General features: G+C 48.7%; 1 protein-coding gene across 5 annotated transcripts; it reads left to right on the top strand.

Moving 5' to 3' along the window:
• Positions 1 to 69305: 69305 nt before the first annotated feature.
• CMKLR1 (chemerin chemokine-like receptor 1) lies at positions 69306 to 112729 on the top strand. 5 transcript variants are annotated; one of them, XM_017642889.3, is made up of 3 exons: positions 69476 to 69599; positions 80938 to 81010; positions 107856 to 112729. In XM_017642889.3, the coding sequence occupies exon 3, from the start codon at positions 107859 to 107861 to the stop codon at positions 108951 to 108953; it is 1095 nt and encodes a 364-aa protein (XP_017498378.3). In that variant the 5' UTR covers positions 69476 to 69599; positions 80938 to 81010; positions 107856 to 107858; the 3' UTR covers positions 108954 to 112729. The 5 variants fall into 5 exon arrangements, with proteins under 5 accessions (XP_017498374.3, XP_017498378.3, XP_017498376.3 ...); XM_017642887.3 differs by lacking the exon at positions 69476 to 69599 and adding an exon at positions 79000 to 79138; XM_017642885.3 differs by lacking the exon at positions 80938 to 81010 and having other exon boundaries at positions 69306 to 69599.
• The last annotated feature ends 13989 nt before the right edge of the window (positions 112730 to 126718 follow it).

Raw genomic sequence — 126718 nt, 5'->3', positions numbered from 1 at the left:
CCCACCTTGGTAGCTTCCCTGATAGACACCCTGCATGGCTCCTTCTCTCCCCTAGTCCCCTGCTGATGCTTCAAGAGGTCACCTTCTAAATCAACTACCTGTATTGAATCCTTATCTCAGAGGAAGTTTCTGAGGGACCCCAAACTGAGACATTTGCTCATGATAAATAATGAATCAAGGAGCCAGGATGAGAACCCTGTTCTGCATGTTGCTAATGCCTGTGTACTTAGCTGCCGCTTTTCTTTAAGCTCGATATACCAGCATTTTGAGTGTTTGCAAGGACACCGTGACATACAAGTTCTCTGCCACTCGACAAGCTTGCAAGCAGTGATCTTGCTGGACATCTCCATGTAGGGTGGTCATATTCCACACAGACCCCCAATCTTCTTTGCAATGAAGGTGGGAGGGAAAACAGCTTCCTCAGGCCAATCCCAGGATGGAGTTCTTCTGCTTTCTGTCGGGAAGGTGGAGGGAGAAGTGTGTTCCTCCAAGGAAGGGCCTGTGTGCTGATGTCGACCCGAGTTAGCATTCTGCGTGCGCACATCTTCTCCAAGCTGGCCCTGTCTCAGCTGGGCAATAAAGTAATTTAACTGGGGCTGTCTTCCAGGCTAGAGCTCCCAGAGATTGCTTCTCATTTATCACAGAGCAACAATCAGGAACTGCAGCCCTTGGGCCGCCAGCAGCATCTACTGCATGTCGTCGATCTTGGAATGGTGAGCTTCTGTGATGGCTAACGGAGTCAGAACCTGTAAGCTCCAGCAGCCGTGAAAGCTCTTCTCACCCCAGTCCTCTTCCTCATGTGAATTCAGACTTTGTGTTTCGTCATTGGCCACAGGGTGGGAGTTGATGGACCCTGGGAGGATTTTTCTGCCCACAGATGCCTTTTCTGTTGGTTTGTCATGATGTATCTCAAAAGAGAAGAGAGAGGCAGAGCGAAAGAAATTTTTTGTAGTACTATTGCAGTGGAAATTGGGTATTTGCCTAAATGTAGGGGTCTGTAAACTTTTCTGTAAAGGGTCTGAGAGTAAATATTGTGGGCCTGTGGGCCATGTGGTTTCTGTGGCAACTGCTCAACCCTGCTGTTAGAATATAAAAGCAGCCGTAGACAATATGTAGACTTGTGAGTATGGGTGTGTTCTGATAACATTTTATTAAAAAAAAACAAAGTACAGTGGACTGGATGTGGCTGGCCAGCCAACCGTGACCTATAGCACCCATTCTCTCTTATCCTCTTCCCTAACAGTCCCTGATTTTCATTTCACCTTTCCCCATGCGTCCCTTATGCTTCTGGGAAACTGATCCCACCCCCAACTATCAGGGGTAGATTTTGATTGACTTAAGCCAATGAGCACATTCCATTTCCCCGGACACTGGGTGCTTCAAGGGTGGGCATGTGACCTAAGTCCGTCTAATCAAAGTGAATGTTAGGGCTCTTGCTTGTGATGTTGGGAGAAAGACATTCTTCTTTTGTGGATTGTGTGGGTTTCAAACATGAGACCCGGAACTTCTGCAGCTATTTTGTTTTTGTGAGGAAAGCCTGCTTGTGGGGGAAGTCAACCACAATGAGGAAGTAAGAACCAATAGATTAAGAAATAAAGAGTGGACCGTGAAACTAATTATATATTACTTTTTTAAGAGGCCAGTCTGAGATGGATTTTATTGTCCTTGTAGTAGTAAGGACAGTGAAAGTCTTAATAGACTTTGACATGGCTAAACATTGTGCTTTATCAACATCGTCTAATAGTTACAACTCTATTCACAAGGCCTTCTAATCCCCATTTGAAAGATGTTTAAACTGAAACATAAAAAGATTAAATGGCTTGCCTAAAGTCACAAAGTATAGACCCTTCTCCACTCCCTTATTCTAGCGCCAGACCCCACGCTCTGACTGCTGTGACTGGTGACTCTCAAGAGCAGCATGTGGTACAAGCTGAGCCAGTCAGAATCCTTCCCTGAGATTTTCCTCTCTGGAGCTGGAGTTAAAGAGCCCTCCTCCGGTTATGCAGTTCCCCTTCTTAGAAATTTATTTTCCACCATATCCACAAGATTGTAGAGGCAACAGCCATGTTTCAACATAACCCTTCCTCTGGTCCTAGCTGATTGGTTCAAAGCCGAGAACTTGGCCAAGAAAGATAAAACGGCCCTGTGGTGTTTTAAATATATAGCCACAAGTTTTTCACACTCCTTCTTTCAAGAGGTAAAATCTAATTTCCCTCCCCTTAAATGTGGACTGGACTTACTGCCTTGATTTTAATGAATAGAAGGATGGTATGTGACCAAAACTGGGCATAAACAGGAGAGTTTCTGCCTATGTTCTCTGTCTTGGGTCACTCACCTTGTCAGGGAGGTGGCTGCCGTGTTGGGAGGACACCCAGGCAGCCTACAGAGGGACCCGCTTGGTGAGGATCTGCAACGACCCGCACTAACTCGCCAGCCACGAGAGTAAACTATTTTGGAAATGGATTCTCCAGCCCCAGTCAAGCTTGCAGATGATTTCTAGCATACGAGAGACCCTGAGCCATGACCACCCAGCTAAACTTCCCCTGGGTTCCTGACCCACGGACACTATGTGAGATAATACCTGTTGGTTTTTTTTTTTTTAAGCCACTTAGCTTTGGCGTAATTTGTTACGTGACAGGAGATAATGATACAAGACCTTTCATTGAGACTTTTGGGTTTGGCATTGAGAGAGTCAGCCAAGTGGATTTGGGATCTGTTAGCAGCCATATTTTCCACCATAAGGATCAGAGTATCTGAAGAAGACAGTTTTCAGAGCAAGGGAGAATGAGGAGAGAGAAAGAGAGAGAAAAGCTGGGGGGCTGCGGGGAGCTTGAGGAAAGAGGTGAGCTGTGGTCGAGTATGTTGTGTCTGCCTGCCTCGCATCTCTTCTGTCTGTTTTGGTGACAGCATCCTGATTTGCCTTCACAGGATTTCCCTTTCCACCCTTTGAGTCTCTGTGGGTTGGGTAGGACTAATTCCACACTCTAGATTCCAAGGTGAACATGTAATTTATGTCGTTTTAGCACCAATATGAAGGAGTTCCTGAAGCCACAGTTATGTGAGCCAATAAGTGACCTGCTCCCTGAGTTTTTTCACTAAAGCTGGTTTGACTTGGGTTTCACCTACAAGTGAAAGAGATTACCCTGAAATAGGAGCAGAGATGAGCAATGGATGGAGACAGCGAAATTTCTGGTGGTATACCATTTCCTAGATCCAGCTGTTCCTGAAACCCAGCCAAATTCTGCCTTTAGTGACAGCTGCAGAGTCAGCAGCATTTACAGATAATCCCTGAATTCTTATAATAAGTTCAACCTTTTGCTAATTTAATTTCTTTTACTTGCAACCAAGAAAGTCTTAAAGAGTATAATATTCACTGCAAAAATATCTGGAAGAAGGGAAAATGTGCCAAGGGAAACAAAATTTAAATCAAGGCTTCCAAAAAGTGACAACTGGGAAATCATGCAGGACTCTGTCATGTGTAAATTTTGCCTAGATCTTCTCTGTGTTTAGGGCACCTTGTGGTGGGGAGCACAGTCCCATAGGGAGGCCTTAATGGGTTGTGATGCCAAGCAGATACAGGCTTGGTGAGTGGGCAGAGGAGATACAGCAAGCTGTATGTCTGAAAGCCTTCTAAATATTTCAAATCAGGAGCTAAATCTACTTTCTTATTAAGAATGGCAGGAATGAGAGATGGTGTTGGAAAGGAAAGGTTTTTAAATTGATAAACTATTTTTTTCTCCCTTATTTCTGTGTTTTTTCTCTTAGATCTTGTTTCTTTTTTGTATAGGGTACCAAAGTACAAGTCCTCCCCTCTCTCCAGAGGTATCCACTTTTAAAAAATGTTTTCATATTTATTTTATTTTTTAGAGCAGTTTTAGGTTCACAGCAAAATTGAGAGGAAAGTATGTATAGCTCTCATATGCACCGTGCCCTGCCCCTGCACAGCCTTCCCCACTATCAGTAACCCCACCTCCCAGAGGAGGGCATTTGTTACAGCTGATGGACCTACGCTGACATGTCAGGGTCAAAGTCCACAGTTCACATTCAGGTTCACTCTTGGTGTGTGTTCTACGGGTTTGGACAAATGGACGAATGTCTCCACCATTACAGGATCATATAGACTATTTTTGCTGCCCTAAGATTCCTCTATGCTCTGCTTACTCGTGCCCCAGTCTCCACTTTTTAAGAGTTATTTACACACCTGCAGGGTTATTTACACACCCGAGTAAGTGCCTGTGTGTAGTTTGGCATTTCTTCCTAATAATACTTATCTTCCTAATAATACTTAGCATAAAATACTTCAGATCTTTGACCTGCTTTTTGTCCCTTTTAAGTAGGTCTTGTAGCACAAGATCTACTTCATTTTTTCAAGAGATACTTAATATTCCAGTGGAAAATTATCCATGTCCCTGTTGATGCACATTTGTTTCCAGCTGTTTTGTGTGTTTGTTTCACGCACGCTCTTGTCCATACAGGTGTTTTTGTAGACAAGATGCGTCCTAGAGTTGGGAGGGAGAAGGTTATGCAAATCCTGACTTTTTGTAGAGTCTGCTGTTGCCCTCAGAAAGGATGTGCTGGTTTATACTTTCATCCTGGGGAGTTCCAGCTCCATTCCCTTCAGCCCTGTCAAGGGAGGGCAGTTGCCTGTATTGTATTTACTGATCTGATGGTCAAAAAGGATATCCTTTTGTTGTTTTAATTTGAATTTCCTTTTTCAACTCTCAAACAACTTCCTTTTTCTTGACTCCACTCACCATCCCACTTCCTCCCACTCTCAACACCAAAGTTCCTTTTTTTCTCTTCAAATGAGCTTAGCTGACAGAATTCCTTTCAAGGCATGAGGCTTCAGGGCTGGGTTCCACAAGAGCCCAAGTATCATAACCTAACCTGTGGCTTTCAACTACTATGTTCCTTTCAACGCTGTTCTTAAGGAAATGACGTAGAAGGCTTTGATCGCTTTTAGGAGGCAGTGGTGTTTTCTGGCCTTTCCCCTTTGAGATTTCCCTGTGGGGTTGGTGGCCACTGCCTTTGGCAGAAAGGATGGGGTGGGAGTTTTGGGAGCCTAGATGGGCTTCCTGGAACTCCAGGGACATCCTGACTTGATGGTGATTTTGCTATCAGCCGCCGAAGATAGATGTATAGTTCAGGGTTAGGGGTGTGAGTGTAGCTGGCTTGGAATGGGAGTGGGAATGAGAGGGGGTGGACACTCAGTGGAATGCATAATAAATAAGAATTAAAATACAGAATGTACCTGTGTCAGCACAGCGCTGAGGATCTAAAATGCATGACCTCGTTTAATCCCCACCATAACCTATCAAGTGGGTACTAGTGTTCTCCCCTTTGTAAATGTGAAAGCCAAGGTTGAGAGAGATTAACTGCTTTGTCAAGATGACACGGCTGGTAGGTGACCGAGTGAGGACCCCAGCTCCTGTCCTCTGGTCCCCTCGTAGCCATGACAGATACTGCCTCCCACCCCAAGGCAATGTCTCGCTAGCCCTGGGTAGCCTAATGATGCACTTGGACCTGTATTATTTCATTTCACATAGACTGCCCGTGTGGTAGGCTTGTTCTCCCATCTTACTGCAGAGGAAACAGAGGCTCAGGAAAGGCGAGTGATGGAATTGTGACTTGATCCAGCCTTTGAATTTCCAGCTGAGTTATTTTGACCCCTTCACATCTGAGTAAACCAAAGCCCCTTAAGGTCAGATTTTTCTTGTTGGATGTTTATTCTAGCCTTGCAGATAAGCACAGACCACTCACCAGGCAGCACTCTCACACGCTGGTAGGTTAATTAAGAAAAAACAATATTTTTAAATAAATAAAATGACTTATGCTTATTATTAAAGAAGTAGCACATCCCTGGAAAATTAGAAAATAGAAACACCCAAAAAGTGTATTAAAATGATCCATAATCTTACTATCCAAAGTTAAGATAATTGTTTAGTCTTTTTCTAAACATCCCCCTCACACTGGTTTTTAATTTAACAATATATAATGAATATATTTTGATAATAACATTTTTTTTCAGTTTGCCAGGAATAAGTTTGTTTACATATTGAAGTCATATGTATGGTCAAGTCTGAAACTCTGGGTGCTGAACATGAGAGAAGGCCGCTACCTCATGATATATACAGTCCAGCTAGACAAAAACGATTTAAATGAGCAATTACCCAAGAATTACCTACAGTAGTCCCTTCGTATCCATGGTGAATACATTCCAGGACCCCCAGTGGATGCTTCAAACCACAAATAGTACTGAACCCTTTCTTCTATACATACATACCTATAATAAAGTTTAATTTATAAATTAGGCAAGTGAGAGATTAACAGTAACAAATAATAAAAGTGAACAATTACAACAATATATTGTAATAAAAATTGCATGAACGTGGTCTCTCTCAGAATACCTTATTGTACTGTACTCCCCCTTCTCGTGATATGAGATGATGAAATGCCTGCATGACAAGATAAAGTGAGGTGAATGACGCAGGCACGTTGACGTAGCATTTAGCTACGGAGTTGTTGACCCTGTGACCCTCCATCAGGAGAAGGATCCTCTACTTCCCGTTGACCACAGGTGACTGAAACCACAGGAAGCAAAACTGTGCAGAAAGGGGGGGCTCCTGTGCTCACCCCTGTGGCAAATGTTACAAAGCCAAAAAAAAGAGGGGTCTTTGAGAATATATAATAAATTCACCGAACTTGGCTGTGCGGGACCCAGGAAGGAAGGGCTTTCTGGGCAGGGGGGCCTGCAAGCGCACAGGCTCTGAAGGGGGAGGGAGCTGCCTGGGGAAGATGACCGGTGGGGCTGCGTGTGGGGAGCAAGGCTGGATGTGAGGGGGAGGAGGGATGGTACAGCCTGAGGCAGGAAAGATGAGTAGGGGCCAGACCTCCTTTTCCGTTCTAAAATGTAAAGAATTGGTCCTTAATCCAAAATCAATGGACAGCCATTGAAGGACTTTAAAACAGGCATGCCGTGTAATCAGATATGCGGTTTAGGAAGATCCCCTGGGCTTTTGAGGGGAAGGGTGGAGAATAGAGGTGGTAGATCCATTTGGAGGCAGTCTAGTGATATAAGAAAGAGCTGATGTGGTGCAGAGCGGCGGAAACAACAATGGGGAGAGGTGGATGGGACCCAGAAATCTTTAGGAATGAGAGTGCAGATGGGGACGTGGACATGGACTGGATGGAGAGAGGTAGGGGAGCTGTTTAACTCCACGGATAACGGGAAGCACCATTTTCTGAGCAAAGCTACAGGAAGAGAAGCACGTGGGGGGCGGGGCCAGAGTGGGGATGCAGACGAGTAATTTAGCATTGTGCAGGTTGCGTCGGTGGCATCTCTGAAACACCCAAATCTCCAGGCGCTGCCATCAACTGACAGATCATTCCTCTCCCCAGGGTGGCAATTTATGGTGACTAAAGCTGATTTTGTTACCGTAATCAGGAAGCACATAGGAAAAAGTAAACAACCCAAACTGCATTGTGGACACTCAACGGAAATTTCATTCAACTCTTTTAGCCGCGGTAGAGAACTGTCCTGCATGCGAAGTGTGCAGGGGAGCAGACAGGCAGGGGTTCTGCTTTATTCCCATTCTTAAAAGACTCTAGGAAAGCGGTCACTGGTTCAGTGCAATTTAACTGAAATCCTCAACACCTCCTGAGTACCTGTTAGATGGCAGGCTTAATGGTGAACATTGAAATTCTGTCTTTCTCTCAATGTCTCCGGGGGGAAGACTCAGAAACCATCCCTACATGGTCTGGAGTAGAGACCTTATGTTGGAATAGAGGCGAAGACCAAAAAAATTTAACCAGGACAAGTAATCAAAACTAAATTGAATCCCCGTGCTAAGTAGGAGCTCCACCATGTCTGCTGAGTGGTTAGGATTAAATAGAAATATCTGTTATCTTTTGCCCCTCTTCAACCTTTTCCTGGTGGTGTTTTTTTCCCTCTAAAAGTAAAGAGAAGTCTTAACAAGTGCCTCATTGAATGATGTGGAGTTCTCTTGGAGTTTTCAATTTGGCTGTATTGATTTATAAGGTCTTTTCAATTACTGAATTCTTCTTGGTGGCAGTGCGTAGGACCCGAGTACGTGAGAATCATACTCTATTGATCCCCGGTACTTAGAAAGGGGGCATTTGTGTGTCTGCTTTAGACTGATGAAGTTGCAAATAATGAAGCTTCCCACGCAGCATTTATTAAATGAAAATCTAGAATTCATTAACATGAGAACTTGTCTTGTATTAGAAAAGAAGAGGGGGGTTTAAGAAAAAAATAGGGACTACAGTAGTTATCATGAACATAATATATGAAGCAATTTGAATTTAAGAAAGGCAATTTGGAATCTTATTAAATTTTCTTCTCTCCTTTTATTGTGTGAGCACGGTTGGGTGGCTTCTGGGGAGTCATCCATGAAAACACAGGTGCATGGGGAAGTGAGGACTGGAAAAAGAGACCAGTTCCAAAATCCTTGTTCTAGGTGAAATAGGATTGCTATCCAGTGTCTAGTATCTGGCTCAAATCAGGAGCTCAGTAAATATGAATGATAAAGGATGAATGAATGAATGAATGAATGGATCAGGATTGGGAGAGGCCACTGATCATTAGCTGTCCTTGTCAAAGAGGCTAGCACAGCTATTTAGTTAAACCCTGTCAGATTCCATTTCCAATTCATTTCATTCATTCATTCATTCATTCATTCTCTCACTCAATAAATACTTATTGAGAATCAACAATGTGCAAGGTACTATGCTAAGCACTCTGCTAGTTTTCTAAGGCTGCCTTAAGAAATTACTACAAGGAGATGGCTTAAGAGAACAGAAATTTTCTCACAGTTCTGGAGGCTATAAGTCCAAAGTCAAGGTTGACAGGGCCACAGCCCCTCTCAAGGCTCTAGGGATGAATCCTTCCTCGTGTCTCCCAGCTCCTGGTGGCCCTGGGCATTCCTTGGTTTGCTGCAGCATCCCTCCAGTCTTTGCCTCTGTCTTCACATGCCATCTTTGCTGTGTATGCCAGTCATTGGATTTGGGGGCCAGTCCAATCCCATATGACCTCATCTTAACTTGGTAACATCTGCAGAGACCGTATTTCCAAATAAGATTACATTCGCAGGTTCTGGGCAGACATGAATTTTGGGGGCACACTATTTAATTCAGTACAAGCTCTATAGAGAAAACAGATTGGTGCCTGCCCTTTAGTGGCTAACGATTAAGTAGGGGAAATAAGAGAAACATATATTCAGCATAAAAACACAAATACAGGAACACTTGCCAGCTTACAGCATGTCCAGCTGATGGCCTGATTTAACCCTTCCTGCAACCTCCTGAAACAGGGAGGATGATGCTCCTTTTTAGAGATGAGGAAACCCAGGTTCAGAAAGGTGAAGTCACACAGCTGGGAAGTGGCACAGCCAGGTCTTGCTGGTTTTCCATTGCTATGGGTAGTCAGGGAAATTAGAAAATGCAAGTAAGCATAGAGAAGGAAAATGATCCAACTTCACATAGCTAAACCCTGTTAAATTTTGGTGTGTGGTCCTGGAATTTGCTGTAGATATTTTCCCATCTGTTGAGCATCACCGTTCCCATCTTTGGAACTGGCCATCTTCCCATCCATGGCAGGCTCCTGGAAGCCATACCCCGGCCGCATGGCCCAGACCTGGCTACAGTCGTTTATGTCAGGCACGGGCCCCCGACCCACACTGAGTCGGTTAGAGCCTTGACCAGGAATTTGGAGTGGATGCCAAGAGGCTCCAGCCTTGTTGTTGCTGATCCCTGAGATGGAGCCACACTGCACTGTCATGCAGGCTTGCAAGCTGAGGAGAGTGGTCTGCAGCGAGGGAATAGGACGAGGCCCACTGGAAGAGAGTCAGAGATGATTCCCATAATCCAGCCACATCTTACCTTCAAGTCCTCTATCTTTATGACAAACCTCCCTTTTCCAAAGCAATGTTTTTATTACTTGGCAGCCAAGAATCCTGTGGCAGAAAACACACACACACACACACACACAAACTAAAAGTAGCTGAAACTACAAAGACAATTATTTATTTATTTACTAACATGGCCAGAGGAAGGTAATTCTGGGATGGTCTGATGTCCTTAAAGGCATAGATAGTTACTATCTTTTTGTCTTGACTTCCCTGGTGTGTAGGCAGTGACTCCCCTCGTGGTCACAAGATGGCTGCTGCAGCTCCAAAAATCATATCATTACGAGATGGTGTCCAGAATCAGACATCTGGATGAGAATTATACCTACCTCACAGGGTTGCCACAGGATTAAATGAGGCAATACACTTGTAATGCTGGTTATCTCATTAGGTCTGCACAAGACTCCACGAGGTGATGCAGGATCTCTGTGCTTATTTCACAGATGGGAAAACTGAGGCTCAGGGACCTCCTCAAGGGCAGATGCTGGGCTGTAGCTGCCTCTGTTTGTCTGGTACCTATCAAATCCTCAATAATTAGTGGTGTCACATATCATTCTAGGTACGTGACCACTGACGGCATTCATCCTGGGTTTGCACCCACTGATGACATGCAGTCAGTGAGCACCCGGAAAGACCCTATTTCCAAACCCAGTGTCCATGTGAATGACTCAGTGGAGACAGGGAGTGCCAGGTGGGTGGAAAGTATACTCATCCATCAGGTGGTGGTGTGGGTGGAATGCTTGCTGCTGACTGTGTGCCAGGCCTCCTACCAAACGTGCATTCCCGTGGGATGCTCCAAGTTGCCCTATGAGTAAGTACTATTATTTATTTCCATTTCATAGATGAAGAAACTGAGCCTTATGAAGTAAAAAACTTGCCCAAGGTCACTCACCTGGTGGTGTCAGAACTGGGATTCCCACCCAGGGGGTACTTGTCCGACACCAAGTCTGAGCACCTGGTCTATCCCACAGTGCCCAGAGAAGGGGAATGACTCGCCCAAGATCACACAGCGAGCGGTGGTGCAGCCAAGGTAGGATGAGGAGTCTGGCTGCCCTCCTTCAGTCCTGCCTTCTCCGCCCCCCAGCCCTCCCTCCTGCAGACTGCAGCTCACCTCACTGTGTCGGGCACCCCTTCAAAGCCCCAGGGAAGGACAGGAAGCAGGAGACAGGGTGGGGGTTTCAGCTGTTCCCTCAGACCCCTGCTGTGGTTGAGTGATTTTCCAGATTGGATCTGGTTTCCAGCCAGAGCTGAAATGTGTCAGGCATTCAGCAGAGACAAGCCAAGCCAGGCCACGTGCGGTGGGGATGGAGGGGGCTAATGATTTGCCAGTGGCATCCAATTACCCACAAATTGTCAGAACATGCTGGCTCAGGAAGATGGTGTCAACGAAGGCTCTGCGTCTGGGCCACATAGCCGACTCCGAGCGAGAAGGGGGCACTCCCCCAGGGCTACTGCAGTTGCTCCCCAACGGGGCTGGCATGCCTTTCCATCTCAGATACCAAAGGCAGCAAAAGAAATGGGAAAAAAAAAAAAAAAGGTTGGCGTTTCCGTGTGCTCGTGGCCCATGGGATCCTGGAACAGAATCATCATATGTGCGCGGGAGGCGGATGAGGTCATGCTTAGGAGCAGGGCTTTGGAGTCGGAGCTGGGTTGACCTAGCTGGGTGACTTGAGCTTATTTTTTATTTATAAAATAAGAATTTATTTCTTTATGTATAAAATAAGAATAATCTACCTCTCTTGTAGACTTGTCAGGTAATTTAAATGAATGAGTATGATAAATGGTGCCCAGCATTTCACAGCAGTCACGGGGGGCCTGGAGCTGTTTCCACTCTACCTGACTCCCCACTTGCTCATCCCTGGCCTTCAGTCCTAACCACTCAACAGATATTTATTGAACAGTTTAACAAAATGGCTCTTGCATATCTCCAATAATAGGAGTTGAGACTGCTAACAGAAGTCTTTGAATTGTTGAATTGCAGCACAGCTTTGTTGCTTGACTAAATTGTCTGGGCCCTTACGTTCTTCCTTTCACGATTTCAAGGGCAGGTAGATGGTGGCTTGAATTCCTGCCCTGCCACTTATAACTGTGCATGACCTTGGGCAAGTAACTGTACCACTCTCGCCTCCGTTTCCTCAGAGGCAACTGGTAATTCTTCCTTCTGAGGGTTGTTGTGAAGTTTAAATGAAGTTTAAACTGATTTAACTGTGTACATGTATATACATACATACCTATACAGATACATACACATGTCTATGCTTATGTACATGGCACCTAAGTACATTCCACAGAGTCTGGTAAATAGCAGTTCCTATCTAGCGTTGGCTGTTATCATTACACCAGGCTGAAATCTGCTCTCCTGTGCTGCTTATCCACTGGTCTACCCCGTGCGGCTGGATAGAACATTCGTCTGTTCTACAGTCAACATCCAACAATAGTCCCTGAGTATCTGTAGTGTGCGCAACATGCAGGGTTCTTGCGGCGGCTGCAGGGGCTCACTGCTCAGAACCCCCTTGATGGAGCTAAGTTGACCGACAGCCTCCCACAGCTGTATCTTTGATGTTCGTGCTGGACTGTGCGTCTCCCAAGCGCCCCCAGCCAAAGTCTGAGCACAGTGGGGAGACAGTGCATTAGCTTCCTGAGGCTGCCGTAACAAAGGACCATAAACTGATGGCTTAAAACAACAGGTAAGTATTCTCTCGCGGTCATGGAAGCCAGACGTCCAAAGCCCTCGCGCCCATAGGCCCCCCAAAGCCCTCGCGCCCATATGCCCTCATGCTCTGCTCCCTCCTCACATCACCATCTCCTCTCCCTTCTGTGCCTCTGTCAGTCCGGGCCCGGCTCCCCTCTTTCCTCTTACAGGTAAGAGGCCTGGGATTTGGTCTGAAGTCTCTCCCACTACCCCTGCCGTCTCTTCCCTTAGGCTTGACAGGTGTTTCTCCAGTAACTGCACGTGAAATCCTTTCTTGACGTCTGCCTCTTAGAGGACCCAAAGCTGAATGCTTTCTCGTCCACCTCTCGTGGGGCCCCAGGACCCCCTTGCTTAGAGAGATCATTAGGATGGCAGCTTGGGGGTGTTGGCTCGTTGATTTGGTGACCCAGTGGGATACCGTCCAGGCCAGAGGTTTCGGCCCCAGTTGGATATGTTATCTCTGTTTGGTATTTTGGTCAAGGTGTCTGTACCCCCATGTAGTGCGCATTTGGTTCGTCTGACCAGCCCTCTTCTTTCTCCAAACAGAGCTTTCTGGGGGCTTCTGTTTTTCCTCCTCCTTCCTGACTCCACCCACTGATATGGAGCGTCAGCGGGCGGCCGTATTCTTCCATCCTTAGCCAGTGATAGGTCTGGGAGTGAGCACACGACCCAAGCCAGCAAATCAGAGCCCTGTCACTGTGCTGGGTGGGCAGGAAAGGACAGAAGAACCTAGCCCTCTGTGGTCCCCGACCCACGGGCTGTGTTCCTGGGAATTCCTGGGGCCCTGCTGTGGACCTCCCAGAGACAGCCCGCCTGAGAGAGCTGAGCTCAGTGCAGAGGCCAGCAGAGGTGAAAGGTGCAGGGAGGGAGGAATAGACTGGAGCCGCGAGCCGCTGCAGCAGTGTGGAGGCAGCCCCACCCTGCCCTTCCCCCACCAGGGATCACAAGCCAGTCGGGGTTTTTTTTTGGCCTATACTGGTTTTGTTCCTTGAAACCAGAGGCCCTGACCAGCATAATCTCCTTAGGAATTTCTGCCTTTAAACCTCTCCCAAAGAGGGAATAAGAGTGTAGGTATCTCAGTACTACTTTAATTGAGATGTAACTGACATGCAATTAATTGCCCATATTTAAGGTGTATGTTTATATGAAACCATCACCATGATTAAGACAGGGAGCATATCCATCACCGTTCAAGTGTCCTGGGCCCCTTCATCATCCCTCCTGGCCCTTCCAAGGAACCCTCGGTTTGCTTTCTACCACTGTTGAACTAATTAGCATTCTCTAGAATGCTGTGTACATGGAATGATACAGCACGTGCTTCTTTTGTTTGCCGCCTCTCACCCCACGTAACTATTTTGAGATTTAACCATGCTGTTGCGCGTCATAATGCCAACTCTGACTCTTAAACGAGTTTTATTTTTGTGAGGCTCAAATAGAGTAAGAGATGTGAAAAATACTTTTTAAATAATAAAGGTGCATAAGAAAGAAACAAACCCTACCATTTGCAACAACATGGATGGAGCTGGAGGACATTATGCTCAGTGAAATAAGCCAGGCGGAGAAAGACAAATGTCAAATGATTTCCCTCATTTGTGGAGTATAAAAACGAAGTGAAACTGAAGGAACAAAATAGCAGCAGACTCAGAGACTCCAAGAAGGAACTAGTGGTTACCAAAGGGGAGGGGTGTGGGAGGGCGGGTGTGGAGGGACGGAGAAGGGGATGGAGGGGTATTATGTGTAGTACACATGGTGTGGGGGGTCATGGGGAAGACAGTGTAGCACAGAGAGGGCACATAGTGAATCTGTGGCATCTTACTACACTGATGGACAGTGACTGCATTGGGGTATGGGTGGGGACTTGATAATATGGGTAAATGTAGTAACCACATTGTTTTTTCATGTGAAACCTTTCGTAAGAGTGTGTATCAATAATACCTTAATAAAAAATTAAAAAAAAATAAAGGCGCATAGTTGTTATATGGGGTGATTCCTGACTACCTCCTGCCTAGAATATCTATCTGCCCTTCCCACTTCTTGGCCTGCTGAACCCCTCTTCATCACCATCCCAGGTATACTCAGGCCCATCTGCTGTGAGTGTTGGCAGATGATGGCTCATGGCTACCCCACGCTCTTGAACTGCCTTTGTTGTGTAAGATCCACCTGCCCCAGGAGGTTACCCTCTCCCACAGCGGCATCTGGCAGCCAATGACTGACCCATCGAGGTGGGGACAAAGGCTGGGGTGCAGCTCATGCTCTGGGACTCCCCGTGGGATCAGACTCAAGCCAGACTCCAGCAGAGACCACATCTTTGCTTAGCCCTCCCACACACTGCCCTGCTTCCCTCGCCCCCTTTCTTTCTCAACACATCCCTTGCACAAATGCTCAGCTCAGGCTCTGCTTCTAAGGAATTCACCTTAGGATATTTGGGGCCTGAAGTGACCCTAAAAACCAGTTCTAAGGATGGGATTCCAGAGATGTGGCACTTGCCTTATGGGACATGAGTCGCCCATCCCTGGGAGTAGATGGAGAACTGATGGGTCCTGATGGGACAGCTGCTTGGACTTTCACCTGCAGTGAACTGGGGTGTGTCACCGTGGAAGGGGAGCAACAACTTGTGCAGTATCTCTGGCGTTTGAAAGACATGGGGCAAAAAAAGCCACCGTAAGAATTATAAAATTGATTCAATTACAAAATTGAATCACTGGATTCCTTGAACACCAAAAACAACAGGCTCTAATCTATTCATTATAATTTAAAACTAAAGGTAAGAGTCAGTGACTCCCCCTTGAGAACATTTGAAGAGACCAGCCAGAAGGCAGACCAGGCTGAGGATCAGGCATAAGACTAAATGTGAAAGTCACTTAACTCCAGAGAAAGCTGAACTCAGCCTGGGCAAGCATGCTGTGCCAAAGCCAGCTCTCCGAGAGGGAAGAAGGGGATGTTTGGGAAGATGCGCTTGAGCACGGGAGCCCTGTGAACCTGCAGAAGCAGCCCACAGCCCTGTGAGAAGACATCGGCCTCCCTTCACTTGAAAATGGTGTAGAAAGCTCAATCAAGACAGCTTCCTATAGGATAGTGCATTCCCTTCCCAGCATTGCCCTTACCTCCCAACTTGGACATCAGACTTAAGAATGGTTAAGTCCCAGCATGGTTGACCAGAGAAATGCTGGATCTGCTACGGGAGGAGAGTCAATAAACTCCAAACTATTGCAGACCCTGGAATTGGGAGAGCATGCCTGGGAGTGGCTGCTGGGGGTGTTAGCTCAAGGGGGACAAGATAGGAAGGTGGACAAAAGAGAGTTTATCAATATGGGGCATTCTTCCCATCTTGTTAAATAGAATTTAACTTTGCGTCCAGCATGCCAGGTGCCAGTCCTGATACATTCTGGGATGCTCAGAAAACTGGCTCACACTCAATGAAGTAGAGGAGGCCATTATTCTGCCACAGCAGCGTCCAAATAAAGGCCACACATTGTGTCTCATTGATATAGTTCTTAAGTCTTTTTTGAGTCTCTAGATCCCTCCTCTATAACTTTTTTGGTTTTTACAATTTACTGCTGAAGAAACTAGGTTATTTTTCCTGTAGGGTTTCTGGTCTTGACTTTGCTATATCCTCATGTTTATTCTTCTGTTTTGTGTTTTCTTCTGTAAACTCGTAGTGGATCTTGAGGCCTTACGAGATGTATGTTCATTTCCTTTTGTAAGACTGCTTCATAGAAGGAACAAAACAGCGTCAGACTCACAAACTCCAAGAAGGGACTGGCAGTTACCAAAGGGGAGGGGTAGGAAAGGGTGGGTGGGGAGGGAGGGAGAAGGGGACTCAGGGGTATTACGATTAGTACACATGGTGTGGGGAGGATCATGGGGAAGACAGTGTAGGACAGAGAAGACAAGTAGTGACTCTGTGGCATCTTACAACACTGATGGGCGGTGACTGCAATGGGGTATGGGGGGGACCCCATAATGTAGGTGAATGTAGTAACCACATTGTTTTTCATGTGAAACCTTCCTAAGAGTGTATATCAATAATAAAAAAACATGTTAAAAAAAAAAGACTGCTTCATAGAAGTTATTTTGTATTTTGTTTATGTGTGATAATTGTAGGCACTGATGCTCAATACCTAAATCTATTAATTCTTTGAGGGTTGCAAAATAGTGATATTCCAATTCTGTAATTATGTGTTCATTATCCGGAATATATCTATAAAGTATCATCCTCTCTTTGGCTAGCCTGTGGTATAGTTCTTTTAGGAGAGGCAGGAGAGATGCTTGCTTCTTTCTCTTTATTTTCTATTTCCACAATACAGAGTTTGTCCACTAACATCCTCCATCCATAACCAGTGAGTTTCCTTTTGAATATCATTATGAATTCAAGGAGTTAAGCATATTTGATGTCAAACTCAGGTCTATATTTTGGTTTTTGAACAGTGGTACCTAAATTTCCTCTCACTAAGAATCCTGCTGTTCTATCCCCAAGCTTCCTTAATTGAAAATATTTTGCTCACTAAGTTGACTGCATGAAATAAGAATTCATTAGTTGCCCAAATTTTAATAAATTAAAGACATAAATAAGAGTCGAATATTATCAGCAGGCAAGTTTCCATGTGACTGTACTGTGTCGCCAGCATCCCAGCCAATAAAAGATTCATTAGTCAACCTAGTCTTACTCCATGTGTTAGCCTCTCTGTATTGAAAATAGCTCAAATACCCTTGCTCACATTATTTGCTCCAAGAATCCCTTGTTTAAAACCATCGATTTAATAATATCAGCCAACATTATTGAGGTCTTACTGTAGAATAGGCAGTGTTCTAAGAACTTTGAAGTATTGACTTACTTAATTTTCACAGTTACCCTAAGAGATAGGCCTTATTATTATCTCCATTTTGTGGATGAGAAATGAGTCACAGAGAGGTTAAGTGACTAGACTGAGGTCACACAGCTGCTATGTGATGGAGCTGGGACTGGTAACCTTGGGCCCCTTCTCCCCAGTGCTATTAGTGGCTGAGTACTAGCTGCTTCCTTTAGACTGGGCAGGTGCCCTTCAGTTACCGCAGTACCTGCCTGGCCCTCTGCATTCATGGTTGTTACTTGCCTGGGCTCTGCAGGCATTTGAGTCCGAGATCTCTGACATGCCTAACCACACCTTTCGTCTTGTGATGCTAGGAAGCTTTAATTGGGTTGGTAATGAGAATGGATGCCTCAATCCGAGCCTGTCCAGGGAAGGGAGTTTTATTTGTCCTGGATCCCATGCTGGGCTGGATTTATAAAGGCAGAATCCAGTGCCAAATTTAGCAGAGTGAATTATTTGTTTCCCAAATGTAGGCCACAGCATCTAATTTGAGCTGTAACTTAGTAACTGTGTGTTCAATTACCCTGCAAGGTGATGGGTGATGGACACATTCAAGATGGGCTCCGGGAGCACTGGACCAAATAATTTCCTTTTTTCTTTCTCCTGCCACAAAAACCAATTTCTTCCCTGTTGACTGTCTTGATGATTTTAGCTCTTTGGTTGGTCCCTGAAGACAACACTGAAGGTGTAGCTCAAAAGTTGGCAACAGACTATGAAACTCAAGCCATCTACCTCGCTTGTCGGCTGAATGATTTGGGTTTATTTCCTGAGGTTCTCTGGGACTGTTTGCCTGGCAACATAAAGAGCCAGAGGTGTTTCCCTTTGGTTCTGTGAAATACGTGAAGGCTGTAGGGCTAGGTTGATGTCATTTCCATTCAAGTTATGGGAATTGTCTCTAATCGTGCACCTACTACATGCAAAGTATTTTATACACATTATTGAGAACACACAGCGATACAACACACACAAGCTGAGGCTTAAAGAAGTTTAGCTGTTTGTCCAAAATCACATAGCTAGTAAGTGCTGAAGTTGTCAGAGCCCATTAAAGCAGATTATCGGGATGCATAGGACTTCCCACCAGAAGGCTGGACAAGGACTTTGCAGGGACCGCGGGATTTAGCCGGCAGGGAGGGAGCTGGTTAGTGAAATCCCCTCTCCTTTTAATATTCTGTGAACTCAGAGCCCCGTGACAATGACATTGGAAGCCGAGCCTTTTTGGCGACTCCGCTGCTCCATGTCCAGGCTCTGGCTTATGAAACACTGGACTCTGTGCCATCGAGCTCCTCGGAGTTGATAGGAAGAACTAGAACCAAAGAATAGGTGAACAATAGGTGAACGATTTCCCAGGAATGGAAAGGGCTTCGGTGCTCTGGGGACCCAGGAAGCCGTAGAAAGCAATGGCTTCAGGCTTTGGTGGTAAGGATGTATCACCTCCACCTACTTCTAATCTCCCTTCATTCTGTTTAAGAGTCAGATTTCTAGGAGAGAGCTGATTGGCCCAGATTGAATTATGTGTCTGCCCCTTAAGCCAAGAGAAGATGGGGCACTTTGATTGATAGCTCCCATGCATTCAGTGGGATGGGCAGGCAGGAACAGGTAGGTCCCTGGGTAGAATTCAAGGTGCTGGTAGCAGATGAAGAGGAAAGGATGCCAGCTAGGCAAAACCCAGCAGAGGTCCACTGTAGAGGCCTTCCTGGAGATGGACAGGGTGCCAGGGGGTCTAGGGCAGCTGCTTTTGCATCTGGGCTGGTGATTGCTGGTTCTCCGCATCTGTAGAATGACCTCGTTAGAGCACATGGACTCTGAGGATCTCTGTCCCATCGTCCTTGCTCGCCACTCAGGGCCCCCTGGCTCTTTGTCTGAACAGCATCTGAACCAACCAACAGAGCTGATTTCCTAGGCTCCTGCCTGGGTGCAGTCCTGGGAAAGAGCTACAGCTGTCCCCTAGTCCCTTTGTTTACCAAACATCTTGATGAGATGCAGGAAAGGATCTTTAACACTGGACACTTAGCGGCTGTGATTATATGCCCTAGAAGGGCTCGTTACCCTATCCCCCATTATTGTGTACCCATCTCAGTCCTCATCAGGCTTCGTGGTGCATGGATAATAAGGAGCCATTGGGCTTAGACAATGATAAGTGAGGGAGAGAGGCTTCTGGAATCGGGCTGGGGTGGGAACTGCCTTCTGGCCACCTCACACCTCTCTCCTGTTGCCTACCTTTTGGCTGAGGCCTTTATTTCTTCCCATTGCTCTTGCCCCCTCAGCAGTGAGAGCTCAGGCTCTGAGCCAGAGGTTCTCTTCCTCAGCTGCAAATCAGAAGTGCTTTAGGGAGCTTAAAATACTGAGATCTGGGACCTCACCCCCAGAGATGCTGGTTTAATTAGTACATGGTCAGCTGTGGGCATTGGTCTGTTTAAAAGTCTCCTCAAGTGATTCTGATGGGCAGCCAGGAATGAGAACCTCTGACAGGTTATGGGCCAGTACTTTAGGTCACTGGGTCTGCCGCCTCTAGTTAAATGAAGATTCTGGGATAGCCTTGTCATGGGGCTTTGGAAGTACTTCACAGTGGCACACCTACAGAGTGAGATAGCCCTGGGTTCAAATCCCAGATCTTCCTCTTATAGCTGTGTGCCTTTGGGCAAATGTCTTAGCTTCTCTGAGATGTAGCTTCTTCATCTATAATGTAGGGCTCATAATAGACCCTCCCTTATAAGTCTGTCATTAGATTTAATGAACTAGTGTATATAAAGTGCTTGGCATGATGCTTGGTATAGAATCACTCAATAAATGCCAGTTGTTGCCATCATTATTATTACATGGCATTTCAATTTTTTATCTGAATATTTGGATACGTGTGTCACTCTAAATAAGGTAACTTCCTGAGGGGCCCAGGTCCAGTGATACGCAACACAATCTCTGGGGCCTCATCACTGGGAGCAGCAGTCCCCCCCTGCCAACCCCATGGACTGTTAGGAATTCAGAATCAGGCCCCACCCCAGGCCTATGAGCCCAAATCTGCATTTTAACATGACCCCACATAACCCATGTGTCCTTTATGGTTTGAGAAGTCTTGGACTAGAATATGCTGCACCCAGGGCCTCAGCTGAAGGTAATTCTCCTCTCTATGACCTTAAACTGAGGTATTTAGTGGTAACATTTCAGGCACCGAGATAAGGAGATATTTCTGATCGAAGGGGCTTCAAAATCATTCTGTCGGATGGCCGGGATGCTCGTGCTGACGCCTCTCTTTGGGACCCCACCTCCTGTCACACAGCCTCAAACAGCTCTCCATGATAGGTACCATTACTCCCTTCACTGACCATATAAAGAAATTGAAACTCAGAGAGGTTAAGGAACTTGCCTAAGGTCACACAGCTTGCCCAACAGGACAGTCTCTTGAAGCCTGCTCCAGGGCTCTAGGATGTCCTCCTTGGCTTTGAGCTTACTCAGAAGCAGGAGGTAACTTCCAGGTGACTCCCTACTCCCATTCTAGGAGAAGGGGAATGTGGCTGCTTTGCACCTTTCCTTCTGTGCTTTTCCCCAGAGCGAGAATGTGCCAATTCGAGACACTCCCTGCAGCAGCTGCTCTGAGCTGTTAGGCAGAAATGGCTTGATTATGATGCTACTCTTTCCTCCCCATAAAGTTAATAGATGTTCACATCCCAGCTTGATCCCTACGAGCCATGGGCTGAGCGGGTGTGAGACCTGACAGAGATGGGGCAGAATTGCTCCCCAAAGCCCAAGCAGAGAATGAAAACCCCATGCTATTTCCGTGGAAGGGCTGAAGGGTCCTTGATGGTCCAAGGACTATACGGCGTGCAGATCCAGCTCCTCTAAGGGGACTAACATTATCTGACTCACAGGAGAATTTAAGAAGTCGAGTGAAGAGAGAAGCAAAACCCACACCAGATGAAAACAGGGGAAGAGGCTGAAAAACTCTGTCCGTGATGCTTCGGTGGTGGAAGGAGCTGTGGCCGTGAGGAGCACCGCCTTGTCCCCTGCCCTTGGGGCAAAAGCAAAGGTGATCCTGAGCAAGGGAGCCAAGCAGATGAATCTTGACGGTGATCGTGGTTCGTGTTGAGAGCTAGGCTATTCTGGGCATTGTGTGAATTCTGTCAAGTACAGCCCCGCTGAATCCTCTAGACCTCACCCTTCAATATGGCAGCACTAGCCACGTGTGGCTTTTTAATGTTAGGATGATATTAACCAAAATTTAAATTAAGCTCTCAGTATGCTAGTCACATTTCAAGTTTGCAGTAGCTACATGTGGCTAGTGGCTAGCACATTGGACAGCGACAATGTAGGACATTCTCGCCATTGCAGGAGGCGCTATTGGGCAGTGCTGGTCTAGACCCTATCTACTCAACATGTCGGCCATCAGTAGGAGACATTTTCTGGTAAAAAGACAAAATCTCAGCCCTTTTTATGGAGCTACTGAATCACTTATCCAGGAAGATTTTGGACATTATCTCTTCAAATATATTTTTTTCTGCAGCCTTGGGCTGCATCCTCTGGATCCCTAGGCCTTGAGGTGGCAAGATTTCTATGAGAGATTTAGCTGCTCGGCACTGGACTGCAACTGTGGCCTGCCCTCGGACCAGAGTAGTAAAAATGAGAAACTCATCCCAGGCTAGTAGTCCTTTCCTCCAAGATTTGACTTCCCTTTGAAGTCTACCTGCTTTTGCCCCTACTCTTCAGAGACTTGAGGTAATTTCTTTTTTGTATTTTGTTCAGAGTTTATAGTTGTTATATGTGGCACGGTTAGTCTGTTAGGATCTAACTCTGCCATATCAGAAATAGAAATGGATAGAATCTTCATTTTAAGAAGATCCCAGAATGATTCAGTGCAGCTGAGAAGCATTGCTCTAACCCACCCTAAGAGGAAGGTACTTCTCTATCTTATTCTGATTTTACAGATGAGAAAACTGAGACTTCAGAAAGTTTCATAAAATGGCCAAGGCCACAGAGTGAGTAAGCAGAGAATGGAGTCAAACCCATCCAGAATCTAACACAAGAGTGTAACCAGTGTTGCAGCCCTTCTCCTCCTGGACCCAGATAGGCTTCATATTACTTTGAGGTGTGGTGGGAATTGAGAGATCACAGAGGCAATGAGAGAAGACTGCAAGTTAACACCTCTGATGGTGCACCGGGAGACAGATGACCCACCGCAAATTGGGGATTAGACTGACCTCATTCACTCATCCATCTTTGCTTGGTCACGGATCATTGGGATTTAGTATTTTTTGAGTCACAAAATCTGGTGTACGGTGCTATCAGTCCTGGGAGACTTGGATCTTGAAAACCTTGAGTTGGAGATCTGTTTCATTTTTCAATTGTTGCAAGTGACTGGCTCACAACGTAGAACATTAAGAATTAATTGAACTTGAAAATTGAATTGCATTCTCATTGTTTCAAGGAGCTCCAACGTGACTCCTGCCTTCCAAGTCAAGAGGCCATGTGTATTCTGGATGAGCACCCTCTTCTTTCGCATCCCACATTCAAACTGTCAACTGTAAAGAGGGTTTATTTTTGGTATCCTATGTAGTGGGCCAATCCATCAGCCAAAGAAATGTTTGGGGGACATGAAATATATGTCAGCAGCCATGTTATCTCCTTTCTCCAGCTTTATTCTAAGTTCCTGTCCTCAGTAAAAGGCTACTTACAGGCCATCCGGATTGGCATCTAAGTAATACCTATAATCTATGGAGAAAGATGAAACTGGCCTGGGAATAACTTAGAAAATATCTGCTCCAAACTCATCCCACTTTATAGATGAGGAATGGAGGCCAAGAGGAGGCAAACGCCTTAGCCAGGTTCACCAGCTATTAAGGGGTAAAGCCAGATGTTCAGTCCCAGTCCTGGCCCCAACCAACATAAATTGGGCAAATGAGGGCTTGGGAGAAGATGTGGTCCTCTGGGTATGGGTCAGAACTGATTCTTGACACTGGCAAGAAAAATACACTGCTAGGAATTTTAGAGCAAATGACATAACAGGTGGTAGGAAATGGGTGGTATCTGGGTGGTGTTGTGGCAGCTGAGGAAAAGGTCGGGGGCAGCCGGAGAAACTGGAAATGGCCTTCACCCTAGAGAGCTCCGGGACACAGAGACCCAGCATCATGGATGACGCCAGGGACTGCTGGGGCCTCGAAGAGCATGTGGACACATGGTCTGGAAGCTGCTCAAGGGCAGTCTCTTGAAGGGCCAGAGCCTGTTAAGACAGACCCTCTCCCCTAATGTCAGGGGCCCCTGGTGCTCATGTTTGTGGCAAGTCCTCTATCCTTTGGGTAGAGTTCTTCGTGGGGACTCAGATGCCCCATACACTCAAGGGGATTCCATTGCTTTTGATCTCTTTTCGAGGGGTGGTCTCTAGCCTGGGGCTTCCTCCTTGCCCACATTTCCCTTGGTGTCTTGCACAGTGCTGGACTGTATGCAGGTTTCTCAATCTCTTCTAGAAGGTCAGAATTGTGTGTTTCAGCTTTTCTCAAATATCTTCTCTCTCACTCAGTCAAACTACAAAAAGTAGTCGGATGGACCAGGACAGTGGTGGGTGTTCAGGTCTCCATGCCAGACTTACTGGGGCTCACTTCCTGGCTCTGCCACATACTGGCTATGTGATCTTGGAAAGGTCACTTAACCGCTTTGTGCCTCAGTTTCCTCACTGTAAAACGGGGAAAGTAGTATCGTCTTCCTACTTTATAAAGTTGTCAACATAATTAAGATGGATTCATTTACATCAAGTAGAGTTGATTCTCATTATCTGTGGCGGTTATATTCTGTAAGCCACTGTGAACTCTGAATTAGCAAATGCTGGACCATCGCTCCTGGGGGAAATACAGGATTCGGTTCCTGCAAGCCTGTTGTCACAACATTTTAATCAACCAATTTAATACATAACCTGGCTTTGTGTGTGTTTCTGTTTAAAGATGCCTTGTTTAATACTCACTGTTGATTCATTAACATTGATCTCGTGGCCAAGAGCACTATAATTCACGCCTGAATGAAGCTTATCTAACACATGTATTTTCTTCCTAGAGCACACCACAGCCTTCTTGCACTTAGAAACACTAGACAGCGCTTCAGCACTAGGCTGGGGGGCCATGTTAAACAGCAAAATTAACGGAAAGCACAAAATGCAAAATACCAGATTAAACAGACTGCAAAAAGGACACGTGTGCAGTGTGAGAGCTGCAACAAGAAGGCAAAGTGTTACCTTGCTCAGTCTCAGCTGGGAACGTGCATGTTGGGAAACTCAAATGTTTTGCTACTCTGTGCATAGCTGTGGAAATGCTGCATATATTGACTTTGGGGTCACAAATACATTTTAGTGAGTAGGCAAATTCTTATATATGGAATTCATGAGTATTGAAGATCAATTACACTTGGATAGAGCCTGGCATACAGTAAGTACTCAATAAAGGTTTCTTATAATTATTAAGAGCTGGAAAGTAGATGGCCCATGGGGCTCATCACTCATATCTCTGCAGGAAAAGAAATAGCAAAGGGGAGAAAACCTCAGCCCAGACTTTCTGACACCCGAAGGAGGGGGTCCTCAATGACTTATGTCAAGTCACCCTATATATGTAACCTCCAGAAATTCAACTGTGTGTGCGGACCAACTAGGTTATCTTGGTTGCAAAGTCATGGAAGTTGACTTTTATTGCCTAAAGCAGAACATAAGTTTATTGGAAGGGCACTGGGGATCCCCCTGAATTGGTGGGAAGGTCGGAGGGCCAGACAAGAAGAGAGACCAAGCATGGCCGAGGCTCGGCCACCCAGCTGATGTGTCTAGGGCGCCACACGGGGCCCAGCCACAATGGGCTCCTGACTCAGCGGCTTCTTGCAACAGCGAGCTTCTCTCCCAAGATTCAAAGCTGGGCCAGAGCCCAGTGGTGGGCCAAGTTGAGTCACTCAGCCGGCCCCTCTGGGTGGTGGCGGCGGGAGATTAGCTGCCATCTGTAAGTTTTCCCCCTGGAAGGTGTGGCTTTGGCACCGTGCCATGGTGTTTCCTTAAACAGGGGTGGTGCCTGGGTGCCAGGATGGCAAATGCCCACTATGGTGTGGGTCGGGAAGAGCAGGGAGAGAGAGAGAGAGAGAGAGAGAGAGAGGGAGGGAGGGAGGGAGGGAGGGAGAGAGGTCCCCTCACACAGCAGATGCTCCAGGTGACGGAGGAGGAGACAGGGTGTGCTGCCCTCTCACAGTGGCACCTCAGCTCCCAGACAGCCTCATGTTTCCATCCAGGATGGCACCTGAATGCAAGTGAACCACTTCCTCTGCTTCTCCCCAAGATAAATGTCAGCTAGTTTTGCCCCAGGGGAAAACTGGCTGTCTGGTTTTGTGGAGAAGGGTTTGCACCTTCCTCAGGTATTTCCAACAGTAGCTTTTTAACTATGAATGATTTCTCCCTGCTACGTGCTGGTGGAAGGGATGATTCCACCTGCGGACTTGCTGTGACGGGCTCTCAGGGGCACTCTGCGTACTTTCTCTCTGATCCTCACTCAGTCCTATTAGGTAGGTGTTACTGTCCACATCTTACAGATGAGGCTCCGAGAGGACATGACTATAATACAGGGTTTGGCTTTTTTTCTGTCTTTACCTGGTTTTGAGGCCCTGGCTAGAGGCTGGTTAGTTCTTCTTGAACAGCTGATTAAATTCATCCTCCAACCACATCCTTTATCAGGATCTCACACTCCAGGGCCACTGTGCACCTTGCCCTACTCATGCCAGTGCCAGGTATCAGACATCTAGGGACAGCCCACAAAATTACTCAAAGTGGTCCATCCACAGGGAGTCTGGAAATCTTTCTGTCACTCGGCCCAGGGTGCAAGTCCCCACGGAGCCCTGCATGGTGGCCTTCTGTTGTTTGCAGATCTATGTAAGGAAGATTTCTGTCTTTGATCTATCCAACTGTAGGTGTATTTTGTCCCATCAATCAGAAGGATCTTTAAATCTTATAAAACAGTGACACACTCCACCTTCCTATATGCCTGCTGCTGGAGAGATCACCATCTAAATGGAATGATCAGAGAGAGTTGTCAGTTGAAGAATGTCCTCTTTAGTCCTTGGGATGCACAAAGTCCATGGGCTGCAATGTCTGTCCTAGTCATGGCTGTATCCCCAGCACCTGCTGGTAAAAACACCAGTTTAACTGAATCGACTGCAGGGATTATACCCCGTCCCTGGGGCTGTTTTAGATGCATAGATGCCGTCATTGACCTGGCCAAGTGGCAATACCATGAAATGGCAATCCGTGTGTAAGAAACGCAAAGAAACTGAGCAGCACCGTGCACCACCCGTGGGCTCCCATGCGTCTGCCTCTGCTTGGCCTCAGGATTCAGTCTACAGGGACCTTCAGGCCCCTGGCAACCCGTCGCCATTACAGTCTGTGACAAAGTCGGCATGATCTTCTACCCAGATTGCCCAAATGCTAATATTTGCCACATGAGCTGTAGTGTTTTCTCTCTCTCTCTATATATATACATGTCCATATGTATGTTTATTAGTTTCCCACTACTTCTTTGGTCTCTTTCAGCATGGAACACTTCCTCGTCTTTCATGACCTTGACCTTTTGGAGGATTTCAGGTCAGTTACTTTGCAGATTGTCCCTCAGCATGGATTTGTCTTTTGTTTCCTTATTAGATTCAACTTGTACATCTGAAGGCAAAATATCACAGAATGACATCGTGTCCTTCCCAGTGTGTCACATCAGGAAGTACCTGATACTGACTTGTCCCTGAATTAATTTTGATCACTTGGTGCTATTTTAACGATTGTTCTGTATGTCTGAAATTTTTTTGACTTAAAGCAATAATATAATAGTCAAAAGGGACTTGGATTCTCAATCATGCCTGGGCATTTCCTTTGTAAGAACCGTCAGTCATTTTCCTTGGATTCTTATTGCATTCCAGGCCCCGGGCCAGCACTTCCTGTGCACCTCTTCATCTCCACAGTAGCCCCTTGAGGTGGGTATATTTGGCCCATTCTACAGACAGTGGGCCAAAGACTTCAGGAACTTATCCCGAGTAACTCAGCTAGTGGGCAGCAGCCCCCACAGCCACCTGGTATCCCAGGGTTGGGGGGTCAGTCTCCTCCCGGTGGGGAAGCGAGAAGGCAGCAGGGAGTTTGAGCAGTGGTTCTCAAAATGTGGTTCCTGGACAAGCAGCATTGGCATCGCCTGGGAAATAGTTAGAAATGTGACTTCTTGTGTGTCACCCCAGGCGTCCTGAATGAACAGCCTAAGCATTCGTAACAAGCCCTGCAGGGGCTTCTGATTCTGGTACTCAAGGGTGAGACCCCCCTGCTTAAAGGGCTGGTGCTTGCTGCCTGGGGGCAAGCATCAACTCTTTGTCATCTCTGCATTATTTATGAGGTTTCATTAATACGCAAATTTCTGCTAGTTGATTGGTTTGCTTGGCATGGTTCCATGCATCTCATAAATCAGAGGTTGCTGTGCTTTCTTGTTTAGTAATTCTCCAACTGTGGACCATTCTATAGCTGCAATGAGATCAGTAAACCTTCCACGCAGAGGGAAATGAGCCAGGCTGGCTCCCATATGCCCAGAATTCCTGCTGGCTTGAAGCTCCTCTGGGGCCCGTGAAATTGCAAAAGGCTCCTATAACCTGGGGCTCTGAAATTTGAAGTGGATTAAAGTTTGCACTCCAGACTTTGTCAGTTACTGGCAGTGTGAGGAGAGGTGCCCACCCAGCCCATTTCCACATCTGTGAGTTGGAGGTGGTGGAATCTTAGGACTTATTCATATAAAAGTGCTTCGTCCTTGCTTTCTCCCAGTCTTGGCCTCTGAGGGGTTTGGTGACATGCCCAGCATCACACAGCTGTCTTGTAGTGTAATCAGGCTAGAAGCCAGGGGTCCTGGGTGCTTGTTCAACTTTCCTTCTCCCATACGAGGACTCCTGGCCCTTCGTTAACCCATCTGGAAGCTGGTGTTGCATGTAGCCTTGCCAAGTCAGTTGTTTTGCTATAACTGCTGACTGTTTGGGGAGAGGGCTCAGTTTCCGGAGTCTGGACACATGGCCACTAACTTGGCCCTCTTTGGAGATTGAGGGACAGAGCAGGCAGGAGACAAAGCCAGCTGGTGAAGGTAGCTACTGCCCCCACCTTGAATACAAACCCTGGCCATCTGCCTTCTTCCCAACTTGTCTGCAGGCCGCCTGCTCAGAGGGAGCACTCAAGCCCTGTATGTTTGTTCTGTCCTCTTCCCTGCTGTGTCCAGGGGTGTTCCAAGCCAGTGAGCTGGTGGTGGCTAACAGTGTTAGAGTCAGGCTGGCAGAGTCATAGGTGCCTTTGTGCCTGTAGAAAAATCATTTAACCTCCCTGGACTCATCTTCCTCATCTGTAAAGTGGGACTAGCCACAGTCTCTACCTCACAGGGTGGTGGTCAGAACTGACCGAGACAACCCTTGGCCCATCACGTGTAACTTTAGTTGGGTGTCCGCCTTCTCTGTATTTTCCCTAAGGTGGCAGGGCTGGAGGATACAGAAGAAAATGTTTGGTTACACAGTCTACCTGTCCGTAGGGTTTAACCAGAGAAACAGAGCACAGTGAGAAATCTGTATGAAGAGATTCATTGCCAGGACTTGGTTTCGTGATTGGGGGCTGGCTGGGCAAGTCTGAATGGAATGCGTAGAGCAGACCATTGGGAAGGGCAGGCTGCAACTCTTGGGAAGAAGCAGCGGCTGCCGTCCACAGGGAAAATTTCTGCTGTGGAACCTCTGTTCTCCTCTTAAAGCCTTTCAATTGATTGACTCACATCCCCCCCCCCAGATTATGTAGGATAATCCCCTTAAAGTCACTTGACTATAAACATGAACGACATCAACAAAATAGCTTCACAGTGGTGCGATGAGCTGGGGACACCTGCCACCCTGGAGCCAAGGGACAGGTGGATCTCTTGATTGACAAGCTCCCCAAAGGACTTGGAATGGGGGAGAGTCCTTTCTCAAAACAAAGGCCAACACAGGGTTCCGCGTAAATTGAATTTGGAGCAGCAAATGAAGCGTTCTACTACTAAATGAAAAAGGAAATCGTTTCCAGAGCTCTCTTCTTTTGTGTACGGATAAAGGTAGGAAAGGGGAAAAACAAACAGGCAGATGCCTTCCCAGCACCTTGACTGGGCTGCTGGATTTGGTTCTGAGTGATGAGGTACTATAGCCTAGCCAAATTGGCACAGAAAACTTTATGTGTCATATATTACATCGTACAGATCATGTGCACACACGCATGTGTAATGAATTCATGCTCTGCCTTTTGCCCCACAACTTGCCTTTTTAAAAAAATTAACAATACATTTTGGCTATTTCTCCTAATTCCTTTCATGTCAGCACTACCTTATTCTTCCTACGCTAGCATAATATTGGCAAGTGACATATCCTCATTGAGCCTTGCTATTCTCATCCATAACATTGGGATAAAGACAGCACCTGTCTCAAAGTTTCTGTGGTCTCACTATTATTACTGCTAGTCCATTGCATGGATGTCTCCTAATTTGTTAACTAGTCCCCTACAGGGGGACTTCTAGATTGTCTTTACTTTTTGCTCGTGTAGGTCCATAATCCCTTATTCCACTCTCTGGGGCTACCTGTGTTTTAGGACTCAGTACTTTTGGATTTTGAATGGGTTGTAAAGTTCAAACAATATACACTATGTAATACCATTAGGTGGTCTTGAGGTCGCACCCTAAAAACAAATGCACTGATAAATTCTTCAATGAAACCCATAAATATTCCCACTAGGTGGGATAAATGAAGACTAGAAATAGCCTCACTGGTTCAGGGCTGATTTTGCTGCCAAACGTGTATTGGCTCCAAACTTACTGAAACACATGGTTTTCAAAGCCTTTGGAATCTGAATTATAGCTAAAGACATGACTGTGTAGTTGGGCAAATATTTCTGTAAAATAAATTTACATCTTTATAATCGTTTATAAATTCCTGTCCCAAATCGTCCTCTGAGCAGTGTTAGTTCTGAGCTGGAATTGCTCCAGAAGTGGAGGCCACAGGTCCCGCATCCCGGAGTGGGTGTAGGTCTCTGGGGGGTGGTGAGGCCTCACCCACCCTGAAGTCCTTGGGGAGAGTGCTGAGTGGAGGCTGCTCCGTGCCCCTGCCAGGGAGATGAACTTGTGCCAGTGGAACACGGAGCCGGGCCTGGAACACCCGAAGCTCAAGGAAATGAGATCCGAGCTCCCTGCGGCCTGCGGAGAGGCGGGAAAATCCTTTGGGGAGCCGGCCTTGAAGTCTGGAGCCCAAGTGAGACAGCTGGTGTCGGAATTAGCTCTGGCCTTCTTCCCACCCCAGAGTCATAGGCTCCAGGGCAGGGGCTGGGCTGCGCTTCCCTGCAGGTCTCTCCATCTGTTTTCATCAGAGGGAGAAATGATTCTGCGTTGAGATGGAAGGCCTGCTGTGGTCACAGCTGGTGGAGTGGGTGTCATGGTGCAGGCGTTAGGTGGGTGTACAGGGTGCATTTGGCAGGTGCTGGGTGCCCCCTGTATTTGGGGCACAATGCAGGGACATGAAAGAAACAGTCAATGGTTCATGATCTTCTGCCCATGGTAGGCACATGCCTACCAGGTAGAGTGAATTTTATATGTAGTTATATGGAAGGAAGAATGGAAAGAAAAAAATAGCTGAGTGATTTTAGCAGGTCAGAGCTAAAATGATCTTTAATGATCACCCTATGTTCCCATTTTACAGATAGGGAAGTGGAGGCCCAGGGGGTCAAGTGGCTTGCCCAAGGCCACCCAGCTGGGGGGCCCTTCCAAACCCTCACAGCCTCTTCCGTTGAGTTAGCTCATCACATTGGCTTCAAGTTCCCCACCTGTCAAATGTGTTCCCTGTTCCTGACCTGCTGTTTCCACTGGGTGGGGAAAGAATCAAAGTTGACCACAGCCCTCCCTTGCTTAAAAACCTTCTGTGGCTCCCCATTGCCCTCCAAATAAAGACACGTGTTCCTGACATGACTGACCTATCCTGTGTGGTCTGGCCCCCACTCCCACTCGCTGTCCTCTCAGCATCAGCCTGCTCCCACTGACTCCATCTCTGCCTTCCAGCAACCCTGCCCACTGGCAGTGCTTCTGCCTCTCCCCCTCCTTCCCACCACAGGACCTTTGCTCAGCCCTCTGCCTGGTGACTAAGTACCCAGATGCTGGAACACCTGCTTCAGATTCCAGCTATGCCACTTCCCTGGGGACAACCTCGGGAAAGGCACTTCCCCTCTCTGGGCCTCAGTTTCCTCATCCAGAAAATGGATCTGACAGTGATAAATCCCCACAGGGGATTGCAATGACTTAAACATCTGTACGTGTCCAGAATGAGCACTTGATCAGTGTCAGCTCTTATTGCTCCTTCCCATGGGCTCGGAAACTCTCCCTCACTGCTCGGCCACGACGGTCATTCCCTCCTTCTGTGATCATGTGGCTAGGATCTGTCACTCTGCCACTCTGCTAGAGGGCACCTCCAGGAGGGCGGGGACAAGTCTGTCTCCTTCATAGCTGTGTCCCTAGCACCCGGCACAGTGCCTGGCCCGTAGTAGGAGCTCTGGAAATACCCATTGTATTCCAGTGAACCGTGACATGACTTCACAGTGGTGTCTGTGGGAATCTGATTTCTCTAGGTTACATGTGTCCAACAATCCCCAGCCACCCCCTCACACACCCAGACTGTTTTAAGAAAGACAGTGATTGCAGCAGAGTCCGCTCTGCCTTGTGCCTGGGTCCCCCATCTGGCTGCAGCCCCAGTCTGGTGGGTCAGCCCATTCAGCACAATCCGATCGCCTCTTGTCTGATTAGGCCCATCAGGATGAAGAGGGAGCAGCAGCTCATTCTTCATGCTCCCAATTAACTCAGGGGCACTCCCGGCCACCGCTGCAGCCACCTCCGGTCTCTGTCCTCTGGGTTGACTGCTTCAGGGAGCAGGAAAATGCAATTATTTCCTGGCCATGTGGTTGGAGGGAGTTGAATGACCCAGGCCAGCCTTTCCCCTTGGTCGCCGCAGGCAGAGCCCTGAGGGGGATACAAGAAAATGGACATAAGGCCACCGTTCCCAGTACCAATTTCCCCATCACCTTTGCTTTCATTTAGAAAAACAACTGTGGACATGAATGTAATTGATTCTCCCTGGACTGGCTGTTGAAGGCAGGACCTTCCACCCACCTTGCTATAGCCTTCAAGCCCTTCACCCCTCCAAGCTTGTTACCTCTGACCGGTCATGCTGTCTGCACTATTGCCCCCTGCAACCCATGCTCCCTCCTGCACCATCACCTGCAGGGCGATCTTCCTAACATGCACATCTATCCCTTGTCTGTTTATACTCCTGCACGGTTCCCTGGATAAAGCCCAAGCTTCTGATGAAGGTCTACAAAGCCTTTCATGATCTCTCCACTCCTACTCCAGCCCCTTATGCTTTATGATTCAGGCAAACAGAGTGTGGTCACTCTCTTGACTGAGCTTTGCCCACTGTCATCTTGAGGCTTTTGCACATGCTGTTCCCTCTGCCAGAACACTGTCCCGCCTGAGTGCCTGGCTGAAGTCAGTTCATCACAAAAGTTTCCTGACACCCTCAGGGTCTCCTCCATATACTGCACATCACTGAATCACTTGTTCAGTGCTCCGTCCCCTATCCCAGACTCTTAACTTTGCAAAATCAAGGACCAAGCCTCTTATTTACTCATTATCCCTTGTGTCTGGCACATAGTAGGTGTACAATAAACATTAGTAAAATGAATGTTTTGGACCGTATGACTCTAAGGAATCTGATGATGGTGGTGGTGGTGGTGGTGGTGATGAGATGATAGGAAGCTAAGGTGGGTGTTGTCATCTCCATTTTACTGTTAAGGGAATGGAGGCTCAGAAAAGGGGAGTGTCCCAAGGTGGGGACTTCACAGGGTTAGGGGAGGATAGGAAATTCAGAGACATCCCATCTCCTCTGTTTATATTGATCTGGGAGGCCACTCCCTGCTGCAGTGGAAGTGATCAGCCCCTGCTTGGTGCAGGCGTGTTCAAGCTTAGGAAGATTCTCTGCACCATTCCTTTCCCATCTCACTGTCCCAATCTGGGTCCCGTGTCTCATGCAAATGATTACACCAGCATCCCAAAAGGATTTCTGTACTAGATCTCCCCTCTGGAATCTGCCCTGTGTGCACTGCAGGGGAGTCAGAAATCTCACCTGCTTTCATATTTCCAATCTCAGCAGCCCTCAGTAGCTGCTTTCTACCAATGGGATGAAGTCCAGACTCCTTGGGCCTGGCACTGAAGACCCTTCAATCGCCCTTCATCTAATCTCCTTTCCCACTCTTTATTTACCCCACCATCCTACTTTCACCTGCCACTGGCAGGAGGGGAAATTCATGGAAGTTATCCAGAATCCCAGGTGAGAAGCAGAAGACTGGATGTATCCAACCCCATCCTCAGCCCCAGCCCCATCCCATCACCCCTCTTCCACTCTCTCAAATCCTCCCTGAAATATCTTTGCTTACTTACCTTAACTAGGGTCTGTTCTTGTCGTGTATTGTCTCCTTTCTATTAATACAACAGGTATTTGTTTTATTAAGTCTTAATTTGTTCCAAGAAAGGGGTTACTTGCTTTGAGAGATTTGTATTTGTTATCTGTGGCCGCTCAATAAATTATTCCAAAACTTAGTGGCTTAAAACAACCATAACATTTATTATCTCACAGCTTCAGAGGGTCAGGAATTTAGAGCATTGTGGCTGGGTGGTTGTGGTTAGGGCCTCTCATGAGGTTGCAGTCATGATGCTGGGTTGGTTTGTGGTCACCTGAAGACTTGAATGGAGCTCCTTCATGTCATTGGCAAATTGGTACCAGCTGTTGACAGAAGACCTCAGCTCCTTTCCATTGGTACTTACCCATCATATTGCTTCAGTGTCCTTACAACAGAGTGGTTGCCTTCCCCCAAGAATGTTTCAGGAGGGAGCAAGGTGAAAACTGCAATTTTTAAAATGACCTCGCCTCAGAACCCACACATTGTCATTTCTGCAGTATCCTAGTGGTTACGTAGGCCAGCCCTACTCAGGGCAGGAGAGGACTACACAAAGGCCATCTTGGAGGGCAGTTAGCACAGTTTGCCCTTGGGTCCCCAGTAACTCACAGTTCTCCTAATTTCAAAATACAGTCCCTCCTTTCCTTCTCCCACAACAGTCCCTAGAAGTTTCATCCCATTAAAGCATCAGCTTAAAGTCAGAATCTTATCATCTAAATCAAGTGCAGGTCTGGATGAAGCTCCTCAGATGTGGTTTCCTTTGCACAGTTTCTTAAGTATTGCTCCTCTCTCTCTTTGAATATGTCAACTAAGTTCTCCTATATATACAACATACAGTAGAGGGTCAGGCATGGGACAACTGCTGTAGACTCCCCTGTTCAAAAGTTTGGGTGGGATAAAGGAGGCACACAGGGGCTGCTGGTCCATAGCAATTCTGAAATACATCAAGACATAAGTTGCCCGTTTTTAAAACTGGGACTCGAGGTCTGGGAATACGTCTCTGTGGCTGTTGGCTTCATCCTCTGAATACTTGGTTTCACCCTTTGATTCATCCTTCTCCATAAACAAACACAGGTAGTCTGTGTTTGCAGATGTGCTGTTTTCTCATCCTACTTTCTTTCTGTGGAAGTGTGGGTGTCCAAAGGCCTGTTTAATCTGTGTAGTTGCTGTCTTTTTCAATCCAAGCTGGCTGTGATGTTGCCAATACATTTCTCTTAGAAATTTTGTGGATCTTTTGTGAATTTTATTACTGGTTCATTCCATTAAAAAAAATGTGACCACACCCATGAATCTCATTGAGATCAACTCTTCTCTACTTTGATCTGCTGAAAATCCCAAGACACCTGAGTCACAATACCCTTAACGTTATTAAAAGCTGTGCTGTTTGATTACTTGGTTGTTTGCAACACTATCTTGGATATAAATGGGACATTAGTGAGGAATTTTACAGTCACACCCTCAACTTCATCTTTATACTCTGTTTCCTGAAAGTGCCCTGGATTTGATCTATGCCTGAAGACATTTAATTCTAGCATTATTTACCATCTGGAGAAACAGGCAATATTCAAAGCCATCAAGTCCTCTCCTCTTTTTGTTTAATGGTCATTCCTTTAGCTTAACTGTCTCCTCTTGTGTGTTACTATATGTCTCAAGAAGAAGCAGGGTGTCATCTTCAGCATTCTGCCTGGAAATATCTATCTAGATTACTAATAGACTATATATTGTCCAATTTCCATGTTATCATAGGTGAAAATGTTGTTAAACTCTCTGCTACCACATAACAAGCACCACTTTTCCTCTAGTTAATCATTTATTGATACATCTACTCACTCATCATATAATAATTAACAACCAGTATTTATATACTCAAACATGTGGTTCCAATAATAACACAGTTTCAGGACCTACTTGCATGAAGTTTATGTTCTATTAAGACCTTATTTTGTTCCCCTCCCTTCTGGAACTCTATGAAGTAGGTATTATTATTATTTCCATTCTGCAGATGAGGAAAGTCAAGCTCAGAAAGATAAAACCAATTGCCTAGGGTCTCACAGCTAACAACTGGAGGAGCTGGGATTTGAACCCAACTCTGATTCCAGAGCTCTAATGCACAGGTACTACCATTATAAATCCCTCTTCTGGAATTTAATTTTCACTGCCTTTGTCAAGTTCTGGAGCTATGCCTATTTCTTCCTTGCAATTCCCTGGAAATCAAACAGGTGGCTTTCCCCTATGGATATACTTTTTCAGGTAGAGATGAATAAAGATATGCATATAGGAGAGGGCAGGTGGATAGGGTTGCTCTTTCATATGAGGGCTTTAGGAACTCCTCACAAGACCTCACTGTCCCCCAACACTCCACTCACTAAACAGGAAAGTTGGAGCTGTTCTGAGCTTCCCCTTGGGAGTGTAGGACCATGACAGTTTCTTAAAGTGCTGAGGTCATTGACTTTTGAAGGACGCCTGGGGGAAGAGACAATGATTCAGGCAGGAAAACTAAATTATGCGGTTATAAATTCTCAGAAAATTGCTATTTTCTCCCCCACACCCTCCCATCTTACTAAGTCACAAGATGCTCTCAAAAGCTTTGTAACACCATCAGATCTAGGGCAAGACATGTGCTTAAGGGAGAGCACACCTTGTTCCCTGGATGCTGTAAAACGTGCTGCTTCTCTTTGATCTTGACCTTGGATTAGAAATATGGGAACCTTTCATAAGCTGTAGAAAAACTGTTAGTTTTCTGAAAAAGAGGAGGAAAAATGAAAACCTGTGAGGGCATCCCAAGAGATACTGGCCTAACCTTCAGCTGCAAATGTGGGGCTAGGGCTGCAGCTTTTGCAACTGTCCACAGTGGAGAAAACCTGAGGTTTATGCCTATGAATTTTGAGGACACAGGCAGGGAATCTTCACTAGCACCTTAACTTTTCTCCAAGATTTAGTTTAAAATGCAACCTGATTGCCAAGATTCTGAATGAGCAGAGTCCTGTCTCCTGCTCGCGCCTCTTCTGCTGTTCTCCCCTCTTTCACTCTGCTGCAGTCACGCTCGCCTCCTTGTAATTCTTAAACATAAAAGGCTCTTTCCAGCATCAAAGCTTTTGGACTTTTTATTTCCTCTGCCTGGACCGCACCTCCCCACATTGTCCTGCAAGTAGTTCCTTCTCATCCTTCAGGTGTTAGTTCAATTGTCACTCGTCAGAGAACCTTCCAGCCATCTTATTTAAGGTGACATGTTTCCTATTATCTTCTTGTCCTGTGATGAGGACCTTAATAATCTACCCTCTTAGTGACTTTCAGATATGCAACACAGCATTAACTATATTCACCATGCTGTACACTACATCCCTGTGACTTTGTTTTATAAGTGGAAATTGTACCTTTTGACCCTCTTCACTCACTTCTCCACTCCCACCCACCACCTCTGGCAACCATCGGTCTGTTCTCTACATCTATGAACTTGGTATTTTTGTTTTTGTTTAGATTCTGTATATAAGTGAGATCATGTGATATTTATCTTTGTCTGTCTGACTTACTTCATGTAGCATAATACCCTTGAGGTCCATCTGTGTTGTTGCAAATGGCAAGATTTCATTCTTTCTTATGACTGAATAATATTCCAGTGTGTATGTATGTGTATGTATGTTGTATGTATGTATACATAACCACATCTTTATCCATTCATCCACTGGTGGACACTTAGGTTGTTTCCATATCTTGGCTATTGGAAATAATGCTGCAATAAACATGGGGTGCTTATATCTTTTTGAGATAGTGCTTTTATTTTCTCTGGATAAATACCCAGAAGTGGAATTGCTGGGTCATGTGTTAGTTCTATGTTTAATTTTTTGAGGAACCTCTATATTTATGGTGGCTGTGCCAGTTTACACTCCCATGGACAGTGCACAAGTTTCCTTTGTCCAGTGTACATGTTCTCCCATTACATTTTGATCATATCTCCCTGTTTTATTTATTTATTTTTATTTATTTATTTTTTTTGAGAGGGCATCTCTCATATTTATTGATCAAATGGTTGTTAACAACAATAAAATTCTGTATAGGGGACTCAATGCACAATCATTAATCCACTCCAAACCTAATTCTCAACAGTCTCCAATCTTCTGAAACATAACAAACAAGTTCTTACATGGTGAACAAATTCTTACATAGTGAATAAGTTCTTACATGGTGAACAGTACAAGGGCAGTCATCACAGAAACTTTCGGTTTTGATCACGCATTATGAACTACAGACAATCAGGTCAAATATGAATATTCGTTTGATTTTTATACTTGATTTATATGTGAATCCCACATTCTCCCTTATTATTATTATTATTATTATTATTATTACTTTTATTTTTTATTTTTTTATTTTTATTTTATTTTATTTTTTTTTGAGAGGGCATCTCTCATATTTATTGATCAAATGGTTGTTAACAACAATAAAATTCAGTATAGGGGGGTCAACGCTCAATGTACAATCATTAATCCATCTCAAGCCTAATTCTCGTCAGTCTCCAATCTTCTGAAGCATAACGAACAAGTTCTTACATGGTGAACGAATTCTTACATAGTGAATAAATTCTTACATGGTGAACAGTACAAGGGCATTCATCACAGAAACTTTCGGTTTTGATCACGCATTATGACCTATAAACAATCAGGTCAAATATGAATATTCATTTGATTTTTATACTTGATTTATATGTTGATCCCACATTTCTCCTATTATTATTATTATTTTTATTTTTAATAAAATGCTGAAGTGGTAGGTAGATGCAAGATAAAGGTAGAAAACATAGTTTAGTGCTGTAAGAGGGCAAATGTAGATGATCAGATGATCAGGTGTGTGCCTATGGACTAAGTATTAATCCAGGCTAGACAAGGGCAGCAAGACATCCCTGTTTTATTTTTTTACACCACCTACATTATTCAGTCTTTAATTATTTAATTTATTTATTTTACTTGTTTACCTGTCTTTTAACCTGTTTACTAGTGCCTTACCATAAGAGAGAAGAATGGAGGCTTGTCCCTGGACCCTACATTTAGAAGAACAGTTTCAGGACTGGGACTGTGTGGGTGGCCTCATACGTGCACTGCACAACTCCAGGGGTTGCTATTCTCTTAGATCAGTAGTTCTCAAGCAGGGCTATCCCCGGCCCTTGGGGACATCTGGCAATGGCTGGAGATATTTTTGATTGTCACAACTTGGAGGTGGTGTGGGGCGGTGGCGGGTAGAACCCAGGATGCTTCTAAAAATCCACACTGCAAGAGCAGCCCTCCACAATTATCTGGCTCAAAATGTCAATAGTGCCAAGGTTGAGAAACCCCCCTGACTTAGTCTATAAGTGTATATGTTACTCATTTATGTACCTGGGTCTTCACGCAGATTCAGGCAATTTACCCTAGAGAATCCCAGCTGCTTGGCGCTGTCTGTGGTGCTGAAACGTACCTGCCCTCCTAGCTCAGTCCTTGCAGTTTGTCCAAATCTCAGCCTTTCTTGATACCGTTTGGATCTCTGTTCCCAATTTCACCTCAGACTTTTGTACGTGGAAGTATACATCAGAGTGGGACTATTCTTAGAAGTCAGTAGTCCAGCTCCCTCTTTTTTGTATTAAAAGGAAATTGAGGCCTAGAACCCAGATTTGCCACTGCAATGGAAAATGACATTGCAACAGAATGTCATTTGCCTGCAGCTTATGAAATAGAGGTGTCATTCACCTGGGGCTGTCCCTGCCCAGAACAATGTGGTTAATGATGTTTTGCCATTGTTAATGGAGCAGTCCGCTGATTGAGAAACTGTGAAGCATCTTGTCCCTTAATCATGTCGGTAGTAGAAAGAAAATGACTTCGAAAATGTGCCCCCACAGTGCTCAGGGAAGCCAGGGTGGGTAGGCCCTCACTGGGTGCCCTGGGGCTAGACAGTCTGCCAGTAAGCTGATTCTTTAGGTTAGCACTGTTTTGTGTGCAGAGACAAATCTGGGCATCCATTCTGCTTAATGTGACGCCAAGTGTTTCCTAAGAGTTCTGCAGTCCCAGGCTTTTGCTTCTGATTTCATGGAACTCTGCTTTGTGAATCCATCACTTTATTCACCCATCAGAAAAGTGAATTCCAGGAGGCTATTTTGTTGGCGGTGATCTTCACTGAAAGCATTATTTTCATACATCTTGAGGGCTCTGTGACCTAGAGCTGCCTTCTATTGAGGGGCTACTAAATATCAGGTGATTTATATATTGTCTCTGATCTTAACAACTCTGGGAAGTGGATGTCATTTGCCCCACTTTAGGATGAAGGAACTGGGTCTCAGAGAGGCCAAGTAGCCGCCTAAGGTTACACTGCAAGAAAATGGCCAGGCTGTGATTTTTAACTCCATCTTTGTTGTCTTTCTTCTGGATTTATTGTTCTCGAAGCGGGGTCCCCAGATCACCAGCATCAGCCTCACAGGGAACCATTTTTCAGGCCCTTTGTTCAGCCAATTTTCAGGCGCTTCCCCACATGTACTGAATCAGAAACTCTACGGCAGGGCCAGCAATCTGTGTTTTATGAAGCCCTCTAGGTGATTCTGATGTTTATTCAAGTTTGAGAGCCACTGATGCACTGATTCAGAGCTTCCTTCCTTTTACTCCTCACCAGGACTTTCTGCTAGGGAGGTAAGTGAGCGAGCAATGAGGAATCGCCTGGTACTTCCTGAGGTGGGAGAGTTTAATCGCTTTGGAGCCCTTCTTCCCGGGAGCAAGTCACCGGGAGTCTTGGCCTCCTTGTCCTTAGTGGGAAGGCTTATCAACACGAGCTGCCTCTGTTTTCCCAATGTGATAAGCTTCTAAGAACAAACAAAGCCCTTGCTTGAGCTCCCTGGTGGCTGGGAACTTCGCTACCTGACTTGCCCACCACTGGGTCTGGCTAACCCCACAGCGTTCAATAAATAGCTGAGGGATGCAGGCGGAACAGACCAGCCCTGGGGGTAAAGGAAGCTGCAGCCTCAAGGGTATTTGTCCCCTCTCGGAATGGGGACAGACTCAGAAACCCTGAAAGGGCTCTGGCCCCACCCGGTGCATCACTCACCCATGTGGCACATCACCAGGACTGCGAGGCGCGTCCCTCAGGCTCTGGTGATGTTGCATAAATCGAGGCATTTTCCATTTTTTGCCTCCTCCAAAGGGCCCAGAGGGTTTGTGGTGGCAGCTCACACTTCCCTGGCAGTGACAAAATCTTTCCTAGGTTGGGTGAAAGGTGTCTGGGCAGACCTTCCTGTTCCTCAGGCCAGCTTTTCATCTTCTAGGACCTTTTCCCAAAATGATGGTGGCAAATGGGAACTTCTATGACTAATACTAGCAGCATCCACTTATTCACGTGCCTGGCCCTGAGCTAAGGGGCTTTCTGACCTCATGGAATCTTCAGCACCACCCCACAAGGTTGGGATTATGATTTCCCATTTTTTACAGATGAGAAAACTGAGACTCAGAGAAGTCAGTGTCCAAGGTCCTGCAGCTGGCAAGTGGCAGGGCTGGGGACAAACCCAGGTCACGCTCACCCAAGTCTGCTTTCGATCCTCATGTAACTGTTTTAACCTATTTCATAGCCACAAAAGTTGATGTGAAGTACCTTGTTCTTCTCACACAAGTTGGGAGTAGCAACTGCAGGATTTGAATCCAGGTCTTTCTTTTGGAGGACAAGTTTGAGTTTTGGGGTCTGTTTGGCTTCAGGAACTTGGATCTTGGTTCACCATCTCCATAAAGGGAGCTGATGTGGATCTAAGGATCTTGCAGTGTCTTTAGAGTAAATGTACATGGCCTTGGGCAAGCCATTGATCTCACCCTCTGCCTCAGTTTCCCCATCTACAATTACACAATGCCCATCAACCTCATGAATTTTTCATACTCCAATGAGATAAGGATTCTGAAAGATACTTTACTAATAACAATAGCAGTGGCTGTGCTTTATTGAGCCCTGGTGTGTGCCAGGCATGATGTCTGGAGATCTGTAGGTACCATATCCTCTACTCCTAGGTGCTTTGATTCCTTGGGGTGAGCTCTGGGCCTCAGTGCTTTCATCTGTATGATGGGAATGATATGGTAAGTACTGCTTAAGGACATTTTAGTATTAAATTTGTTAATGTATGTAAGTGATCAGAACAGCACTTGTCACACAGTAAGGACTATGTAGTGTCCTGTCACCCTGCACATCTTGTAGCTGGAGAAACTGAGGCTCAGAGAAGTAAACAACTTGCACAAGACCACACAGCTGGGAAGTAGCTGACCTGTGGCTCGCGACACCAGCGCCCACAGTTTCTCCTTTCTGTTAGGAGTACGCTACGTGGCTGTGCCTCTGGTGTGGGTCCCTTGTGCTGTCCCAGACATCAGCACCAGCATGGGATACCCCGGCTCTGTGGCTTTGGATTGTCCTCTCTTGCGCCATGGAAGCCCCACGCTCACTCTATGAGCCTCCAGGGACATGAAAATAAACTGCAGAGCCTGGGAAATAAATAAAAAATTAACTTCAGCTCCCAGTGTCCGGAGCTGTGGTGGCATTGAATTATTCAGGCTGTTTGGGTGTGCGCTGTTAGTTTTCTGCTGCTCTTGCCTTGATGGCTGCCCTGACAGATTGATGAATGAGCCAGTAAAACACTCAGAGGCCAGGAGGAAAATTCTTAATCATAACTCACTGACGGGAGTGAGTGTTTTTCCTGGGCTGGCAGCTCCAGAAGCTCAGCCTGGGCTGTCCCTTGCCTTTCCCTGATGAGGCTGGAGATGCCAACTGCAGTCATGCTCGGCAACCAGCTGAGGGCTTGAAGCAGAACTTTTAAGAATGGAGCTCTTTGTTCATTTTATTATTTTATTTTTAAAAATGAAGGTATAATTCACATAGAAGACACAAAATCTTAAGTGTGCAGCTCAATGAATTTTTACCTTTGTGAATATCATGTAACCAATTACTCAGATCAAGATATGAAACATTCCTATTTTTCTAGAAGGTTCCCCTTTCCAGCTGATAAAATCTCTGCTCCTGGAACTATGATGCTGTCCTGACCTCTAGCATCACGGATTAGTTTTGTCTTCCTTAGACTTTCATATAAGTGGAATCATATCATTGGTGCCTGGCTTCTTTCACTAGCATTTGTGTGTGTGTATGTGTGTGTGTGTCTGTGTGTGTGTGTGATTCATCCATGTTGTTGCATGTATCAGTAATTTGTTCATTTTTATTGTTGAGTAATACTCCATTATGTGAATGTTTCACTATTTCTTTACCCATTCTCCTGTGATGGATACCTGAGACATCTCTAGTCTTTGTCTAGGTTAAACAGAGCTGCTACAAACATTTGCACACAAGTCTTTGTATGTACACGTGTTTTTATTTCTCTTGGGTATATATACTACATACAAGGTTGTGCTTGATGGTATTTGTTTAGTTTTATAAGTAACAGCCAGACACTTTTCCAAAGTGGTTGTACCATTTTACAACTCCTACCAGAACTGTTTGGGAGTTCCAACTGTCCCACATCCTCACCAACACTTGGTATTATCAGCCTTTTCAACTTTAACCGTTCTGATGGGCATATAGTTTTTCTCACTGTGATTTTATTTTTGTGTGACCAAAGCTGTTGAGCATCTTTTTATGTGTTATTGGGATTTGCAGTCTCTTTCCAGTTCTCCCTCAAGCCTGGGCAGCTCTGCTTCTCTGCATGAGGTCTTCCTCCCAGGACTTAGGTGCTCTCGGGTAGGCACAGTCTGGAAGTGTGAGAGAATTAACATCCCAGGGCCAACCCTCAAACAACAGAGATGGAATTTGGTAGATAAATGTCACAGCTTCTCATTCCCTCAGTGGTTTGACTCTTTAGTTGTTTCCCAATTATTTTTAGAAGGGCCCAGGTGCCCATCAAGGTTGCCAGCCCATTGACAAAGCCTTTCATAGCTTTTATCCCTTCTTACCTCATTTCCTCACCCTGTCACTTGTTTCTTGGGGGCACCTCCCCAATAAACTGCATACACCCAAGGCTTTGTTCCAGGATTGCTTTGAGGGTAACCCAAACTACCCAGGAGACATCCCAGAGATTAGCAAGAGCAGGAAGCTGCTACCTCTCCCAGGGCTGGAGAAACACAGGGAGGGAGCGGTGGCACTGGCACCCAGGGGTTGGGGTAAGCTGGCTGAAGCTAGAATTACAATGGTCTTGTTCTGGGCAAAGTGATGCCACCAAGGAGTCCAACACTGTTAGACTCACACCCAATCAGAGCAGGAAGGGGGGAAATGTCCTGGCCCCTCCCTTCTCCCCACCCTCAAATCTCCTGCCTGAGCTTCTCCCTGGAATCCAGGCAGGCCCCAGCTACCCAGAAGCCTGGGAAACAGCCCTTGAGATACAGAGCAGAACTAGGGAAAGAAAAGGCATGGTTATGGGGGCAAACAGGCCCAGACCCAGTAGGAAGCAAGTTGGCAGGAGGAGTTCCCCATGTGCCCAGGAATGACTCACCCTCTTTTTTTCAGTGGGGGTCCAAGAACTGTCCTCTCTGCTGCTGCTTCTCTCACAAAGGCTCTGTGCAGGATGCTCTGTCTCTCAGCCACTTGGGTCCTGAGCGTGTCAGCTGCCCCTTTGTGCCCAGGCACAGGGCATGGCCTGGAGCCCCTTCTTCCTGGGCCACTCTTAGGTTTTGCTTTCCCTCCGGTGGCGGGACACTTAGGTATCTTCTGTCTGCAAGATTAAAACCCACCTGGGTGGAAAATGGCAAGGTGGGATGCCAAGAGAAAGGATTCCTTCCCACCACAGCAGGAAAGGCGGCCCTTTGAGCCAGGGCCAGGGATACCAGATGCCTCTGCTGGCAAGACCCCTCCTGGCAGATGGAATTCACAGACCTTGGTACCCTGCAAGAGAACAGTGAGACACAGGAGAAAGAAATCCTGACTGGGGCCTGTGTGCCCATCCCAGCCTGTCCACTGACAGATCATGTGACCTTGGACAAATCTCCTCAAATTCCCCAGCCTCTGCATTCCCATCTGTAAAAGGGGGTCATGAGCCTTTAAAAAAATATTTTTCGTGGGGTGTTGAGTGGATTCATATACAAAGAAGGCACCTGTTAATAGGATTAAGATAAAGAACTTAACTTTTGCCTTTACCCTTTCTTCTACACAGGAAAGGTGAGGAGCATTGGCAAGTCCAGTCTGTCTTTAGCACAGGCACATGGTGGGAAAACTCTGAAGTGGCCCCCAGGGATTAATGATCAAGTAAGTAGGTACTTAAAAAATGTTTGCTAAATGCATGGGCACATCAATACCAGCCCCTTACCATTGTTAAATCAGATCTGAATTAATATTCAGAAGTTAAAGCGCCTGTGTCCTGTCCCAGCCCTTCCTGCCCAGCCCCCTCCCTCGTCTCTCCCATTGCTCCCGAGATGCAGCCTGCACCTGCTGATGTCTGCCGTCTCCCTGTCCTGCTGGCTTGGCTGCGTCCCTCTCCTTCAGGCCATAGCTTCAGTCGGACAGTCCTCTCTGAGTTCTGTAACCAGTTCCTCCAATGCCCCCCAGTCCTTCAGGCCTTTTCCAGACCACCCTGTGCCTCTGAGCCACTTTATCCCATCCCTGGTTCCCAATAGTTAGGGAGGATTTGGCTAAGGAGAAGGATTGAGGGGAACATTCTGGAATGGGGCACAGCATAAGTGAGGACATGGGGTGAAGACAAGGAGGGAGAAAGCGGAGAGGAGATGGACCAGATTAAGGGGTTGGTCAGGTACCGAGCCCCCATTCTGTGCTGGGCATGGTGCCAAGCTCATTACACAAACCCTCACTTACACCGCTGCAGTGTCTTATGATGACCCCTGCATTACAGTAGCTAAGATGGCCTAAGAACATAGCTCCTCCACATCCTGGGAGACTGACCCTGCAAGAATGTGGCCTCATTGTGCCTCAGTTTCTCCACAGAGAAAACAAGTGATGTAGTGCCTACTCACGGGGTTCTTATGAAAATTAGGAGTTAATACACGGAAGTGATTAGCACAGGCCTGCCACACTGTCATTGCTCAATAGATGTTAGTTATTATTAGAGTCTCTAGACTTGCACTGTTCCACATGGTAGCCACTAGCCACATGCAGCTGTTTAAATGTAAATGAATTACAATCCAATAAAACCCAGAATTTAGTTCTTCATCACATTAACCACATTTCAAGTGCTCAGGAGCCAGAGTTTTAGAGAGCACAGATGTGGAACAGCTCCGTCACTGGAAAGTTCTATGAGAGCTACTGGGGAAGGATGCATAGGAAGCTGGTAATAGTGGTTACAACTGGGGAGAAGGACTGGGAGATGGTAGGGACAGGGATGGGAAAAAGTCTGTCTTCCTTTGGGCATTTGGAATGTTTTTATCATGAGCATTTATTACTTAGAAAAATACAACAACAAAACACACCTTACAGTAAAAAATTTTAATAGAGGAGAAACTGTGGCTCAGAGAAGGTGCCAGGCACACAGTACGGAAGTGGACAGGCCAAGGCTAGAACCTCCTGCCTGACCCAGAGCTTGAGCTCTCCATCATTAGGCAGCCAAGACGGGGGTTCAAATGGAAATGGGGAGGCAATATTTCAAAGGGTCCAGCCCTGTACACTTCCAAGACCTACTTCCCTCATTTAGTCCTGACCAGGGCCCACCTTGTAAAGCCGCTAGGGACAGGTCAGTCAGATTCATGGAGCGCACATTATGTTGACTGTGGGGAAGAACTCAGGCTCTGGTGTGCGATGGTGCTGCTGGGTCAAGTCCAGGCTCCTCCACTAAATAATGTGTGGTCTTGTGCCTCCGTCTTCTCATCTGCAAAATGGGGCTGTTGCCAAGATGAAGTGAGATGATGTGAAGTGCGTGGCGTATAGTGAGCCCATAACATGGGTGAGTTAATTTGTTACTATTATTATTTTATTAAACCTTTGAAGCTGGCCTCTGAAAAAGGAATAGGTGAAGGGAGTCATTTGCAGCCCCCAAAGCACCTGCTCTTTCCATACCCCTGGGAAGGGCAAATAGAGGTGGGAGGAGGGAGGAGGAAGCCTGTAATTCTTCTCAGTTATATGATCATGCCCAGCCCAGCATGTCCCCAGCAGCCCTGCAAAGCATAGACAGGAAAACACTACATTCTCATAACACAGGGTGCGGCAAAAGGCAGGACAGGCCTCAAGGGATACTTATAGGGCTGTCCCACGGGTGTTCTCCAGATTTCACTGAGTTCTAAGCTAAAGGGGCAATTTTGTATCTTTCATTAATCATGCAAATAAATGCATGAAGTGGCCGGAGCTGGGAGTTTCATATTAATTGACTGCGACTTTAGAACCGAGTTCAGAGCTCATCAGGCAGGGCCAGGAGCCGTGCCCCCACTGAGCTCATTTTGCGGCGTGGTCACCATGTGGCATGTGCAGCCTGCTGTGGCCCTGGCCTATTGGTGGGTGATGCCTGGAGCTCCCCACCAGCACGGGGGCTGACATCCAGAACCCCAAGGGGCTGCAGGGAGAATGGCAGGCTGTGGAGGACCCAGGGTGGTTCCAACACCTGAGTGATCTCGGGGTTTAAAAGAATGGATGCTTGCACTTGGGAGTCAGGGTTTGAGTCTGGGTCCCCCACTCTCCACCTGCTGGAATTTGGGTCACTGTCCCTCTCTGAGTCTCAGGTTCTTCATCTTTGAAATGGAGATGATGCCAATGCTTAGTACTGAAGGTTACTGTGAGGGTTCTGTGAACCAATTTCTTTGTCTCAGGTTCTGAGAACCAAGGTCTCAGGGAATACTGCTCACACAGTAAATGCTGCTGTGGGATGGCTGAGCTGCTCCCAGTAATGCCCCATATCTCAAAAATATACTTAAACATGCCATGGACACCCCAGGGTGGATAAAGGGTTGAAGGACAGGGTTGTTTGGGGCATGGGGTAGAAGCTAGGAGGCACTGGGAGCCTGGAGGAAGTGAGAGAGGACCCCTGACGTGGGTACCGGACTTCACAGTTTACATGGAACACGCATATATGTTGGCTCATCTGCTCACCTCCCAAGTCAAGAAGTGGACAAACGAGCTCAGGTGACAGCAACTTTGCTGCTTGTCCTGCCTTAGCATCTCTCGGTGAATCTCATTTCTCCGTCCACGTCTCAGGCCGTCTGCTGGGAGCCCCTTCCGTCATGTCTGCCCCTTGGCTCAGAGCCTTCTCCACAGCTCCGCTGTATGCATCCACTCACTCAGCCACTCACTCATGGTTCAACCGGACAATTAAGGAGCCAGCCACTGAACCCACTAATCATCTAATCAGCCAGTTAACTGATCAATCAACGAAGTGACCGTCCATCTAGCCAACTAACCACTCAGTCAAGTAACTGAATAACCCACTAACCATGAACCAACTGACGTACCAACCAGCTAATCATCCAACTTGCCAACTAATCCACAAACCAACTGACCAACTACTCAACCATTCAATGAGCAACTAATAAATCATCGAACCAAACCGCAGACCAACTGACCAATCAAATAGCCATTAAGTTACAGATCAACCAGACGGTACTGGTTTGGGCAAATCCATACAACCAGACAATGACTTAGCCAGGGAACGAGTTGTCTGCCTCCTGTCTGGGCTTTTAGCAGCCCTCCTGGAAGGGGCCTTACTCGTGTTCTACCTCCCTGACTAATCCTTCCCTTTTGGGCCTGTTCCCCCATCTGACTAGAGCAATGGTTTGCAAACTGGGTTCCTTGGGGTCTGGGGTTCTGTCAAGGGCCTGGGGATCGCCTTGGGAAGCAAGAGGCAGCCAAGTGGGAGGGCACTGGGATTGTCATCCCTGTGTTCTCCTATTATCTGTTTTGTATATTGGGATTTTGAGTAACATTTTGATGGAAGAAAGGCTTAGATGTCTTAAAAACAATTTTTTTAAATGTTTAAAACCAATCACACTGGGTCAGCTTTTCAGCTCTAAGGGTGAGTGATTGTGTCCTTGTGGGTGTGGGGAGAGGCCTGGAGACCCTGGGCTCTGGACCAGAATTTAGTGACAGCACAGAGGCAGCCGTCTGTGTCCCTAGGATGTGGGACTGAGGAGAGCTCAGTGTACTTAGAAGCTCTCAGAGACCCACATGTCAGCCAGGGGCTGAGCGCAGGCAGCCCCTAATTGCATTTTCTCACTGCTTCCAAGCCTAGCCTGCTTCCCATGATACAGGGTCCACTAGAATTTCCAAACAGCTCCTGGCCAGGCAGAGGATGTGCTTGGATGCAGGACCTGTTAGGAATTGACTCAGCCAAAGGATCTTCAGCCATGGTTGTGGCTGCGCATCTGCCTTTGCTCGAGAGCTGCCAAAGGAGAGGGGATGCCGAGTCTGGGAGTGTGTAGGAGGGTCGTGTGGGTCACAGCACTGCTCCTGCCCTCGGAGGTCCCTGGGCGGGGTGTGCGTCGGGGAATTCCCTGTGGCTTTCCTCACTCAAGAATTAAAAAGCAGCCAGATAGGGTCCAGGGTTCCCACTACAGGGGAGAAGGCACAGTGCTGGGGACTCGGCCTTGACTTGAATCCTTATTCACTGCCAGACCTTGAACAAGTCACTTCATCTTTCTGAGCCTGTTTGCTCTTCTGTGTAATATGGGGCCAGCCAGTGGTTACCGCTGAAAAGTGCAAGGCTGTGAGTAAGGCACATCTGTGTTTGTGGGGACCCCACTTTAGAGATGGGAAGACTGACCAAGCAGAGGATTTGGGAACAACTAGGATTACAACTGGGGTTTCTGAGTTGATGTCTTTTCTTAATCCTGGGACATCTTTTCCTCTCTGGAGGCCGTTTCCGATAAGGTAGAGCCAGCCCTGACTGGGAAAGCTTAGGTCTGATTCTGTCCAAACATCCAGGGGTGACTCTGGGGGCTTGTTGATCTCCTTGCTATGCTCCCTGTCTTCTCGGCAATGCCTGCCCACCCCGGCAGGGCACGAGCTTAGATCTCCCCCAAGGCACAGGAAACATCTCCAGCCCGCCTGCCCGCTGATCCGGGGGGCTATCATTTATTCAGAAGCATCCCTGGGAGTTTCTGACTTATTGGCGATGGGTCAGCTATGTTCTTCAGGCAGCTGATGGTTGTGCATTACATTTTCAGAGATTAAGAGATGTTGGGGAAGATAGATTTAGTGATTCTGGGGATCCTGGGAGAACAGGTCCTAGGAGGGGTCCCCACGCCCCTTCATGCTAACCTGGCAAGAAGTGAGTTCCTTTCTGCTGCTTTTCATGATGAAAAGCCTCCTGCCAGGAGATTTGCTCCCGGGACAGGAGGATGTCCATTCCTGGAGTCACAGGGTAATGTCAGAATCATAGAATATTTGATGAGTTTTCACAGCCTTTGGAATAACACAAGTTCTTCAGATCATGCAGTCTGCCCTCTCACCTTACTGATGAAGAACCTGGGGCCAGGGTAGGGAAATGATCATATCAGGGTCTTTTACTTACTCCAGTCCATCAGAAGGCTTCAACCTTCTGTGCTCCTTTTGGGGCACCAGGCTGCCTTTCTGCTAGAGGTGGAGAAAGGACTTTTGAGGGAAGCTTACATCTTCACAAGCTTTTGAGAAAAAGAAACCAAGGTTCTGAGAGGACACTTGACCTCCTGACTCAATTTCCTAGAGACCCTCAGTTTTGCACTACTTGCCTAGCACCCACCTGAGAACTTAGAACATAACAGGTACAATAACTATTTGTTGAATATTTGTCGAATGAATATTTGTGAATGAATGAGCAGATCTGGAACTCAAACCACGTGACTGAGAGCCTGCACATGGGCCCAGTGGCCAGTTTCGCCAATGGCTGCCTCATTGCCGCACAGCCTGTCCTGTTTCATGTGTTTCCCATACAGTGATGAGCAGCAGAAGGGGAACTGGAATGCCCACAGGTGGAAGCTCGGCCTCCAGGACGGTGGGAATTTTCTTCTAAGGGCTTTAAAAATCCCAAAGGGACAACAAAAGGAGTGGAACAGTGCCCCCCAGTAGTACTTAGCTTTGGGGAGATGACCCCTCCTCCCATTCAGTTGAACTCCACTGTAAGGCAAGGTACTCTGAAGGCTCCAGTGCTAGGACAGGCTTCTAGGGACAACCTGAAACAGATCCCAGGAGGGAGGCACAAACCTGAGAGCTGGAGTTGGGTGTGGAGGCAGCCAGACCAAGAAGCAAGAGGCTGCAGAGTCAGGGAGCAGAAGGTGGGGAAGGCTGGGGGCTCTTTCTCTTTGCAGACCTGCCTGGGTGATTTAGCACCAACCTAACAGAATGATGAGGACATTGCCTGGGCAAGGACCCTGCCCCAACAGAAGCCATAAGCCAGTTCTTGAAATAGAACACAAAATCAATTGAAATAATAGCATCCAAAAACTGGACAGCTACATGCAAGAGAATGAAACTGGATTATTGTCTAACTACACAAAAATAAACTCAAAATGAATCAAAGACCTGAATGTAAGTCATGAAACCATAAAACTCTTAGAAGAAAACATAGGCAAAAATCTCTTGAATATAAACATAGGCAACTTTTTCCTGAACGCTTCTCCTCGGGCAAGGGAAACAAAATAAAAAATGAACAACTGGGACTACATCAAGCTAAAAAGCTTCTGTACAGCAAAGGACACCATCAGCAGAACAAAAAGGCGTCCTACAGGATGGGAGAATATATTTGAAAACAACATATCTGACAAGGGGTTAACATCCAAAATATATAAAGAATTCACATGCCCCAGCACCCAAAAAGCAAATAACCCTATTAAAAAATGGGCAGAGTTTATGAACAGACACTTCTCCAAAGAAGAAATTCAGATGGCCAACAGGCACATGAAAAGATGCTCCACATTGCTAATTATCAGGGAAATGCAAATTAAAACCACAATGAGATATCACCTCACACCAGTTAGGATGGCCAACATAGAAAAGACTAGGAACAACAAATGCTGGCGAGGATGCAGAGAAAGGGGAACCTTCCTACACTGCTGGTGGGAATGTAAACTAGTTTAGCCATTGTGGAAAACAATATGGAGGTTCCTCAAAAAACTGAAAATAGAAATACCATTTGACCCAGGGATTCCACTCCTAGAAATTTACCCTAAGAATACAGGAGCCCAGTTTCAAAAAGACATATGCACCCCCTATGTTTATCACAGCACTATTTACAATAGCCAAGAAATGGAAGCAACCTAAGTGTCCATCAGTAGATGAATGGATAAAAAAGATGTGGTACATATACACAATGCAATACTATTCAGCCATAGGAAAGAAACATATCCTACCATTTGCAACAACATGGATGGAGCTAGAGAGTATTATGCTCAGTGAAATAAGCCAGGTGGAGAAAGACAAGTGCCAAATGATTTCCCTTATTTGTGGAGTATAAGGAAGCAAAATGGAAGGAACAAAATACCAGCAGACTCACAGACTCCAAGAAGGGACTAGTGGGTACCAAAGGAGAGGGGTGTGGGAGGGCAGGTGGGGAGGGAGGGAGAAGGGGATTGAGGGGTATCATGATTAGTGCACATGGTATGTGTGGGGTCACGGGGAAGACAGTCTACCTCAGAGAAGACAAATAGGGACTGTGGAATCTTACTATGCTGATGGACAGTGACTGCAATGGGGTATGGGGAGGACTCGATATAAGGGTGAATGTAATAACCACATTGCTTTTCTTGAGAAACCTTTGTAAGAGTGTATATCAATGATCCCTTAATAAAAATAAAGAAATAATAGTATCCAATTCTAGTTAATCTAATTCACAGAGGCTTTGTTTCAACATAGCAGATATTTCCTGCGTACCTACTGTGTGCTGAGTTCAGGGCAAGGCACCTTGGGAGTTAAGAGAGGCAGGGCTGCATATAGTTACGAGAATGGATTCAGGTTTGAATCCCAGCTCTTCCACTTACTAGCTCTGTGACCTCAGGTAAATTACTTAACTTAGCTTCAGTTTCCTCATCTGTAAAATGGGGGTAATAGTACCATGCACCCCACAGCATTTGGGGAGGATTAAACTAGTTAATACATATAAAGTACTTGGCACAGTATCAGCACATAGTACATGCTCGATAAGTACTGTTGCTCTTAAGAGGTAACTGGAGCGAGTGTCCCTGATGTCATACAAATAAGGCTGCAGGGACAGAAATGCTGTATCAGTATCACAGTGGCTCTCAGCCCCTGCTTGCCGGATCTTCCCCGGTGATTTCCCGGGGTCTCCAGGGGCACTTCCCTTGTACTCAGGACGTTGTCTACCCTTGTTCCCCTGTTCTGAGCTCCCTGAAATAGTCCCTGCTCACAGGCCATTTAAGTCTCCGGGTAATCCGGTTAGGAAGGAAGGAAGGAACTCTGGTTGGTGTCGCAGGGGAGTCAGATATAGTGAGACGAGAAACCAAAGTCAAGCAAGCAAAGTCGGTTTTACTGCACTCTGCAGAGAGGAAGACCCGTGAGACAGGCCTGGATGCTCGTTCTGAGGCTTCTTTTATGTGGTTTTGGCAGGGCAGAGAGGTCCTTGATTGACAGCGCTTGGCTCTCTAGGCGCGTTCTGATTGGTGAAACGGGGACAGGGGCTGTGCCGTGCCTGTGTTTCTGATGCTTCCTATCTGGGGGGACCCCGGGCATTTCCTGAGTCCTTCTTGGACCCTGTGGCTTCATCTGATCAACTCCCTGAGTCATTTTTGGGGGGTCCTCTCTCCTTTTCATCCTGCTCATTTCTTTCTTTCTACCTAACAATCCCTACAGTTCATGTTTCTGTTTCAGGGGTTACTTATTGGCAATCTGCCCTCCATATGTGGCTCCCAGACATCATTTTGATGGGTGGCATGGTGTTTCAAAACAATTTAAGACAACTTCTATTAACCAGCAGATTTCAAATTTAAAGAAGTTTTATTTTCAGAAACGAAAAGGAAGATCTGGCAAATCCTGTAGAAATGAAGAAATGGGTCTGCATTTCTGTTTGGCAGTGGAGCACTGGAAATGAGTGGCCACCACCCGATCAGGGCACCGAGTCTCCACTTGGCCCCAGTCCGGGGGGCTTCCTCCTCCACCCCCTGCCCAGTTCACAGGTCTGGCCAGCCTGGCCCCAACAAGCCTTTGTGCCCCCTGATCCATTCCTTTCTGGCTCCTCCCCAGGAATTTATTACCCAGGAAGTCAGCTCCAAACCTTCTCGCTCCCAGTTTCCATGACATCCCTTGCCCTAGGAGCACAGACTTGTGAAAACACTCGTGGTGGATTTACCAAGGACCTCGATTCATTAGACACGAAGACTGGCTGCTCAAAAGCCTTGGACACTTTTGATCGCTGCTGCTTCTTGAATTCACAGTCTTTGTTCCGGCCCCACATGGGGGAATCCTTAGGCAGCAGGCATACAGATGGTTTGCTATTTATGACAACCAGCGACCCAGCACCCCTTCCTCGGCTCCTCCCCCGCACCCCTCCCTTTCCTCCTAGCTCCGCAGCGGGCTCTGCGGGTGCGTGTGTGGTGGGAGTGGAGGGCTGTCGCAGGGCTTTGGGGCCGGGGGAAACACAGCCCCAGGCCTGGCAGGCTGCGAGGGTGCGTTTTGTTCTTCCCCTACACTTTGCCATCACCTGGAGGCCATGCTCAGGACTGTCGGAGGGTGGAGAAAGGGTGAGGGAAGCTGAGAGGCTTCCTTCAGAACCTTGCCACCCACACTCGCAGCGGCCCTGGGAGCTCAAGAGAAATGCAGACCGTTGGGCCCCAGCCCAGCCCTGCTGAATCAGAATCTGCATTTTAACCAGATCCCCCAGGCAATAGGTGTGACCGGAGCACGTTTTCCTTCTGTATCTTGGCTCCACGCCATTGGCTCGTTGAGGGCGAGGGCAGCCTTCTGCAGTGGTTCTCAAATGTGGAGGGATCTGATTCTCACTACCTCCCACCCTGCGCCCAGCCCACTGCCTGGCACATAATAGGCGCTAAGGAAGTTGTTGTAGATTTGGATCTGCCCTAAGGGTTCGGTTCCCTGTGTGTTTCTCACCGTCGGCCTCTGCCACACATGGGACTCCTCTGGGGAGCTGTAAACATGACCTGTCCAGGGGCCCCACCCACAAAGAGTCCATCCAGGGTGGTCTGGGCGTGGCAGGGAGACTCCAGAGCTCCCCAGAGTCCCAAATGCAGCCCCATCTGAGAACCATGACCGTCGTGCCTGTGATAAAAGTTTTGAGTGGTCGCACTCACTCTTTCAAATCCCACAGGGAGGCTGACGTTGGAGGCCCACTCCTCATCTGTACTTCCTTAGTGTTGGGATTGGATAGCCATTTCCTATTGAAGAATGGGTACCCTTGCTGGTTTGCATTTAGGGACCAAAAAATATGGAATACGTATCTTGGAATACAAGGACCACTTCATGAGAGGTGCATGGGAAGTGAGAGCTCATCCACGAATATGGCTGCATCTGCCATTTTACCTCCCTGTCTTCTTCCACTTCCTCTGGTTAATTCCTATTCCTTCTTTAGATCTCAATTTGATGGTCACTTCCTCCAGGAAGCCTTTTCTGACCACTCCCAGGGTAGGTAGGTTCCTTTGTTAACATGTTTTCCAAGAAATGTGTTCTTTCCAGAGCCCAGCTGGCAGGCACTCAGGTGTGTGGTGTTGGGCATGATGTCTGGTGCCCCCTTATGATCTGGAGGCTCACTGCAGTCTTTCACTGTATTTCTACGTATATGACAGGGGCTCAGTCAAAATTGTGATGGATGGATGGATGAATGGATGGATGGATGGATGGATGCATGCATGCATGCATGCATGCAGTTCTGCATACACAGGTGGTTGAGTGTGCCAGAATTGGGAAAATGTTCTACCTTTCCACACAGTTTCTATATAGATGTGGGTCATCCAGTTACCATGAGGTCTGCCAACCCTGCGGTGTGCACTGAGGCATAGCTGTGTTTCTTAGGTCTATAATTTTCAAATAATTAGACTTTCCTGCACGTATGTCTTGTGGTTTGAAAAGGATTCAGTTATATCTCTGTTGCTAAAGTAACTGCATACATAAACCCTCAAAAATTTGCTTTAATAGTGATGGGCTACTGTGAATTTGTGCTATTTAGGTAATTTACAATATACTCTCAAGACAATATAATTACATGGCTGGATTATTTTTAATTTCATGGGGCAGTGTTTCTCAAGCCTCAGTCATTCCAATGCCACCTTTTTAATTTTTGTCCTGCTTGTATACCACCTCTGCGGTGTCATGAATTTAACATTTTTCTTTAAAACTACTCATTAAAGATGTCAGTAAATGTACTCAGCAAATACTGGTAAAGGGAGCTCAAAAGGAAAATTTACATGACCACAGCAAATAGAAAATCAGTTATCACTTTCCTCAAACAGAAGATAACAATAAATTATCACCACCCTGCAAGAGACAATGGAAATAAAACAATGTTATTGAATGTTAGTTAGATTCTGTTGCTTGCCCGAGGCTCTGAGCCTGATTCCTGCTCTTTCTTTGTTATAAAGGGGGATTGGTGAGTATTAGAGAAAGTGTGAAAGATTTTGTTAGCACCAAATTGAGACTTTTTTCTAGGTATAATTAGACGAACTGGAAAATAATTGAAAAGAGAAAGATTTTTCTCATGTGTGAGTCAAAACGTATTTAGTGTCTTGTCCATATTATAGGGTATTGTTCTATCATATAAATTTGTTGCATGAGTCCATAGTTTGTTCTTATAAAGTCAAAGCAAGTCTGATGTTTTGGCATCAAGTTTACTTGCAATTTATGTTATTCTTCTCCAGTTCTTTCTTACAGTCAAGTCAAAAAGGCAGGAGTTGAGTGGGTCTTGAGGCCTTTTGTTCTTCCTAAACTCTAAAGTTAAGAAGCACGGACAAATCACGAGTAACTTGGGGGTATAACCAACCGGGGAGCCCTGATTTTACTGCTTGTTGGTTCTGTGACCTTGGACAAAGCACGTCATTTCTCTAAGCCTATGTTTTCTCGGTGGTAAAGTGTGAATAGTGTCAGCCTCACAAAGGATTGATGTGGGGTTTATTAAAAAGTATTGCATGTGAATCCCCTCTTGAACAGGACATGTGGTCTGTCGTTGGTCGTTACTGTCGATGCTGTAAGCAGCAAGAAAGCAGGACAGTGTGGTGTCTGACTGCCGCAGCGCAGGTGGCCGGCACCTGGCTGATGCTCAGTAAACAACCTCACGCTGGCCAGGGTCAGGGGTGCAGGGGGTGGGGGATGCTGTTTGTTCACACTGCCTTCTTCAGAAAGTCTTTTCCCATGAGGTGGGTTGAAAAGTGTTATGTGGCAGTTTAGGGATTGCCTTTGCAGGCAGAATGGCCCTTGAGATTCTGGGGGCAGGGTCTGTGCTAGGCAGTCAGTGTGAAGAACTTCAAACTGTTTGTTACATGGATGGAAAGAAAGATATTAGATGTGAGATCACTGCATCATAAGCCATCAGAACTAGAAGGGCCCAGCATTCTCATTTTTGAGAGGGGGAAACTGGGGCCTGGAGAGGGGAGCTGACTTGACTAAAGTCATCCAGCTGGTTGGAAGCAAAGCAGAGGCTTGGACTTGTGTCTCCTGATGGCCACCTGGTCCAGAGCTCTATCCCCCACACATGGCTCGTCCTTATTTGCCTCCTTCAGCTGTCTTCATATAATGATGATCTGCTTGTCTTTCTTCCTGGAACTTTGCAAAAAGCTTCTGACTTCATCTCCCCTCTGGGAATAAATCTGCATTCCCCACCAGCACCTGCAGAAAGCAGGGGATGCTGGGAACTTCCATGTGGGCCCGTGTCATTCCACTTAGGGCTCAGCTGTGATCCTAAGGGTGTGAGTTCCTCCCGCCAGAGGGAAGGCCATGCCAAACCGTCTCTAGAAAAACATTGCCTGATGACTTCCCTCCTGGGTCTCATCTGTTGGACTAAAAAATGTTTATTCTTTAATATTATGCAACATGCATTAAGGATATGGAAAAGGGAAAAAAATATCATGAAGTTTTTAAAAACTTGCAATGCAGTCCCGCAACCTGGAGATAACCACAGCTAATATCCTGGCATATTTCCTTCCACTCTTTTTTCTCTCCATGTTTATGTACTTCTTTCCCCCCCACCCCCGAGTAGACTCACACCCTGTCCACAGAGCTTTATACTTGCTTTACTCCACTTACCATTATGTTATAACCATTTCCCCATGTTACTAAATATTTTTCCTAGAACATCAAATTTATTTATGGATTTGGAAAAAATTAATTGTTTTTTTATATGAAAATGAACACAGCCGTATTTTGAAATGGAAGGCAAAATGTGCCTTCCATTTTATAACTAAAACATAAGGCTTCAAAGAAAAATGGGCTTGAGGCTCAGGCTCCACCTCAGACCCTCAGAGCTGTACATTAATTCTTCTTTGCCATTTGGTGAGTAGGCATGAGATGTATCAGTCTATTTCAAAAGAATTTTAAATTTATTTTAATTTTTTTATTTTGATATCATTAATGTACAATTACTTGAACAACATTATGGTTTCTAGACAAAAGATTTTTAAAAATATCGTACTCACTAAGCATCATTTGCTATATATATGTCAATAATGCTGCTATGAACATTTGTTTTTATGTGGACATGTATTTTCATTTCTCTTGGGTATATACCTAGGAGTGGAATTGCTCATGTGGCAACTGTTTTACCTTTTTAGGAACTGCCAGAATTTCTTTTTCCCCAAGTGGTGGTGTCATTTTGCATTCCCATCAGCAGGGTATGAGAGTTTCGATTTCTCTACATTCTCTCCAAAGCTTGTTACTATAGTCATCCTAGTCGGTGTGAAGTGGTATTTCACTGTGGTTTTGATTTGCATTTCCCTAATGACTAATGATGGTGAGCATTCTTTAATGTGTGTATTGGCCATTTGCATATTTTCTTTGGAGAAATGTCTATTTAAATCATTTGACCATTTTTAAATGGGGTTATTCAGTTGTCTTTCTATATTGAGTTTTAAAAGTTCTTTTGATATATTCTAGATACAAATCTCTTAGCAGATATATGATTTGCCATCCTGTAGGTCATAATTTCACTTTCTTGATGGTATCCTTTGAAGCACAAACGTTTTTTAATTTTTATGAAGTTTCAAGAGTATTTCCAAGATATGACTTTATAATATGATTTAATATCTTGGAGAGGTATACCATGATTTGTTTCACTAACACCTGTTGTCGAACTCTTGTATTGTTTCCAGTTTCTTTGCTATTATCCATCAAATTAAGCTATATATTGCCATAAGTACATCTTTGTGCACAATTCTGATGGTCTCCTTAGGACCAAGTTCTAGAGGTGCTACTACTCTGCCTCAGGGTATGCATGCTTTTATGACTCTTAGCAAATTGCTTTCCAAAAAGGTCACGTCCCTATGTACCCTCCTCTGCCCACCACTCACCCCTACAGGCATGTGAGTGCCTATTCACTGCATCCTCTGGTACTATTATTTACAAAGGAAAACTTCTTCCCTGCATTCACTGAATTTTCAGATGTATATTTTCTAGCTCATCTGGGCTCTGCTGTGCTAGAACCTTACCTGGGAAAAGAATTTCGAGGTCCATCAGAGGTAAATCCACGTAGAAGGGGTGACTAATTTGATGCCAGAATATCTTTCAAGAGATCAGTTGCATTACTTTTGTGTGCAGACAGCATTCTGAGATGAGAAAGCAGCTCCTTCATAAAGTTCGATCCAGGAAATCCGATTACCAGGCAGTTTGGCAGTTTGTGGTTGTAAACAGTTGCCCAGTGATTGATTGATCCAGCAAACATTTCTTGAGCACCTATCACGAACCCACTGTAGTCCTAGGCTTTAGGGACACAAATATGGATCCGATTTGTGGTCTCATGGTTATAACTATTTGAGGGCCTGGAGCCCTTTCGAAAATGAGATGAACATGTTGGACTCCTTCCCCAGAAAGCCTTGCACCTAACACACAGAATGTTCCGTGCGTATGGCCTCCTCAGAGACCACTTGATGGACTTCCTGGAGGGGCCATGGATCCCAGGTACAGAATTGTTGTTCTATTCTAATAAATGAAAGAAAGATTCCACATTTGTGTCACATTTGTGTCATTATACTTATTAACACTCTGGAGTGTGACTCCTGAATCAAAAATTTCCTTCCTTCTCCTAGGATTTGTAGACCTCGCCATTTGAATAGCAGTTCCTAGGCTCTATGTGTGCACTGTTTGAAGTGCTGCAGCTTTTGCAGAAAGTCCAACAGACACGGTCCCAGTCCTCGGGGAGCCTGCAATCTGCGGAGCCACGACTGTCCTCACCTGCTCCGGGTACTCTGGGAACACTTGCTGAATGTCAGCAGGATATTTGTCCTCTGGCTCTCACCAGTGATGTGTCAGGAAGAAGCAAAGGTCAATATTCTGAAGAGGGGACATGCAGGTGACGGGGGCATCAGCGTTCCTGGATTTTACCAGTCTTGGTGACCCCCAGTTAAGACAGTAGCTGTGGATGACTGAGTCCAGCCTGACCTTTGAGATGATGTCAAGGCTCGTTCAGGGTTTGGGGAACCTATAGGCCTCAAATGGTAGAAACCAAGGCAGACATTTGTGGGCATGAAAGGAAGCCAAGGAGCGTGGCCACCAAGATCTGGGAGGTCCACAAAGTACTTCCTGTGCAGCTTGCCTTACCACACAGCCCAATCCTGTCACACCAACAAGGAAGGGAAGATTTTTCTGCCTGCCTTCCAAAGGAGTGATTCCGATCAGAGACAGGAAGACATCTTTCTGGGGTGAATAATTCAGAGGCTTCCTTTGCTGAGTTCTCCCTGAGCTCTTGGACACCCCTGTCTCCTTTCTCTTGCCCAAATATCACACAAAAGGGATATGAAGAGTACTGGTAGCCAGCTGCTTCAGAACAGGCAATAAAAGGACACTAAGAGAAATCTTATTTATGAACGCTTAAGTCTTGGTGTCCTGGAGTGGGACTGTCTGAGAACTGGAGGGGGGTGTTGATTTAGACAGGAGCCAGCTCCTTAAACGCGTATATGCTTGTGGTCATGATCTTCTCATCAGTCACGGACACCTCTGAGAAGCCAATGACAGCTAGGGACTCTTTCTTCATACACGGCTACTACAAATAATTGAAGAGGTTTCTGGACTATTGGAGCTAGGGGTTCCTGGAAAGCAAACCTCAACTTGTGTAGTCCTTTGAGGGAGGTGGAATGGATATGTACCGCAGTTACTGCTATTAAAGATCATAAAGATAAAAATCAGGGAAACTCTTTCTTATAGGGTCACATAGTAAATGTTTTAGGCTTTGTGAGCCCTACAGTATCTTGTCTCAACTACTCAGCCCTATTGTAGTGTGAAAGCAGTCCAGGACAATACATAAATGAGTGGGTGTGGCTGTGTTCCAATAAATCTTTATTTACAAAAGAGGCAGTGGGCCGAATTTGGCTCATGGGCTCTAGTTTTCCAACCCTGATAATAGCAATAACCTCCAGTGTTTAGGAACACTCACCGTGAACTAGGAGCTGAGCTGTGTGTTTATATGATCATTCCCATTTTACAGATGAGGTGTCAGTGTATGAGAGGCTTTGTAACTTGCCCAGGGCCACTCAGCTAGTAATTGAGGGAACTAGACTCTGATTTCATTGTTTTGATCTTAAGAGATGGTCACAGAAAGTGTTTTGAAGGATAGGAGTTAGGAGATGACAATGATGATGATGGTAAACATTTATTAAGAGTCTGCTCTGTGTCAGATGCTATGCTGAGGGCCTCATACGGGTTAACGCACATCATCCCCACCACAACCCACTGTTACTAATATTACCTCTGAGAGGAACATGAGCCACAGAGAATGAAGCCCCTTGCCTTAGGTCACGCACCTGGTAAGAGGTGGGCAGGATTTAAACGCACTGTGCTCTCAACCCCTATCCCGGCCAGTTCCTATCACGAAGCCCTCCGGCTGCAGTGACATCCCTTTTATCATCTGACGGGCCACAGCCCTGACGGATCACAGGCAGCCCTGGGTCAGAATCCTGTACCTCCTGCATGTCGGCAGTCACACCTTTAGCTCCTGGCTCATGGAGTGGTCTTAGGAGAGGGTCCCGTATAGCTGGGGTTCACCACCTGGTTAGGAAACCTTGCAACGTTCTCAGAGCTGGTACAAGTCCTCCAGCTGTGCACCCACACGATGGGGCTGTTCCCAGGAGGCACGTCTGGGTGCGGTATGTGGATGAGCAGAGTGGGGGCCCAGGTGGTGACCAGAAACACCAGGGGCGTCTGAGTGCCCGGAGGACATGCCTGTGGGGGGAATCTGAGGCCTGGGACCCCTGGGCATCACATGCCCAGGCCTGGGGCCAGGGACCCACCCCCACCACCATCCTGTGTCTTCTCAGAGGCAGGAGACTGAGTCCTGAGCTGGCCTCTGAGTCAGAGGCCCCAGCAGGAAAATAAACTTTCTGTACTAACGGAAGGAGGGAGAAGCTCAATTTTCAAAAATAGGAGAGGCAGCCCCGTTGCTATGACGAATCTCTTATGTTGCTCTGTGTTTTTAAAAATTTTTAATTTTTTTTATGACCCACATAAAAAGGTACATACGGCCTCCTTGTAAAAATACATGGAAAACCCTCCATTTTATGCCCAATCTGAGTGAGATTTTAGGTGCCATGGAGCCAGAAGAGCTTATTTTAAAGCCTTTGAGGGCTCCTGGGTCTCTGACATTTTGGGGACACACTCCACATCACAGTGAACCTCAAAATGTCCCTCCAGACCCATCACACATAAGCATTTCTTGACAAATACCTGCCCTGGTTTTAAAAGAATTCATACAATCTGGGGTTTTATGAAGAATGAATTATTCACAGTGTTTCTGTGATTTGTGCCTATTTCCAAAGACACGCGTGCTGTCAGAGCGCAGTTGACTCGCTAACACGTTGTAGATATTTAATCAGTCACTTGTGAATATTGTGTTCTCAGTTGCCTTTTGGTATTCTGAGGTCGATTTGCTTGTGATTTCAAGTTTCAGATATCTCTGCAGGCCTTTGACAAGCTTGTGGACTTCAGGTTCTGAGCCTCAACTGTGACGTCAAGGGGCCAGGGACAGTAGGCTACTCCTTGGGCCTCAGTTTTCCCATATGCAAAATGGGAGTGATCCAGGGAAAGATGTGCGGAGAGACAGAAGAGCGAGGGAGCGAATGATCAAGCAAATGGGGCAAAATAGAAATATTCAGTGACTTGGGGGAAGGTGCACGGGGGTTTCTTATACTATTTTTTTGTAAGTTTAGAATGCTATCAAAATGAAAAATGAAATTACCTTGAAATGAAAATGTCCCCCACCCCCCACCTCCATGGTGATGGTGGTGATGGGGGCAGTGGATTCCCTGGAAGCTTTCAGGCTGTGCTCAGACGGGGCCTGGGGGAGGCGAGGCACCCGGGGATCCCGGCACTGAGGGCTGTGGCTCCATGTCCTCTGCCCCGTTAAGCGGAGCAGTCTGCTTTCATATGCCTTATAGTTTGGGGGTCCATATGAATTCTTCTGGAAGAAAGTGGTCCTCTGAAGAGAAAACTAGTAATCAGTGACCACAGGGTGCTTAAGGACACAAAGTCTAAGGACCTGAAGAACTGGCAACCGCCTAGCAGTGAAGGGAAGAGAAGCCTGAGTCCCTGGTTGTAAGTGACGGGTGGTCGGGGGTGGGTGGGGGTGAGGCAGTGGGAGGAGAGCCACGGTGGAGGAAGGAGTGGCCCAGAGGGGGAATTCGAGTCTTATTTCTGCCCCTCTGCTGGCTGGCACCCAGCACCGGCCTGAGGCTGCCCTGGGAAACTCACAAGCACTAACTCTGCCAGGCGGGGTGTTACTATTACTATCCCCACGTTACAGAGGAGGAAACTGAGGCTCAGAGAGATGAAGTCACTTTCTCAAGGTCACATAACCCAGGAATGTCAGAGCTGGAATGCAGATCTGGGCACCTGGCTCTGGAATATGGCTTTTCTTCCTCTGTGTTCACAACACAGCGAGAACAGGACTTCGGTGAGTGATGCAAAGCCTGAGGCAGAAGGGAGGGTAGAGGGAGACGGGCGTTCAGAAACGTCTCGGAGTTGTGGCCACACCTTGAGTGGAGTGCTTACTCTGAGCCCCGAGCTATACTCACCACATGTGTCATCCCAGGGAGTCCTCTCAACCAGGCCCAGGAGGTTGAGACTACCATCCTCATTTTATAGAAAGGAAAGGGAAGCCCAGAGAGGGCAAGTGACTTACTCAACATTGCACAGCAAGAAAGTGTCAGGACTGGGATTCAAACCCAGGTCTTTCTGACCTCAGAAGGCTGTGTTCTTGACCACCAGGCTGAACTGCCCTAAGATGCATTGGTTTTGGTGCTGCTGATCCATTTCTGGCAGGTCACAGTAACAGCTGGCTCTGGAGAGGCAGGCGGGGGAACAGGGACCAGCTCATTTCATCAAACATTTCTGGTATGGGTGGGTCAGGTCTGGTGGGTTGGCAGCCGGGGCAGGGTGGAGATCGAGGTGTAGGTAGTAAAAAGAAAAGGCAGTGTGATCTGAGAAAGGATAGATGTGTTGGCCAAGTACAGACCTCCCCACTCCATGCAGAAGGGGCGGGAAAGAAGGGGCAACCCTGGAAGTCTGAGTGAGGGGAGGACATCTGAGCTCAGTTTTGAAAGACAACCGGGTGAGGCAAAGGGTGGCAAGGGAGGGCATTGTTGGCAGAAGGGGAAGCTTGGGAAAAGGCACTGAGATTCGAAACTTCATGAAGGTGTGAGAGCAGATGATGGAGAAGGGGTGAGCCATATGGCTGGAGAGACGGGCAGGGGCAAGGTCACAAAAGCCTGTGTGTGCATGTGTGTGTGTGTGTGTGCACGTGTGTATGCGTGTGTGTTACAGGGGTGGAGGAGTTCTCTGGCAGTTGGGAGGAGGGGCTACTCAGGACTTGCTGTGTGGCTTTGAGCAACTGCTAATCGTCTCTGGGCCTCCAGAGTCTACTCCCTGGAAAATGGAAGCTTTGCATGCAATCAGGCATCAGCTGGGAATTAGAGGACAGCTGGCTTGGGCTTGAGAACAGGTCTCAGGCATGTCTGAGCTCCTCCCATCCCCAAACTGGAGAAATGGGTTGGGGCAGCTCTGCCAGTGCTCCCGCCATTCCAGGCATCCAGAGAGGTCCCACCATGCCCCTCCTAGTGGAAAGCTGTCTCTTTCAGTAGCAGGATCTGGGAGAGTGGGGGTCCCCAGGGTTCACTGGGGTGCTGTGGGCCCTACCACCCCCACCGGGAAGCCCCTTCCTTCGAGTTGAGGTGTCCTTACTCCTTGTCCCACCAAGGCCCTGCCCTGTGCTGTTAATCTTCCCAGGCTGGACCAAAGCCCGGGGGCCTGGGCGCAAGCGGGGTGGGCAGATTTGACTGGACCGCCAGCATCCTCCCCCCTCTTCCTCCTTCTCAGTTCCCCAAACTCAGCTTCTCACTTCTGTGCTCCTTCCCTCCACTTCGGACAGTCCCCCAGAGCTCAAGGAACTCACCCCCACCCCGCCTCTCTGAGCCTGGTCTGCAGGACAGGAGAATCACCTTTGCCCTTACTTGAACACAGACAGCACAGACACAAATCTCATTTCCAATAAAAGTTTCGGCTGAGGATGGTGTGAGTCTGAGGATGCCTGGCCCCGTGCTCGGCGCTCCTATCTCAGTAACTTTGCAGTCCTCTCGGTGGTTAAGAACCAGAACTTGGCTGCCAGGAAGAAATCTTTGGGTCCTCAGCTGGGATCAGGAGGTTGCTGATTTTGGTCATCCGTCTATTCATTCATTTAACAAATATTTATCGAGCAGCTACTGTGTGCCCAGCACCAGTCCCTGCCCCCCTTGGAGTGCTTGGAGCAAGAGATGCATGGTGTACTCATAATGCAAATGATCGCTGCATTACAAGTGAGGTTGGTGCTTCAGGGAGGACAGAGTGCTACAGGCACTGACCAGTGTTGGGGGTCCAGAGAAAGTGACATTTCAATTGACGTCTGAAGGTTTGGCTCCTCAAGCTCTCTTTCAGCTTTGTTATCCCTTCCTAGGAGATGAAGTTGGCAGGAGCTCAGTTATGGGGGATTTTGACGACCAGAGGAAGACACTGTACTGGGGAGCTATGGAATGTTGTTGAGCAGTGGAGTGACATTGAACAAAACAGAGCATCAGGAAGGCAGCGCTAGTAATGTTCTAGGGGAGATTAGAAGGCCTGAAGTAAAAGGGGAATGCCTAATAAAAGGGGGAAAAAATCCAACATTTATTGAGTACTAACTGTGTGCCAGACTCTGTTCTCAGCACATTGTGTGTATCAACTCATTTCATTTTTCCAACAACAGTTTGAGGTAGGTACTTTATCACTCTTGAGTGCATAGGAAAAAGTTGAAATTCAGAGAAGTTAGGAAATTTCACAAAGTCACCCAGCCAGCCAGTGGAGCAGGGATTCACACCCAGATCTGCCTGCCTCCCAGGTCTGTGTTCTGGAAATCTCTGGAACAGCCCAACATTAATTTCTTACCGTTCTGCCAATTAACACAAATTTAGTGGCTTAAAACAACACACATTTATACTACCACAGTTCTGTAGGTAAGGGGTCCAAAATGAGTCTTAAGGGGCTGAAATTGAGATTTTCTCAGGGCGGGTTCCCGCTGGAGGCCCAGGGGAGAGTCGGTTCCACGTCTCTTCCAGCACAAAGGCCGTGCACACTCCTAGGTTTGTGGCCATATCATTCGAATCTCTGCCCCTTCATTACCTTACTGCCTTCTCCTACCTCTGTCTGCCTTCCTCTTAGAAGGACCCTGGGACGACACTGGGCCCCACCTGGGTAAGCCAGTAATCTCATCTCAAGACTCACAACTCTATTCACATCTATAACTGACTGCATGGGCACTGAACAAACTAGACATGCTACGTGACTTGCCTAAGCCACAGCCAGTCACTGGCTGACATGGAGCTTTCACTCCATTGTGGCCTGTCTGTACCTTAAAGAAAGTCCAAAATAGAAACCATTCAGACTTCCAGAGAATCCTTTGTGTCACAGACACCATCTTCGTAGGCTTCCTGTCATTTGAGAGCCACTCTGAGCCTAGTTTAGCAACTGATGATGAGGGAGACGAAGAAAACTAGTTAGCTTTAACTAGAGTGTTGGGAATCCATGAACACCAAAGATCAATCAGAAGCAGATACAAGGGGTGTAGGAATGAAGGTAGAAGTTCATTTGCGTTGGAGTTGGCTGATACCTGGGACAGGATAGGACAGGATCAGTCAGAGTTGGAACCATACCCTAGCCTCCGGGGCCACTGGGATGCCTTTAGTTGGTGGACAGAGTGAGATGAGAAAGGCACAGCCTTCTTCCCCGGGGTCCAGGGCAGGACTAAGAGACCACCATGCTCTTTCCAGCCAGGTCTGGGGGTGGCCTCAGTTTCCCTTGGACACAGGCTCCAGAATTCCAGAGCCAACCAGCTGGAGCTGGGCATCAAGGCGAAGCTTGACCCACCACCTTGGAACTATGCAGAGTTTCCAAGGGAACCAGGAGAAGCCTCTTTGCCCTGAAGGCCACCGCCTCTCCCTCAGGCCCATTATACCTATGTCAGGCCTTAGATTTCAGAATCCTATTAAAATAAAACCCTCCAAAACAAGCAAACAAAAAAAGCCTTCACCCCTTTCCACTCCAAGGAAGCAAAAGCCAACTTCTCAGCCCTGTGCAGAATGGTGGGCAAAGGCTCCTGATTGGCCAGGGCGGGACTCCGTCTGCTCCTCACTGGGGGCCCCGCATCCAGAGACCCAGGTGGCCCTGAGCCCAGTGTCCTTGCTCTGCCAGACGTGGCTCCCAGCTGATAAACCCAAGCCTCATGACAGCCTCTGGTTGGCTTGGAGGTGAGAGGCCTCCAGGAGGCCTGCAGAGCGGCGCCCAATGCGAAGATGCAATTTCCCAGGTCCGCCTGGAGACTGGGTTAACACTGCTCCCCTTTCAGGATCTCCTGAGGGTGCCCCGTCATCCTGGGGGGCCTGCCGCCCTTCTGCCCCCTCCCTCTCCATCCAGAGGCTCGGAGAGGTGAATGGACTTGCCCCTGTCACACAGCTCACAGGGGTGGAGACAGGGATCCAGTCAAACTAGGTTTATCTGATCCCAGACACTCCATGCTAACGAGTCTGTGGATTGACAAGGTAACTTGCTCCAGGGTCCCGAATTCATTCCTAGTGGAAACGTCTGTATCCGTGGTTTTCAAACTTGAATGAGCATCCGAACTCCCCAGCAGCTTGCTAACACGCAGCTCACTGGGTCCCAGCCACAGAGGTTCTGATTCTTCAGGTCTGCAGTGAGGCCGGCATCACTGCTACGTGGGGTGGGGGTAGCCAAGGGGGGTGCAGAACAGACCTCAGAGGGCTTCTGGGGAGGTAGCCCCCAAGCTGAGACCTGAAGAGGGCACAGGAGGCCCTGGAAATAATAAGTTCATAGAAATTTTGCATAAGAAAATATTTGGGCAAGTGTGAAATGGTGTGTTTATTATAGTCAAAAGTTGAGATAATAACCTAACCAATCACCAAAAAAGTATTGATTAAATAAGCTATGGTGCATCAATTCAATGAAATAATTAGTGACTGTTAAAACAGGGAAAGGTATATATGTATAATATACATTTTATCATTGAATGAATGAAAAAGCAATTTACAATATGATAGTGTATGAGTTGTTTTACATTTATATATAAAATGTGTGTGTGTGTGTATGTGTGTTCATACCAAAGTGTTAATAATATTTATATCTGGGGAGCAGGGTTTGGGATGAAAACAGAATTTATATTTCAACAATGCAGGGTGTGAATGTAGCTAAAAGTTTTGATACATTTTGTCAGCTCTCCAGAAATGGCATATGAATGTATGTTCCAATTACATATAAGATTTGTGCTTCCCTATAACATGTACTACATTTAAACATTATAAAACATTTTAATCTTTGTTCATTTGATACTTTAAAAAATTTTGTTGCTGTTTTAACTTAGAAAAAGAAAAAAAAAAGAGCAGGTGGTCATCAGGCCGCATGAAGAGGGGCAGGAAAGGCATCCAGATGGAAGGAACAACATGCACAGAGGCTGGGGTGAAGAGGCTGACCAGGGTGGTGGGGTATCCGGCAGCCTGTCTCATAGTCCGCGCTCCTGGGGCCCTTATTGGGAGCAGACTTGCTTCCCACAGCTGCCCGGGGCTCACATGTGCTCCTGGTTTGAGCTCAGACAGTGGGCACAGCTCCCAGCTGGACTGGGACGCCAGAGGGGCGGGTCGTCCCAGCAGGCATTGCCACCAGCCACCGCCCACAAGCCTAGTCCCCTGCTGGCAAGGACAGCCTCCCCTGGCGGCCGACTCCACGCAGCTGCCTACCCCCTCGGTCAGCCCAGTTTCCTGCCCCTCCCTCCTCTCTCCTCCCTCCAGCTGTTTCCCTGGCAGGGTTTCGGCCCATTCAGGGCAGCAGCCCCAGTGAGCTTGGAGCTCAGCACAGAACGGGGGCTCTCTGGGAGCCTCCTAAGGGATGAGGATGTTCTGGGGGGACTGCACTCTGGAGGGCTCCCGGGCATCTTGAATGAATAGATGAACTGCTTTCTGGGCAAACAGCCACAGCCAGAGGACGGTGTGATTGGGAGACAGAAGTTGGGCAGACACGGTTTTCTGCACAGCCTCGAGGGACTGAAGTCCTGGGAAACGCTTGGAAAGACCTGGGCGGAGACCAACCACAAGGTATCAGGCTTGGCGTTGACATCATGGGGGTGCGGGGGGCAGAGAGGGGACCTACTAGTAGAAGTTCTTTGGTTCTTAAAATTTGATTTTTGTCCAGATGAAAATATTTCTATTGTGGTGTTCAGATTTCTAAAGTAATTTATGTTAATTGTAAAAATACACGAAGGTCACCATATATTTTAAGCGGCAAGCTCGGTGTTTTCCTTTGTTACTTTGTTAACACTCATGGCAGCCCCACGAGGGAGGTGCTTTGTCCTCATTTTACAGGTGAGGAAACTGAGGCTCAGAGAGGGGAAGGTACTGGCTTAGGGCCGCGGAGGTGGTAAGCTGGGGGGCCGAGACTGGAAGGAAATGAGGGCCTATGCAGGCTACCTTCTTGGCCCCGGGGCTGTATTACCTCTCATTACGGAGGTGAAAAAGGAGGTCCTTACCCAGAGGCAGCCTTCTGGGTGCCTGTCCATCAGCTGCCCACTCACCGATCTGCCTGCGATGTTTGGTGAGCGCCTACAGTGTATCAGACACACGTAAGTATATAAATGGGGACACACACAGACACACACCTCTCCAACATCTTGTTTGCTTACCTACCTTGTCCTTTACCACAGACTGTGAATGTCCATCTGTACTGTCTATACTTTTCCATATACATTCTAATGACCGAATGGGAAGGGTGTCTGGGATTTATTTCGTCACTGTGCTTGCCTTCTTCCTTTCTCCCCGTTATCATAAACCCTGAAGCAATGACCACTCTCATACATCAGATTTCGTGTTTGTCTTGTGCATGGACACCTGTCCAGAGGCAAAATTTCTGGGTCAAAGGTTTGCCAGTTTTTAAGGCTGTTGAGGCTTTTGACCACATTGCCCCTGAAGGTGGTGCTCCCCTGGTGCAGTATTGGGATGTGATGTCCTCGTGGCCTTACCCACAGTGGTCGCTACCCATCTTCTAAAACATCTCTGAAGAGATAAACGAGAACAGTCCTTGGATGCGCACCTCACATTGCTTTGTTCATGCTGATGGTCCTTTATAATCCTGTGGTTCACATTTCTTTTATGATGATCCTGTTCAAATCCATTCCCATTTTTTTTCCTGTTTGCACGTTTATCTTTTTCTTATTGGTATGTATTGGTTCTTTGTATATGAAGGATAGGAACACTTTTGTCAGTGCTTACCTGTTGAAAGTATTCTCCTCACTCCCCTCGGCTTTCAGAGGAGCACATGTTCAATAGGGAAGCCACAGAGACCAGCTTTTGGCACGATTACAAGCAAACAACACATCGTAATTATCAAGTAACTGCTGCCTGACCTAAGTCTGGTCATCCAGGCTTCTGTAAGTGTGATCACTCAGACCTCGCTGTGGTTCAGAGGCCAGCAAGGAAGTGGCCAGGCCTTGGGTCTGTCTTCTCTTTCCATGAGGGGGCCTGGCCCCACACTTCCCTTTTGGCATCCCCCCTACCTCCTTTTCAAGCTTAATCTTCCCTGCGGTTCTTGCTGTCTCTCCTGCTTCCTCCAGACGGGCTCAAACGAAAGACTCCTCTAATTGCCCCAGCTGCTGAGATAAACATGATTGGCTAATCCAGGCCTCCGGGGGTGGGAGGAGGGTGTCTTGACATCCTCTTAAGGAAAAGGGTTTAACTCAAACCAGCGATGCTCAAGTGGTGGGGTGTCAAGCACTGAGAAATGCATAGAAAACGTTCTCTCTTGGTACCCAGAGACCCTCCTTTGGCTTCCTCCAAAACTTCTGGGCATCAATGAACTTGACTTGGAGCAAGTCACCCTCTTCTCTGGTGTGACCCCTTCTGGGAAGTCCCCTGTTATTTGGACCAAGGTCTGCCCACTGGGCCCTCTCAGTGCTCAAGTCCCGCATCACGGTGACTGTCACACTGTGTGGCACTTGCCAGTTGCCTTGTTTGTCTCTCCTGCCAGCCTCAGAGTTCCTTAAGGCCAGACTTGATGTATCCTCAGTCCCCACTGCACAGGACCTTAGCACATAGTGGGTGCTCGGTGACTGTTCACTGAATAAATAAAGCAGCCAGGCCTCAGTGTCACTATCTGTAAAATGGAATAGGGGAGTTAGACTAAAGTCTCATCTTTTAGATGTTTACTTCATATCTCCTCTTAGTTTGCAAACCATTTTATCACCATGGTTTTCTTTCATCTTCACCATATGATAAAGATTTGTCTATGTGACAAGGATATTACTAACATCCACATTTTACAGATTAGGAAACTGAGGCCTGGAGAGGGGTTTTGATGTTAGACCTCCACAACAGGCAACAGAACATCGTGACTATAGGGTTGGGTTCCGTTGGGTGAGTTTGAACCTTGTCTGCTGCCTGCCAGCCAAGTGACGTGGAACAAGTTATTTCTTTATGCACCAGTTTCCTTATCTATAAAATGGGGATATGAATAGTAGCTACCTTCAGATGATCATTATAAAGGTTAAATGAGTTTATACACATGGTACACTTAGCAGAGGGCTTGTCATAAAAGCTCTATACACATTAGCTATTATCCTATTATAATTTCTATTTCATCATGATGTCTATATCTGTGACACCCATATGAGCCAAATGGAAATTATTATAGATTTCTTTACCAATAGATTATTAACACTCAGGCTCATGACTGTGTCCAGGAAAACTAAAAGCCTATTTTGTTCTCTTTGAGCTATCCTGCAGGAGTGTGGCTATCACTGCCAGTTTCAAGGCTATGAAGTCGACTCAAGACTTCTTTAAGTGCAATTCTGGGACCACTGGCATTGGAATAATCATGAATATTTCTTAAAAGCTTCAGTTTTTTAATCAGAATCCTTGAATGGGAGTCCAAATTTTGAACCAGCTCCCCAGGTGATTCTGATACACTCCAAAACTTGAGAACCACTCAGCTAGAGTACTTGAAAATCTTTTCTTTTGCCCTTTGCCCAGGTTTCTTGGTTATTTCCTGCAGTGAGGTTTCTTTTTTTCCTTTCTAAGCAAATATCTGTGTACTTCTGCCAGTCTCTATGTCCTGTGTCAGCAGTTGAGGCCAAGAAGCATGGTGGAGAAGAAGTGAAACTATGTCTTATAGTACTACAGAGAGTCAGACCATACTTGGAGTCACCCAGTGTGTGGGCTTTGAAATCATTTTAACCCTTTCCTCCAGTGAAAATATATGAAGTACAAACTGAAAACAGAGAAAAGTGGTATTTTATTCTGGTTCAAACAGAAGTGGAGGATTCCAGACCACAGTTCACTGAACCTCACTCTCCTTGCTGAAGGGCTTCTAAAAATCCCCTTTGCAGCTCTGTGTGGCAGGCAGAAAACTGCAAATCTACTTCAAATTGATGACAGACCAAAGGTCTTAACATCTGCTGTGTGACCTTAGGTGAGGTACTCTCACTCTCTGGCCATAATTGCCTCTTTTGTAAACGAAGAGGTTGAATGTTGTATTAGTCAGGGAAGTAGCTGCAGTGACAAACACACCCTAACATGTACAAGAGCTCAAACAAAACAGATGTTTATTATTAGGCAGGTACCTCTGAATGGGGGTGATCCTCTTCATGCAGTAATTCAGTGCCCCATCTCATGGCCCCACTATCCCCCTTGGACATCATCACTGATGAAAGAAAGCACAGAGGTGACATGCTGCTTCTGAACTGCCTTCTGCCCCACGTGAGGGCTAGTCATGTAGTCAATCTGGTAGCACAGGAGGCTGGAAAATGGAGTTGTGGGTGAGGGTGGCTCTTCCCCAGCTACAGCCATGTACTGTGGCAGTACGTTGGTGGACAGCTAGCTGTCTCTGCCACAAATGCAGTGGCCTCTGTGGTCTCTTCCCTCTCTGATTCTAAGCCTTAATTTTCATTAGTTGATCTTAAAATTAACGTGGTGGTGCTCGACCCACAAATACTTTCCTATCCTCAAGACAATCCCTATCAAATATACTGAGTAAATTCTTACATTCCAGGCACCTAAATATGGATTTCCCTGGAGCTTAGGCAACTGCTACTCCCTTTCCCTCCTGGAAGAAGAAAATAAAATAACAATTATATTGAGCATAGCCAAAGGTTTATTTATTAAGTCAAAAGTTTTTGTATTCATTATCTCACTGAATCCCTACAATCCTACATGAAAAGGCTTCATGATTATCATCCCCAACTTACAGATGAAGAAAAGGAGGCTCAGAGAGGTAAAGGGACTCACCCAAGGTCACACAGTTCAGAAGCAAAAGGCCTGGGATTTGAACTCAGAATATCCCACTCCTGTCCTTGGCTCCCTTTGCACATTGGAGTGTGTATGTGTGCAAGTGTGTGTGTGCATACGCATGTGTGTGGTTAGGGTGGGGGTTTTCCTTGGGCTGTATTCCCCTAGGGCTGGGCATAAGGGAAGTGCAAGTGCAGGAATCATTGTCCACGTCCGTCGAACAGGCTAAGCTTGCAGATAGTAAGGCAGCTGGGTGGTTGTCCTGGCCTGAGGACGCCCAACGTGAGTAAGTATTACAGACATTGGCCATGAAAAAGAGACAGGATGGCCTGTGGGGACACAGACTGACCGTGCCCGTGGCCCTGGATGGCTCTGAGGCCTTGGTTGGGCCAGGCACATGGTGGGTAGTCGAGAACAATGTCCTGCGTGAACAGACCTGGGGGGGTGGAAGCTGTACCAATGCGGGAACTGACGATGAGACCCGCACAGTCTGTATTCTAAGGCCCTTGGGAGGAAAGGAGGCAAACTAGTAACAGATGCTTTTATTCATTCATTCAACAAACATGTATTGGTGGCTACTGCGTGTCTAGGGCTCCACAAGAAGGAGCAATGAGAAATAGAATTCTTTTCCTGCCCTCATGGAACTTTGGAGGGGCTGAGGGGTGAATTAGGACCTGGGGCTCCTGGTTCCTAGTCCAGAACTCTTTCTATGCCCCCAGCTGAGGGGGTGGCCCTAGATCAGGCCCGGGGTGCAGGGACAGGGCTCTCTGGGTTGGCAGTCACTCTGGGCTCTTTGTGGACTCCAGAACATGCTGGCTTCAGACATAATTAGGAAGCCAGTTAATTTACTGCTTTTTTTGGGACCTCTGTAGTTTTGCAGTGATGGGCACAAGAATGGGAGAGAAAGAGAGTTTCTTGCCTCATGAATGGACCAGAGAGGCAGTAATTCTATGCGGTGCTGTCAAAGAAAGAGATATTAATGTCTGGTTGGCCGTGATTAACAGTGTAATGTCATAGACTCCACAGCCAACTGCTCTTGAGTTCAGATCTTGTCTTTGCCCCTTCACCTCCTGCCACCTCAGTACCCCCATCTCTAAGGTGGGTATACAGTTAGTACCCACTTCGTAGGGCTGTTGTGGGATGAAATGAGTTAATATATGTAAAGCCGTGACCAGCTCCATGAAAGCATTTCTATTTTTGTTCTCAGGAGAGTGGGCATTGAAACTTGCCTTTGCACGTCTGGGTTGGTCTGGGCGTCTGGCGCCTTGTCCTTCTGGGTTCCCAGGCTGGACGAGGTCCATTGTGGGCAGTCTTCTGGCTTTGTGCCTCACCCTGTGGGAAGCCTTGGGCTGCGGTGGTGCGGGAGCCTTAGGCCCTGCCCCACCCACCACAGACACACTCCACAACCTTGGAAGGGCCCGCGGCTGACTCAGCACGGGGGTCAGCTGCTTCTCAGGCAGGGTGTCAGAATCGGTTCTGCTTTCTTGGGGTACATGACTTGGGTGCTCTGGTCCCAGCCCTGGGCTCCCACTGAACACAGCTCTTGGGCAAGTAGGTGATGGGGATGGTGGAGAGACTGGTGCAAGAAACACAAGTTGGCACACTCGGTTTTTCCTCCCGGGAACTAGGGGTCAGAGAGACAGGAGAGCTGTGGGGAGGGCGTGAGGTGCAGCCAGGCTGACCTGGGCTCTGGCCCTGGGCTTGGCACCTGGGTGAGCTCAGGGAAGTCACGTGACCTCTTTGAGCCTCAGTTTCCCCTTGTCTTGGAGTGGTTGAGAGGGCTACTGATTGCTCTCAAGTCTACATTTCCATTTTTCAGATTGGAAAATGAGTAGAGAAGGACTTGTCTAAAGGAGCCCAGGAAGGTAGCGAGAGAGCTGGGGTAGACCTTCCATGCACTCTACCAGCATTTACTGAGCACCTACTGTGTTCCAGGAGCATGGGATACAGGTAGACACAAGTCATGCTCTCAGAGGCTCCCAGTCAAGCAGGAAGATGGGTGTGCAAACCAAGGGGGCAGGGTGGGGTCCGTCTAGCCAGAAGTTTGGCTTTGATTGACATCAGGGTACATGGGGTGTATTGCTCCTGGGTCACAATCGTCCATAATGATTCCATCCATCATCCATTTGGTACAGCAGGTGATCCCTGGGCCATTTTGACTGGGAGCTGATTGTTCAGTACACTCAAATCAGTGCCTGCCTGGTACCTTCAGTGCACCAAGTACTGCAGGAGCAAAGAGGGGGTAGCTTTGATCAGGGAGGCTGAGAAGGAAGCATATATTTGAGCTGCTTCCAAGGATGAGTTGGCCTTGAGTGCCTGGAGAACTTGGCCAGATATAAAAGATGTCTCAGGTGGGCAGAGTGGCAAGAGCAGAGATTTGGAAGCTTGACAAGTGAGGATTGTCTGGTGTGGTGGGCGGAGGCAGGGAGCGGCCAGAGGAAGTCTGGGCACTCTGCAAGGGCCCTGGAGGGCCCATCCAATTTTCTGGGTGGTCCAGTACTCCCCCTTTCACAGGAAAAGCATCCTGGTGTCCTCAGGCCTCGCCCCCTCCAAACTCGGTGCTTAACATTCAGACAGTCGAAGATTCCAGACACTCCCAAACTGATTGAGTTGAAGATTCCAACTTGGCAAGAGGGCTTGTTGGCTAGTGGCTTTTTCTCCCAGTTGTCTGGTGCATAAACCAGCTTGGAGGAGAGACCATTTCTTTGCGTTGGCGGCTCTCTTGACTGAATGATGGGTCGCCTCTCCCACCACGCCCAGGACTTGCTGACAGATGGAGGCACGAAGCTTGGGAGAAAGGAAGTGTTTTCTGGAGGGTTAAAATTTCTTTCTGTGGTTGACCTGTGATGTGTTTACTGGTGAGGGGAGACTTTGCCACACCTGCTGGAGCCAGACTGAGCCAAGCTGGGCATTAGAAGATCCACTGGCCTCCCAGCAGCAGGGGGGTAGAGTGGACTGACGTCAAGAGAGGGTCTTCAGGGAGTGTGGGCACTTGCAGTCTCTTTTACGACAGTCTCAGCTCACAGGGGGCCTTTTCAACTGTCAGGGATTTGGGTCAAGAAGAAATAGGGTGTCTCTTGAGCAAGAATGGAATGGCTGCCTGGTGGGTAGAAGCAGAAGTTTTGCCGGCTTGCAGACCTGCTTTGAAACCCATTCCAGCAGCTTGCTGGTCGTGAGGCCTGGAAAAGGTCACTTACTGTTCTGCACCTCAGCTTACCCCGCTGTAAACTCGGGATCAAAGAAGAGTTTTCCTCAAAGGGGCATTGTGTGGCTTCTGTGAGATCATGCATGTCACAGAGTTGAGGCCCCAGTGTGAGGGGATTGGCTCTGGTGCAAGGGGCAGCGGTGGGGACCAGAAGTCTTGAGCCACAAGAGGCTAAGAAATGCCAGGTATAGATGGCACCAGGGTCAGAGCTGCACCCCAAGCTTTCCCTTTCATTTCCTGCCTGAGTCTGAAAACATGGAGGTGGGCAGGGGTGGGTGGAGACCTTGAACCATGGACCTATCTTCTTGGGGAAGCAGGGCCTGACTGGCCTAAACGGGCTTTTCTTTTTCTGTTTTTCCCTCCCCTCTTGTGAAAAACCTCAAACATGAAGGAAATCTGTAACTGGACTCTGGGGAAGGACAGGGCGCTTCCCAGAGGCCGGCGGGCGATGCCCCTCACCTCCATCGCTGGCTCCTGCCGGGCCCTGGGCCGCTTCCCTGTCCCTCAGGACTGGCCCTGCTCCCCTCTTCCTGCTTGCAATTCATTCCCGGTCCTCTCCTGGCTCTGGCGTGTCACACTTCTCAGAGCTGGAAAGTCAGCCGATGCCCAAAGTTCCTCCTTCTGAGAGTCTTTTATGTTGCTTCCCCGGCTCACGGAGACAGGCAGCTTTCCCTCAAGAGCCCTGGCTGGGCTCCTGCCTGATTCCAGCTCCTGCAGCCAAGATCCTCTTCTGGAGTCCGCCGCTCCTCTCCCGAGGATCCCACAGAACCACTGGAAACATGGAGGTGGGGCCAAGGCTCCCATTTTACAGCCGAGGAAACTGGGGCCCAGGGAGAAGATGTGCGCCCACTGGCTTCTCATCCTCGGATTTGCGATGGTGCCTGTGTTGGCCAGGTCCCGGCTCTGCCTTCGAAACCGCCCAGCCTCCAGTGGCCCTAGCTCTTTGTGCTTCACTGGTCCCTTGGGCCTTGGCAGTTCACTCTGAAGTTAGAGGGGCCTGGTTTTGGACCTTATGTCGCTTGATGCCCAGCTGGGTGACCTTGGGTTAGCTACTCTCTCGCCTATTTCTCCTCTTGTAAGTGGGAGTGATGACAGGCCGAGTGGCATGGTGAGGATTACTGCTTCACGGCTTAGCCCCGGGCTCCACACTTCGTAGGTCCCCGGAAAGGCCCACACCGTAGGCTTCCGGGCCCTGGCAACAAGATCGAGTGTGTATGAGGTCCCCAGGAAGTATTCACCGAACTCTTGAATTACCCTCTTCTGCTCCAAACCCCTGCCCGTTAGAAGCCCTGTTTCACTGTCCAGGATGAGGCTCGGAGAGGTTAGTCGGCTGCCTAAGGGCTGCACAGCTCACAGGGACACAGGTGTTTGACACCTCGTGGCACACTTACCCGTATATCACAAAGGCTCTTCTGATCCTCTTGACTCATGCCTTCCTCCTTCGTGATTTCCAGGCCTTTCCACTCTACCTAAGCCACAGATCTCCCGCCTCCAGTTAGTGCTATCCCACATACCTTGGAAGGCTTATTCACAACCTCATCCATCTCAGCCCCCATTCCCTCAAAGCCTGTTCTCGTCCAGACATCCAGCTGAGAACCAGAGCAATCAGCTCTTTCACAGCGGGGTGTGTGCAGCTGATGTCAGCTGACAGCAGTAGGGGTTGTGATGTAATGGCTTGAGGCAGCAGAGAGGGTCCCTGGTGGGGGACATTCAGGCACTGTGGGCACAAGGTGAGAGGAGCTTTTTGGCCAGGGATCCTCAGACGCGAGCAAGCAGCAGCCTCCCCTGCTGCAGGGACCTGAGGACAGGAAGTGACTGAGTCAATTCCATAGGAGAAGTTTGTCAATACAACTTCCTCACACCTCCACTGGGACCTCTCTGTTCCTCCCTTTTCTAGTAGATGGAGTGCCCATAACTGGGTTGACTTTTTTTTTTCTATGTAACAAAGCCACACATCAGCAGAGCTCAGGGAAACAGGACAGGCCTGGGAGGCTGAGGGGAACAAGTGTCGCAATCTTGGCACATCCCTTGTCTACACTGCCTGCCTGCCAGCCTGCCACTTTCTGACAGAGCCTGCGGGCAGAGGTGTTTGTCCCAGCTGTGTCCTGTGTACTGGAAGAGGAGCCTGGGGTCCCCATCACCCTCCGCTGAACTGGTAAAACTGTCTTCTCGCTCCTGGGCATCCCTTCCTCGTGTGCATGTCAGGGATGGCGCTGGGAGAGGCCAGGGTGGTGCCGGCTGGGCGGGGCGGGAAGCATATCTCATCAAGGTGTGCTGGGGAGGCCGGATGGCATGACAATTGGAGCTTCTAGAATCCGACTGCTTGGCTCAAATTCTTTGACTTCCTAGCTATGCAGCCTCAGTGCCCCCATCTGGGAACTGGGGAGGGGAAACACTCACAGTGTTTTTGGGGTGGGGACATGGGGACATGGATCTAGGAGAGGGCACACTTATTTTACTTTTTTTTGGTCTCTGCTACCAGCTGTTGTTTAGACAGAATCTGGAACTGTGGAAGTTGGAACTGGGATTTCATATAGGGGACGCAATTAGCAGGGGCCCTGTGCACAGGGAGTGCGTGGCATTGGCCATTTTGTCACTGGCTGTCCTTAGTGATGGGTGGGCTTAGTTGGAAGCTCTGCACTTCCTGTCTGCTTTCTGGCTGTGGACCTTTGGGCAAGTTGTTTCACCTCTTTGAGAGCCATGTTCTTGGGCACTGGGCTGCTCAGCTAGCTCCCTCCCAGGTGGCTGCAAGGATGCAGGCACGGAGCCAAGGGAGCCTCTGACCCCAGGGCAGCGATAAGTTTCTGGAACCATCTGAAAGGCCACACTGGGCATCATCTGCCTCCCCAGGGGTGGTGGTGGCCAGCTTGTCCCCTCAGATGTCATACGGAAATGCTGGGGGCATCTCCAGACACTCAAGTTCCTTAGAAGGCTCCAAAGCTCACGGGGTTCTGGGTTGCCTCCCCAGACCTGGGGTGCCGAGCAGGGCCACTGTGAGGAGCCGGGTCAGAGGCCGGCCACCTGGCCCTGCCTTCTCAGTGTACCTCTCTGGTCCGTGACCCCTCCATCCCTTCCTGATCTCCCACCTCCCTCCTTTCTTCTGCAGCCAGTGCTCATAAGTCTTCCAGAGGTTGAGTGAAGTATCTTTGGGCAAAACCAGTCACTTACTTGTCTGCTGTTAAGGGTGCTCAAGGTCCCAGGTGCCAGCTGAGTTCTCGATGGCTTTTCCCTCTGGGACCTGGTGTGATCCAATTCTGTGAAAGGAAGCACCCCTCAGCTGTGCAGGAAGTGTGCCCCACACCTACCACCCCTGCACCCAGCCCATTGTGGACACTCAGTAATAAACACCAGTGAGGGAATGAGCAAATGAGCCCCATACTTTGGGGACCAGAATCTAGGGCATTGCCTGGAGCCCCTGCTTTCCCTTAGGGAAAACCAAATCCTTACTAAAGTTATTTTAAAGTCATATGCTTTATTTTTAAAACACATAAAAATATTTCAAGGGCAAACACTTTGTTTAAAAAAAAACACATGGGAAGGTTGCATTCAGTGCCATAATATTCCCGTGCATTTAAAGACAAACCTTGCAGCCCTGAGAAACCTTCAGGGTAAGGACCCTTATCTGTGTTCTGGGTTCCTGTCTCTGGTTCATCTGGAGAAGCCTGGGGTAGAGAATGCATGGGCTGTCAGTTCTGAGGGGCTGCTCACAGATGACTGCATCCTCTTCCCTCACCTCTCCATGTGTGCATGAGGAAATAGAGGCACAGAGAGGTTAAGTGACTTGTCCAAGGTCACACAGCTGGTAAGCAGCAGAGCCAGAGCTAGAACCCAGGCAGCTTGAACCACAACACTTGCAAAGGTACCACTTTGGTGGGCTCTGTTCCTGTCTACCCCCCTGTGGCTGGGCAGCTGGGGCACATTTCCTGGACAACCAAGGCCCACTTCCTTTCACAGCATTGCCCTTCATGCCTCGGTGAGCAGAGGGAGGAACCACCAAAAACCGGCAGGGGCCTTCCACTGGGGACAGGTAAGCACTTAGTTTGCCCAGAGATGTAAACTCAGGGGTCCCACAGCTGCAGTCCTGGATCTCCGGCCTGGGCTGGTCTCTGGACTCATTGATGTCTCCGGAACCGGAACTAGCCCCGTATGTCTCTCATGGGAGGCGCTTGGCTTCAGGCCCAGCCTCGCTCCAGGCAGATCAGCTTTGCTGTGTCCCCACCCCTCGGCTCCTATGCCCGTCTGTGCGGCACCTGTGAGTCGGCGCGGATCCTCGACTCACTTCCAGAAGTGGGAACGAAGGCCCAGGCATGAGTCAGAGAAGGAAGCCTGGTGTCCAGTTCCACTTCTCCAGCTGCCCTGGTTGTGAGCTCGGGTAGGGCCTGTGCCCCAATCCTCCACTCCGGACCAGTGGGCACCTTCCAGCTCAGCGTCGTCTGAAAGACTCACCGGCTCGTGGCTCCGAGGAGGGAAGAGACTTGTGCAGGTTTGCTGGCTGTGAGAAGCAGAGCTGGGACAGGAACCCAGGTCTCCCACCTCCCCAGCCTCTCATTCGCTCCTCAGTCTCCCTCTGGGGTCATCCAAGGACCCAGATGTGGGTGGGAAAGACAGAGCTGCTCTTGGGGGCTCAGTTTTCCCTGATGTCAAATGTTGGATCGACCACCCCTGTTCACTGAACCTGTATCTGGTCAAGTTTTTACCAGTCTGTAGAGAAACAAAAGAAAATACAGACAAAAGAATGGGTTTTCCAATCAAATGAGATTTCTTTTCAGCTGAGAAAGATGAATCTCTGTCCCACTGATTTTACTGTTGGTGTTCACCTGTCGTTGCTCAGGTGGGGATGGTAAAGGACAGTTTCAATTTTGTAATGTCCTCACATGACAAACAGAAGGATGACAGCTCTAGGACAGTCTTAAAACTGTTTGGAAAAAATGAAATCCCAACATTTGGAGTTCACTGAGCTAAGGCAGTCTCTGGGACTCCTTCAAGTTCAGGGAGAGCTCAGGGAGGCACAGGTGTGGCTGAGATGGGGCAACCGGAAGGAGCTGAGGTTCCAGCTGCCGTAGCCAGAGCTGGACTGCAGAGCAGGTGAAGTACCTGCCATATAGTAGGTGCCCGACTCGGGCACCAGGATGCAATGCTTAGCAGGTGAGTACTCAGTTCCCAACTCACAGTCAGGGCAGTGAATGGTGACAGAGAGGGTGAAAAGGGCAGGTATTGATCTTAGATGAGAAGGACAAAGGAGGCTGATGGGAGGGGGAGTGGGAGGGGAGATGAATCCTGCCCTGCTGGGAAGGAGAGGTTGTGGTGGAAAGAGGCTATGTGGGGAGCAGCTGAGAGAGGGGCATCAGGACCTCTGAAGAAGTGGGGATACACAAGAGAGGAATGAGTAAAAGGAAGTTCTAGGAAGCCTATAGTGGATTCTAAGCTGGATATTTGTTTTAGGTTGGGTCCCCCAGGGGCAGAGCCTGAGGCAAGGATGTGGGTCAACATGAGGTATTGTGCGTGTGCTCTCAGGCAGGGTGGGATTAGGGTGAGGTGAGTGAGGCAGGGTCATGCACGCTCAGGGTTGGAGCCCATCTTTATTTAAAATCTTGATAATTTTGCTCATCATGCATTGTATGCATTAGTTTTGATTTTGAAAAAAATATTGTACTCAAATATTTATTTTGATTGGTGACTTTTTTGGCACACCCTTGAATTTGCATTCAAGCTCAGGGCAGGAGTTGGAGCTTAGCAAGAATGTGGTCTCAGGTGGAGACTGGCCTCAGCCTGATCCCATGGGCAGCTCTGGAGACTGAATTGTACCCTGTGTCACTGGGGAGAGAGGCAGCTCCTTCTTCGTTGAGAACAATTCTCAGGAGAAGGGGGTAAATGTGAGATGGGTGCCCCAGAAGGTAAAGAATATCTGAGTTGGGCGCCAACAATATCTATCACCACAGTCTTTGTCAGTCTTCGAGAGATGGCAGTAAAAATTTGAATTATTTTTAAGTGCTTTTGGCTGTTGGACTGTTTCTTTGGCTGTGTGCTGGGGCTTCCAGGGCCCAGCTTCTGTTCCTGTTATAGCACGGATGAATGAACACGTGCTTTCGAGCAGGGAGGGTGCCGTGGGTTGGGGAGAGGGGGACAGGAGGGTGAGCGGGGCTGGCGTGGATGTGGCTATGGCCTGAGGGTGGGCTTGTTCTAGTTGCTGGCTCATGGCCTCAGAGGGTGGGGGCAGGGGCTAAGAGGGGCAGGGAAAAGTGTCTGATTGCTGCCAAGGAAGGAGAAACAGAGGGAGGAAGGTGAGACTGAGGGGAGGCAGGCACAAGAAAGCAGGAAGGAGAGGACTTTGCCCCTGGGTAGCCAGGGGAGTAGTGAGGCTCTCAGATGTGGCCTGGCAATTCTGTCTCCTGTGAAACTAGGAAGCAATGGGAGTGCTAGAGGCCTGAGGCTTGGGATATTTGGTTCTGAGTCCCAGATCCCTGGAGTGGGTTGGGCTTCTTGGCAGACTCAGGAGAAAGCACCACAGACATTGTATGTCACACACCTCCCAGGGCTCTGGGAGAGAGGAACAGGGTTTCTCCCCTTAATCATGCCTTCCCTTGGGGATTTTAAAGAGATGCCAGGCCTATATGTTCTTGTTAAAACTCTATACCTCTTCTCTGCAGTTTCCACTGAACTTCACCATCAAAGCTTTAAAACTCGACTCAGTTTGTAACATTCTACTCTGGCCGTAGATTATGCAAAGTTCTCATGCCTCTGGGCCTTGGCCTGGGATGCTGGCCTGGCCAGTTTGCTCTTGTCCTTCAAGGTCACTTCTTCCTGACTTGGCAGCTGTAGTTGATACTGTGCCCATGTGTTGACTGACTTGTTGACAGTCTTCCCTACCTGGCTTTGGAGTGAGAGCTCTAGCTTTGTATGCCCGGCTCCTTGCCTGAAACCTGGCAGATAATGTGTGCTCATAAGGTCTACTGAATGGATGAATAAGAAATATATAATCTATGATCAGATGTGTTTATACCTCAGTGTAAAAGAAGCTTTGAGTGGAGAACTTTTATATATATCACACTCTTATGACTATACCACATTTACAGTGGGGCAATGTCATATAATCATAAGAATCAGAATCATACTCAACAGCAATAACAGAAATAGTAAGAGATGAATGACATGGAGAACTTACCCTGAGCCAGGCACTGTTCTAGGTACTTTATATTCCTTATCTTAATCCTAATACCAACTCTATGAGGAATGTCCTATTACTGCTGCTTTTTACAGATAGGGAAACTGAGGTACAGAGAATTTAAGCAACAAAGAGGTCTCTCAGATACTAAATGACAAAAGTGGGGTTTGAACTCAGAGGGTCTGGCTCCAGAGCCTTGCCCCCTTCACCATGATGCATTGACCATGGCTGTGGCTTCAAGTCCTGGCTCTTCTGTATTTCAGCTGTGTGACCTTGGGCAAATTGCTTGACCCCTCTGAGCTTTTGTTTCCTCACTGGAGAAGTGGGAGTGGTGATCAGGGCTGTTGGGAGACTGGGGCAAAGCGAGGGGAAGGACCCTGAGGGCTGACTGTGATGGTTTCCACAGCTCAGCATCACGGTGATTTCCAGGGTCTTTGCATGCGGCTATGCACCCCAGGGTCCTTGAAAAGCTGCACCAGTTGGGGGCGTTGCCAGGTTTCTTGGCAGGAGGGCAAGGAAGCAGGGAGGAGGGAGACAGGCTCTGCCAGGCACTCGGCCCGCCCCAGGAGGTGAGTTGGGAAGATGCGTGTGCTTCAGGGAGTCTTGGGAAGGAAGATTCCTGCCTAGGGGTGGGATGGTCACGCTGTTGCCCCTCTCAGGAATGTGATCACTGCTTTATTTTAAAACGAAATCAAAGCAGAAAACAACTTCAAGCTGGTGGCTGCTCAAGGCCAGCACAGAACACGGTGCCCTGTGGGCTTGGGGCCCAGCCTCTGAGGAACCTGCAGCTGGCCTGTCACTCCACTGGCTCTCTGCGGAGCCAGCCTCCTCCAGCCTGACTGACTTCTTCTCTGGAAACCCCCAGGGTCCAGATCTACCCTTGGAGGCTGCAGAGGGGGTCCCAGGCATAAATCTGTCTTCCTCACAGTGTAGATAGTTTCATATACTTGCAGAATTCATTCCTGATCCCTAATCCCCACAACAGCCCTGTGAATGATTATCTTCCTTTGATGAATGTGGAAACTGAGGACCAGGATTTGGAATAGCTGGTAGGGCTGGGATAAGAACCAAGGTTTCCTGACTTCCTGAGAGACCTTGAACCACAGACATGGCTTGGGCTCAGTGGGGACTCTGTGGGGAATCTAAGTGGCTCCGACACATTTTCCTGATGAATTAAGACAGCATAGCCAGTGCAAAGGGAGGGCTTAAAACTTGTTTGCTCATGATAAAAGTTAAGGTTTTTGAGAGTCCTTGACACTATTAAAAATAAATGAGAAATACACACATGCACACACAGAGGCACACAAATTGGTTGTAACATTGTAACACATACATGATGAACTGTAACAGTAAGTGACTGGAAACAAGCCAAGTACCCATCCCCAGGAGTCTAATTCAGCAAATGATGGCAAATCCAACAATGGAATATTATGCAGCCATCTAAAAGGATGGATACTTTTTACATACTGATAGGAAGTCATCTCCAAGATATCTTGTTAGGTACAAAAGACAAGTTGCAGAATAGTGTGTATTGTACACTATCTTTTATGCAAAACAGGAGAGAAATTAGCATATCCATTTATATTTACCTAAAGAAACTCCGGAAGGAGACATAGTTGATGGACAGATGGTGGCAGGACAGGAGCAAGGATCTGCAGTCTAGCTTTTTTGTAATTTTAGATGGTTTTGAACATCACCAATTAGACGGAGTTGTGTTGCCTAGTCAAAAATTTAATGAAAAAAGCCAAATGAGAATCATGAATCCATGCCCATTAGGCAGGGTCCAGTCTTTAGTCCTGTTTCCACTGCTTGTCCACCCAATAATAACTAACATCTGGACTAGCCTCAAGCTTCTAAGGCACTTCTACTTGGCAGACATCCTTCAACAACAAAAGGTAGTTGCCAGATTTGCTCCCGTTTTACAGATGAAATAAACCAAGGCTCAAGGAGGCCAAGTCACTTGCCCAAGAGCCCATGGGTTATATGCCTGGACTGAAGAATGCTTCCTCTCAGATCTGAGCACATAGGGGCCTCGGCAGGCCTCCTTCATATCTGTGAGCAAAGGCTCTGTCTTTATGTCTATGAAATAGAGGTCACGAGACTAGCCATCCCTGTGCACAACCAATGACTTTCTAAATCCTGACTTTCTAAATCATTGGTGCTGGCATGTGGCTATCTGCTTAAATAGTAGCCATGGGCATTTCTTCATCTGCCAAATGGGGATCGTGGTAGTACCTGCCTTACAGGAGCTTTAATGACACAGACACGTGCTTTGGACCCAGGGATGAACGCAGGTGTGTGGGCAAGGTCACACCCAGGAGTTCCTAGTCCACTGGCCCCTCTCCTGGGGCAGAGAGAGGAGGTGATTTGTGAATAAGGAAGCCATTATTGTGCAAACTGGGGCACGTTGAGAGTAAAAGGGACACTCTTAATAAGTATGTTGGGACAGGAGGTGTTAGTTGGGATATAGGGTCACTCTATATAGGAGGCATGGATGTCCTTGTCAACATCCCATTTCCATGAACATGGTGACAGACAAGCAGCCTGGGGGAAGGGGCCTCATGACACCCCTGGCCCATCCCCAGCCAGCAGAGAGCATGACTGGGTTCTAGCAAGTGCCAGAGAATCACGACCCACTTATTGCTGCTAATATCATGACATCAGGTCAGTGAAATGGCATCAGGGAGAATTCCTTGAAGACCACATGGTTCAGGCCCTCTTTCAGATATTCTAGAAACGTCTCAGATTAAGCCAGCAGCGCACAAACCTGGATGTCTAGACTGAAATGTGTAGTGACTCCCTCCTTGGCACGGCTAAGAAAATGGGCTCCGACTGAAGCACTGTTAGGTAAGGGGTGTCAGTTTATAGAAGGGGTGCTGTATTCAGGCAGTGAGTGCTTTGATGCCTCTCCAGAAATGTCAGGAACCTTGAGCCTGCGTCCATGCTCAGGGCATCATTGAGGACGCTGATCACAGCATCACACCGTGTCCTCTCTGCTCAGACCGCTGGAGAAAGTCCTTCTGTTCCTGACCCCTGGAGGGCCTGCCTTTCCCTGGAGTGGGCTTGTTTTTAGCTAGGGGCACGTGGCTCCCATAACTGTCTCCCTTTCCTGGACTAGGACTCTGGGAGTCTGCGGTGTGGCCCACCCATGCTATTTAGGAGATTACTTATCATCTACATTTTTCCCCCCAGCCCTGGCTCTGTTTTCTGTCTCCACCCACGCTTCCCTTCTTCATTTCACTCTCACTTTAATTTATGTTCCCCTGTACACATGAGCCTCTTTAGAGATTTGTTTTCCCTTCCCTTCTGGACCAAGCAGGACAAACAGACAAGCAAAAGCATCCTGTGGCATCCCTCCCCTTGCCTGGGTAGAGTGGTTCCAGCCGGTATCAGCCAGCAGGCAAGGGGTTAGGAATGATGCAGAGGAAATGCTGGCCAAGGTCCAAGTGAGGAAGTGACCCCTGCCAGGGGAAGTAGGTGGTCGGCTTATCCTGTTTGACTCCAGGGGGCTGGACCAGGCTGGAGATGAGCATGGCAGGTTGCTCGAGTTCAGTTTAGCAAAAAAAGGAAGAGCTTTCTAATGACTCGGTGGATTTTCTAGAAGTTCTGCTGGTGGGGTGGGGGAGGTGAGAGAGGGGTGACCTGCTCTGGAAAATGGCAGAAACCAAGGAGAATTTATTTCAGATTATTTTATTTTTGAGTATTGGCACAAGGTCCCAAGGGACCTCTGAAGAGAGGTCCCATGTGGAGGGCCACCCAATTGCAAGATGAAATTAAGCCTCAGAAAAGCAAAACAAAGGGCACCCCTTCATGTCGCCTGTGTGATGTCTTATGGTTGTCTTCCTGCCACAAAGTAAGTGCCACCAGGCAAGGGTTTCTGCCCACTTTACTCTCCTCTGTGACATCCACTAGCACAGTGCCAGGCACACTGCAGAGATGTGTCAAATCGATTGAATGGAAAAACAAAGTTTATGATGGCAGAGCTAGAATTCAAACTCGAGTGAGATTATCTCACTCCAGAAATTGTTCTCTTTAACCAAGGGGCACATTTGGTGGGGCCAAGCTCTCCTGGTTTGCCTAGAACATTCAGGTTCTTGCAGTGAAATCCCCGCATCTCGGGATTCCCTGAACTGAGGTGACTGGTCGCCTTCCAGGCCCTGCATTTGTGATTTTATTTTTTACATTGATGCACTTGGCAGATAAGGACACTGGTTCTGGGGCCCAAGCAGAGCCAGGCTGGCGTTGCTATGTGGCTTTGCTGTGGCCTTGAACTCTCAGCTGTCCTGAGCTGCTTTCCTTTTTCTGTAACATAAGCGTGGCAGACTCCTCGATCCTAAAGCTCCTCCAGCAATGGCATTTAGGATTCTGGAATTTTCCTCTGGGCTTCAAACAGGTGTTTTTTCTGTTGAATATGGGGGGCGGCTTCCCTAGCAAGACCATTTCTGCGTCAAGGCTTGAGCTTTGCCTTGGGAAAGGTGACAGCGCAGTGACAGGGTTGAGGGGGAGGGCAGCCTGTCCCTTCTCCTCCAGCGCCTGGGAACAGGGTGGGAGCTCACACTCCGCCATCCTGGTTGCTGGCAGCAGCGCCAGCCAGCCCTTTGTCAGCTGCCTGGGCTGGAGCCAGGGAATTCCAGGGGCCAGAACATGCATGAATGCCCCAGAGCCCTGTGCCTGGGGCTGGAAGCCGGGGTAGGATGCAGCTGGGGCAGCTAAGGGCTCCGAGATCTCACAGGGCTCCACCTGGCTGGACAGGCCTCTGCAGCCCCCTGCCTACCCTGGAACCTGCTGTGTGGCGACTGCCCTGTCCAGAGGTACATGAGTCTGGTGACTGGGGGCAATTTGAGTTGTGGTTGTGGATACTTGTGAGACACTGCAGACCTGCCAGCCTGGTGCGCAGGCAAGGTGAGCAGGTGCAAGAACACAGGGATGTGTCCAGTGGGGTCCCCAGCAGGCAGTCACAGAATGTCAAGGACAGTCATGGGACTCTGGTGTCAGACAGCCAGGGTCAAATCCCACATCTGCAGCTTCGTAGCTCTGAGATCTTGGGTTAGTGGCCTTGCTTTTTTGTGCCTGAGTTTTCACATCTGCAAAATGGGAATAAAAATGCCCACCTTGAGGCTGGTTCTTAGTAGAGGCGCTGGGTAGAAGCAGTCAGCTCCTGATAAGTCGGGGTTACTGTCATTACCCTGAGCCTCTCTGTTTCTGCTCCTCTCAGCCCGGGACTACACCCTGGGACCCTGGGGCAGGTGAGGGCTTCCAAGTCCCCACAGAGAAGCCTTGCTCGTGAGATGTAAGGGAAGTCTGGGGGAGAGGAAGGGCCGCTGTTTGAACACCTGTCACAGCCTTGTAGTGGGAGGGGACTGCAGCCCACTGGGTGGCCTGGACGTGCTGTGACAGGACAGAGGCCATTTTACACAGCTGTATGCGTTGCACCTGGGGTCCCACGGGTCTGAGTTTGAGTTCTGATCCTCCAGGCACTGGCTGGTGGTCCTGATCCCATTCCTTTCAGAGCCTCAGTTTCAATACCTATCAAAAGGGGATTAACAGCCTTTCCCTGCTGGGAGGCCTGGTCAGGATTCAGGGAGATAAGGACAGCCAAGCACCCAGCCGGACACAGGCACGACCCTTCTCTCTCGGTGTCACCGCTGTCCTGTTTCTCTGCCGACATGTGCATGGAGTGCACCGCGAGGCTGGGAGGCACAGAGCGGACAGGAAACAGGATCCCCAGGACAGGGACTGCAAAGGCCCACACACCTTGACCACCACTCAGGGGTCCTGGAGCACAAACAAGCAGGTTGGTTTGAAAGGACTTGGGCTCCAACTTGTCCACTCCTAAGGACAGTGGCCCCTACCTGACCCCAGCACAGACTTCCCATGAGCCCTGAAGCCCTGCCCCTGCCCAGTGACCCTAGGTTGCTGACCTTACCCAGCTGGCCATGGGGAACAGAGACCAGCGTGCACACCCAGGGCCCTCCCTTCCTCCCTCTGCAGCTTATCTCCCCCCAACATCCCCACCCATTCCCGCCCTGTTCTGCCTTTTCCCTCAGCTTCCCTTCCTGGAGCTTTGTGATGTCAGTATCACCCCTCACCCCCAAGTACACTCTTTCAATCTTTTCTTCATCAATAGTGAGGCAGCAAAAGCCAAGAGCCATTCTAAGAGCTTTATGTAGGTCTAGTTACTTAATCTCAGAACAGTTCTGTGTAAGAGGTACTATGATTTCCCCATTTTATAGATGGAGGGACAGAGGCACAGGGCAAGTAAAGGGTTCTGCCCAGGTCCCACAAATACCTGGGATTCACCCAGGCAGCCTGGCTCCTGAGAAAGGTGTTGACCCTCCACCATGCAGCTTCGGAGCAGCCTGAGTTTGATGGAGGGTGGAGGATGTCCAACCTTTCTCCAAAAATCTGTTTCAACAAATAACCGATTACATAATGCAACCTTCCTACCCATCCTCTGTCCCAGGCAGCTGCCCCCATACCTCTGCCACCTGTGGTTCCTCCTCACCCACGTCCCAGCTCTCTTTTCTGTTACTGTCTTTCTCTCCTTTTTCTGTGCTCTAAAGTTTTCTCCTCTCTGTCCAACCTGTCTACTTTAGAGATGTGGAAACTGGGGCCCGACCAGAGAGGGAAGGTGTTTACTTGAAGTCACACAGCAAACCAGGGGGCCCTGCCATTTTGGTCACTCAGTTCAGCCCTCAACCCAAGCCAAGCTTTCTGGAGTGGAAGATGGAGGGAGAATCAAGTTGTATCCTTGACACGTCCATTTAGCATCAACCATTCTCTGCCTCTCCCTCAAAGACTGGGTGGCTTATAAACAGCAGACATTTATTTCTCACAGTTCTGGAGGTTGGAAAGTCCAAAGGGAAGGTGCCGGCAGATTTGGTGGCTAATAAGGCCCTGCTTCCTGGTTCCCGGACAGCCTGTGTCCTTACGTGGTGGCGCTGGGGACCTCTCTGTGGGTCTCTTATAATCCCGTCTGGGGCCTAAGTACCTCCCACAGGCCCCACCTTCTCATGCCATCCAACTGGGCATTAGGTTTTGAGATACGGATTTCAGGGGAGAGCACAGGTGTCCAGCCCCAATACTCATCATCACGAGTCACTCCTTTAATTGGGGGTCAGGGAGTTAAAGTAGAACTAGTGCCGAGGAGCAGGGTTCACCAGGCATCAGTCTGTCTTGGGAATGCCTTTCTGGAATCCAAGTCAGCCCCCGGAGACGGCTCCCTTATCCGCATGCAAGCCTATCCCCCGGGGGCCTTCGGAATCCCTGCCTCCAGCACCTGTTCCAGGGCAAGCATGTGCGGGGCGCTGCTGGTTCCGGCCGGCCGCGCCTGTCGGCCTCGCCGTGGTGCCCAGATGCGATCTGTGCCACCCGGACTGTGGGGGCAGGGGAGGAGCCTCAATCCCTGGGACTGGCCCCGCGAGCCCCGCTCTGTGTCCTGGCTTCCCCCGCGGAGACGCATCTGGCTGCCCCTGGTCCTCACTCCTCTGCGCATCTAAAACCTTTCTTAAAGCGTCGCCATGGCAACAGCTCTTGAGGCAAATCCACCCACGCGGGCTGAAGAAAAATTCCTCAAGAAAATGGGGCGATTGCCAGACGCCCCAGCTCTCTCATGGGGGCCCTGATTCCTGGAGCCTCCCAAGACTGTCACTTCCGAGTCCCACCCGGGCCTGCAGGAAGGGTGGCCCAGCTCGCCAAGCCGCGTGCTCATCGCCTGCCTCCAGTCTCCCCAATTCCACCCCGGCCCCCGTATCAGCCCCAGGGGTTAGAGCTGGGGTCATTTTAGAAAGATGGACACCCGCTGCTTAAAAAACGTCCATGGCTCCCTATTGCCCACAGGATAAAATTGGTGTCTTCAGGAGTCTCACATTCTGAAGCCGTCTTGTTCTCATGGCGTCGTCTCCTGTCATCCCTCCCTCCACGCACATTCTCTAAGCGTGCTTCATCAGGCCTCTGTGCCTTTGCATACACAGTTCTGTCTGATGGGTGCTGTCTCCTCCCACTGCTCCATCGAACCCACTCCAAGGCTCAGCTCAAACATCACATCCTCCGAGGAGCTTCCCCTGATTTCCCTAGCCACCTGCCCTCTGCTTTGTACAGAGCCAGGACCACAAACTCAGCTACCAACAGGGCAAGGCAGGAGACACGAATGACTAACACAGGACATCCTTCGCTTCTGCAAAGAGTTATACACTCTCATTAAAGGTGAAAGTGAGAACAACCTGCTTCAATCTTCCTCTCACCAGATTGCTCTTATTTCTGCAACAGTAGAGACCCAGGGCAAGCACTCTGGTGAATTACAGCTGACTCATTGCCCCGGAGTCAAGGAGTAATAGGGAGGGGTGGGGACTATGCAGGCCCAGTATGGCCAGTTTCCTTAATCCAAACTTTAGATGACACCTCAGATCACTGACAATGCTGTCACTTGTCCCTGCACGCACCTCCCCTACATGAAAGCAGAGACAGAGCCATCGCTCCACAGCATCTAGCAAGGAATGTGGCTCTTAGAAGGTGCCCACTAGCTGCCTTTTGAATGGATGTTTGAATGTACAGATCTATGTTGTTTCCTGAACCTGCCAAAAGGGTTCCTGCCTCAGGGCCTTTGCACTTGCTGTTCCCACTGCCTGCCGTGCTCTTCAATCAGATGGGCACAAGTCTCCCTCTGCCTTCATTCAGGTCTCTGCTCAGAGGTCACCGTCTCAGAAAGACCTTCTCTGCACACTCTGTCTAAAACAGTACCGCCATCTCTAAGCTGTATTCCTCTATATCTTATTTGTAGTACATATTGTCACCTGCCATTATATTCATTTTTATTTTTCCAGCATTTACATTATGCTTTTGATGAACCAGGCATGCTTCTAAAACATTACTGATGTAAATTCATTTAATCCTAACAACACAGGGAGGGAGGAGCTACTCACTCCCCTGGATTTCACATGAGGAAGCTGAAGCACAGAGAGGAGTGGTGAGTTGCCCAAGGGCACACAGCTGGTGAGTGGCCAAGCAGCTATTCACACCCAGGCAGTCTGGCTCCAGAGGTGTTTTTGTTTATCTGTTACCCATTCCTCCCCCTCAAGAATGCCAGCCCTTCTAGGGAAGCTGTGTGTCTGTTTTGTTCCCTGCTGTACCCCATGGACCCGGCTCTAGGCCTGATGCCTAATAGATGTTTCATAAACATTTCTTGGAAGGATGGAGGGAGACAGGAGAATCAGAGAATTGGAGCGGAGAATCCTGGGCCTTCAGAGTTTTCCATTAGCCTGATGTGAAGACCATCTTGCCGAAGTTTCTCAGCCTCCCGGAGGGTTTGAGTCAGCCTATCTGGGAGGGGCCCCATCCCACCCTCTCCAATAGGGCCTCTGTTTTCTGACCTTTCCCAGGCAAAGGTGCCAAACCGCACTCCTGGAACCCGGGGCCCATGCTGAGCACACTTCCTCCTGCAACAGGGCCAGGGAGGAGAATGCTCCAGGCCAGAGGCAGGAAGTCTTGGAAACAAGGTGGCCGGGAGTGAACAGGCCTGCTGGGCAGACCCGCGAGGGGCCCGGGTGGGGCTGTCCTTGGCCAGATGTGCTTAGGGACCTCGGCACCCCTCAGGGCACAAGCAGAAGGGACATGAGGAGAGGCGGGGAAGGAGTCCGGGATCCCACACTGCAGCCTCCTGTTGCCCCCAGTTCATCCAACATTCCCTGACATCTGACCCTGTTCTGAGGAGTCCCAGAAAAGGCCCGTGCCCCACCAAGTTCTCTTGAGCCCTAAAATAGTAGACTCGGCTGGGGGACCAGCAGGGACACATTTCTCGGTTTCACTTTATAATAGTAGTAGTCAGCACGACTGCGACATTGCGACAGCACTTTGCCAGCCTCATCTCACTGAATCCTCACAGCAGCTGTGGGGGTGCAGGGAGGGGAGATGGGCCCAGCTGAAGGTGGGGATGGCCAGAGCCCGTGGCTTCCTCATCCGCCCGGGACAGTGTCTGCGCTGGGAGGAGGGGGCTGAGAGCGACCGCTGGCTGCGGCCTGGCTGCCGTCTGTCCACTGCTTCCAGACACAGTCCAGGCTCATCTTCGAGCCCCATTAGTTTCTGGAAACACAGCTCTTTGCATTGGTTCACAATCTGCAAACGGGATCGGCCCGCCTTGCTTCCCACAGTGAGACAGGGATGCTGCCGGTCCTGGCAGATGTGTCACTGTCGGGTTTTTCTGCATAAATGTTTGCTGAGCACCTCTTGTGTGCAGGACACTGTGTCTACCTTACTGTTTCATGACCCACTCATGGTGACTCTAGGAGGAAGGTGGTGCCAGCCCCATTTTACAGATGAGCAAGCTGAGGCTCGGAGAGGAGAGGTAATCTGTCCACAGTCACTGAACTAGGAAGGGCCTGCGGACCTGGTGTCTGACTCCCGAGTGTGGGCTCCTTTAGCCACAGGGTAGCTTGGAGTTTGGGATGCGTCTGGGACAGCACTGTCACAGTCAGCAAGGACTCCAGACTTGCTGTGGGGTGGTGAGAGGGAGGCTTATAAATTAACCTTGAGCCTCTGGCCCAGAGATCTTAGAATTGCAAGGGGTCCCATGAGATCACTTCATCCCCTGATTTTCTGAAAGGAAGGTTTTACTATCATTTCCTAGGTAATCCAACTATGGCTCAGAGAGGTAAAGCAACTTGCTTAGGGTCACACAGCATGGAGCTGAGCCATGGTATCTTTTCATTGGCACAAGGCTGCAAAGACAGACACTGGGCCCATTTCACTATGGCATTTTTTAAATCTGAAAGGGAATCTGACACTATCAGCTCCAAGCTCTTTGTTTTAGAGATGGATAAGCCGAGGGACGGAGAGTTCAGAGATTGATCTAAGGACATGTGCCAAGTACAGCCTGTGCAGGATAAAAGAATGACCACTGGCTCCTTCATCTGGGTTCAAACCCCACTTCTGCCTCTCAGCAGCCATGCGACCTTGGGTGAGACCCAACCCCGTGGGCCTCTGCTTCCTCAGCTCTAGACCAGCCATAACACTGGCTTCCATCCCATGGGGTCTGTGCAAAGTGATGTGCATAAAGTGCTTCTCAACATCCTGGCACACACAGAAGATGCTTAATAAAATATTGTTAATTTGGAGGTTATGATTAATAATCTTTAACCCTGACATTCTAGGGTCCAAGCTCCTTACCAGGGTGATCCGCCGAATCTTACCTACTTGGCCTGGGGCTCTGATACATGTTTCAGGGGCCTAGTGAGGTTCTCATTCATCTGACAGAGGAACAAGGAAGGAGGGCACAGAGCCTGGGGGCTGGAGACAAAGCTTGCAGGAGCACCCGGGCCTGGACCTCTGTGCCCCTGCCCTTCTCTCCCGCAGCAGGCTGGGGCCCCCGTGATGACGAAATTCCTTCAGCTGCCACCTGCCAGGTGTTGCAAGGTGCCAGGCGGAGAAGCCATGCTTTGGGGCAGTAAGCCTGGCCCTCAGGGCCGAAGGTGGGCTGTGCTGGCCTCCACTTAAGGGGACAGGGGCTAGGACAATGACTGGGAGGGCACCCCGGAGCGCCCCAGAATGTAGGCTCCAAGCCCACACTGAGCAGGATATGGAGCCCATACCCTGGCCTGGCTCCTGGCGTGGCGAGACCGTGACCACCATGGGCAGCCCTCTCAGACCACATCCTGAGCGGCTCCTATAAAGCCCCCAGTGCCTCCTGCCTTCCAGATAAGCTGTATACACAGCTCAGGGATTATTGGTGAGAGTGGACTCAATGCTGACTTCAGATTGAGCGAAGGGGTGCTAGGCCTTGCAGTCCAGTGGGATATAAGCAGGGAAGAAAATTTGTCTACAGGCCATCTCCAGGGGCTGGGGAAGTATTTATGGGAAGAGGCACAGGATCTCTGCCCACTGGCTTTGGACACAAGCTGAGTGGTCAGGAGGACACATGATATTTGTGCACTGCACCCCTTTTTAATGGGCCAGCGTGGCTTTTTGGCCTGGAAGGTGAGGCCATCCAAACACCCTTGCTGGCGGCCTTTGGTGGCTGGAAATGGCTGCTGGGTCTGCAGTAAAATAGTGGGCTGGGCTTGCAAGGAAGCATCTGTACTCTGCCTGGGTCCCGGAACCTGCTGCTGAGTCAGGGATCCACCTGGGACTGGGGTGCAGCCTCAGCTCCGTCCTGGGGTAGGCAGGGGCCCTAGGGACTTTGGTAAGGGCTTGGTGTTATTCTAAGAACAAAGATAAGCTCCTGAGGGGTTTTAAACTGGGAGTGATGCAATGTGGTTTGCATTTTGAAAAGATCTCTCCAGCTACTGGGTGGAAAGTGAAATCATAGTTGAAGCAAGAGGCTGACTGGGGGCCTCTAGCTGTTACCCAGGTGAGCGGAAGTGATGGACAGATTTGTAAGCTGTTTAGGAGACAAAAGGGTCAGGATTGGATGGATGTGGGGGTAAAGGACAGGAAAGCAAGGGAAGTCTGGTTTCTAGGTCAGGGTCTCAGCAGGACCCGGATAGCCCACTGAAAGAAGGGTATTGATGGGAGCTTTGGCAAGGGAGGACTTAGAAGGGGTGGGCAGTGGAAGCGGTGGGGCAGCACTCCAGGTCTGGGACCAAGGAGCCCCCTGCCCCGAGAAGGAGGGGCCAAAGGGAGTGGTGGAGATCCCGCAGGGGTGGAGCTGGGAGAATAAACCCCTGATCTTGCTCTCCTCCTGTCCTGCACCCACTGCCCCCATCCCTCCTAGGCCTCTCACTGATCAAACCCAACTAGAGGTCAGAGGGCAACGAGCCTGTGTTATTCCCACCGGCCAGCCTGCATGGTGCAAAGCAGGGGAGCATGGATTCTGGGACAGGCACCCTGAGGAGGAAGGAGTGGCATTCCAAGGGGTGGGGGGCGTCAGGCAACGGGGTCGAGGTCTCGGGGATCTCCTGCCTCTGTGTTCTGAGCAGCTGCTGCTGGTTTTCTGGGGCCTCTGACCTCGGAGCAAGAGGACTGGCAGGTCCAGGGCCGGAGGGTCCCTGCTTGTGCCCACTTCTGCAGTGTCCCACGCTCAGACACGGGCCCGTCCGGACCGGAAGAAAGCGCGGCAGTCTGCTAGGCAGTCAGTGGCTTCTAGCACCACTGCAGTGACTCAGCGAGAGCTCCCGAGTGTGGGCGTGGGACCAGGGAGGAAACCGTCTACGGCTCATTCCATCCCGGGGCGGCAGCCGGGCCTGGGGCTGGGACTTCTGCTGGCGCTGTGTGGTTTTGAGGTTCCTGAGGCCCTCAGAGCTGAGGATCTAGGGATGATAAGCCCTGAGGTGTCTCTCAGCATAATCTGTGGGGATGGGAGGCCACTCCTCTCTGCCCTGTAGAGTGAGGAACCCCTGCTTGGGATCAGCCTGGGAACTCTGGTGGCAGGCACAGCCGTCAGGGCCAGGGATGCTGCAGCAGGGGGACATTTGTGAGGGCAGAGTAGTACCAGGAAGGCCCCATTATGTTTCAGCTGCTGGCTAAGGCTGTGATGCTGGGCAAGGAGAAATAGCAAAGGTGTTATGGGTCAGAGAGACCTGGGTTCAAATCATGGGCTGTTGCTTAAAGGCTGTGTGAGACTGGGCTAGTCACTTCACCTCTCTGAGTAAGCCTCCATTTGCAAACCTCTACAATGAGGCTAGAAGTGGTGAGCATAAGGTGTATGAGGTGTATGAGGTGTGAGCCAGGTAGAGTTCTAGGCTCTGGGGAGACGCCACACACAGGATAGACGGGAACCCATTTATCTAGGGCTTAGGGAGGGTCACTTGCTCTCTCTGGACCTCAGTTTCCCCAGCTACAAAATGGGATGCTCTCTGAGGGGCCTTCCAGCAACTAACATCTTTCAGAGGCCGAGAGAGCTGGAGGAGAAGCATCTGGGCTTCGCAGCTGGAATGTCCGGGTGGGCCGTGGGGGAAGTGGGAGAGGGAATCAAGCCAGAGGAGAGCTTCCAGTTTCCCGATGGGCTCCCACGCCCACGGGCCCCATAAGGGCCTGCATGGGGCCTGGGGCTGCCCCAGGAGAGGCCGCGGGTTGGGAGAGCAGAGAGGCCGCCAGTTGGGAGAGCAGCGGCTGTGCTGTGGGCCTCTGGTGCCAACTAGGCACACAGGTGAGTGACGTGGGCAAGCGAGGGGCTGCTGAGCCTCCTAGAGGGGAGGGAGTGGGGAGAGGGAGGCAGAGAGACAGCGGATGAGACACAGAGAGAGGGGCGCACAGAGGTGGTGGGGAGAGAGGCAGAGAGCACAAAACAAAGGCAGCCAGAGGGAGGGAGAGGTGAGCCGAACACACTCAGATGGACAGACACCAGAAAGGGAATGAGTCCTTTGCAGACTGCAGACTTATGGTGTCCATGGGGCCTGGGAAATCCCACAGAGAGGAAGCGGGAGGCACACATCTGCTGCCCAGATGTCTCTGGACCCTGCTGTCCCCTGAGCCCGAAGGGACATAGGCCAGCATGCGGCAGCTGGAGGAGGTGGGGCCCTGGATTCATAGGCACCCAGGTTCAAATCCCTTCATGGCCACTAACCAGGCAAGTGGCCTCAGGCAAGTGATGCCCCCCCAACACCTCAGATGTCCCTTTGGTAAATTGGGACTGATGACAGCGATCTTGCAGGGTTAGGAGGAGGCCCAGGGCAGGAAAGGCGAGCCTGGGGCACCCCAGCCTCCTCACCAGGCCCAGGGAGCAGCAGGCTCCACCCATCCTTGCAGGATGGATACGTGGATGGATGAATGAGCCCCATCTCCCGAGGGCTTTTCCCACAGCACCCGGGATCAGGACATCCCATTCCAACCACTAGCCAGAGGCATGGGGCTTGGTGGGAAAGTCCCTTGGCCCATCTGTAAAATGCGTGCTCTGAACCCTGCCAGACTGATCTTCTGGGGGCTCTTGGGAGATTCCCTGGGGCAAAGACCAGAGGATTCTGAAATGTCCCAAGGAGGTGAGGCATTGGACGGGGAAAGAGTGTGGGTCTGGCAGGTTAGTAGGCTCTGAGTTTGAAGGCTCACAGGGCACCTGCCTGCTCTGAGCTTCCGGCTCTGTCCAGAATGACTCACTGGGCCCGTCTTGTTTACCTGGGACTATTTGTGTCATCTTGGGCACACTACTTACTCTCTTTGGGCCATGGTTTCCACATCTATAATATGGACTATTATATATGAACAGGTAATTTATAGGAGGGAATAGTGCCTGGAATATAGGGAGGTCTATATACATGTGTGTTCAATAAAAGTTAGGTAAATAACAGCTGCCTGGGGTTTTTGCTCTCTGTGGCAGGAGGAAACAGATGTGACCTCGAGCCGCCGCCCCTTCCCCAGCGAGGGTCCACTGTGGGGCATGGGCAGGGCCCTCTGCGGTGAGGTCTGCAGCCTGGTGGCCACCTGGTGTCCGGCAGGCACTGGGCTCGCCGAGGAGGAGACAGGGCCGTGGCCACCGCAGAGCCGTCTCAGTGCCGTTACTCCTGTTGGCTCGGGCAGGCTCATTCCCATCTGACAGGAGGGCGGCGGGATGGGGCGCTGAGGGTCCTCAGGCTTGTTTGGCCCTTCGCCTGCCCAGTGTGGCTGCTCAGGGATTCAGTGACCCAGGCACAAACCGCCAGGCATGGATTTGGGGTGTGTGTCTGTTTGCCATCGGTTTTTCTGTACCTCCGGAGAGGGGGGGCTGACATAATGACACCCCTCCAGCCATCTCATCTGCACCATCAGCCTCTTGAAGCTCCCACATCTGTCTTTTTGTCTCCCTTTGCTGTGTTCGTTTCCTTTTAGCCCCATTTTCTCCCCTTCCGGCTCCCACCCCTGCTCCCACAGAGCCATCCTAATCCATTCAGCATGTATCTTGTTATTTGAGGCATCTGATGGTGTTTTTGTAAAACGTGGTACTGTTTTGCATTCTGCTGCTTTCGCGTGCGTGTTTTCGATGTCCCTCGGCACTGTCCGAGTGGGCGGCTTTAAGATGCCCCACGTTCCGTGCTGTGTGTGCACTCGATGATCTGCTGCTTCTAACAATTGCGGAGCATTCACCCGTCCCCTCTCCGACAGCGGACAATCAGGGTCCTCCAGTGTCCGGCCATCTGCACACACATCTATGCACTGCCCAGGTCCCCTAGACCTCTGACCATTTTTCGTGTGCACAGTCTCCCTGTGGGCACTGCTCCTGACAGCCAGCGCCTGGAGACTTTGGAGGATTGACCCCAGAGGCTGGGAGTGCCTGGGAATGCACACCTCCAGGGCAGGGTGGAGGGCTATAAATACTCAGCCTCCTGGAATGTGACCTCCATTGTTCCCTAGGCACAGGCCAGTGCCAACCCTCTGCACCCTTGCCGGCCTCCTCCCTTCCCAGCCCTACCCATTTTTCTCGACTGCTTCCTTAATAAACCACTTTTGCAGGAATCCTCATTTGAGGTTTGCTTCTAGAGAACTGAAGCTAAGGCCTGCCCCTGCAAACACTGCGTGAGCACCCCAGTGCACGTTTCTTGTAGGGCTGTGGGGTACGCAGGGGTCAGGGGACCCTGCGGCATGGTATGAGAGAGAACCTGTGCCCCCACCCCGCCAACCCAAGGTGTATCCATGCCGGATTTCTAGCCTCTGGCACAGTCTACTAGGCACAAAATGTTGTCTGGCTGTGGTTTTCATATGTATGTCACTGAGCATCAATTTGTCGTATGTTTGGGTTTGGCGATTTCTGTCCTGTAAATTACCTGTGCATATCATTTGCACATCTTTCTTTTGGGGTTGCTGTCATTTGAATTTGCAGGAAGGAATTCCTTGTACATTCTATATGAATCCCTTATTGGGCTTAAAGATTTTAAATCTCTTCCTCCACTGAAGCCAAGGCTTGTGCATGTGTGTGTACATGTCCGTATGTGTGTGAGCACATAGAGTGAGTATCTCTATGTTTATGAGCATTTGTGTGTGTGTGTGTGTGTAAACCCCATAATAAGGATGGTTATGGGCCCGAGCATGGATGAGCCCATGGGGCAGAGAGCTGTGGCGAGATCCCCCAGCACAGAGTGAGCAAGGAAAAAGAAACAGCAATGCTCATTTGTAACAGTAATGACAACAATGTAGGGGTTACAGGTTGAATTGTGTCAACCCCCCCACATCCATATGTTGGTGTGCTAACCTACAATACCTCAGAATGTGATTGTATTTGGAGCCAGGGCTGAACAGGTCATTAGGGTGATCCTAACCCAGTATGACTGCTGTCCTTGTGAGTGTAGATTAGGACCCAGACACACAAAGAGCGAAGACCACAGGAGGACATGGGAAGAAGGCAGCCATCAGTAAGCCAAGAAGAGAGGCTCTGAGAGAAACCAGTCCTGCCCACACCTTGATCTTGGACTTAACAGCCTCCAGAACTGTGAGGAAATAAATGTCTATTGTTTAAGTCGTCCAGTGTGTGGTACCTTGTTATAGCAGCCTGAGTCGGCTGACCCACACAGTAGGCACGAAGCTCGATGCCTCCCCATTTGTAGGGCTGTTGTCTGTGACATTCCTAATGGGCTTGGCATCTGCCACATACTAGGTGTCCAACAATTACAGTGTCAGTAATGAATGCCACAATTTAGAGGTCATCTCCCTCCCAGTGCTGACAATAAAAGCACCTTTCTCACCTCAACTCACCCTCCCAGCAGCCCTGAAATATAGGCAAGGCAGGTAAAATTATTATGAATTCTCATTTTGCAAATTACACAACCGAGGCCCAGAGAGAAAAAGCAACTTATTCAGGTGGCACAGGGGCTCTCCTGTCTCCTGCACTACCTCCTCCCTGGCATCCCCTCCCGCAGACCTGTGGGAATTGTACAAAGGAGAGACCTGGCAAGACTGGTCTGGTGTGGGGTCAGGGGATCTGTCCCAGGAGCTCTTGGTCCAGTTCCAACTGGGTGCAGGTTCAAGGTCATAGGAAGAATCTGGGAGCAGAGACAGGATGGCTCATTGTGGGAATTCATATATAAAGTATAAATATCAAATGAATAATCATATCTGACCTGATTATTTATAGTTCATGATTCATGATCAAAAGAGAAACGGTTTCTGTGATATGAGTGCCATTGCATTGTTCACCATGTAAGAACTTGTTCGTTATGCTTCAGAAGATTAGAGACTGTTGAGAGTTGGAGTTGATTAATGACTGTGCATTGAGTCCCCTATACAGAATTTTATTGTTGCTAACAACCATTTGATCAAGAGGTGCTCTCTCAGCACCACTCTTGCACTGTTACGCCTTGAGTCCCCTGGCTGGTCCCTCTAGATCTTCGATAACTCATCCTGTCTCCTCCCTTATCTGCGGGTCAGAAGCAGCGAGGGACCGACAGCTCATCTGCCCCCTGGGCTCTCTGGGGAGCTGAGTGTAGAAGGGATAGGCTGGCTTTAGGTCTATGGTAGACAATGTATGCCCAGACCTCAGCTGGATGTCAGAAAATCTGATGGATTTTTCAGCTCCTTAAGGTGCTAGGAAAAGGGGAGCAATGAGGGGATGTCCCTGGAAGGTGGAGCTGGGGACCCTGGAACATTAGGAAGGGTGTGAACAGACATGGAATGATGTGCTCCACTTTCTGGAATGCAAGGTTCAGAACAAGGTTCGAGTCAGAGTAACCTGGGTGTGGGTTGGCGAGTAGCTTGTGTGACAACAGCCTCTTCTCCTCACGTTTACCTTGGGAACAGTATGAGTCCAACTCCTGTAGGGTTTTTTTATTTTTTTAATTTTGTTATCATTAATCTACAACTATATGAAGAACATTATGTTTACTAGGCTCCCCCCTTCACCAAGTCCCGCCCACAAACCCCATTACAGTCACTGTCCATCAGCATAGTAAGATGTTGTAGAATCACTGCTTGTCTTCTCTGTGTTACACAGCCCTCCCCATGCCCCCCACACATTATACATGCTAATCATGATACCCCCTTTCTTCTTCCCTGCCCTTATCCCTCCCTTCCCTCCCATCCTCCCCAGTCCCTTTCCCTTTGGTAACTGTTAGTCCATTCTTGGGTTCTGTGATTTTGCTGCTGTTTTGTTCCTTCAGTTTTTCTTTGTTCTTATACTCCACATATGAGTGAAATCATTTGGTATTTGTCTTTCTCCGCCTGGCTTATTTCACTGAACATAATACCCTTTAGCTCCATCCGTGTTGTTGCAAATAGTAGGATTTGTTTTCTTCTTATGCTGAATAATATTCCATTGTGTATATGTACCACATCTTCTTTATCCATTCATCTACTGATGGACACTTAGGTTGCTTCCATTTCTTGGCTATTGTAAATAGTGCTGCGATAAACATAGGGGTGCATCTGTCTTTTTCAAACTGGGCTGCTGCATTCTTAGGGTAAATTCCTAAAGTGGAATTCCTGGGTCAAATGGTATTTTTATTTTCCTGTAGGGTTTTGAGGATGCATGAGCTAATACCATTCAAGAGCTTACCATGTTGGGCTATTGTGGGTACCCAATCAATGATTATTTATCACAAGAAATTAAAATCAATATAAAGTATAACCCATCAGCAGTAGATGTAAGGAACCACCAAACAGCACAGAAACTGCAGACCAGCAGAGTTAATGGGGTTGCTGCCTTTGACCTGCAAAGGTGACTCTGAGCTCCCTTGTGGCCATATCAAAAAGGGAAATATGATCAGTTGTAGAACTTAGGTTATCAAGAATGAGGAAGCAGCCTAATTCCTCAGGGCAAGCAATCTTGCTCCTTACCCTGAATTCTCCAGGGCATCTCTCACTGATCAGGGGTTTCATAAAGGGCACCACAAGAGAGCCTGTGGGCAGCATCATTGACCAGGACTTATAGCACTGCAGGTAGTCACTTTTAGGGGCCTTGAAGGAAAGGCAGAGGGAAACGTGGGAAGGTGGCTCAGGGAAGGCAGTTCCGAGGGAGGATCAAGAATGTGAGGAAGGTCTGAGCTCTCAAGATTCTAAACTTTTAAGTCTCAGAGTGGTGGGCTAGGAACTGCTAATCCCTCAGGGAAGCAGGGGGAGTGCCAGACACCTTTCAGCTGGGATCAGACTTCCCAGCTGTGTGGCCTTAGGCAAGTGGCTTCCCATCTCTGAACCTCAGTTTTCTCACCTGCAAAGCTGACTTATGCTTTCAGAGCTGTTGGAAGCATGGCATGGAGTCTTGCAATATTTGGCATCTACTGAGGGCTGAAATAAATGTTCGTCACGTGTATACACATATTATGGATCTATAGTTATACACAATTTTTCATAAGCTTCCTGGTGGTGGACAGTTTAAGGAATATGAATACCTAGAATTTCATAGCTCTTTAAAATGTGCAGTTGGCAAAAGATTCGTTGGCATTTCACACGACCTTCCCCACAGCAGGAGAGAGGTGTTCTTATCCCTATTTGAGAGATGAGGAGATTGGAACTTAGAAAAGCCAAAATCCTTGCCTATGTTGCCCTTGACCTGCCCTTGAACCCAGAACTGGGGAGACAAGTGGACAGGATGCTTGTCATGTGGCCTTCCTGGGCAAAGGCCATTTCAGGAGGGAGTTAAGAAGTAAAAATAAAAAATAATAACAATATCAGCAGCAGCAACAGTAATAGTAACAGTCTAGTGCTTTCCGGTCAGCAGGCTCTTTCCTAAGCATGTCACCTGTGACCTTTAGTCACAACCATTCCGTGAGTTAGAGAGTATTATTTTACAGGTAAGACAACTGAGGGGCAGAGAGAGAAGATAACTGACTTGCCCAAGGTCATAGGGAGTTCATGCAGACGCAGGATTTGGAAGCTGGAGGTCTGGCCGGGCCCAGAGACTATCTTGACCGCTGTGCCTCGGCTCAGGACAGCAGGAATGTGTGTCAGACAGAGTGGAGGTGGAGGGCCTCTCTCCAGGGCTTGTGGAGAGGGGACACGGACTCACCCAATTCCTGGTGGGGTAAGGGCTGAGGGGTGGACAGACAGACATGCCCAAGGATGTCAGCGCCACGCTTGCCGGCCCAGCCTGGCCCCTGCTCAAGTATGAGAAGACATGGCCTCTGACCCTGAGCTGCTCCCAGCCCAGCTGGAGAGCCAGACGTGATGTTACTTGTGCCCGGCACGTGTGTGTCTGGTGCTGGGCTCCCTGCTCCTCTTCCCCCTCTTCTTGGGGCTCAGACACCCACCACTGCCCAAAAGGGTACTGGGGGCGATGGCGGGAGACAGCCCAGTATGGCTTTCCTCCTCCCTCCTTCCGTGTCCAACTCTTAGCTGTCCTTTAAAACCCAGCTCAGGTCCCGCCAGCCCCGGGAGGCCTCCACAGCCCAGTCTGAGGGGGTCTCTGGGGACACTCTGGCCCTGCCCCAGGCCCAGCACGTCTGTCTTGTGCCTTGGGACCGGCTATGACCCTGTGGGAAGGGACCCTAGGGGAGCTGCGTCCTCATCCCTAGGGCGTGCACAGCCTGGTCCAGGGAATGCAGACACGATCATTTCCTCCTCAAGGACACGCTCAGAACATGGTTTCCAGACAGTGGGAGTGACGGTAAGGGCCCTGGTTCTGCAGACCTGGCTCAAATCCCACTCTCAACCCGCCGCCTGGATGCCTCAGGCCAGGGTCCGCATCTCCCTCAGCCTTGCTGGTGCCCTTCATGGGGCTGGGGCGAGACCACATGTATTAAGTGCTCAGCCCAGTCCCTGGCGTACATCATTATCATGAACACCAGTCACATTTCCCCAACTGTGGGGTGGGGGCCCTGCAGCGTCTGTCTTCTCTCTGCATTCCACTACAACAGGATGCCCTGGGGGCCCCTCGCTGAGCTCTTCTAGAACATCCCCCCCAGCTTGCAGAGTGGGATGACAGCCATGCTTAAGTTCTGAGTCCCTTGAGCAGAGAGACCACCGTGGAATTTTCCAAGTGGCTTTTATTTAGTAAAAGCAAAATGATGACTTTTCACCAATAAAATACAACCTCAAACCCATTAACGAGCAGTAGTGAATTTATACGGAGGAAGGTTGGAGTTATTTGCGATGAAACATCGATCGGCAGTCTTGCCAGGCTGAAACACCTGGTTTGGAGCTCATCTGTTAGGATGGGGAAAGCTGGGTGGTGGAGAGTGCATGGGCTCCGGGCTGTCAGAGCCCTGGGTTCAAATTCCAGCTGTTTCCCCTGTGCCATGATGTAATCACAAATCTGTATGGCAGGTTTACTAAGTGCCAGCACTGATCCAAATGCTCTGATTCCTGATGCCTGTAATTCTTACGACCATTCTGTGAAGCAGTGAGTATTCCCATTTTACTGATGAGGAAACTGAGGTTCAGACAGGAGTCATGTGTCCAAAGCCACACAGCTGGCTGGTGGTCGAGGTTGGGTTTGAACCATGCACAGGACCACTGCCTCCAAGACCTCCCAAGTTTGCAGACTCCCCAGAATCTTAGTTTGTCCTTCCATCAATTGGGAAAATACCCAACAAGGTTGTGATGGGGATTGTAGGAAGTACCGGTTGTCTGGAACACAGCAGGTGCTCAATGAATGTGTTTGTGACCGTCTCCTAACTGGATTGCTGTGACAGCAGGGTCTATGTCCAATTCAGAGTACCCCCAGGGCCTGGAGAATGCCCAGTGAGAATGACACTTCTCTCTCTGGGCCTCAGTTTTGTACAAGATCCATGACATCTGCCTGGCAGAGCCCCGGGGAGACTAAGTGAGATGAGGGAACTACAGCCGTAGGCACATGGTGGGCGCTCTAGGCGGCTCTTCTTCTGTCTTCCAAGTGCCCAACACTGCCTGGAATGGTATTTTCTGGGTCCCGACTGGCAGAGGATTTGCCTCGAGTTACCCACACTCTCAGTCCTGTGTCTTCCTCTGGACCCACCCCTGACTCAGCCTCTCATCTATGGGTGTGCTTAGGTGGGGGGAAGGGAGGCTGGGAGGAAGGGTCCAGCAGTTAATCTGGCTTCAAAGGGCTCCACCACTGCCCGGCTGAGTAAGCTGGAGCATCTCACAGCCTTTCGGAGCCTCAGCTCTCACGCCCCCTCCGTAAACCCGGAGTAGTGACAACAGGTCCTTATCTCCGAGTCCAGACGCAACCACTGCTCCTTGTCCTTCCCTGCAGGTGTTCCCAGCAGGGCACAGGGGCTGACTGGCTGAGGACCCACACTGGAGAGCTTTGGATACCATAACTGAACAGTGAGGGACTCCTGTGAGCTCCAAAGGGCACAAGCAGGGGACCCCTGGCAAGGCGGGGGCACTGGAGAATGCCAGCACTGCTGTCCCTGGGTTTCAGAGACATGGCTGGAATCGAGTTCACAGCACTATGGACCCCTCCTTCATTGCACTTGGTCATTGTGATTTTTCCGTGATTTGGGGAACTTTTTGCCAAATGTTCATCTGCCCAGCTGGCTTGGAAGGGGAAGGGGAGGGTCCCAGAGAGGCAGCAAAGGTTGTCAAGTGGATAGACCCTGAATCTGGAATCTGACTCTCCACGGTGCCTTTTCCCTGTGTTACGGCCTCACCAAGTGACCCAAGCTCTCTGCCTAAGTTTCCTCATCTGTAAAGTGGAGCTTGTAACCTACCTACCTCACTGAGGTGCTTTAAGGATGGAGAGTTTATGTACGTTAAGCCTTTAGAAAAGTGCCTGATAAGTAGGAGGTGCTGGAGATGTTTAGAGGTGTTTGTTACACAAATTAGCAAAGCAGGGACTAGTTAAGCCCCCACGCCAGCCTTGCTGAGAGCCAGGAAGATCATTGTCAGTCTTGCTGGTGTTGGTCAACCTCTTAAAGCCAGTTCCAGTCAAGGTTCACCTAACGACCCCTGTCTCCCTTTGCAGAGAATGGAGGGTGAGGATTACAACACCTCCCTCGCCTACGATGATGAATACCCCAATGATTCCTACCCCATCGTGGTTTTGGAAGAGGTTTCTTCCATGGAGGACAGGGTGGCGAAGATCTTCCTGGTGGTGGTCTACAGCATCATCTGTTTCCTTGGGATCCTGGGCAATGGCTTAGTGATCGTCATCGCCACCTTCAAGATGAAGAAGTCAGTGAACACTGTCTGGTTCCTCAACCTGGCCGTGGCCGACTTCCTGTTCAATGTCTTCCTGCCAATCCACATTGCCTACGCTGCCATGGAGTACCACTGGGTTTTTGGGGCAGCCATGTGCAAGATCAGCAACTTCCTGCTCATTCACAACATGTACACCAGTGTCTTCCTGCTGACCATCATCAGCTTTGACCGCTGCATCTCCGTGCTCCTCCCTGTCTGGTCCCAGAACCATCGCCGCATCCGGCTGGCCTACATGGCTTGTGTGGTTATCTGGGTCTTGGCTTTCTTCCTGAGTTCTCCATCCCTCGTCTTCCGGGACACAGCCAAGCTGCATGGGAAAATATCCTGCTTCAACAACTTCAGCCTGTCAGCAGCCAGCTCTTCCCCATGGCCCACTGAGTCCCAACAGCACATGGCAGTGAACGTCACCCGCTTCCTCTGTGGCTTCTTGGTCCCGGTTCTCATCATCACAGCCTGCTACTTCACCATCGTCTGCAAGCTACAGCGCAACCGGCTGGCCAAGACCAAGAAACCCTTCAAGATCATCGTGGCCATCATCATCACCTTCTTCCTCTGCTGGTGCCCCTACCACACGCTCAACCTCCTGGAGATCTACCACACCATTGTGCCCGGCTCCGTCTTCAGCCTGGGTTTGCCCCTAGCCACGGCCATTGCTATTGCCAACAGCTGCATGAACCCCATTCTGTATGTCTTCATGGGTCAAGACTTCAAGAAGTTCAAGGTAGCCCTCTTCTCCCGCCTGGTCAATGCTCTGAGTGAGGAGACAGGCCACTCCTACTACCCCAGCCACAGGAGCTTTACCAAGATGTCATCGATGAACGAGAGGTCTTCAGTGAATGAGAGGGACACTAGCATGCTTTGAAGCTCATCTGGGAACCCCCCAGTAGGCAGGCCCTCCAGCCTTGGAGGCCAAAAGCTATGCTTTCTCAAGACCGCAGCAGAAACCTCTTCAGCGCCCACCAGTGCCCACTGTATTTTGCATGGGGCTGAGCAGTGGTTTGAGCTGGGAGTCCAGGGAATGGAACCCTTTTCTTCAAGTGAGCTGGTGGACAGGCCCTGCCATGCTGCTTACAGCCTGGGACCAGCATCCTGGGCTTCTTGGGAGACCAGCCTTGACTGACACAAAGCAAAAAAAAGGAAGACTCTCAAAACCACTGCCATGAACTAGAATCAGCATCAGATGGCAGGATTATGCTACCTACTGTGCACATTCCAGGAATGCCACAGGCACTCTACAAGGTGCATTCCTGGTGTGAGCAGAGTTGGTCAGAACAGACCCAACGTGATGCAGACCATGCCTCACCCCCTATACCTACATCAGTAGCAAGCCAGACATCCTGCCGCCGAAGCCTTTCCCCTGGTTCAGGGCAAGGGGAAATGCACAGGTTGCCGGGAGAGGAAGGTGATGTGAGCCAGTCAGCAGCCAGGATGGTGGATTTGGCTTTCAGAGCAGCTGGGAAGGCCCAGGAGAGGTCCCGAGGAGCCATGTAGGCAAGACCAGCAGGGCTGCCCTGAGGACTTCAGGCCTGGGGAGGAACAGGGAAGCAAGACCTTTCACGGGTGCGGCTCCAAGCAGCTCAGCCTACACCTTCCTGGGTGATGGCTACTCTGGGGATGGACCAGGCTGCCCTTGCCCCAGGCACTGCTCTCCTCTGCATTTGCTGCTTGGGGCCAGCCAGGTCACGGCCAGCAGCGACTCCTGCAGCCTCCACCCCATCACAGGGGTTCCTCCCTCCTTCCCTAATCCTCTGGCTGGAGGTGCTCAGAATACTACACCCGGGGGGCATCTCCTCCTCCTCACCCTCCTCAAAGCCTTGCTGAAGACTAGTCCAAAATTAGCCTCTGGAGGCAACCCCAGGAGCATCTTGCCGGGTGAAGAGTGTGGCTACGGGCTCAGTCACTGAACTCAAGCAGAATCTGGCGTCTGCCTCCTTGAATTGTGCTCCTGAGATGCTGACTGTGGTGTACCACTGGCTCAGAGCTCCTTCTATGGGAAGCCATGTTCTTTTCGCATCTAGGAACGTCACTTTCCTGTGTTAGAGGGCCATTGTCCCATTTACAAATGACAAGGCTGAGGCTCAGAGGAGGGAAGTAACTCCCCCAGTGTCACACAGCTATCCAGAGGCATATAAGATCTGTACCCAGCTCTGTCTGGTCCCAGAAACTGTTCTTTTGTGGAGAATGTATCTATTGAGGATATTCTGGGCTATACTGATAGCTTACATATATTTAGCACTTCCTATGGTAAGCACTTTATATGTGTTATCTCATATATTCCTCACAGCAGCTCTGAGTTACATACAGTTATCACTTCCCTTTTATAGATGAGGAGTCAGGCTCAGAGAGGCTAAGTAACTTGCCCAAGGGCATCCAGCTGGTCTCTGCCAGAGTCTAGATTTAAAACTAGGTCTATCTGGCTCAAAAAAGGCTGCAGAGTTTTGACCATAAATATCAATTCTTCAGTAGGCTAATGTAAACATCTTAATGACTATTAAGTCGTCTTTCCAAATAGTTTTGAAAAATGATCCAACATGGCAGAGAAAGTGCACTGGGCCTCCCGCCCCCGCCAGCCCCATCCCCACGCGCCCACCATAGCTCCCACCTCTTGCACCACTGACATCTCCAGGCAAGGCAGTGGGGAGAGGGGCCCGGCAAGAGGCAGCCTCCCGTGAGCCCCTGGCCCTTTGGCCTCCAAGTGTCCACATTCCGTCTCCTTCCAAGTCCTTTCTTTGTGAAGCCAACACTCCAACAAAATGCAGTGAACAGATGTAATGTCTACACAGCACTGGGCAAGCTCCCCAGTCCACAGGCTGTTTGGAATCCACACCTCATTAAGAGACAAACTGTTCCCTCCCTTGCTGGGCCATTATGCTTTGGACAAGGCAGCTCTGAACCGACCCCAAGTTGGGGCCTCTGACTGCTTCCAGAAATGTAGACTGGGACACTCTGAGAATGAAAAGGGGAGCTTTAAATATTGCCCACTGCCCCCTGTCATTCTCTTCCCCAACTTCAGGGAGGAAGCAACTAAGGCTCAGGATGTGTCCCAGGTCCCAGGGACAGTCATCAGCCACTCGGGCCTCCGGCCACCAGGACAGTGCTGCTTCCTCGGGCTTAGCTACTCGCTTCCCATGGGCTGCATGCTGGCCAAGCCAGGCCCTGGGGCGCCAGGAAATCATGTCGACTTTGGAAAAGTTCTACAACAGGAGCAAAACTGAAGCAAGCTGTTTGCCTACTTAGGACCAGGTGTCCCTTTCTGGCTGCCTCCCTGTCTTCCTGTTCTGAGTGTAGTTTCCCATCAGATACTTAAATACAACCATGACTTCCCCTTCAATCTTGTCCCTGCAGCTTCTCCCAAGGACCTACACGGTCACACACCCGCGAAGTCCCCGTGGCTCACAGAGGCCACTCGCCTGCACTACTCCATGGCCAGCCAGCGTGCGTGTGCCTGAGAGCCTTCCCTCCGGGGCCAGGACCCAGCGGTGGGGTCTTGATGCTGCCTTCTGGGTGGGGTGGGTGATCCCCGGGCGTGCAGGGAAGCAGGCAGAGGGACACGAAGAGAAGATGCTATTTGAGACGGGATGGGGGAAGCCCAAAGGAAATAGAAATAATGATGAAGGAAAGGACTTCCCTTATTCAGCATCTGCTGTGTGTCAGGCACAAAATCTCATCAAACCCTCAAAACAATTGAAAGAAGAGGACCATCAGACCCACATGGGTAATGCAGAAAGGGAGATTCGGATGGCAGGCCCCACTTGTTCAGGGTCACACAGCTAGTAAATGGTGGATCTGAGCCTTGAACCCAGTGCTTCCCCAGCTCCTGCTACTGGCCTTCCTTTCCCATTCCTCCCTAGCATGCTATGCTCTGGCTGGATCCGGGTACCCTAGGCCTGTGGATTTGAAAAACTGCTGCTGTGGGTGATACCCAGGACTAGGAGAAGCCAGGAAGCCACGTGTCCAACTGCGGATCAATTCAGTAGGGGGCCTGGGGCTTGCTCCCTTCCTCTCTTGGAGGACAGTGTCTCTTGAATCAAGAAACAGAAGCAAGAGTGGGGCTCATTGCTGGATGTTCCTGCCCCAAACTCCCCCTTGCCTTCCCCGCCCACCTCACAGACTAGCAGGTGAGGCTCAGAGAGGTAAAGGGTCCTGTCCAAAGTCACACAGCTATGTTGTGAGACGGCAGGAGAAACCCTGAAACTCCAACCTACCATCCCCCAGCTTTTGGACTTTAAGGAATCTGCATTTTGAAAAACATTTCCTCCACTTATTTCCTTAGCAACCAAGGATAAGCGATGGTGCGTGACCTACCCAAGATAACAGCAGATAGGAGCCTGAGACAGAGGACTCCTCGCTCCCTAGTCTGAGCTCTTCAGCACCACCACCCAAGGACAGAGGCCCCCACCCACCCATCCATTCATTGGCTTAGCCATCTCTATTTCACCCACTCCTCCAGTCCATAAAAATCTATTTAATAGGCACTCTGCCAGGCCCCATGGTAGAAACAGGCATGCAGGGATGACATGGGTATATACAGTCTCCAGTGGGACAGACAGCCACCCACTTTGAAAAACACACCCTGAATGGAAACCCACCCCAGTAAGGGCTCCACACATGCTGCTGAGGGTTCTGACCCTTTCCAAAGGCCAGGGAAACTCCTCAGCGAAGAGCCACGGGGCTGACACGGGAAGGATGGGTAGGCGCAGACTGGGTGGCAGGTGCAGGAGAGAGGCTCCAGGCAGCTGGGCTCGTGCTGGGGGCTGGGGGTGGGGGCGGTCAGGGTGATGGTGGGAACTGAGTGGGTGGGGGCTGCCGCTGGGCGAGTAGATAGGAGGGAGACAAGGCAGGCTCGCCCCGAGATGAAGGGGAAGCCATGTGCATGGGGGTGATGTGCTCAGGCCTGCACACTGAAACTGCTGATGCCTGGGGCTGCTGGAGGAGGGTGGGACAGGGAGGGGCCGGAGGGGTGCCAGGAGGCCACTGCAGCCTCCAGCTGAGTGCTATGGCGCCCAGACTTCAGGAGCCAAGGGAGAGAAATGGACTATTCCAGGCTATTTAAAAGCTACCCAAGCTCTCTCAGGGGAGTGGTTAGCAGGAAACCAACCCAGGGCCCATTTCAGCTGCACAGAGGCTTCCGTGCGTTGCTTTATTGATGGAAATTAATTGTAAATATTATTCAAATGTACCTCCCAATGCACAATTATATTTCTCAGGGGAGCCTTCTGAGCACATAATAAGGCCCTATAAATAAAACACATATTAACCTAGAGGAACAGAGGCATGTTAATACTGCAGGTGGTGGGGGCGGCTGTGGGGAATTTATGCAGTCAAGACTCCAAGTACTCGGATTTGGGTTTTAACTTCCAAGGTCACTGGAGTTCTGACCTGGGCATCCTCCGGATGTTTCTCCGCCAGTGTCCGCTCTGAGGAGGTGGAAGTGGGGATTCTGAGAAACTGCTTTCCCTTCCTCACAGCCCTGGCAATCTTAGGATTGCTGAGTTTAGAAGAGACTACTTCATCAAGTTCAGCCCTTCTCAGGCTCCCATGTGCAGATGGTGAAACTGAGGCTTCTTTGCAAATAAGATCGGGACCTCCTACCACACTGATTGCTGTGAGATGGGATGTGTGTGAAAATGCCCCCACGAGTCACTCTCTAAAGCATCATCGCTCCAGAGAGCTGGGCGTTCCCCAAGCCACCCTCTTCACTTCTTAGTTTGTTGATAAGGGCTTTGGTGCTTGTCTGCCCTGAAGGACCCCTGCCCAGAATCTGTGAGGTCACTGGGGCATTTCCAACAGAATCCTGGCTGAAGGGGATGCAGGCGGCTTTAGAAAAACCTGGTGCAGGGCTGAGACATGTTGTACTGGGGGCATGAACATTACCCTGTAAAATTGTCCTGGATATGAGTGAGGGCTGCTGTTCTGACCTAGGTGGTAGTTACGAGGCTGTGCTTATAAGCAACAAACCATTTATCGGTGCATATGTGATTACTGCACTTTATTGTAGCTAAGTTATGCCTCAATAAAAGTATTTTTTGAAATAAAATAAGTTTAAAAAAATTCATAGTGTCTGCAAGAAATGACTTCCCAACTCCCAGAGTGCTCTAGACAGAACCAGATCTATCTCTGATTCAAGAGAGCAACCCAAAGGGAGGTGGTCCCTGCAGGGTCCACTAATGAGGCAGCCTTTCAGGAAGGACTGACCCCCCCAGGAGTCACCCCAGCCCTGTCCCCTGACACAAACACCTTTGATACTGATGACCCAGAATTACATGGGCTCAGGAGTCAGGCTGCCTGAGCTCGGATCCCAGCTCCACCTCCTACATCAGCTAGGGTTAGGGCTAGGGTTAAGGCTCTGTGACCTCAGGCAAGTGACTCAATACCTGCAGAGCCTTAGTTTTCTCACCTGCAAAATGGGCATAATAACAACGTGTAGCTCACACGCTTACTGTGAGGATTAAATGATAGGCCACATGTAAACATTTAGCAGATGCTGGGCTCCCACACACCGTTCTCATCCATCTGGACACACATCAGCCTCCTCACTGTCTCCCCACCTCCAGCCCTGCCCCCAGAGCCCACATTCTTCAAGACGCAGCCGAAGCAAGCTCCCATCCTAGAGCGCTATGACTCAAACCCGTGACGTGGCTTACAACGCCCTAGAGGGCTGGCATTGCTTCCTCCTGCATCTCATGCTGCTTCCCAGCTGGCATCCCTCTCTGCCTCTCACCAACAAAATAAAGCAAAGCAAACAGACAAACAACAACAGCACCTCTGAGATACTTGTTCCCTGAGGCCTTTGCATGTGCTATTCCCGCTGTTCCCGGACCACTGCTTTTATGTGACTGGTCCCTCTTCCTCCTCCAGGTCTCAGCTCAGATGTCTCTTCAGAGAGGCCCTTCCTGACCGCCCCGCCCCCCATTGAAGGTAACGCCCAGCTCCGCTCACCATCCACTAGATCCCTTGTCCTATAATCAGTATAGTACTTCCCACCATCTGGAATGATTCTGCTGCCTTATGTCGGGGCCCCTGCTGGGTGGTGAGCCCCACCAGGGCAGGGGCCGGGTCTGTCTTGCCCGCCTCTGTATTCCCAGCCCCCAGAGCCATGCTCAGCACAGAAACAGTGCTCACAGTTTTCTGTTGAACAAAGACAGCTATAAGCTGACATTTTTCACCATCCTCATCATCAAATTTCATGACAATCGCTATTACAATACACCATTTCCAAAGGGTTTTCACATATTTTCCTACCTCGTTGAAACTTGTGGGTCCAGGTAATCCCCCATTTCACAGACATGGAAACTGAGGACCTGGGTCACTTAGGTCGGAAGTGGAGGGGCTGCAGGGTCCTCTCCCTCATGACATGAGGAGCGGTCACAAATGGAGGAGGCTTCCCTTAAGTGCTTCCGTCTCCCTGGCCTTTCCTTCCCCTTTAATTAATTGCAGCCTGAAAATAAAAGAACCAGATGCCTTCCCCCGCCTCCAGCCCCTCATTGTTTCGCAGCTCTTTTCCGGACCAGGACGCCTGTTATGGACTTGGCTGGTACAACCGTGACCACAGATTTCCTGTGTTTATCCTTCCACTTAGAAATCATGGAAGGAGCAATCAACTGGATGCCAGGTCTGTGCTGGGTACTGGGAGACACCACAGCAAAAAGCATGGCAGGCAGGCACGTCATGCCCACAGGGTCCGTGGCGTCCAGGTGCCCAGCTCTGGGAGAAGTGGAAACCAGGGCTGTCTTTTCCTTGATTTCCACCATGCAGATGTTTGGCCCCCATACAGCAGATATCTGCATGATCCACTGAGTTTCTAGCTGGCTCCCAGATGTTGGTGCCCCTGAGCAGGGACACACAGAGGGGGTGAGAAAGGGGGCTCTCAGCCTGGCTGGTGGCTGGTAATTAGCTGGTAAGCTCCTGGTGGATGGCGGGCAGTTTACAAAGCCCAGACCACTGCGTGGCGCTTTACTGGGAAGGACTGACTTAGAATGGGCTTTCAGGCATGGTGACTTGCAACCAGAGGCAATTCTACATCCATCATCCCATTTAATCCTTATTAGAAACCTGAAGAGTAAACTACCTTCCACTTTAGACAGGAAGCTGAAGCCAAAGGGGTCAAGCAAGTTTCCCAGAACCACACTGATATTCATCCCTTGATTTTGTTATTGAGCCTTTACTCTGTGCCAAGCACTGTGCCAGGCACTGGGGGTATGTCAGCAGCCACCATTCTTACTTGCATCAGTCTTAGAACATACCAGTATGTAGAAGAGCTGGGATTTCAACCATGTCTGTAGAGCTTTGTGGCTTCACATACTCTTTCCTAGATGTGCTGCTTTCTGAGATAAATTAGGTACAGAGTGATTAGTACAGAGTGAAGAGAAAGGCTTCCTGTTATAGAGCCTTGAAGCCTCTTGGAAGTTAGAGAGAAAACTCACATCTCGGCTGGGAGGTGCTGAACTGAAATTTTTTCTGGGAGTCAGGATGCAGCTGTCAGCAACTGCTCCCCCGTCCCTGACTCCTCAAAATAGGAGAGCAATCTGGACCAACAGCTCTTTCCCTCCTTTGCAAGAGCAACAGGGAGATGGCACTGCTTCACCCAAAAGACCAGGGAGCTGAACCAAGGCAGGTGGAAGGAACAAGGAATTAGGAACAGAGTGGGGTGCCAGACTCACTAGGGGGACAACTGGGTTTCCAGCTTGTTGAAATGTTGCCCCTTTCTAGTTTGTCTGAAATGTCACCCCTTTCTAGGGTGATTGTAAAGCTCATTCTGATCCCCGACTCTCAACATCTTCAAAGATGCAAAGAGATCTACGGAAGCAGCCTGTTCAGTCTCAGGGCGTTAGATGACGAGGTCCTTCTGTCAGTCTAGGACCCCTCCGCAGGATGCTTGATAGGAAATGAGTCTCACAGTCCGTCAGAGGTGAGCCAGGGCACGAACCCAGATGGCCCCACACTCAGCAACTTGGTCCCTGCTCCTCGATATCAACATCCATTCCCCTCCATGTCTTTCTCTCACATTTTGGTTCAGACCTAACGGTCTGTGTAAATTTAGGAAGCAGAGAAACAGAAAACCACTGTTATCTTCAAAGGCTAGTAATATAAACGATAGGAATACAATAATTCGTACTAGTTGGCATTCATCTTCGGACTCACAGTTTGAAGTAAACCAAGAAAGAAATAAGATTATATATCAATTAGGATGCATTTGGCTGAAACCCTAGCGGAGCGGCTGAAGCAGTGAGGGGAGTGTGTACCTTCACATAATAAGATCCTGCATGCTGGGAATTCAACAGCTGAACGGTGACATCAGGGACCCAGAGTGTTTCCTTCTCTCTGGTCTGTCACCCTGAGAGGCTAGGCTTTGTCCCCGAGATGGCATCTCTCATGGTCATTAAGACGAGTTTCCATCTTATGCCACACTGAGCAGAAGAGGACAGAATGTTTCAGAATGCTGCAAGGGAACCTCTCTCCCAGTCTCTCTCACACCTCTTTGGCCAGAACCAGGCCCCATGGCTACTGCTAAGCCAATCACTGACAGGGAAGGGAGCGGCTTGGACCAATCAGGATCTACCCAGCAGATTCTACATGGGGGAGGCGGAGACATCCAAGCACAACCAGGGCTCTGTGCCTGGAGGAGGGGGTGTGTTTTAGGGACAGGCGTCCAGTGGTGTCTCCTACACAGAAGACAGAGATGCCCTGACAAAAAGTCCACAGATTCACCTTATTACAGGGAACAGCAAATTCTCAGCCCTGAGCAAAAAATGCAGCAGGGGCAGAGGAAAGGAGAGTTCTTAGACATTAAGAAGAACTTATTTCTTAGAAAATCAGAATGCTTTATCCCCTGAGAGTAATGATTTCCTCCTTTTCTTTATATTAAGTAAGGCATGATCTTTGGCAAAAAATTACAATTGATGAACAAGCAAAACTGAAGTAAAAATTAAAGGAAAATCACTTTTAATTCCAGGGATCACCTAGGTGTAAGCGCTGTCATCATTTTAGTCTGTGATCTACGATCTAGTCTATATGTCTAGATCTTTCAATACCTAGCAACAAGATTTGTACATATATTCTGTTCTACTTGGGGGAGGCAGATTTTAAAACATGGATTTTAAATCCATGTTTTAATCAGATCATCAAATGTTCCCGTATATAGCCTTGATTATCCAAGCGATTTCCTCAAAGACCTAGTTGAAGGGCCATAATTTACTTAGCCAACCCCCCTTGATGGACATTTAGGCTGTTTCCCCTTCAGAAGTAGTATTATAATCGCTGTTGTCATTGGGATTCCTGGATGGATTCACCCTGGAGAAGCTTTGGTTGCACTGAGCTTCTTCTTCTGCCCTGGGAAGCCCATGGATCTAACCAGCCTTGGTTTCCTGCCCACTAGCCCAGCCTCCGGGTCCCTGGCCCACCTTTCTCCTTCGAGCAGAGGGGAGAGTTGTTTGGAGGCTTTAAGAAGAAGCCTGCCAGCTCAGGAAAGGGGGGCTGGTGGAGGGGGCAGTGATCGCAGGCCGACTCTGGAATCAGGCGGTATGATTGGGCAGATGATTCTCCCTGAGCCTTGGTTTCCTTGAGATTGGGAGTGTAATAGAAATGCCTTAGAGGGTTGCATGAGGATTCAATAAAATAATCCATGTAAAGAGCTTATCACACACTTGAAAAATATTGTGTACTTTAAAAGCGGCTAGCTTTCGCTATTGGAATACTTTATTGCATTTTTTTCTTTTACTGAGGCTACGAGACTGCATTTGCTTTGTTCTCTCTGGGGACCATGCCTAATCCAGGCCATTGATTCGGGAGGTTGCACAGATCTGTCTGGATTATATATTGGGGTTGCTCACTGAATACTTGCTGCAGTCTTGGTGTGAGAAGAGAACGTGTTTTCTTTGTGGCTTCTGATCTCCCTTATGACATCCTTCTCAACCCTCCCACGCCTCCTTCTGTACTGGAAACAAAACTAGACAAAAAAACAAAAACAAAAATTTAAGCTTTACCCAGATTATGGGTTGAATTGTATTCCCCCAAAATTCAGATTTTGAAGTCGTAACCTGAGAATGTGACCTGCTTTGGAGATAGTTTTTGCAGAAGCAATCAAGTCAAAATCAGGTCCTCAGGGTGGGTCCTGATCCAATATGACTGGTGTCCTTACAGAAAGGGGACATTTGAATACAAACACATGCAGAGGGACAATGACATGGAGAGACGCAGGGAGAAGATGGCCATCTACAAGCCAAGGGGAGAGCCTCAGGAGGAGCCGATCCTACTGACCCCTACCTCTTGGGCTTCAGCCTCCAGAACCGTGAGGCGCTTCATTTCTGTTGTTTGAGGCTCTCGGTCTGTGGTGCTGTGTTACGACAGCCCTAGCTGGCTAATGTAGCCAGTTTTGACATTTCAGTTCAAATGTTAGTTTTAGGATTCTGAGCTAAGTCTCCACTGGATACACACACCCAGCCTCTCGGGGGCACTGCCCTCCCCTGCTTTACTCCTGGGCTGGTTTTGGGCATGTGGAGGGTGGGGCTTGGTCCAGGGGTCTCAGCGGAGGGTAGAATCTGGGGTTCTGCCAGTCCTCCGTCCCTCTGAGGGCAGAGGCGTGTCCCCACTCCCCCAGGTCCTGCAAGTGTGAGTGGAAAACTGTGGAAGGGAGGTCTCGCTCTGGGCTTGGCAGACTAGTGTCCCTTCAGCTCCCTCAAACATAAGCATACCATCTCCTGTGCCCCTGCACTGCCCCCGCCCAGCTTGGATTGGGAGGCAGTATCCCAGCTTGTCTGAAGGTCACCCTGACCTGCCCTATGACCGCCTTGCTGGCTGTCACCTGCCGGGTGCACTGAGGGTGCCCAAGATAGCTGCGAGGTGCGGCTGTGACCCAGGCAGCACCGTGTGCCCTCACAGTTCCAGGAACGAGGCTGCGAGGGGAAGGTCCACACTCCAGAATTCTCCTGTTCTTCTCCTTCCCCAAGTCCTGGTTCTGGACAGAGTCAGCTTCTCTCTTCCTCTCCCCACGCTATGTTCTCCTATCCTCTGGTGGTAAGTAAGCCTCAGATTGTAGAGGGAAAGGAGTCTGGCAGAACCCAGGAGCTGGGCTTCCCGGCACAGCTTTTGTGTATTAAAGGGAGAGAATAAAAGAAGCTGGGAAACCCTCCCTCAAAGCAGTAGCCTGACTTGAGCCCCTAGCCTCGCTCCCATTCGGCATGGCACAGCAGAACGTCACATCTTTCTTTCTTATATAGCCGGTCCTGCTCTCCCCTCCCGTGCACACGGACTCTCGGGCCAATGGAGCAGAGATCTTGTATTTGGAACACTAACAGTAACAGCTCTCGGATACTTTCCAGGAGAGCCACCCATTACCATTACTGCTGGACTCTTCCTGCTGCCCCCAACAGGCTTTGGGGCTTAAAAATTGGAATGAAAAAGTCATAATGACCACTCTTCAGGTAATTATTCATAATTTCAGTAACTGCTGACAATCAGTCCAGATTTCTCAGATGGGGAAGTGGAGGCTGGGAGTGGGGAAGTCCCTCGCCCGCGGTGACCAGGCTGGGGAGGTCCTGCGGCCATGGGAGTTGACCTCCCCCCCTTGCCTGACTTCACACTGTTTAGATCTACGCCAAGATCATTGCATCGTTGCAGCCCAGGAGGGTTTGCATTGCTGTAATGAGGCTCCTGTGCAATTTGCACAGGATTTTTCTGCTCCCTTCATGGGGAGTTGCTTACCAGATTTCTGAGAACCTGGGGATTGGCCAGCGACAGGATTGGAGATGCTCTGTGGGAAGGGGGGTGCTCCATGTGTCCCCTTGGGTTCCTAATGTATCTGTAATAGGATTAGTGTTGCCTGAAATCCTGGGCGTCTACTCGGCCTTCCTGAGCAATCTGCATCTCCTGGTCTGAGGGTTGCCAGGAATCAGAAACCCATCCTGGGTCTTTGGAGACTCTGAGAATAGGTGCTCAAGCTGTCCCCCAAATGTTCCATGTGCGGTGCTGTAGGCAGACAGCGGTTCTGGCTGACATGAGATTTTCCCCTGTTTGACCTCACTCCACCTCAAATGGTCACTGGGACACGGGGAATGAGCTCAGGAACCAGGTGCTCAAGGAGGTCAAGGCATGTGCCCAAGCAATGTAGCTGAAAAACAGTGGTGCCAAGACCTGAGTCCAGGGCCCAGTGGCTGTGGAGCTCCTGTACTCAGCAGTGTCACGCACATGTTACGGATGTGGAGACCCAGCACCCAACCGGTCATCCAGTGCCTTCTACACTTTGTGCCTCCACTTTTTCATCTGCAAAATAGAGAGGCAGCTCAAGGTCTGGAATGAGGTGCTAGGCCAGGGGCCCAGAGACTTGTGCTTTTCTCAGCTCTGTTACGGGGTCACAGTAACCTTAAGGAAGTCACATTCCCTCTCTGGGTCTCAGCCTTCCCTTCTGAAACACAGGAAGGGGACAGAGATGGGTTTTAACAAGAACACAGGAAGTTAGCATTTAACAAGCACCTACCAGGAGCTAGCACCTAAGATGCCCATCATTGCATCGGCTCCTCCCCAAGCCTTGGCAGGCTGGCAGTGTCATGGGCACTTTATGGATGTGGAGACCCAGGCTCCTTCGTTTGCAGAGACTTGTTCTTGGCTACATGGCCTCCGTGGACCTTTTAAGCTCCAACACTCCAAAAGTCCAGAGGGTTTAGGCACATAGGGTTCAAATCCTGCCTCTGCCAATTTCCAGCAATGGGACCTTCTGAACAGGTTCTTTGCCTCAGTTCCTTCATCTGAAAAATGGGTCTAATTGTGCCCACCTTGCAGAGTTACTGAGATAATTAAAATGATATGCTACAAGTCCACTATCAGGCTCATGGAAAATGGTGGCTCCTTTTTCCCTTTTCCTACAGAGACTCCTGGAGAGGTGCCATGCTAAATGAGGAGGCCAGAAGATCTCTTCTCTCCCCAGCAAAACCCTGCCCTCTCCAACCTTGCTTCTGTTCTGCTCTGCCACACTCACGTTCCAGCAGCTGTATTTAATTGGTTTTAACTTAATGGTTTTATTAATGCCTTTTGGTTTAGGGGACAAAGAGGGCTCTGGGTAATTTGCACGTTTTTGACAAACCAAATAAAATGCTGATAAGCATAAACAAGTCCGTCTTAATTGGATTAAGGGGTAGCTTGGATTGGGGATTGCAAATCACAGAGGAGCAGGAGAAAAAAGGATTCTGAGATTTCACATTTTCTGTTTTCTTAGATCCCCAGGGCCCTCTGCACAAGGTGCTGGCTTCCTTCTAGTAAACTGTGCACTGGCGTATTTGCGTCCAAGTCTTATTTCATACATAAGGTGCCAGCAAGTCTCCCCTGCCCTCCTTCCCACCTGCTGTGCGCTGTATGACAAACCATTCAGTTGTAGGATTGGATGTATTGGGAAGGGTATGCACGACTTGGGTGAGGCGGTTCTCCGCAGTTGAGTCAATCCCTGGAGGGGCTGACACCTTTATTGAAAGAATATTGAAAGGGGCAGCACATCCCCAAGTTCTCTACACTACCCAACAACCATTCTTGACCTCTTCCTTGCCACCAGAACTCTGATTTGCATGACAGTAACATGACCAGCCTCAGCGTTTCATCTATCTCCCATTTCTTTTTACCACATATTTGCGTTTTCAGCCAGCCTCCTTTACAGCCAGCAGTGGTCATGTGACCTTAGTGCCGGCCAACAGTGTATAAAGAGAAGTCTGCAGGGACAGGAGCAGTATGGTTCTCAGAAAGATAATTTTCTTTTGAATTAAAAGGGACAGGAATGATAAAAGGAAGAGTTAGCTGGCAGGGTCTCTCCAATTTCTTCCTACCTCAAGTGCAGGCGTTGATGCCTGGGACTATGGCAGCCATCTTGAGGCCATGAGGCAACAAACATGAATTCATCAAAAGATGAACAAAGAATGGCAAAAAAAAGTGGGGGCGTTGGGGTCTGGATCCTCAGTGTCATGACTGATTCATTGAATTGGGCTAGAATTGTCTATCTCTAGTCTTCTTGATAAATGGAATAATATTCTGTAAAGTACTGTGGGTCTCTCTCTCTCTCTCTCTATATATATATATATATATATATAAAATAGATATGAAACTAAGAGTATGTCTGAAATCATCAAAGGAGACATAAGCTAAAAGTCTTGGAAACCATAGGTTGGTCAACAGTGAAGGCAATGTGATCAGGTGCTTCCAACACAGCCAATGTACTAGGAACCACAGTCGGATTGTGGAGTCCAGTCTGAAAACACAGCAGCACCATATGGTGTAGTAGCCACTAAATCAACAGCTACCAGCTTTAAACCAACTTATCAACACTACACCTTCTACTGATTTGCTGTTAATACGCAAGTAGAGTCAGATCTTATCAGAGACATAACATGCATAGTATAATTTAGCATCAAGGAAAGATCCAAGCAGCTCCCACCAATCTCCTGTGGTGGCTGGGAATGAAAAACGTTTCCATGAGCACCATTCTCTTGGGTAAGGAGCCGACTTACTTACCAGATTCCTATCTCTTTGAAAAGATGTCTAAGTTACTAAGAATAGACACAAGGATAGTTACACTTCTAGCTATATAGGTGCTAGGAATTAGCTGCCTGGGTTCATAAGAACACGTGGAATTTAAACAAACAGGATGCAAAAGTAAAAGCTAAAATAGAAAAGTTGAAAAGTTGGACTTTGTTAAAATGAACAATTCTTGCTCTTCAAAGACAATGTTAGGAAAATGAGAAGGAAAACCACAGACTTGAAGTGAAGTGCATGTATCTAGGATACATAAGGAATGATTACGATTCATTAACAAAAAGACAAACAATCTGATTTTTAAGAAGGGCAGAATATTTGAATAGACACTTCATCAAAAAAATATACAGCTAGTAAATACATGAAAAGATTCATACCCTTGTTCATCATTAGAGACATACAAATTCACACTGCAATGGGATATCACTCACACTCACTATGCAATTTTAGAATATCTAAAAGTAGGAAGACTGACAATAAAAACACAACCAAGAGTTGGTGAGGATGTGAGCAACTGAACTCTCATACACTGCTGGTGGAAACACAAAATGGCACAGCCTTTTTGGAAAACAGTTTGCCAGTTTACATATATATATATATAAAGTTAACTATTCACTTACCATGTAACTCAGCAGTAATTCCACTCCTAGGTGTTTACTCAAGTGGATGAAAACATATATCCACACAAGACCTATAAGTGAATGTTTATAGCAGCTTTACTGATGATATTGAAAGACTGGAAAGAAGTCAAATTGTTCTCAGTTGGTGAATGGGTTAAAAAAAAGTGGTGGTATATCCATACAAGGAGTACTGCTCAGCAATGCAAAGGAATGGGCTACTGGAACATGCAAGAACTAGATAAATCTCAAAAGCATTATGTTAGCTGAAAGAAACAAGATTTGTATCCTTCCATTTATATGAAATTTTAATAAGTTATAATGAGAGAAAGCAGACCAGTGGTTGTCAGGGGCCCCGGGGGTGGAATGAATTGACTACAAAGGGCTTAAAAGTATTTGGGGCAGAAATAGTAATGATCTGTAGCATGATCATTATGGTGGTTATATGATTATATCATGACTGTTAAAATTCATCAGGGTGTATACCTGAAATTAGCAAATTTTGTTGTATGTAAAATATTTTTCAATAAAGCTGGTCAACAAAATAAAATAAAACACAAAACTCATGTTGGAGGGAATACTAATATTGACGACAGTAAGAACAAAATCTCCTCCTGGGGTCAGGCACTCCACATACATTTGTCTCCTTTCCTGGACTAGGAAACTGATGCTCAAAGACAGGAAGCAACATTCCTGAGGCCACACTTCTGGGAAGTGGCAGAGGTGGGGCTTGAACCTGGGAAGCTGGAGACACAGCCTGTACACTTTCCACAGGACCCCTCATCCAGGCTTGCAGCCTGCCAGCCTCTTGGGAATTGGGTCATTTGCCAGGGAAAGATGCCACCCTAACACCTGAGAGGCCCCTGGTTTCTCCTTAGGAATTAGCTAACAATTACTGAATCCATGCATTTAATGAGGTGGAAAGTGGCCTATGATAATAATTAGCACTTAAACATTACTCTTTAACATTAGCTCACTTTAAAGGCATGTTTATTAATTAAACACCCTGCACAGCCCTGGGAGCCAGAGAAGGATGGGAAAGCCGGCTTTCCAGGAAAGTTGAGCAGCCAAGGCAGTGGGTGTGGTTCCTCTCAGGTCTGCCTCCTGCCAGCCTCCCATCAGGGCACAGTGGCCTCGGTTCATTCACACACACAGGGTCCTTGGTGGGGACTGTTCTCCAAATCATAGTCCTGACAACAGGGCAAGTAAGTGTGAGACAGGGGGTGCCTTTGGGCCAAGGCCCTTTGCCTCTCTGGGCCCTGTTCCCCAAGGGGGTTGGTTTGTGTGATTCTAAGTCCTGCCTGAGCCTCTGGTCTTTCCATTCCAGGGGCTTCCAAGTTCAGCATCCTGATGTCACAGAGGGGGGACTGAGACCTGGAGAGGCTGGATCTTGTGTAGGTAGACTTCCTGCAGCAAAGTGCAGTCCCATAATCAGGGAGGATGGAATGCATGGAGTTGTCACTGAAAAAGCCACTTTGTGCTTTAGCCCTTAGGGGGCAGATTGTGCCTGAGGCAGGGCTGGTCTTGTTTGTGGAGTATGTTGTATAAAGAGAACTCAGCAGTGAGTGAGTGAGGACGTGGTAGTGAGTAGAAGTGTGAGCCTCAGGCTTTCCAAGGAGTGGGTGAACATGCAAATGAATGAATGATGGGTGGTAGGTGCATGAATGAACTATGAATGGATGATATTTCAAGAGGCAGCAGCCTCAATGGGTAGCAGTCAGCATCTCTGTAGATTAGGGTTTTGGAGGAGGGTCTCATTATAAATGGATATTTACACAGGTGTTGCCTAGATGTGGGGGATCCACAGGGGATTATGGTAACCTGGGGCTGACACCTAAGAAGCTGTTACCACCTGCAGGCCAAAAGGAGGAAGGAAGGAAGCAGTTTCTGGAAGGAGACAGTCATTCAAAGAAGCATTATCAGAGCTATAACACAGAGTAGATCCAGCCCAGAGCCACCCTGCAGGAAGGGGGCCAGGAGACAAAAATCCTCCTCCCATCCTGATCCCAGGCCAGCTCTCCACTTTGGTTAAATCTCTAATGCCATGGACTCCTGCTGCATCTTGTATGGGCTCATACAAGGGGAGTTAGGAGCCCCAGGGATAGGTCAGAAAAAAAAAAAAAGAGCTCTCAACTCCACTCTGTGGATGGTCCTGGGAGTCATTCTGCACGCTCCTCAGGAAGCCCTAGTAGCCCCGAACCGTCTCCCATGACCTAGAGCTGAGACCTTAATAATATACCTTACACAGGCTTTTTCTCTTCTTGTCTCATTTCCCCTGCTTTCAGGTGTCACTTTTCAATGAAATGACCTGCACACAAATCCTTGCCTCAGACTCTGCTTTCAAGACACCCCAAACAAAGGCAGGCAACTTAGGTTTCTTAAGGTCCATCCCAAAGAAACTAAGAAACTTAGGTTTCTTAAATCAAGATCCACCCCAAAGATGAGTCATGGGGTTTGAATCGGTGAATGTGGGAAGCGCAGGTATACAATTATAAGGTGGAAT

This window comes from Manis javanica, chromosome 15 (genome assembly GCF_040802235.1).
Source record: "Manis javanica isolate MJ-LG chromosome 15, MJ_LKY, whole genome shotgun sequence".
In the NCBI taxonomy this organism is placed as follows: domain Eukaryota; kingdom Metazoa; phylum Chordata; class Mammalia; order Pholidota; family Manidae; genus Manis; species Manis javanica.
This window is presented reverse-complemented; position numbering and strand designations above follow the sequence as displayed.

Bases quoted from the DNA above. Each gene is read 5' to 3' on its own strand.
- CMKLR1 (XM_017642885.3), top strand. From the start codon at position 69,453: ATGAACTGCTTTCTGGGCAAACAGCCACAGCCAGAGGACGGTGTGATT. The intron at 69,600-107,855 runs GTATCAGGCTTG...CTCCCTTTGCAG, and splicing joins GGGCGGAGACCAACCACAAG to AGAATGGAGGGTGAGGATTA.